The sequence below is a fragment of the Garra rufa genome, chromosome 17 (genome assembly GCF_049309525.1).
Source record: "Garra rufa chromosome 17, GarRuf1.0, whole genome shotgun sequence".
In the NCBI taxonomy this organism is placed as follows: Eukaryota; Metazoa; Chordata; class Actinopteri; order Cypriniformes; family Cyprinidae; genus Garra; species Garra rufa.
The window spans coordinates 5,145,508-5,289,686 of NC_133377.1; the positions used below are offsets into that span (position 1 = coordinate 5,145,508).

The window sequence follows — 144,179 nt, forward strand, 5'->3', positions numbered from 1 at the left end:
ATCTATCCGTCCATACTCTGTCTATCCATCTCTCTGTCCGTCCGTCCGTTGTCCCTCCATCCGCCCATCTATCCATCTGTCTGTCCATCTGTCTCTGTCCGTCCATTCACCCATCTATCCGTCTGTCCATCCTTTCATCTATCCATCTGTCTGTTAATTTATCTATGTATATCTGTCTGTCTGTCTGTCTGTCTGTCTGTCTGTCTGTCTGTCTGTCCGTTGTCCCTCCATCCGCCCATCTATCCGACTGTCTGTCCGTATGTCCATCTGTTTGTCTGTATGTTGATCCGTCTGTCTGTCCTTCTTTCTGTCCGTCCGTCTATCTGCCCGCCCTCTATCCGTCTGTCTGTCCTTCTTTCTGTCCGTCCGTCTATCTGCCCGCCCTCTATCCGTCTGTCTGTCCTTCTTTCTGTCCGTCCGTCTATCTGCCCGCCCTCTATCCGTCTGTCTGTCCTTCTTTCTGTCCGTCCGTCTATCTGCCCGCCCTCTATCCGTCTGTCTGTCCTTCTTTCTGTCCGTTCGTCTGCCCACCCTTTATCCGTCTGTCTATCTGTCTGTTCCTCTGTCTGTCCATCTGCCCTCTATCCGTCTTCTTATGTCCCTCTGTCCGCCCATCTATCTATCTATCTGTCTGTCCGTACGTCCTCTATCCGTCCGTACTCTTATCTGTCTATCCATCTGTTTGTCTGTCCGTCCTCTATCCGTCTGTCTGTCTGTCTGTCTGTCTGTCCGTCCGTCCGTCCGTCCGTTGTCCCTCCATCCGCCCATCTATCCGTCTGTCTGTCCGTACGTCCATCCAACGACCTATCTATCATTCTATCAATCTATCTATCTGCCTGCCCATCCATCAGTCTATCTGTTTATCTAGGTCTCTGTATGTCTATCATTCCTTCTATCCGTCTGTCCATCTATTCATTTACCAAATGATCTTTCGTTCTAGCTATCTGTCTGTCCATCCATCTATCTATATATCTGTCTGTATATCGTTCTATCTATTGTTCTATCATTTTACCATTCTATTGTTCTATCCTTCTGTCCATCCATCCATCTATAAACAACAGCTGAAGTCAGTAAATAGTTAACACACTGTACAACTTCAGCATATATTTAAAATATACATTTAGTGTCAGTTTATTTTTTAATTCATTTGATTTACTACTTTACATTTTGTTTGAAAGACATTCTCAGTTCTGAATAGTGCAAAAACCTGATTCACACATCCACAAACTGGGTGAGTCACAACTGATTATGGAATGCCCAATAACCAAAGGCATTTGCCATCACTGATGTCAAACCTTGTGCTTCACGCACAATTTACAATGAATTGTGTTCTGTTTCTTTAACACCTTTATAGTATGGCTTTACAACACTTGATGAATGAATCATAAAGACCTCCATCATTATACTTTTAGGGTGCTTTTTTGTAACATTTGGAGCTTAATACTTCTCCTTTTTCTTTTTTAAAGAATAAAAGAAAGCCATGTGAGTGAACATAATGACTAACTGATAATTTTTGCATGAACGAACCCATTAAACTCAAACATTTCAGCCTGTGACATGTATCTGTACCCGGAGTCATGTGAAAACTCAAAGTGATATAAAAATAGCGCATTTCCAGAGTTCCCACAACTCCACTTTCAGTCATAACAAGGGCAGAAAGTGGCCAATGTTTCATCTTGCGTACTCAGTATTACAGGAACTTCTGAGCCGAGGTTTCAGGGGCTGGTGGGAGTGGTGAGAGTGAAACCCCACTGTTTGTATTAGTGAAGCAGTGGGACCTTCAGAAAACAGACTGTCAGAGCTGAGCAGTGGCAGTGGAGCGGCCTGTCACGTTAATGACTGCATAAACACTAATCAGACTATCTAAATCTTACCTTCACGACCTCTATAGGCTCACACATCACTTAAAACTCCTCACACACTCCCGATTATCCTAACAAAGGAGCGTGGGTGTGAGCAAAAGGTAGACTTAGGTCAAGGTTTCTCACTTTCACAAACTACATCTTACACTGAAACAACACTCTGTGGTGTTAGTTGAGAAAGTTACCTAGTTTGTGCCATTTTTAACGGCCAAGTGAAATGTATAGCATTGCAAACAGAGATTAAACTTGTCTATACCTGTCAAATGCAATAAAACCTCAATCAGGAGCGTGAGATCGCATTACTTGTGATCTCTGCATGGAAACTGAAGTACTACGGTAAATCTCAGAGCTCTTAGTCTGTGACCATTGACAGTCCCGTGACGTTTATGAGGCAAGTGTGACCCCGCAGCTGCTGTCAGTGATCAAACTCACAGCTCTGAAACACATCAGGTTAAACACTTGCACTGTTAAATAAGCAGACTGTGTGTGTGTGTGTGTGTGTGTGTGTGTGTGTGTGTGTGTGTGTGTGTGTGTGTGTGTGTGTGTGTGTGTGTGTGTGTGTGCTAAAGGAATCTGGAGAAAGCATAGACTGTATTGACAGCACCTGTTCAATTATATTAAAGAGGTGAGAGACAGAAAATAGTCTTATTACTTATTTCTTTTGTTTTTGTTACGTGAAAATACGGTAAAATATGAGTAAGTCCACCTGTATTTCTTTATTCACATTACATACTATATTCTTATTTCTTCTCTTAGCTTCACTTGTGTCTGTTCTGTCTGCGATAATTCCTCCCTGTCATACTTTCCCCTGTCAGGTTTCACTCTCTCTGTAGTTCCAGACAGACAGAGACGGGTGGCGGGCCGATCCGCTGCGTGGGGCTTTTTCCGGTTGCGTCTGCTGCCCTGCTGCTGGCCCTGAGAGATTGATTTCACGGCTCAGGCAGGCCCTAGAGATCCCAGCTCATACTGCTGTCAACCAGCCTGCCCTCTGACCCCTTGCATTACGCAGGTCACGGGGCGGCGCTCTCCCAGGCTGCCCGCACAAAGGCCAATGTGCTGCCATTTTGTCAGGCCAGAGGTCAACTACTCGCATGTTTTGATCACTGCTATCTTTATCAAATTAGAAGCTACATAAGTGAGAAGTACTGTGGCTGTGTGTGTGTGTGTGTGTGTGTGTGTGTGTGTGTGTGTGTGTGTGTGTGTGTCTGCCAGCCCGGATACATGTGTTTGAATATGTCTGGTGGGACCTGACATCTAAACTAGTCTTTCCCAAGCTTTTTTCTGTCTCATGTATCCACATAGGCTAATCAGTAAAGCTGCGGTTTCTTTTAAGTAACAATTTTGTCTCGAGTGTTTCTTTTTAAAAATCCACATAGAGTGGGAGTTATAACATGAATATGAACAGCACAGCATATATTGTTTGGTGTTGGAAAATAAGGAAAATGTTTGGAGTTCAAATTGAAATCTTGAAATTATACTTGTTAACCGTGTGCTCTCAATGTGCATTGTTTTTGTTTTGTTAAACTTGTAAAATGTCATAATGTGTTTGTTGTTTTTGTTTCCTTTATTGATTTATATTTATGTCTGAGTTGATCGAGCTGAATGAAATGGCACAGGATGAGTAATGGAGTGTGTACATTTGTGATTGGTTGTTTTATTAATAAAATCACCTTGAGTGAGCACAGCTGCTGCTGTGTGTGTGCAAGTCAGATACGTTGTTGCGTTTACTCTGTGAACAGGTTATGGGCCCAGTAAGTCAAGAAGTCAAGCGTTTGTTTTAAGTAGAGCCATGAGTGGGCCTAACGCCAGAAAAACGGAACATAGCGGTCGCTGGTCGCGGCTATTGTTCGACGGGGATGAAAAGAATTACGAACTTTGGGAGGTTAAGTTTTTGGGCCACCTCCGGCTGCAAGGCCTGAAAAAGATAATTACTATGGAGCCAGCGGGTGTGGAGACAGCGGAAGAAGCAGCTTCAAATGCCGAGGCATATGCAGAATTAATCCAGTTCTTAGACGATAAAAGTTTGTCGCTTGTAATGCGAGAAGCAGCCGATGATGGGCGCGCAGCGCTAAAGATTTTGAGAGACTACTATGCAGGTAAAGGAAAGCCACGAGTGATAAGCCTGTATACTGAGCTGACCTCGCTTCAAAAATCAGGTAGCGAGAGTGTGACTGAATATGTTATTCGTGCTGAAACTGCTATCACGGCTTTACGAAATGCTGGAGAGACTTTGAGTGACGGACTGCTGGTGGCTATGGTTCTAAAGGGGCTTCCTGAGACTTTTAAACAGTTTGCCATCCATATAACGCAATCGGATGACAGGATAACGTTTGCTGAATTTAAAACAAAGCTTCGGAGCTACGAGGACATCGAAAAGATGCGTGCTCCAGCTGCAGAGGATAATGTAATGGACGTGGTGTGCTACAGATGCGGGCTGAAGGGACACATTGCCCGCGCTTGCCGGCGCAAAGTGTGGTGCAGCCACTGCAAGAGCAACACTCATCGCGACGTAACCTGCAGGAGAAGACGGCGCCAGGACGCAACATGGAGGGCCACTGAGGAGGCGACCGACGAGTACGTTTTCCGGGTGACCGATGGAGCGGCAGGGTCCCAGCCAAGTAACCAGGGTGTCGACGTGAAGGGCTTGATGGTCGATTGCGGGGCAACCTCGCATATCGTCATCGACATCTCCAAGTTCAAAAGGTTCGATGAGGAGTTCCAGGCCGGGACTCATTACATGGAGCTAGCTGATGGCACAAGGTGTAAGGGAGTAGCAGAGCGCAGAGGTGATGCTGAGGTATGTTTGGTGGACAATCACGGACGCTATCTAAAAACAGTGCTGAGACGGGCACTGTATATTCCCTCATACCCACAGGACATATTTTCGGTGTAAGCAGCAGCTTCCAGCAGAGCAAGCGTAACGTTCAAGAAAGGTGAGGACATTCTGGTGTACAAAGACGGTACAAAATTTCCCATTCGTGTACATGATAGACTATATTACTTGCATACAGTACCTGATGGATGTGATGACCAAGTGAATGGATGTTATGATTTAAAGACATGGCATGAGATACTGGGACACTGTAATTTTGATGATGTGCAGAGATTAGAAGGTGTTGTTGATGGTATGAAAATTGAAGGTTTAACAAACAAACTTATAACTTGTGAAGTGTGCACCCGAGGCAAGTTTACGCAAACCAGAAACAGAAAGCCTGATGTAAGAGCTAAAAGATCTCTAGAGCTAGTGCACACAGATTTGGCTGGTCCAATTCACCCAGAGTCCAGAGAGGGGTATAAATATGTTTTGTCATTCACTGATGATTTTTCCAGTGCCGTGTTTGTGTATTGCCTTAAAAGTAAAAGTGACACACTACAAGCAACGGAGAGGTTTCTTGCCGATATGGCCCCATATGGTAAAATTCAGCATCTTCGATCTGACAATGGCACTGAGTTTACTGCAAAGCATTACAAAACTCTGTTGGTTAAGAATGGTATTAGACACGAGACTTCTGCGCCATATTCTCCCCACCAAAATGGTACGGCAGAGCGAAATTGGCGTACACTTTTTGACATGGCACGGTGCATGCTGATAGAGAGTGAGTTACCTAAAGATTTATGGCCTTATGCAGTGCAGACCGCAGCCATAGTCAGGAACAGGTGCTTTAACAAACGCACCAAATATACACCAGTTCAGATGCTAACAGGGAGACGGCCCAATCTATCCAAGATGCAAAAGTTTGGTTCAGAGTGTTTTGCTTATAAACAAGATAAAAGAAAACTGGATCCAAGATGTGAAAGGTTATGGTTAAGGTTTATATTTATGTCTGAGTTGATCGAGCTGAATGAAATGGCACGGGATGAGTAATGGAGTGTGTACATTTGTGATTGGTTGTTTGATTAATAAAATCACCTTGAGTGAGCACAGCTGCTGCTGTGTGTGTGTTGCAACAAGTCAGATACGTTGTTGCGTTTACTCTGTGAACAATACTGAATTATACTTTTGTATCTTGAGCACAGTTCAAAATATTGTTGAGATCACTTCAGAATCTCTAGGAGAATCAGCAGAAAATCAGATGCAGGAGACTCAGCTTTTTTTGTTTGTTTTTCATTGAATATTATGTCTAGAAGAAGATTTTTTAATTTTTAAAAAAAAATTGTTTTAACTAATTAAAATAAATGATTGTAATTTTTATTTTAAGAAATGTCGACATAACGTATTATGTACACTACCTTTCAAAAACAGTGTTTAAGTAAAATCACGCTCATCAAGGCTGCATTTATTTGATTAAAAATGCAGTAAAACCAGTAAAATTGTGAAATATTATTACAATTTAAAATAACAGTTTTTTACTTGAATATATTTTTAAATGTAATGTATTCCAGTGATGTAAAGCTGAATTTTCAGCATCATTTTTCCAGTCTTCAGTGTCACATGATCCTTCAGAAATCATTCTAATTCTAATTCTAAACATTTCTTCTTATTTTCAATGTTGAAAACAGCTATATATTTTTGTGAAAACTGTTCTTTGATGCATAGAAAGTTCACAAGAACAGCATTTATTTGAAACAGAAATCTTTTGTAACCTTATAAATGTCTTTACTGTCAGTTTTGATCAGCATCCTTGCTAAATAAAGGAATTTAAAAAAGCAACTGACCTCAGATCTTTGAACTGTATTTTAAACTTTGCAGCATTTTGCAATCTGTCTGTCAAAGCTTTGCTATTTCTTACTTACAGACACACACACACACACACACACACACACACACACACACACACAGCACACACCACTAACTATGCAGACAGGAGGAGATGAAAGCCGGAGAGTTCAGAGACCCTTTTCCTCCCTGACCACAGTCCCGTGGCTGATGTGTTCATGTGGATGACCACCCACCTCGAGTCACTCCACGACTTAAAACACCTAATTACAAGCAACTGCGTCTTATGTGTGCGAGCCAAAATCAACCTCATATTAACGACCAACGAATCCATCAAAAATCTTTCATTGCGCACCTAAAAATGACGTGGTTTAATAAAAACCACCCCGTTAGAACCTAACAGCTGTTAATCACTCAAAATCTTTGCCTAGAAAAATAGCTAAAGGCTGGAATACACTACAAGGTTTTTAAAACCTGAACAGAGTTTTAAAACACTATAGGAAAAACTGGACATCATTAAAGGGCACCGATTATGCCCATTTTTACAAGATGAAATATTGGTCTTGGGTGTCCAGAATGTGTCTGTGAAGTTTCATCTCAAAATAACCCACAGATCATTTATTATAACTTGTGAAAAATGTCATTTGTATCATTTTAAATGCAAATAAGCTGCATATTTCCGCCCTGTCTTCAGAAGAGGGCATAGCGTATACGTCTCTGCTTTGCATACTTTCAACAATAAACAGTTGGAAGAAGCAATATGACTGAGAGCGAGAGAACTAGGAGGGGCCTAAACAATATGACATTGCACTGTTTTGAGAATCAAAACTGCATGTCTAATGACACTGATTTGGTTTAATGGGGATTTAAAAAATAAGAAGCAGGTGAATTTTTATCTTTGTTTGTGTTCACACATGTACGTTTTGTTACATATTTGTGGTGAAATGTCCACTGAGTGGCACTAAAAGAGTGTTCGTTTTTTCCCTGGAGCAGATGAACGTCCAGTTGAAGTCAAAAGTTTACATCCCCCTTTCAGAATCTGCAAAATGTTAATTATTTGACCAAAACAAGAGGAATCATACAAATTAATGTTATTGTTTATTTAGTACTACCTTGAATAAGATATTTTACATAAAAGATGTTTAGTCCAAAAGAGGAAAATAGTTGAATTTATAAAAATGACCCTGTTCAAAAGTGTAAGTGATTCTTAATACTGTGTTGTTACCTGAATGATCCACAGCTGTTTTTAATTTAGTGATAGTTGTTCATGAGTCCCTTGTTTGTCCTGAACAGTTAAACTGACTGCTGTTCTTTAGAAAAATCCTTCAGGTTCCACAAATTCTTTGGTTTCCCAACATTTTTATGTATTTGAACCCTTTCCAACAATGCCTTTAGATCTTTTCACACTGAGGACAACTGAGGGACTCTTATGCAACTATTACAGAAGGTTCAAAGGCTTACTGATGCTCCAGAAGGAAACACAATGCATTAAGTGCACTAACTTTTTGAATTTGAAGATCAGGGTAAAGTTTACTTATTTTGTCTTCTGGGAAACATTTAAGTATATTCTGTAGCTTCTGAAGGGCAGTACTAAATGAAAAAATATGACATTTAGGCAAAAAAAGAAAGGTGCACATCTTTATTCTGTTCAAAAGTTTACACCCCCGGCTCTTAATGCATCGTTTCTACTTCTGGAGCATCAGCGATCATTTGAACCTTCTGTAATAGTTCCATACGAGTCCCTTAGTTGTCCTCAGTGTGAAAAGATGCATCTCAAAATGAAAAACCAAAGTATTTGTGGGACCGAAGGATTTTTCTGAAGAACAGTGGGCAGTTGAACTGTTCAGGACAAATAAGGGACATAACTACCTCTAAAAACAAACAAACAAACAAAAAGCTGTGGATCATTCAGGTAACAACACAGTAAGAAGAATCAAGTGTATGAAAACTTTTGAACGGGGTAATTTTTATAAATTCAACTATTATTTTCTCTTGTGGACTATATGTAAACATATTTTTTTCCACTTTTATGTGGAATATCTTGTTCACATCAGTACTAAAAAAATAACATTCATTTTGTATGATCCCTCTTGTTTTGTTCAAATAATTAACATTTTGTAAATTCTGAAAGGTGTATGAAAATTTTTGACCTCAACTGCATGTTTCAAAGTTGTTTCAAATACAACAAACTCATGCAGAAACATGTGCCTTGTTGCACGAAGATGCATGACAAATAAAAACAGTAAAAGTTAAAACATTGACTAAAATTTTTCTATGAAATCTGTCGAATTTGGCAAAAATTTGCAGTCTGACTCTGACTTTCGTCCGCTACCATTGATTCCTCAAGATTGTAAATATGGGCAAAAGTTATGTAGTCCAGACTCAAGTTGACAATAGCCATCAAAGCTTCCTTGTTCCAATTCTTAGGGCAGACAATGAGGGAGAAACCGCTTAAAGCTTTGAATACACAGACGTCGGTTGTCACAGGGTGTAGCAGGGATAATGCAAGGCCATTGGAGAAAAGGACACAAATATGGGAGGCGACATCCGAAAGATCATCATTACAACACTTCCTCCTCCGTAAAAACACACTTTAGCAGCTTTGGCAGCACACAGATGTGTAATTTCACTGGAAATGGAAGAGGCAAGCTCTCGCAGCGCTCGTGGGTCAAAGTTGGCCGATTTCAAAAGCATCGGTGCCACTCGGATGAGAGTATAATCTGTCTCTACGTGTGTACGTCCACACAGACACACTCCCACAAACATGCCCGAATGGCACAATACAAGGTGTCACATGTATCTCAGAGAATTAAGCTCCACTTCCTCTCTCAGTGAGAGAAACAAAGCCGCTCTTCCTCTTCTGTGTGGATTCAATGCATAGCTATTTATAAACAATAACATGTCCCCCTGCTGCTCCTCCTGAGGAGGACAGGATTGTTTAACACATTGTTTCTGGGACCCGAACATCTGTCTGTGCGAAACGCACGACGCCACAGCGCAGCGTGAGGCAGCGGTGGCCAGACAGTCCGCCGGGATGCAATCAGAAACCTGTTGCCCTCTTTTCTCAACCACGAGCTCCTCGTGATGCAACAGAAACACTGTTGCTGATATATGAGATTCAAAGAGACCAAGACATAACTCCTAAAAAGCAGCGTGTCCATTTTAAACCATCGTCTGCCCTCCTTGTGGGTAGACTAGGCTTCTTGGCATGGACATAAAGAGTCTGAAATGAAAACATGGCGACATGGAGACCCACTCGGAGGAGCAAAAACCTCAAGCTTGGAATGAGAAGAGGCTCTGGCATGCTTTGTGGGGGGAAATACTGTTGTGGGCCCACACCTTCAAAAGGGAGCACTAATCACAACATGTGATGAGACACAAGAACAAAGACGAACGTCAGTAGAAAATAACAGCGTGGGAAACCACTGCGAACTTGAGTTACAGCGACAGAAAGAGCCACCCCCATCCCCAAGCACATAGAAAAACACACATACCCGTACAAACACAACGGCCCACCATCCACCCCACTGCCACCCCTGTCGGAGGCAAACACGAGGAAGTTCATCCATGCCGTTGAGCCCAAGCTGGTAGCAATAACAACATGAAATCAGCCAAAGAGCTTCCTCTCATTCATGTATGCAGAACCGATGACAATTAAGCGTGATGTGCACCGGCTGATAAGGATCCAGCTGCGGCGTATCGGCCAGAAGCACACATCAACGTCTACAAGCTATTTTCTATTGATCAGGAGCTATTCCCACAGCTCTTAGAGCCTCTGTCAATATAAGTCAATATATGATGGTTTTCATGTTTGATTTAATGTGTGAAATATGTTAAATTAGTTCACACTCGCTGGACAGAATATTATTAATAATGATATAGATATTTGTTGTTTGCGAAAATACAGAAGACTTTAATTGAAAACATATTGATCAATATATAATTAAAATTCAGTGGTTATGAGGTTATGTTTTTATGTTCAATATTAATCGATATTTAAACTTTTTAATTGGTATTTCAGGTTAAAACGCATAGAAATGTAAGTAGACAATGATGTCATAAAAGCTATATATATATATTTTAGATGGAATATAGCACATTTACATTTTTTATTTTCTGTCTTTATTTTATTGATTTATACAGTTTATGTAGTATTTCTGTCAATATGTGTACTATATATATATATATATATATATATATATATATATGTATATATTCTTGTGTTTTTATTAAATTATATTGTACATTTATAATTATGTGTACATTTATTTTACAATGAATTTTAATTTACTATTATTTACTACAAAATTAGGTCATAAAAGCTCTATGTGATGTAATAATCTTACAAGATTATACAAAAATTTGAAAAAAATATTTTAGATGGAATATAGCATTTACATTTTGAAAAAAAATGTGTTTTTTTATTCTGTTTTATTAATGTGTGTATGCATTTATATTTTAGTTATATTAATTTATATAGTATTTCTGTTGATATGTAAACTACTGGAAAATATATTATATATTTATTAAATTATTATACAATTACTATTATTTAATCTAAAAAGTTTGAATAGTTTTAGATGGAATATAACATATTAACATTTTGAATTCTTGTATTTTTATGAATTTATATTGCACATTTAATTACATTAATGTTTATTTATTTTTTATGCTATTTTGTTTTAGTTCAAAATGTTGTTATATAGGTATACAGGCTATATTATAAGTAAATATAGATATTAAATTTAATAGTAACACTTTACAATAAGGTGTCATTTGTTAACATTAGTTAATGTGTTAACTAACATCAAAGAACAATGAACAATACATTTATTGCACTATTTATTCATCTTTGTTAATGTTAGTTAAAAACAAAAATTGTCCAAAAATTGTCGAATAAAATGAACATTAACTAAGATCAATAAATGCTGTAGAAGTGTTGTTCATTCTTAGTTCATGTTAACTAATGCAGTTAACTAATGAACCTAATTGTAAAGTGTTACGAATTTAAATAGTGTAATATTGTTAAATGTATTGTACGTGCTTATTGCAAGTGGAAATCCCCGCTGTGTTTACTGCTGTGTCTTTATTAGCGCATTTAAAGTGACTGGTCGGTTTGAATTGCAATATACCTTTGGGAATGCCGTCAAAGAAGGTGCATGTTTGAGCTTCGTGGACTACATTTAGACTTGGTGGCTTCCTCGTACACACTGCACTACTTCGGATGAGTTAGTATTAGATTACAGGTTCACACGCTCACTCGCAGACCGCCCGTCGCCCCAACCAATTGCCCCATTCATTCCAGCGCCGGAGACGGCCGTCGCCCCTGATTGGTTATCAGCGTTCTGCTAAGAAACTTTCCCACGGCTAGCGCGTGCTGACAGCCGGCCAGCCACTCCTTTCAGCTGGGCTAGACAACACAAGCACCGGCGGAACCTGGGGGCGGAGCTCCGCACTCACGGACGAGCATTCTATTGGCGCTTTGTTAAGCATATTCAAAAAGCGGGGTGGGGCTAAACTGGAACGTTTACAACCGACATGCCACTCAAACTCAGATTTGTTCGTTGATTGGTTATCAACGCGCTAAGCCACGCCTCTCTTGGCGAGCTGCGGCGTTGAAATGATACCGTGGGAAAGCTAGTCGGTTCATACGGATGAACTTCTGTCTCACCTGACACACGCCGAGGATACGCTCTGAAAGATTATCGGAAAAATGAAGAGAAATCACGATTTTAGCTCCTCAGACAGCGAGCTTGATGAGAATATCGAAGTGGAGAAGGAGAGTGCTGACGAAAATGCGTAAGTTAGCTGGCGTTGAATTATTTTGGGTGGTTTTGCTTATTTTTGAGTAGGCTAATGAAACGTTGAACTTGCAAAAAAAACATACTTTTATCGCACACAAAAATTAAGATTGTAATTATGTGGAATAGCCTAAAAACAACAACAAAAAATAAAAATCGGTTGGTCAATATCATATTTACTGTGTTTATTTATTTTATTCATATTGTGTTTTTAAAGCGGTGTGAATTCTCCACTCGGATCAATGTCTCCATCCACAACCTCTCAAGTGCAAGCGAGAAAACGTCGCAGAGGGGTAAGAGCGTTTTTCCTATTTGCAAATCCCTGCCTCTGTAATGCTAAACAAATGACTTTACTGTTTGTAAATGACTGTTAATAATGATTTCTCAATCCGTTTGGACAGATCATTGAGAAGCGCCGCAGGGATCGGATAAATAACAGTTTGTCTGAGCTGCGTAGGCTGGTGCCCAGCGCTTTTGAGAAACAGGTGAGTGTCAATCACTGCACCTGACTCACATCTCTCACAATCAAATGTCTAGCTACTGTACATTTTTGGAGTTTGTATATATACATTATAGCTGAATGTCTTGGAAAAAAATGCTGGCGTTAGTTGGGCTCATTTCTGTATGAGCTAGTAGCTATTTCATAAAAACTGTGAAGCGATTTTGTTTAAAAATATTATTATTAACATTTAAAAAAAAAAAAAAAAAAAAAGTGAATAACCAACATCCAAAAGCCATTTTGATGTCATGTGACCATGTACATCTATATGTGACCATGGACCACAAAACCAGTTGGATACAATTTTTTTTTTCTTGAGATTTATCCATCACCTGAAAGCTGAATAAATAAATAAATTCGAAAATCTGGAATCTAAGGGTGCAAACAAATCAAAATATTGAGGAAAAATGTCTTTAAACTTGTCCAAAAGAAGTTCTTAGCAATGAATATTAATAATCAAAAATTAAGTTTTGATATATTTTTGCGGTAGAAAATGTACTAAATATTTTCATGGAACATGATCTTTATTTAATATCCTGTTTTTGGCATGAAAGAAAAATCGATAATTTTGACCCATACAATGTATTTTTTGGCTATTGCTACAAATATACCTGTGCTACTTAAGACATGTTTTGTGGTCCAGAGTAACATATAACAACGAGGACTCCTTGCAACCCTCAAGATATCAAAGTCTCAGTTTTTGCATACATTTTGTGCATGTATATTCAAGGTGCAAGGAAAACACTACTCAGGTACATTATGCTTAATTGGTACTACTTGACAATTCGAGTCATGAAATTTTTGGTATAGACGTCTTCCAAAAATGTATAAAACCAAAATAAGAATTTGATCCATTTCAAGTGGGTTGAAATGGATTAAAAATAAAAATAAATCTTTTTCATCTTATTAGTCATCTATCTATCTATCATCTGTAATCTTGCCTCATAACTAATCAACACATTTGTTCTTGTTCTCAGGGTTCTGCTAAACTAGAAAAAGCTGAAATTTTACAGATGACTGTAGATCATTTAAAGATGCTTCATGCAGCTGGGGGAAAAGGTAAGATTTTTTATAACTAGCACTGATTTGAAAGAAAACACACTTTGAGTATAAATTTGATTATTAAGCATTACTATATGTATATTACAGAATCTGCTTTTTATAAACCTAAAATGTTTCACCATTTTAATGTAATGTCTCTTTATGCATTATAATACAGTCAAACCAAAATTTATTCAGACACCTTTAACATTTCTCACATTATCACAGTTTATTCGCTATAGTTTAGAAAATGGTAACTCAGAGTTAAACTGTGTCCGAACAAATTAATCTTGAGAATGTCAGATAACTTTAATAGAAAGGTATGTAATAGATTACAATCAACCTATCAATACTCTGTTGAGCAGTTACCAAGCATTGCTTACTTTTGTTTAGTCTGTGGAGTAAAAAGGTCGCATTAGCAATTAAATGATTAGGTTAAAGTGTCTGAATTATTTTTGCTCCCAAATTTTGATTAGTTTTACTGGTAGTCCACTTTATGAAGATTTTTTTGGGTACAATGTCACAGTTTACTTTATTTTGCTATCCTCACCTACATAGATGAACTATAGAAATAGTGTCCTGCACCCACTAGTAAAAAAACAAAAAAAAAAAAATCATTTTTGTTTTGACTGTATTTTCTAATGGCTTATGACTAATAAAAGTTATTATAAAGTCTTGTGAGGGTTATTGTTGAATGCAACCGTGCATTATGAGATCATCCAATGTTTGGGAATCTGCTCAAGGAAATTCCCACAGTGAAAATAATTACTAGCCCAAGCACGGTCGAAACAGGACGAACTAGATGTGTAAAGTGTTTTTTAATCTCAGTTGTTTATCTAGCATCATTTCAGTTTCACTCTCAACCACTCCCAGTGCGAACGGCAGTGTTTCCTGTCATAAGCTGTAATCATTATCAGATCAGAGCTCTCAACAGCTCTCGTTCTCTCTCACACAGGTTACTTTGATGCTCACGCACTGGCCATGGATTACCGTGGGCTGGGTTTCCGCGAATGTCTAGCAGAAACAGCACGTTACCTCAGTATCATCGAGGGCTTGGACAACACCGACCCCCTCCGTATCCGCCTGGTTTCGCACCTGAACAGTTACGCCTCCCAGAGAGAAGCTCACTCGGGTTTGGGGCACTTGGCGTGGGGCTCTGCGTTCGGGACGCCGCCCGGACACCTGGCTCACCACCTCCTCCTGCAGCAGCAGCAGCAGGGGGCGCCACTCCCACGCAGCACCAGCAGCCCTCCATCCTCCAGTTCTTCATCGCCCACCTCTTCATCTCCATCCACCTCCTCCTCCACAGAGCCGCACGGCCCCAGCAGGCTAACTGGCACGGTGATTACCGAGGCAGGGCAGACAGGACCGCTGCGGGTGCCGCCCAGTACCTCCCTGCCCCCTGGGCTCACACCACCTACTACATCCAAGCTTTCTCCGCCCCTCTTGACGTCACTTTCAAGCCTGTCGGCGTTTCCCTTCCCGCTGAGTGCATTTCCTCTGCTGTCCCCGAGCTCGCTAGGCCCTGCGACACCCTCCAGCAGTCTGGGGAAGCCCTACAGGCCTTGGAGCATGGAAATAGGGGCCTTCTGAACTTCTATGGATAGACAGTCAGTTAAAAGTGACTTTTTCTGTAACATCTGACTATTTTGAAAAAGATGGACAGAACTGCAGACTTGTACAAAGGGAAAAAGCAAATACAGATCCGATGTACTTACTAAAATGGTCCTGTCTCATGTTGAGCAGAGATGAGTTCTGGAGATGGTCAGGTTCTCGCACATCAGTTCTAGTTCTTTGGTCTCTCAGTGGAGAAAGATATGCTAATAGAGAGAGAGGTCATTTGGAGCAAAAGCAGATGAGATGCATCACTGAATGGCAGTTAATAGATATCAATTTAAAGAGACAGTTTACCTAAAAATGAAATTTTTTGACCCTCGTGTTGTATTTCTTCTGTGGAAGACAAAAGAAGATATTTTAAAGAATGCTGGTAACCAAACAGATTTGGGTCCCATTGACTTCCACTGTATTTGTGTCCATGCTATGGAAGCCAATGGGACCCAAAATCATTTGGTTATTAACATTTTTCAAAATATCTTCTTTTGTAAATGTAAATGAAAACAGAATTTTCATTTTTTGGGTGAACTATACCTTTAATTACATTGATCACACAAAACATATATTTGCATCCTAAACTGTCATTTTCTGAGGAAATCTGTTCAGCGTTTCCATGCAATTGAAATCCTATGCAATGTAGTTGTGTGACTTTTATGTTATCGCAACGTTCCCTCTGCAAATACATATGAAACCTATGCAACTGAATCTGTATTCCTCTGCTGAACTTGACAAGTACTTTATTTTTATAAAGATTTTTAAGTCATTTTGGTCAGTGACCTGCGGCGTGTATTTTATTTGTTACAAATTTGTTGTTTGCAGGGACAGACCACTGTTAAACCTGTACATAGACAATCTAGATAGACAATCTCTCAGAACTGCACTAATTTAATTGTAGCAAAGGCACTCTTGGGTTTGTTCGTAGCAATATGTTTCCCTCTTCATGCACCAAATCATCTCTCTCTCTCTCTGTTAGTTAACTGTAATTGAGGAGTGTTTTGGAAAAGCAGATTGTTTTGTGGTTTTAGGGAATTTGCACTGGCAAATCAGATAAGACTAGGGGAATAGATAGTACTGGAAGAGATGGTGTGGTACTGTGCCTGTCCCTCACTAACCTGTGTGACTTTCCTGTAATAAAATGATATGTGTAGCTAATAAGTCCTGACTTGTGTATTCATGTCCTGTTTTCATTTTTGACATTGTTGCTGATACATTTAAAAGTACAAATATACAAATTGATAGCATAACACTTATCAGTCAATACTAGAGATCTTTAATATGTATTAAAATGTTCATTGTAATTTTTAACAAATCTAATAGAGCCAGCATTTAATATTCATGAACTCAGCATTTAAAATAATTGTTTTATATTTAAAATGGGTACATTTGTAACAAATCTCAAAATTAATATCTATTTTTCATACTGTACATTATAATTTTGTGATGCATAAATTCAGATGTAGCGTCTAAACTTATTGGTTTTAGTTTTGTTTTTTGACATTTAGTTAGATAAAAATTGATTTAATTTTATAAATAATATAATTGTAACATAATCTTAAAATTGGTCTTTTTTTATTATTAGCCATTACATGAAAATAATTATCAGCTTACTTGTATCACCCAGATATTAACTAAAAATCTATACATTTTGGACAAATAAAAAAATAAATATCTATTTATCCTACTGTACATTATAATGTTGTGATGCATAAAGTTAGATGTAGCATCTAAAATTATTGGTTTTAGTTTTATTTTTTTGACATTTAGTTAGATAAAAATTGATTTAATTTTATAAATAATATAATTCTAACATAATTTTAAGATTGGTCTTTTTTTATTAGCCATTACGTTAAAATAATTATCAGCTTATTTGTATCACCCAGACATTCAAAAATTGGTGCATTTCTGACAAATCTCAAAATTATATCCTTTGTACATTATAATGCTGTGATGCATACATTCAGATGTAGCGTCTAAAATGATTGGTTTTAGAATTTTTGTTTATTTTTTTTTTTTTTTTACATTTATTTAGATAAAACATTAATTTAATTTTATAATAAATGTAATTAGAATATTATAATTGGCTATTTTTAATGATTGGTAATTACAATAAAATAATTATCAGCTTATTTGTATCACCCAGATATTAAAAACTGGGGCATTTTTGACAAAACTCAACATGAATATCCATTTTTCATACTGTATATTATAATACTGAAATGCATAAATTCAGATGTAGCATCAAAAAATTATGTTAGATGTAGTTTTTGGCATTTTTCTTAGATAAAAAAATTTCATTTTTTTTTATGAATATAATATAATATAATATAATATAATATAATATAATATAATATAATATAATATAATATAATATAATATAATATTGGCCACTTTTTAATTATTTTCCATTACATGAAAATAATTACCAGCTTATTTGTATCACCCAGACATTGAACATTCGTAATTTACACATTAGAAAATAATATAAATATTATGTACAGTATAAATGTACAGTATATATATATTGCACAAATCTAATTCAATCAGCATTTAAAATAGCTTTTAGTGTTTTTTGTGTTTTATTTATTATTATTTTTATTATTATTAATTTAAAATTTATTTAGATAGAATTATTTAATTTTATTCATTATTTTCAGTCATTAAATTATAATATAATTTTAACATCTGACCATTTTTAATTATCGGCTATTAGATGAAAATTACTATCATTTTATTCATAAATTCATAAATTAAATCAGCAATTCAATTAAATCATGATTACACTTTTTTTTTGTTTTTGTTTTTTTTGTTACAAAATGACCACATCTACTGACATCTAAGTTAAAATGTTGTTATCTCAAACCTCACAGTCTGAAACTTATGTAAACAGTCAAAGAGAACAACATTCAGGTTTTTATCATCCGGAATTGCCAACGTGTTTGAAATATTCCAGTCACCCTCGCTCTTCACAGGTGGATATACATAAATAAGCCTTACATGTGATTTAATGCTTTGGGGATGAATAGTTCCTTTCATGCCAGCGCGATGAGGCGCTGCACATTTCTATAGGGCTTGAACCAGTGCCTGTATGCGTGCGTTTTGAACTGATATCAAACACGGCCCAGGGGCCTCTCTGTGGCCTCTCTATGTATCCAGGAAGCCATTAACAGCCAAGGGATATCCTGGACAATGGCAGCCTGGCTGGCCTGGACTGCACAGCGAGGAAAGAGAGAGGTACCGAGTGAGAAGAGAAGGAACGGGAGAGATGGAAAAGTGGGAGGAGAGGGCCGCACAGTGCAGCTTTGTCCCAAAGCAATCACAGCATCTCACTGAGCTCCTGGTGTGGTGCACTCCCACGCCACCACGGGTACTGTGACTGCCAGCCAAAGCCGTAAAACAGATTCCCACCTACACACTGCACTCTGCCAACACACTTCTTTATTTCTCTAGCTGCCGTTAAATTTATTTCAGAGGCTTTTATCGCATGTTTTTCCCCTCATTGCCCCCAGAGGTGCTTGGATTTGCTAAACCTGGAATATTAAGTAGATAATGTAGCAGTAATGGATAACTTTGGAATAGCACTCTACTCATACTGTTTATGCAGTATGCAAATTGTCTGCATGCATAAAATAGTGCATGACCTACTACATTTGTTGAAACTTACAGTATACAGAGCGTACTGTGCTAGCTACAGTATCCCAAAATTCATCACACTTAAATGAGAAGTTCACTTCCAGAACAAAAATGTACAGATTATTTACTCACCCCCTTGTCATCCAAGATGTTCATGCCTATCATTCTTCAGTCGTTTTTTTTTGTTTGAGGACAAAATTTCATGAGTGTTCTCCATATAGCGGTCTTCTGTGGTGTCCGTGAGTTCGAACTTCCAAAATGCAGTTTAAATGCAGCTTCAAAGGGCTCTAAATGATCCCAGCCAAGGAAGAAGCGTCTTATCTAGCGAAACGATTGGTTAATTTCTAAAAAGAAATTACAATTTATATACTTTTTAACCTTAAATCTTGTCTAGCTCTGTGTGAATTCTGTGTATTCCGGTTCAATACAGTTAGGGTATGTTGAGAAACTCCCATCTCATTTTCTCCTCCAACTTCATATTGCCCAACATCGCTGTTTTAGCTTTTTTTTTTTTTTTTTTTGTAATGGGTGTTTGACCGTCATTGCATGTTAACTTTGTAAACACTGGGTTGGTACTTCTGCAGCGATGTAGGATGATTTTTAAGGAGAAAATAAGATGGGAGTTCCCTTCCGAAGGGAACTCTCACTGCGTCCTCTAGAGGGCGCTTTTGGGGAACGCTGCAGCGTGCCTCGAGTCTGAAGAATGCATAGAAAAACTACATGAAATGGCCGGCGCCAGCGTATGACGTCACCGCGGCGCGTCAGTCGCTGCCGTTGCGTCACTACCGGGCGACCATAACATAAAGAGGCGCCCGTGCAACACAATACATCTTCGCTGTCTTCAGCTTTCCCGGTTTGGATGTGCATGGGAAGAAACGGTAAGAATCCTTTCTTTGAACTACTATCATGGCAAGCACTAGCAAGTCGTTTAAACGGTGTGTTCATCCGTGTCCGCGTTATTTGACACCTGATGACACACATGATCTTTGCGATATTCTGTTTGGGCTAAGAGCACACACGCGATGTCCTTGAGGGGGCATTGTGTATACATTATGAGCGCTTCTCTATGAAGAAGCTCCGGTCTCGTCTGTCTCTCTTTCTGAGGAAAGATGAGCGTCCACTTGCCCCTCGCGGTTCGGTTCCTGCCGTTGCCGAGGCACGGAGGAAACTGAGCTCGTGGGGCTCGCAAGTGGAACTGGCTGACGATCTTGAGAGGGGTCTCTCTCTCTCGCCAGCCGGAGACGATGACAGGCTCCTAGCTGATGATGGTGCGTTATCGCTGACGTCATCAGATCCAGGAGCAAGTGCTCTTTTGGGTTCCACCCAAGAAGAGCAGGAAATGCTAGAGATGGATGAAGACGCTGAGGCTGAATCCTCTCTACCTTCCTGCCCTGCATACGAAGAGCTGCCAGAGGTTATAGACCGCACCACGGCCAGGCTTGTCCTGCTGTGGAAGCGGGCTAGAAAGATAGCGCCGCGGGGTCGCCTTGACGAGCGATATCTTTTCAGGCCATAACCATCCAGCTCTGGTGAGTCTCCCATTCCTTCCCGATCTTCATACTGAAATCGAGAGGGTCTGGAAAAAGCCGTACGCGGCGCGCATTCATAGTTCGTCCATTACGAACTATGCTAGTATCGAGGGTTTGCGCGACCACGGCTATGAGAGGACGCCCCTTGTGGAAGAGATGCTATCTCTCCACAGGGCGGGCTTTCTCTCTCAAGACTCCCTCTCTGTCTTCTCCGGCCCTGCTGAACGGCAGAGCGTATGCAGCAGCAGGTCAGGCGGTGGGTGCACTGCACACCATGGCAGTGCTCCAAGCCTACCCAGCCGATCTGCTGAAAAATCCTTTATCCCTCGAAGGTCCAGGTCTCAGCCCGAACACCACAGGGGTCCTGCTCCGCCTCCTTCTGAGTAACGGAGGTAGGTGCAGAAGGCTAGTGTTGCATCCCGCGCTCCTCCCCCGCCTGCGAGCAGGTCTAGGAGGCGACGCGGATCGAGAGGTGACAGACAGGATTTCAGGGAAGTCATCCAAGCGAGACAAAATTCTCGCAGGGGTCAGAGTAATACCTCTCCTTCCCTCGGTCCAGTCGGGTCGCCATATTAATTCCCCTGTCTCCATTTAAGCTTCCTGCACTCCCCGGACCCATGATGTCCTTTGGGGGTTCTACCTGTATAGAACCCTAATTTTCGGACGGTCTGGAATCAGGCGGTCTCTGAAAAAAAAAAAAAAAACCCCGCCTCTTTCTATGAAACAGGATGCTTTTAAAAGGGTGAGTATGATCCATTTTTTACGTGAAGGAACTTCATACTGTCTCAGACCTGTGTATGTTTTTCTCTATTCACAGAAGAAATACGACGAGTCTACGGCAGACGCCCCCTCTGATCCTATGGATTAAGGTTACGGCAGTGTTTGCCCTCTCCACTCCACAGGCTGTGCGGTAAACCAACCCTTACAGCATATATTACACATAGGACCTCTGTCCTCTTCAAGGTAAGCTCCCTAAGTTTTTCTTAGGTTTGCCCTTGGTATGTTTATGCTGTCCTTTGCAGGCCTAGTGTAGACTTATGTCCTGTTGAGACAGGAGCATAACTCCCTAGTTACGCCCCCCTTATGGCTGGATAGGCGTGTTGCCTGCAGGGTTTGGGTTGCGTGTTGTGTTTTTCCCTCAGAAAAGGAATGTGGAAACATCTCAACGGAGCACCCCTCCCTTCCGGTTGTATGGTGGTGTCCGTCTACACAACACTCGTTCCAGCACAATCGGGCTTCCCCCTTCAGTGGTTAAACGAGCAAAAGGAAATTTTTTCCTTTCTCCCTAGGTAAGCATCTTAAGATATTTATATTTAAGATTGCACTAGTATGTTTAACTCTGTTGCAGACGGCCTGCGTGCGAGGATCCGCTTCGTGTCCTCTCCTAAATACGGTTTCTATGGAAACTGAGTGTCTACACCTGTTGAGACAGGTGTTCACTTACATAGGAGTACCAGCAGTCCGGAGTGCTCGCTGTGGACTCGGAGCAGGTTTGGTTGCTCCCTTTTCTGCGGAAAAGGTTTTTTATTTGAGCACCACCTGGTGACACGCTTTCCAGCTGGGGTCTTGATTCTCGGTGTGCGCTCCCCTTTCTGAGGAAAGGGTTTTTATCTGAGCGCTACTTTGAGACTCTCTTCAAGTCGCCTCATTCTAAGCCTGAGGGCTGAAGCAGCACTTGATGTAGGATCTACACCCAGGCTGTCGAATGTCTCCCCTACAGAGGGTTTGAGCATCCTTCGGTGTTTAACACCTTAGAAAGCCGTCACTTTAGGATCGATTCTCGCTCCCCAGGCCTAGTTCCACTTCCCTTTCTGAGGAAAGGTTTACGAAGTGTCTGAACTAGGAAGCTGCCCTTATTCATTTCGGAGCTTCCCAGAAACTTTCAAGGTGAGTGCTCCCCCTTCTGAGGAATGGGTTTGTTAAGGTTAAGAGCTCACGTTCCTCCCTGTGCGCAGGATTGCTGGAACGGACCTGAGCTCCCCTAATCCAGGGTTTCCTTCAGAGCAACTTCCCAGGACTGAGTGCTCCCCCTTCTGAGGAATGGGTTTGTTAAGGTTAAGAGCTCACGTTCCTCCCTGTGCGCAGGATTGCTGGAACGGACCTGAGCTCCCCTAATTCAGGGTTTCCTTCAGAGCAACTTCCCAGGACTGAATGCTTCCTCCCTCCTGAGGGTAGGAATCTACCAGGGACAGACCTTTGAGAGTTATGGACCTGCTACAAGGATGTTGGCGTGCCCCCTTTCCAGGGTTCACTTATAAGAGCACCACTCCTTGGTGGCCAAGTTCTCCTCCCTGTTTCCCAGGGTAGGAGCTTGACCTTCATGCTTCAGGTTTCTACTCTCCAGCCTTTATTCTGGATATATGCTCCCCTCTATGAAGGGTAACAGTGAGAGCATTCGCTCCTGTTCGGTTGTGCAGCTCCCCTTCTGGGAAGGGTCTTTTATGAGCGCCAACCCACCTTCGTGAGATTGCCAGACCTTCATACAGGTCGCGTGGACCGGGCTGTGCACGCTTCCCCTTTTCATTAAGGGTTCCCTAAAAGACAGCAGTGCCCCCTTCTGGAGAAGCGATCCTCCCTGTGGATCAGGGTCAGGATTTTTGTCCTCTACTGTCGTCCACTATTGCAGGATGGTCTCAGCTCCATGTTCTTCTCTGTTGACAGATAGCTTGCGAGCTTCTGTCCAGGGGAGGGTTAGTGTGGCAATCCCCTCACCTTCAGGGTTATCCCCTTTCCGTCTCTTCAGACTGCATGGAGCTGATAGTGAAACCCTCTGGGAAAACACTCTCCTTAAATCCGATCATGTCGGTAAGCGTCCCACGCTATGCCTGGGCGTCTTCCAGTTAAAACCACAAGTGTGGTAAGTGCACACACACCTGGGGCACTTCTATAAAATCCACGTGTTGGTAGGTTCCCACCAAGTTTGGGTTCCTCTTTTAAATCCCTTTTTGGTATGGGTCACACGTTTTGCCTTGTTCCCATCTATTGGAGTCGGCTCACAACCCCGGTTCCCTGGGTTCGACTCCTTTGATATCTTAGCTGATGTCTGCTGACCATCCACTATTAGGGCGCGCCACTACTAGTGGCCCTTTGAACGGACCCAGGACAGGTTTCTGCCCACATATGGGAGCCAGTTCCTGAGGGAACTAGGCCCTATGTTGCGGTAGTTTCTGGTTCTGACAAGTCTAAGTTTCCATCGAAGCTTAGCCGTTTCCCTCAGAAGGAATTACTATAATTCCAAGCCTGAGCTGTGCCCTGGGTTCTACCCAGTCTGGTAAGTGGGTAACAGGTCAGGCCTCTGGCCGGGAGGGGTAACGTTTTGGCAGCCGTCACCACGTCCTAGTAGGGGCAATTCCTCTCAGAATTGTTGCTTAGTGCTCGCTGGCTTAGCATGCACTCCCCTCAGCATGGCAGTGTTGGTATACCGTTCCCCAAAAGCGCCCTCTAGAGGACGCAGTGAGAGTTCCCTTCGGAAGGGAACGTCTCAGGTTACGTATGTAACCCTAGTTCCCTGAGAATAGGGAACGAGACACTGCGTCCTCTAGGCTTCTTCGCCATGCTTCGGACGATAAAGCTTCAGACTTTGAAGATGTATTGTGTTGCACGGGCGCCTCTTTATGTTATGGTCGCCCGGTAGTGACGCAACGGCAGCGACTGACGCGCCGCGGTGACGTCATACGCTGGCGCCGGCCATTTCATGTAGTTTTTCTATGCATTCTTCAGACTCGAGGCACGCTGCAGCGTTCCCCAAAAGCGCCCTCTAGAGGACGCAGTGTCTCGTTCCCTATTCTCAGGGAACTAGGGTTACATACGTAACCTGAGACGTTTTTTGACATACCCTAACTCATGCAAAGTTCATGCAGAGCTAGACAAGATGAGCGTTTAAGGTTAAAAATCATATAAATATAATTAATTAATTTATTTTTAATAACTGATCGTTTAGAGCCCTTTGAAGCAGCATTTAAACTGCATTATTAGTTTAAACTCGCAGGTATTGAAGTCCACTATATAGAGAAAAGTCCTGAAATGTTTGCCTCAAAAAATATAATTTCTTTACAACTGAAGAAAGAAAGACATGAACATCTTGGATCATAAGGGGGTGAGTAAATTTTCTGTAAATTTTGGTTCTGGAAGTGAGCTTCTCCTTTAATGAATTGTCCAGAAATTATTCACAGGTTTTCTCACGACTCATTATTTGATTTAAGTGTTTATAAAAAAACTGGTTACAAAACTATGTCCATGATGGCTGGGTGCACCTTGCTGAATTAAACATGTACTGTCACATAATTAGGTCAATATAAGTAGCACAGGTATATTTGTAGCAATAGGTGGGTCAAAATGATTGATTTTTCTTTTATGCCAAAAATCATTAGGATATTAAGTAAAGATCATGTTCCATGAATATATTTGGTAAATTTCCTACCATAAATATATTCAAATGTAATTTTTGATTAGTAATATGCATTGCTAAGAACTTCATTTGGACAACTTTAAAGGCGATTTTCTAAATGTTTTTTTTTTTTTTTTTGCACCCTTAGATGACACATTTTCAAATAGTTGTATCTCGGACCAATTACATTGTATTTACTCAGATTTTGATAAAGTATAAATTAATTCCACAAAATTGACCCTTATGACTGGTATTGTAGTCCAGGGTCACTTATACTGTTATAGGACGTTTTAAAAAATAAAAAGCAGTATATGCTGTGCATAGGTATGCAGTAATTTTGAACAATTACTACTAAATTAGTGTCCTACCAATTAACTACAACATGTTTGAACTGAATAGGCTACTATTTAGTACCAACTATCCACCTTATTCTTCCCGTAAGAGCGGGTGTGGCCATTTGTACATTTTATGAGTCAAGCTTCCAGTCTCATCCGCATCCAGCTATTTTAAGCTGTACAAAACAGCTCGTTTTGCTGCTTTATTTGCAAATTGGTGTGTCTTACCACAGTATTTTAACCCTGAAATGCATACCTCGGGTCTTTAGCGACCCGGGACGTCATTGACTACCCTCTCCCTCCTTAATTTTTTTTTAAGTTTGACATCAACTTTCTAAGTATTCCTCAATCTATTCATTATAAACAATTTAATAAGAAACTAAAGTGGTATGAATTGCTTTACTGCAGAGCAATTACTGTATGCAATATAATATAAATGTCACTGTTATTTGATGGTGGATGTGGTGAATAAACTGCCAGTGATCAAAATATTGACTTTGAAGTCATTGAAAACAATAGTTTTGCAAATATGGTTGAGATTGCGAATATGAGCCAGATGCTGAATGTACTGTGGATGGTAAAGTCATCTGCTCAAATTGAACTCTTCTGAGTTTCAAAAGGTCACGAAACATGCTTTATTTTATTGTTCAAATTCAAGAGAGTTTTTATAGGTCCAGGATCACTAAAGACTCAAATACGTAATAATGATTGGCAAAACATTTATGCATTTGAGAGTTATTGCTTTATTTTAATTATGAACAAACTGGTTTGTAGTGGAAACACTTTTACCGTTTACTGCACGTTGTTTTATGCCTGAGGTAATTATGAGTGAAACATCACGTCATTGTTGTCCATCAAACAGTGCCACATCGAGGAATAAAAACACAAACCAACACATTCTTACCTGTAAAAGATTATCCCGTTTATTTGGGAATTTAAATCCCGTCAGTTTTCACGATCATCCTCTGTGCATGATTGTGGCATCTTCAAATATTCATTGATTATTATGGTGAATGATGTCAAGTTGACCATTGCAAGATGGCAGACGAATGAGGCATCTATAGGCCTATATATCTATGGTATGAAAAATGAAAGTTAAAAATGTAAAACAAAACGCGACTGATACATTACTATTGATAGGCTTCTTTAGTTTAAAAACCTGTAATATTGAGTTTATACATATTAAAAAACAAACTAACACATTCTTACCTGTGAAAGATTATCCTGTTTATTTGGGAATTTAAATCCCAGCAGTTTTCACAACCACCCTCTGTGCATGATTGTGGCATCTTCAAATGTTCATTGATTATTATGGTAAAATACGTCAAGTTTACCATTACAAGATGGCGGACGAATGAGGCATCTATTATAGGCCTACATGTCTATGGTGGATACGGCCATATATATATATATAATACAAAAATCAACCAATGGTGTTATCAGGGCCGCTGCTGGCCAAATGGGTGCCCTAAGCAAAAATTTACTTTTGTGCCCCTTCCCCCAAATATTACGGAAGTAAAAAAAAAAAACTACTATAGGGGCCAAAATAGAACTTTATTCAAATAAAAGTAAATACATAAATAAATTGTATCATTTATAAATTACAATTGTAGCTCTACAGCAAAAAATACAAACTAAAATTACACTTTAAATAAAACTTTTAAAAATGTGAAATCTTAATAAAATAAACAATAATAAACTGAAATAAAATCAACACTGTCATCTGCTGGAGCAGTTCAAAATTTACAATAAAGCAGACTTTGACAATAAAGCAGACAAGGGTTATGATGTCCACATATTTTTGTTGAGGAAATGATAGGAAAGATTATGTGGATATTTTAATTAAATGTTTGGTCAATATTAAACAAGGAATTTGATCATCATGTAAGTGTAACAACTGCATTTACCAGGCCTTTGGTGCCCTTTTCAGGCATTTCTATTAAAATTGTAATGTAAACTGCTAATTTTGTATTAGATTATGTATTTTAACACTGTTATTTAATGACACCATATGGTCATTATTAATCAATAATCATAATTGCCTCTGTGTTTTAATATAATGCATTTTAAGTCACTGTGTTTACTTAGATCTGCTTTTATTCATATTAAGAAAGATGCGTTAGTCGTAAAATTATTACCGACATTAAAACACATTATTAACGTCGACAGAATAAAATAAAGTTTCACAGGATTATGAACGCACCTGAAAGTGATACACGGGCTTCATCTTGGGCTTTTTTTTCTTTCGTTTCTTGGCGCCGGAGTATTGATGTCTCTTTCCAGGACCAGGCATATTGTCCATCAATTATTATCATCATTTTTGGCCAAATAGGCAGCCGTAAACAGAGGTGAGGGCGCGTCGCGGCGCAGATGCTGCATGTCACCACGGGTGCTTACTAGCCTACTCTGCGCTTACCGTAAAATGCAATATATATACGTTTATATTTTTATATGTATATTATTAATATTAATTTATTATTATAATATATAAAAACGTTTTTTTTTAGCAGCTGGGATGGGGCCCCCCTGGGACTTGGTGCCCTACGCAGACTGCGTACTCTGCGTATAGGGAGCGGCGGTACTGGGTGTTATTATAGTAGAAGTGTATTAATTTGTTGAATTTGTATGTAAAACCTTTGTATAATCACAGTTTTACTACAAACACCACATTTAAACTATGGTTAGTGTATCAAAATCATGTTTAATTTGTGGTTATACCACAGTTTCTTACAAAGTCATGTATTGCCATCTGTTGGGAAACTACGGTATTACACGTTAGGTTCTTTCTCACATAGTTGTTATTCACGTTTTTGTGGCCTACAGCATGGCTGTTAAACTTGAAGTGGAATTATGTGTTTATGTTAACGTATGTTGTATAAAATAAAAACGGAGCCAGAGACAGACATTCTCATTCCAAGAACCCCAAGCCTTTATTCACCACAGCTTATGCTCCCAAAGTTACATGTGTGAAGGGAATAAAACACAGCTGGAAGAGAATGATGAGGGTGGGCAGATTTGTGACATTAAAGCTACTTGCACAAGAGCAATGGCACATGGTAACACCGTCCACCCACACTGCTCTTGCCACACACAGACACACACACTCTTACACATGGCATCCATTTTTATAACCTGAAATTCCCCTCTGAATTCCCCTACATCTTTGAAGAATCAGAACAGAGAACTTCAAGTGATTCTCAAGAATTTAAGATTAAATCAGCCAAAATGCAACCCAGACTATGGTCAAACATGGGTCGAGAGACGTCACATGATTTTGCGTGGCTCAAACCGCAGCTCCACTTAAGCAACATATCCTTTTTTACTAAATCATGCTGACTGGGTTCATACAAGTGTGTGTGTCTGTGTGCTATGACAATATACCAGATGAATGTATGAAGAAAAAGCTAGAGATTGTTGTAAATGCGACGATAGTGACCGGTTAGAGCTGTGTTTACTGTACTGTGGTGGCTTTTACTCTCTCCACATGGACATTGAGACACTAAAATGATCGCTGGGTTTAGAGAAGACATTGCTAGCCAGCAAACTCACAAACACCAAAGCCTGGCACAAGAGAAACTGTAGCAGATCTGATAGAGAGAGAGAGAGGAAACAAGTACATCCACTAAAAGAGAAAGATACAGAGAGAAACTTATAAAATGGCACACCGCAATACTTTTCATCGTCTCATATAAAACAAATAGGAAGTATTTACAAAAAAACCACACCCACTTTTTTGACTGGTTTCGAATTGATCAAAAACATTTCTTTTTTTTTTTTTTTTGGAGTAATGGTGTTCCTTTTGTCTTCTGGACTATATTAGGGAGGATGCTGTTGGTGAGGGGGTAGGGTCGATTTCCTTCGTCTGGGCGGGGCAGGGCAGGGCAGGACAGGGGGTGGGGTGCCAGAGGCTCTTTTCTACATGGGGCAGCGGTGGCGGGGTGAGAGGGGGTCTCTCTGGGAATGGGAGGTCGCAGGTATGGGGAGGGGGGTGGTGTGGGGTGATGGGACAGTGGGTGTAGAGAGATGTGCTCATGCTGTCAATTCTTCCCTCAGCTCTTTGTTTCTGCGCACCTCCTGAGCGTGCTTCTCCTGAAAGTGCATAGAGAAATAATACAGTAAATCATAGCTTAAAGCTGACATACTGTTGATTAGAATTTAGATTATTTTTATTTAAAAATGCCTTTTGCAGCACTCTTGTGTTAGAATGCAATGCTTTTATTGTGCTGTAGTGCCCTCTTGTGACAGAGAATGAGATTAGTTTTTTTTTTTTTTAAGAAAATTACATGATTTTTTATTGTTTTATCCTCTATCATGTAAAAATCACAATTTCAGATAAATCTTCAAGGTTACTCATGCTAGTTTCTCAAGAAGTTTCAAAATTTGTGGTACTGTACTTGTCAGTAGCATAAAAATAGTGTGGGATATATTATCCATTATCTGTTTTGAATCTTGTGGTTGTTTTGTATTCACATTACTAAGCCTAATATACAATAATTAAAATCACAGTTACACTATTTTTTGGGGTCAGCAAATAATTAATACTTTTATTCAGCAAAGATGCACTAAATTGACCAAATGTGACAGTAAAGACTTTTATTGTAAAATATTTTTATTACTAATGCTGTTCTTCTGAACTTCCTATTTATTAAAGAATCCTCAAATGTATGACTGTTTCTACATAAAATATTAAACATCACAACTGTTTTCCTATGGAAACCCATTTCCGCCACTGAATAAAACTTGTAAAAAGGTTTTGTCTCAATTCAGAAAGAGGAATAAACACAATTCTTTTTTCAATTACTTTTTTCTCAGAATTGCGTAATATAAACTCAATTTTGAGAACTAAAGTCAGAATTGCCAGTCTGACTTTTTTTCTTGCAAATGTGAGTTTATATCTTGCAATTCTGACTTTTTCTTTCACAATTCACAAAACTTTTTTCATGCAATTGCGTGTTTAAATCATGCAGTTCTGACTTTTTTTTTTTGCAATTGCAAGTTTATATCTCACAATTCTTACTTTTTTCACATTTGCAAGATATAAACTCACAATTCTAAAAAATTCTAAAAAAAAAAAGCCAGAATTTTGAGTTTATATCTCACAAAATATAGATATAAACTTGAAATTGTGAGAAAAAGTCAAAATTTCAAAATATGAACTCGTAATTGTGAGAAAAAAGTCAGAATTGCAAGATATAAACTCACAATTGCAAGGAAAAAAGTCAGAATTGCGTAATGTAAACTCGCAATTGCGAGAAAAAGTCAGAATTGCAAGATATAAACTCGTAATTGTGAGAAAAAAAGTCAGAATTGCAAGATATAAACTCACAATTGCAGGAAAAAAGTCAGAATTGCGTAATGTAAACTCGCAATTGCGAGAAAAAGTCAGAATTGCAAGATATAAACTCGTAATTGTGAGAAAAAAAGTCAGAATTGCAAGATATAAACTCACAATTGCAAGGAAAAAAGTCAGAATTGCGTAATGTAAACTCGCAATTGCGAGAAAAAGTCAGAATTGCAAGATATAAACTCGTAATTGCGAGAAAAAAAGTCAGAATTGCGAGATATAAACTCACAATTGCAGGAAAAAAGTCAGAATTGCGTAATGTAAACTCGCAATTGCGAATAGAAGTCAGAATTATGAAATATAAACTCGCAATTGCGAGAAAAAGTCAGAATTGCAGGATAAAAACTCACAACTGTGAGGGAAAAAGTAAAAATTGCGAGATATAAACTCACAATTGCAAAGAAAAGTCAGAATTATGAGATATAAACTCGCAATTGCGAGAAAAAGTCAGAATTGCAAGATATAAACTCGTAATTGCGAGAAAAAAAGTCAGAATTGCGAGATATAAACTCACAACTGTGAGGGAAAAAGTAAAAATTGCGAGATATAAACTCACAACTGTGAGGGAAAAAGTAAAAATTGCGAGATATAAACTCACAATTGCAAAGAAAAGTCAGAATTATGAAATATAAACTCGCAATTGCGAGAAAAAGTCAGAATTGCAAGATATAAACTCGTAATTGCGAGAAAAAAAGTCAGAATTGCGAGATATAAACTCACAACTGTGAGGGAAAAAGTCAGAATTGCGAGATATAAACTCACAACTGTGAGGGAAAAAGTAAAAATTGCGAGATATAAACTCACAATTGCAAAGAAAAGTCAGAATTATGAAATATAAACTCGCAATTGCGAGAAAAAGTCAGAATTGCAAGATATAAACTCGTAATTGCGAGAAAAAAAGTCAGAATTGCGAGATATAAACTCACAATTGCGAGAAAAAAAAGTCAGAATTGCAGGATAAAAACTCACAACTGTGAGGGAAAAAGTAAAAATTGCGAGATATAAACTCACAATTGCAAAGAAAAGTCAGAATTATGAGATATAAACTCGTAATTGCGAGAAAAAAAGTCAGAATTGCAAGATATAAACTCACAATTGCAGGAAAAAAGTCAGAATTGCGTAATGTAAACTCGTAATTGCGAGAAAAAAAGTCAGAATTGCAAGATATAAACTCACAATTGCAGGAAAAAAGTCAGAATTGCGTAATGTAAACTCGCAATTGCGAGAAAAAAAGTCAGAATTGTGAGATGTAAACTCGCAATTGCAAGAAAAAAAGTCAGAATTGCAGGATAAAAACTCACAATTGTGAGGGAAAAAGTGAAAATTGTGAGATATAAACTCGCAATTGCGAATAGAAGTCAGAATTATGAAATATAAACTCGCAATTGCGAGAAAAAAAGTCAGAATTGCAGGATAAAAACTCACAATTGTGAGGGAAAAAGTAAAAATTGTGAGATATAAACTCGCAATTGCGAATAGAAGTCAGAATTATGAAATATAAACTCGCAATTGCAAGAAAAAAAGTCAGAATTATGAGATATAAACTCGTAATTGCGAGAAAAAAAGTCAGAATTGCAAGATATAAACTCACAATTGCAGGAAAAAAGTCAGAATTGCGTAATGTAAACTCGTAATTGCGAGAAAAAAAGTCAGAATTGTGAGATATAAACTCGTAATTGCGAATAGAAGTCAGAATTATGAAATATAAACTCGCAATTGCAAGAAAAAAAGTCAGAATTATGAGATATAAACTCGTAATTGCGAGAAAAAAAGTCAGAATTGCAAGATATAAACTCGCAATTGCAAGAAAAAAAGTCAGAATTGCAGGATAAAAACTCACAATTGTGAGGGAAAAAGTAAAAATTGCGAAATATAAACTCGTAATTGCGAGGAAAAAAGTCAGAATTGCAAGATATAAACTCGCAATTGCAAGAAAAAAAGTCAGAATTGCAGGATAAAAACTCACAATTGTGAGGGAAAAAGTAAAAATTGCGAGATATAAACTCGCAATTGCGAATAGAAGTCAGAATTATGAAATATAAACTCGCAATTGCGAATAGAAGTCAGAATTGCGAGATATAAACTCGCAATTGCGAGAAAAAAAAGTCAGAATTGCAGGATAAAAACTCACAACTGTGAGGGAAAAAGTAAAAATTGCGAAATATAAACTCGTAATTGCGAGAAAAAAGTCAGAATTGTGAGATATAAACTCACAATTGCAAAGAAAAGTCAGAATTACGAGATATAAACTCGTAATTGCAAGAAAAAAAGTCAGAATTGCAGGATAAAAACTCACAATTGTGAGGGAAAAAGTGAAAATTGTGAGATATAAACTCGCAATTGCGAATAGAAGTCAGAATTATGAAATATAAACTCGCAATTGCGAATAGAAGTCAGAATTGCGAGATATAAACTCGCAATTGCGAGAAAAAAAAGTCAGAATTGCAGGATAAAAACTCACAACTGTGAGGGAAAAAGTAAAAATTGCGAGATATAAACTCACAATTGCAAAGAAAAGTCAGAATTATGAGATATAAACTCGTAATTGCGAGAAAAAAAGTCAGAATTGCAAGATATAAACTCACAATTGCAGGAAAAAAGTCAGAATTGCGTAATGTAAACTCGTAATTGCGAGAAAAAAAGTCAGAATTGCAAGATATAAACTCACAATTGCAGGAAAAAAGTCAGAATTGCGTAATGTAAACTCGCAATTGCGAGAAAAAAAGTCAGAATTGTGAGATGTAAACTCGCAATTGCAAGAAAAAAAGTCAGAATTGTGAGATGTAAACTCGTAATTGCAAGAAAAAAAGTCAGAATTGTGAAATGTAAACTCGCAATTGCAAGAAAAAAAGTCAGAATTGCGGGATAAAAACTCACAATTGTGAGGGAAAAAGTGAAAATTGTGAGATATAAACTCGCAATTGCGAATAGAAGTCAGAATTATGAAATATAAACTCGCAATTGCGAGAAAAAAAGTCAGAATTGCAGGATAAAAACTCACAATTGTGAGGGAAAAAGTAAAAATTGTGAGATATAAACTCGCAATTGCGAATAGAAGTCAGAATTATGAAATATAAACTCGCAATTGCAAGAAAAAAAGTCAGAATTATGAGATATAAACTTGTAATTGCGAGAAAAAAAGTCAGAATTGCAAGATATAAACTCACAATTGCAGGAAAAAAGTCAGAATTGCGTAATGTAAACTCGTAATTGCGAGAAAAAAAGTCAGAATTGTGAGATATAAACTCGTAATTGCGAATAGAAGTCAGAATTATGAAATATAAACTCGCAATTGCAAGAAAAAAAGTCAGAATTATGAGATATAAACTCGTAATTGCGAGAAAAAAAGTCAGAATTGCAAGATATAAACTCGCAATTGCAAGAAAAAAAGTCAGAATTGCAGGATAAAAACTCACAATTGTGAGGGAAAAAGTAAAAATTGCGAAATATAAACTCGTAATTGCGAGGAAAAAAGTCAGAATTGCAAGATATAAACTCGCAATTGCAAGAAAAAAAGTCAGAATTGCAGGATAAAAACTCACAATTGTGAGGGAAAAAGTAAAAATTGCGAGATATAAACTCGCAATTGCGAATAGAAGTCAGAATTATGAAATATAAACTCGCAATTGCGAATAGAAGTCAGAATTGCGAGATATAAACTCGCAATTGCGAGAAAAAAAAGTCAGAATTGCAGGATAAAAACTCACAACTGTGAGGGAAAAAGTAAAAATTGCGAAATATAAACTCGTAATTGCGAGAAAAAAGTCAGAATTGTGAGATATAAACTCACAATTGCAAAGAAAAGTCAGAATTACGAGATATAAACTCGTAATTGCAAGAAAAAAAGTCAGAATTGCAGGATAAAAACTCACAATTGTGAGGGAAAAAGTGAAAATTGTGAGATATAAACTCGCAATTGCGAATAGAAGTCAGAATTATGAAATATAAACTCGCAATTGCGAATAGAAGTCAGAATTGCGAGATATAAACTCGCAATTGCGAGAAAAAAAAGTCAGAATTGCAGGATAAAAACTCACAACTGTGAGGGAAAAAGTAAAAATTGCGAAATATAAACTCGTAATTGCGAGAAAAAAGTCAGAATTGTGAGATATAAACTCACAATTGCAAAGAAAAGTCAGAATTACGAGATATAAACTCGTAATTGCAAGAAAAAAAGTCAGAATTGCAGGATAAAAACTCACAATTGTGAGGGAAAAAGTGAAAATTGTGAGATATAAACTCGCAATTGCGAATAGAAGTCAGAATTATGAAATATAAACTCGCAATTGCGAGAAAAAGTCAGAATTACGAGATATAAACTCGCAATTGCGAGAAAAAAAGTCAGAATTGTGAGATATAAACTCGTAATTGCGAATAGAAGTCAGAATTATGAAATATAAACTCGCAATTGCGAGAAAAAGTCAGAATTGCGAGATATAAACTCACAATTGCGAGAAAAAAAAGTCAGAATTGCAGGATAAAAACTCACAACTGTGAGGGAAAAAGTAAAAATTGTGAGATATAAACTCGTAATTGCGAGGAAAAAAGTCAGAATTGTGAGATATAAACTCACAATTGCAAAGAAAAGTCAAAATTACGAGATATAAACTCGTAATTGCGAGAAAAAAAAGTCAGAATTGCAGAATAAAACTCACAATTGTGAGGAAAAAAGTAAAAATTGCGAGATATAAACTAATAGAAGTCAGAATTATGAAATATAAACTCGCAATTGCGAGAAAAAAGTCAGAATTGTGAGATATAAACTCACAATTGCAAAGAAAAGTCAGAATTACGAGATATAAACTCGTAATTGCAAGAAAAAAAGTCAGAATTGTGAGATATAAACTCGTAATTGCGAATAGAAGTCAGAATTATGAAATATAAACTCGCAATTGCGAGAAAAAGTCAGAATTGCGAGATATAAACTCACAATTGCGAGAAAAAAAAGTCAGAATTGCAGGATAAAAACTCACAACTGTGAGGGAAAAAGTAAAAATTGTGAGATATAAACTCGTAATTGCGAGGAAAAAAGTCAGAATTGTGAGATATAAACTCGTAATTGCGAGGAAAAAAGTCAGAATTGTGAGATATAAACTCGTAATTGCGAGGAAAAAAGTCAGAATTGTGAGATATAAACTCGTAATTGCGAGGAAAAAAGTCAGAATTGTGAGATATAAACTCGTAATTGCGAGGAAAAAAGTCAGAATTGTGAGATATAAACTCACAATTGCAAAGAAAAGTCAAAATTACGAGATATAAACTCGTAATTGCGAGAAAAAAAAGTCAGAATTGCAGAATAAAACTCACAATTGTGAGGAAAAAAGTAAAAATTGCGAGATATAAACTAATAGAAGTCAGAATTATGAAATATAAACTCGCAATTGCGAGAAAAAAGTCAGAATTGTGAGATATAAACTCACAATTGCAAAGAAAAGTCAGAATTACGAGATATAAACTCGTAATTGCAAGAAAAAAAGTCAGAATTGCAGGATAAAAACTCACAATTGTGAGGGAAAAAGTGAAAATTGTGAGATATAAACTCGCAATTGCGAATAGAAGTCAGAATTATGAAATATAAACTCGCAATTGCGAGAAAAAAAGTCAGAATTGCAGGATAAAAACTCACAACTGTGAGGGAAAAAGTAAAAATTGCGAGATATAAACTCGTAATTGCGAGGAAAAAAGTCAGAATTGTGAGATATAAACTCACAATTGCAAAGAAAAGTCAGAATTACGAGATATAAACTCGTAATTGCAAGAAAAAAAGTCCGAATTGCAGGATAAAAACTCACAATTGTGAGGGAAAAAGTAAAAATTGCGAGATATAAACTCGCAATTGCGAATAGAAGTCAGAATTATGAAATATAAACTCGCAATTGCGAGAAAAAGTCAGAATTGCAAGATATAAACTCGTAATTGCGAGGAAAAAAGTCAGAATTGCGAGATATAAACTCACAATTGCGAGAAAAAAAAGTCAGAATTGCAGGATAAAAACTCACAACTGTGAGGGAAAAAGTAAAAATTGTGAGATATAAACTCGTAATTGCGAGGAAAAAAGTCAGAATTGTGAGATATAAACTCACAATTGCAAAGAAAAGTCAAAATTACGAGATATAAACTCGTAATTGCGAGAAAAAAAAGTCAGAATTGCAGAATAAAACTCACAATTGTGAGGGAAAAAGTAAAAATTGCGAGATATAAACTCGCAATTGCGAATAGAAGTCAGAATTATGAAATATAAACTCGCAATTGCGAGAAAAAGTCAGAATTGCAAGATATAAACTCGTAATTGCGAGGAAAAAAGTCAGAATTGCGAGATATAAACTCACAATTGCGAGAAAAAAAAGTCAGAATTGCAGGATAAAAACTCACAACTGTGAGGGAAAAAGTAAAAATTGTGAGATATAAACTCGTAATTGCGAGGAAAAAAGTCAGAATTGTGAGATATAAACTCACAATTGCAAAGAAAAGTCAAAATTACGAGATATAAACTCGTAATTGCGAGAAAAAAAAGTCAGAATTGCAGAATAAAACTCACAATTGTGAGGAAAAAAGTAAAAATTGCGAGATATAAACTAATAGAAGTCAGAATTATGAAATACAAACTCGCAATTGCGAGAAAAAGTCAGAATTGTGGAATATAACTTGCAATTGTGAGGAAAAAGTGACCTATCCCGCAATTCTGACATTTTACTCATAATTGTGAGTTTGTATCAAGCAATTCTGACTTAATAACTCACAATTGAGTTTATATCTCAAAATTTTGAGAAAAAAAATCTGAATTGCGAGATAAAAAGTCACAATTACTTTTTTTTCAGTGGTGGAAACGTGCTTTCATAGTTTTCAACATTAATGATAATAAAAAATGTTTGCTTTAACAGCAAATCAGCATATTAGAATGATTTCTGAAGGATCATGTGACACTAAAGACTGGAGTAATGATGCTGGAAATTCAGCTGTGCGTCACAGGAATAAATTACATTTCAAAATACACTAAATAAAGCAATAAGCTATTTGAATTGTAACAAATGTACGTTTGACTCCAAACGTTTCACTTTTTTTCCCAAATGTTTTTACTGTAAGTACCTTCTCATGCAGTCGCTCCAGCATGGCTGCAATGTAGGCATCACGGTTCTCCTTGATCAGCTCCATCTTCATGATGAGTTTCTCCTCTGCCATCCTACTGAAGTTGCTGTTCTCCTCCATGGCTTTCAGCAGGACATCCCGCTCGTGCTCACGTTTCTCAGCCAGGGCCCTCAAGACTTGAGCCTCCTGGGACTGGAGAGGAAGAGATATAAAATCATGATTAACAATTCAATTCATTAAAAAGTGCAATGGCATAAAATAAATGTCAAAAATGTCAAACATATCTTATTTACACAGATATACAATACAAATGAATGGCTGACTCACTCTCCTCCTGTCCTCTGCTGCCTCCAGCTTCTTCTGGATGTCCTCCAGGGACATGTCCCTCTTTTTGGGAGGTGTAGTGATGCTGTAGGAGCCGTCAGCCGTGGGAGAGGGAGGCTTCAGGATGACCTCAAAGGCCTGGCCAGAAGCCCGCTTATTAATGGGCTTAACCTCCATGTCTAAACACACAAGACATAAAGTAAAATAAACGCTGAGTAGAAACTGCAGTATGTCATGCAGCAAATATTCCTCTACACACTGGTGTGGTTTGAGCATCCTGATACATGCAATAAAATGCCTTCTGCTCATGAAATGAGCTCGTATAACTCTGTTATACAGTCATCCTGAACATTTATCAGACATTTATTGATCTGTATTAGCTGTTAAGATAATAAATGTGTGTAGTTTAACTGGTACACATACAGGCCAATAAAAAGTTATATTATGAAGATCAGACAGAACAAGCACTATAAAGCACAGCACATTTTTGTAAATTCCTTCTACACTGCTTCTCATTACCAGTATTATATTTTCATTTCCTACCTTCAAACTCGCCCATGACAGTCTTGCGTGCCTCTGGGTAGAGACAGGAGCAGATGAGGGAGACGAGGGAAAGCTCCTTCATCTTCTCTTTGTATGCTGCGGGGAGACACATCAAACAAAAATATTGACCCAGATTCTCTCTCGCCATTTTATAAATGATTATTCAAAACTGCACCGTTAATGTTGCAGAAAATAACCCAAATCATCTAGGTTTTCAACCAGGGGTACACTGACTAGTATAAAATATGACATTTTAGCAGAATAAGTAGTGAGACTAGTATAAAATATCACATTTTGGTAGAATTAATGGAAAAACTAATATAAAATGTAACAGTTTAGTAGAATAAGTGGTGAGAGTAATATAAAATATAACATTTTAGTAGAATAAGTGGTGAGAGTAATATAAAATATAACAGTTTAGTAGAATAAGTGGTGAGAATAATATAAAATATAACCTTTTGTCAAATGAAAGGTGAGACTAATATAAAATATACAATTTTAGTAGAATAAGTGGTGAAAGTAATATAAAATATCAAATTTTAGTAGAATAAGTGGTGAAACTACTAAAAATTTTAGTAGAATAAGACGGTGAGACTAATATAACATATTAAATTTTAGTACAATAAGTTGTGAGACTAATATAAAATATTTTAGTAGAATAAGTGGTGAAAATAATAAAACATTTTAGCAGAATAAGTGGTGATACTATTATAAAATATAAAAATTTAGTAGAATAAGTGGTGAGACTAATATGGAATATAAAATGTTAGTACAATAAGTTGTGAGACTAATATGAAATATAATATTTTAGCAGAATAAGTGGTGAAACTAATAAAACATTTTAGCAGAATGAGTGGTGATACTATTATAAAATATAAAAAATAAGTACAATAAGGGAGACAAATATAAAATATCAAATTTTAATACAATAAGTGGTGAGACTAATATAAAATATCACATTTTAGTAAAATAAGTGGTAAGATTAATATAAAATATAAAATTTTAGTAGAGTAAGTGGTGAGAAAAATATGTAGCTAAAGATTTTTTTTGAATATATATAGATAGAAATTTATGTAAAAACTACATAATATAATGTGTGTAATTTTAGAAATATTTATATTGTATATAAAAAATAAAAATCTTGAAAAATATACAAACATTAATTTATGTGTAATAATAATTTGTATTTATATACATTTTAAATAATCTACATACTATTGATGGATAGATAGATGTATGTGCATATATTTAATTTGAATAAGTTTAATATTATTATTTACATTTTATTAGTGAGAAAGTAGTAGAGGGTCCCTGGTTTGGCTAAGAGCCTGGTTGGGGGTCACTGAGTCCAAAAACATTAAATCAATCAATAAATCAATAAAGCAAGCGAGCCTTAACAGCACTTTGTTTTCATTTGAGCTTTCCAAGGAAAAACCAGCAGCCGTGTCCTCACATGCTCTGGTTTCCTAAAAGACAATGTTCACCACACGCTCCACCATCCCCCACCGCCCCAGCCTTCACTGTTACATTATTTATTGGAATCCATTTTTACTCCGACTACCGAGGGTGTGTGCGGGGAGTGAGTCGGCAAGACCAGAGAAAACACAAGGCCAGACAGAATTCCAGATGGCGGTTTACGACAGCTACATTGATCCTACCGCAACCATTCCTCATCCCCAACTTCAGATTCATTTTTCTTTTTCAGCATTAAATGCTCAAGTACAAACAAGCCTAAATCACACAAACATCAGTGATGGCAGATGCTACATGAAGCATATTAATATATCTGATTTTCCTTGAACACACAAGGCAGCGTTTATCAAGGCCAGCGCATTTAACTTATAAATCAACGTCTTGACAGCAGCGCTGTGCTGATGTTATCAAACTGTGAACGCTTGGGGTTTTATTCAGCTAGATTTCAGACTGCTTCTTTCCAGCACCAACCTACTTTCTTCATTCTCCGCCCAAAGGAGCCTGGAAAAATCTGATCAACTCCCTCTCGTTCCCTGACGAGCTTATTAATCCCTCACAAAAAGAGAGGATGGAGAAAACCGGGGATAGGGAAGAAGTAAGAGAATCACCCACCAGGATTAAAAGCCCTCTGGCTGGCTGATTTTGGTGTAGGGGGCTTTAATTAGTAATTACTGGAGCAAACCATTTCTTCTGGTAAATCGAGGGGTGGCGATGGAGGTTTAGTGCTGCGAAATTGAGTGTTCCCAGACCTCGGTAAGCATTTCTCTCCCGCTGTCTAGTCAGAGTGAGATAAGGACGATAGACAGCTCACTGAAGCAAGTAATTCAGGTCAGCCGGTTGGTGAGCAGGTGAAAAGGACCTCACACAGACGACTGCATCTGTATGTGTGCAAAACGGTAATCTAATCCAGAGTTTCTACTGGAAAATATCAGGTTTGTAATTAAGAAAAGAGCATTCTTTGCCTGGAGACCACACCCTTAGCTTGAGATGAAGATATTGTGGCAAGGTGGTCAAAAATACATTGATTATTGATGAATTGGTACAATAAACTATTGCATTGTGTAACAATAAGTACTTGCAATTCTCTGTATTTTGGCATAACTGTTTCCTATATATCACACTTTCATGTACATTTTTTTTTTACACACATACAGGCAAATGTATGAATCACTTGTATGAATGAATGTATGAAATCTATATTTGTATCAATTATCAATTTTTCTTTTATGCCAAAAATCTTTAAAATATTAAGTAAAGATTATGTTCCATGAAGATATTTTGTACATTTCCTACCATAAATATATAAAAACCTAATTTTTGATTAGTTATATCCATTGCTAAGAACTTCATTTGGACAACTTTAAAGGCAATTTTCTCAATATTTAGATTTTTTGCACCCTCAGACTACAGATTTTCAAATAGTTGTATTTCGGCCAAATATTGTCCTATCCTAACAAACCATGCATCAATGGAAAGCTTATTTATTTATTTGTATACATCTCAATTAAAAAAAAGACCCTTACAACTGGTTTTGTGGTCCAGGGTCACATATTGCATGTAAGTTTATGTAAGATAATCTAATATTAAATTTACATATAATATATACAATTAATTTACTCATTATTTTTACACTAAGTACTTTTTTTTGTCCTGAGTGATTCTTCTATACCATACTTTCATGCACTAGTTCACATTAATATTATACATAGTATTATATCATTGTAACATTACATTATCTTAAGTATCTATCTAGTTTAATTATTAATTTTATACTTTATGAACATATACTTTATAATTTATAAACATTATTATTATTCTCTGTACTTTAGCCTGACTGATTTTTAATATATCAATCTATCATGCACTACTAGACCATGTATTGCACCACCACTAAATATGAAGTAAAATAAAAACGTGCATTGCTCGAAATTTGCTATCAGGTTCTACGGCCCAGTGGACAAGCGAAAAGTCCTTTGTGTGGTTTGTTTGATAATGCATCAGCATGCCCACCCTGGAAATCAATAATGGCCCCTCCCATGTCTCTCTTTCTCTCTTTCAGCTCTGTCCACTGCAGCTGCACGGGCAAATGCCCCTCCAGATGAGCTCTCAGTGTACAGTAAATATATCTGTTCACACTGAAACCACTTCATTTTAAAACCGATTTGAGCTCATATAACCCTTTTAAGCAATAACAAGCTTTTATGGAGATACATATAGACATTATAGCCTAAAAAAATCTTCTTAAAAAGCAATGGCCGCACCCCAGTGTTGTGCAGCATTGCTGAATGTGTATATTTAAACTTCCTCTTAGGTGCATGATTAATGGAGCTTGGTTGGATTACTTATACTGCCTTTACATATCCAGTAACCATAGATGATAAACAGGGGTTATGTGAGGAGATCTATAAAAGACAGCCACCTGTCAACTCTGGTTTGATATATGATATGCATGCACTTCTGATATTGTGGCCAATTATCCAATCATTAATTCAAATGCTCAATTGAGAGTCTAATTAAATAAGTCATGCTTTTAGATGAGTCATAATAAGAGCTGATTGTGCACAGATTAAGACTTATTTTTCTTATTTTAAACTGCTTTTCTTTAGAGGAATACATATGATGCTGACAAACACACCAAGGTCTTTTTGCAGGCTCTTTTAAACCCTATAAATATGCCAAGTGTATTGATTATATTGATTGACATGCTTTTTCTCATTAGCGGGAGGATTCCCACAGGCATCTGTCGGTGCATTTCTTGTGTGTTCTGTGAAATGAAATGAAATGAAATATCCTAAAGACACAGCTCCAATTGCATTGAATGCCAGGATTAACTGGTTTTCAACCAAATAAATGTCTTTTCAAGTTGTCATTTAACATTTAAGAAAGATGACAACTAAACCAAAGACATTCAGACACAGTCGGCCAGTGCCCTGCCCTGTAGGTGTCTCGCGAAGATGCAAGAAAGTCGTCACACACCTTTTCTATGGTATGCCCCAGTTTGGCCGCCTACAACATCCAAAATCACAACAGAGCTCAGAGACATGCTTACCGGCGAGACGACTCAAGCCCTGACACACTTCCATTTAAAACATCAATCATCTGATACTGCAGTCTGCCTCTCATATGGCGCTGGAAATGGTGCGAACGAAAGGATGCACATGCAAATTCACATTTACATCTTAAAAACTTGTGTTTAATTAGCAAGGAGGATTTTTTTTTAATTATGAATTGCATGTGCTGGACTTCGTATGTCACAAGAATACATTAACGAGTAAGAATAGATTGTTATTTATATATTATAAATGAACTCAAATAAAAATACAGCCATTCTTTAATAAACCCGCCGGCTATTGAGTCATGCTCCCAAATCAGGGCAAACCACTGACAATAAACTAATTACCAACCATACCATTTGTGATAATTGCCAGTAATTAAGCAATTTTATCTATATAATAAACATACCCTCCCTGATAAAAGCAATAAGCTATTTCAAACACCCCGATTCATTAACTACCATGCTGCATTTCCCTATTTCAGCTTTGTATGGTAATAAATACACCAGCCACACCTAGTTCATTTGATAAAAAGGATCGAAACATCATGTATAGATGATGTTTAAAGGTTTAAACTGTTCTGAGTCAGGTATTGCTAGGCTTAACAAGGTTTTCTAGAGGCTGAAACACAGAGATGGATCTTGGGTGGGGTCCTTCTGCATTATGCTGGAGATGCTTGAGCCGGCAGGTGCACTGTCATCATAAGAAAATCCTTTTTTTTAGCTTTTAAAGCATGGTGCTGTGTATTTCAAGACTCTAATAACAATATCAAATGCTTTTTCTTATTTATAGTCTTTTTATTAAGCAGAAGTGAGTAGGCAGTCTAAACGCACAGCCATATTTGAAAATAAAACAGCATGTGGTTTAAATATAAAGCAGATTTATATATCACATAATATGTCTGAAATCATTTTCCTATCATCTGACGGATTTCCATTTTTCCTGCATAAAGGTCTATTGTGCGCGGCACAGCATCTCTCAGCATCCTCCCAGCATCAAGGAGATACGGAACGGCGAACAAAATGAAGGAAGGTTTGTCTTACCGATCGCAGTTTTGGCCATGGCTGGAGATGTTGCGGTGACTGGTGCGTCTCAGGTTTGTTCGGTGGCGAGGAACCGGTTCGCTCTGATAAGGCACTGAGTCAGCAGAACGGCGCTCTGAGGGAAAGAGTGCTTGTGTTCAATCAGATTGGCTGCTGTTGTCCCTTTACGCGCAGGTCCGAGTGAAAGGCTGTCGCACGCCTGGTCTAATGTACAGGAGGAGGTTGTCAGCGGTGAAGAGCTTACAAGGTGACTAATTGCGTCTCCCCCTTTTTCAGCAGTGGTGCAGCCCGTTCACGCAGAGCTCCCATTGATTTATATTAATTTTATATGGTAGACTACATCAGAAGACTACATCAGTGGTTACTGGAAGCGCCGGTATATCACTGTATACAGTAAACTATATGAAGCACGAATAATCTCATATGGATTTTTTTATCTGAATGACTAGCTGTGTTTGTCATCACTGCATCAATTACATAAAGCTCCGTCTTCCTTCTAATAACAGTATTCACATTTCCTATATAAATGATTCCTATATATATATATATATATATATATATATATATATATATATATATATATATATATATATATATATGCTGCGCACTTGTATTTTATAATTTTTTTTTTTAATTTGTGGCGATATGATGGCAAAGCAGCACAGGGACACAGCCCCTCCCAGCACGATTAAGGGACTCTTGAGATTAAATTGCTGTTTTATGCCTTTGTGTATCAAATGTATCTCATATGTCAATATTATTTTAGTTTTTGGTAATTCTATTAATAAAAATTATTACAATGACTTTAGAGAACATATTGAAATATGTTTAGCAAAATGTAATGATTTCATGAATAAAATAAAAAAAATAGAAATAATCAATAAATAAATTACTTTTTAGCGCCAGACACGACCTACCTATGTGATGATAACATACAAACGTGTTGTAAAATACTTCTTTATTCATAATAAATATGCCTATGTAGTCCCACTTGATTTATCACTTACATGTACATGCACATCCAGTTCAAGATCCCTTTAGAAATGGCCATTGCAGGCAATGCAAGCATCAATTATGAAGGAAGCGAAGGCTGCACGATAAATAATAAAAGTTTTGGTGTCTGAACAAAGTGGGCTAAAATTGCTCAGCAGTACATGAAAGATAGCATGAGTTGCATTACTAGACAACTGAGAGCTCTGTATTATTTTACATTGCAGATTAAATAATCCCCAGGCCTTGTTGGCATTTCAGAATATTTTAGGCCTGGTTTCACAAACCATTTTTATAAACGTGCCTTAGAAAAAACATTACCAGCATGCATCTTAAAATAAAATTAAGGCAACAAGTGCACTTTCAGTTGAAACAGCTCAGATTTACATTTTAGTCTTGGACTATGGCTTAATGCCTTGTCTATGTAATCAGAGGTTAATGTTTTAATTGTTAAATCTTCTAAACTGAAGGCTAAATCTACTGATAGCCTAGCCTACCATCAGACATTTCATCTCAGGGTCACGCCTAATATTCAAGATTAAAAGGAGCACTGCATTATCATTTTCAACCACATGGTGGCATTAGATCCTTAATTAAAGAACATCAGAGCCGGTTATAACCAAGTGCATGGACTCATTTAAAACATTTCATTTAAAATGTTCTAAGACAAAATGGAACATATTTTCAGAGGACAAATTGGTTTGCAACTGGTCAGTGCAAAAGGGCAGTGGTGTCTCATCAGGGGAGGCAAGGGAGGCACAGCCTACTTCAGATTTTGAGGTGGAAAAATGAAGGACGTAGCTTACAATTTGATGTTAATAAAATCACGTTATTACTTTCATGTGTTCAGAATGTTTCTGTATTGTAATTTCACTGTTGCAAACCTGAATCACCTGAGTTTTACTGCTGCTATTCCCTGTGAACGTCTCTGTGGATAGAGAAGGGGAGGGAGGAAGCACAATCCATAGCCAAAACTTTGGCCTCCATTTATATATAGGCCGCTCAAAAGAATTGGTCCGTAGTCAAAGTGGAAACATCTTTTTCGAAAAAATAAAATAAAAATAAAAAATGTATGTATGCAAATTGTATAACATCCGAAGAACACATTTCTAGTTTTAAAGTAAATTCTCATATTGTATTTTCAGAACGTTTTGGAATACTTCTCCCCAAATTTGTCACTACCAAAACACAGTAATAATAATTTAATAAGAAGGGTTATATTGACCTATTAAGGTTTTGCTTATATATATATATTTTTTTTTTTCAGATTTTCAGGGGTAAATCAATAACATTTTAATTTTTTACAATATTTTAAGTGTAGTTTATGCAATTTGTTGTAATTTATGAGATTTGTTGTATTTTGAATCCAACTTTTCTTTGTAAAAAGTCAAAAAGTTAATCATACTGATTTCAAAGTTATGGATTCATTAGTTTTTAGTTGATAATTCAGTATACTTTATTTTTGACAAAACCTTCTGGTAGTGACTGCAAATTTTCGGTAATGACAACAATGCTTTGGTAGCAACCACATCACATTACAGAATTTTAACTTGCATACTAAAACAATATTAATACTAAAATACAAAAAAAGAAAAAAAAATTGCATAACGGTATTTGATTTTGTGAGAATACATATGAGGATTTTATTGTTACTACTGAAACAATGATGACATGTTCCGGTATAATGACAATTTTATGGGACAACACCGAAAAAACAAAGATTTCACTAACAAACTCCACCAAATGTTTCGGTTTTAGATACTTTTGAAGCTAGCACAAAGATGCTAATCAGCACATGGTTACCTAGCACAGACCTAAACAGTGGCACACACAGGATTACTGTAAATGTGAGAAATAGTTTCACTAAAGTTTGTGGTTACTCATAACTAGGACAACTGAGCCAAACAGGGGATCGGTTGTGTTTCCAGCATAGTAATGATCAAGAATGCATTGCTCCAACACAAATAAGCAGGGAAGGTGACAGCTTTGAATAAAGAAATCCTACACAAATCTCTTCTAAAAACCAATTGCTTAGTTCATGAAAAAGTTCACTGTAACATTTGACACAGTTCTGAACAGTGGTACACATATAAAAACTAAATATTATGGAATAACTCCCATAAAAGTGTAGTGTAGAGTGTAGAGCGAATCATAAATGTAGTTAAAATCAGTCTCAGCCAACGGACTAAAACATATACTGTTTCGGTAATGACATGAACATGCAGGACGCAATTTTTTTTACATAAAGTTTCCTAATTTACAAGAAAATATAGAATACATCTTTTCAAAAAGATACTTTTAAAAACCAACAATGGAGAAAAATATCAAAATTATTTTAATCATTTTTATAGGTTGAAATTTAGGGGTTAGGGTTCAGGACAGCCACCTCCCATTTGAAAATACCCACTAAATGATGATTTTAAATTTATTAAGCTTACTAATATTTTAAACATTATTGTGGATTTCAATAGGTAATAGAAGGATCTCAGTAAAATCACCTTGAGGCGTCAATACATAATATGTAATATGCTTGAACGACTCTTGTCACGCCATTAATGTGGTAAATACAGGAAGATATTAAATTTTTAATTAACAACAAATTTACAAAGCTCCTTTTCCAGCAGCTGGTCATTAAAAAATCTTCATTAGACGGTGGAACGAACTGTTTTAGAACAGAATTATTTAGCAAAACCGAGTGAACCTAAACAAACTAGGTTAAGTTATTCTCCAGCCTTATCTTCTATTTGACATAATAGTAATGATGATTAAATATATTGCTTTGTATATGTACAATGTCATCTTTGTACATAAACGTGTCCAAAAGAAGGCTTATATTAAGCAGTTTAGCAACAAACAAACAAATTTGGGACTGCTACAATTTAGTGTGCCTCCTCTATTTTAATATCCATGAGCCGCCACTGCAAAATTGTTTCCTTAATTGATTTGTTAATGAATTTAAAATGAGTTTTGGTTATGCTTGGATGACTCATCTGTATAAAGACTGCATAGTTTTCAGATATAGTCACTGGGAAATTTAATTTAAAAAGCAGTGGGAGGATTACTGTAAATGTGAGAAATAGTTTCACTAAAGTTCATGGTTACTCTTTAACTAGGACAACTGAGCCAAACAGGGGCTCTGTTATGTTTCCAGCATAGTAATGATCAAGAATGCATTGCACTCCAACACAAATAAGCAGGGAAGGTGACAGCTTTGAATAAATAAATCCTACACAAATCTCTTTTAAAACCAGTTGCTTAGTTCATGAAAAAGTTTACACTGTAACATTTGACAGCACCTTATTTCTGCTTTAGCTAGGCTATTAAGAATATAAATTATCAGCCTTGTTTAACAGCTGAGTGAGCAGAAGCACAAACTCAAATCATTATTAAACTGGCTGTGAATTTCAAGAAATTATATCCTTGTGCACTTTCTATAAATACAGTAAGACAGTAAGTAAACAGTAAGTAAGTAAAATAAATCAAATGCACAAATTACACATTTTGGGCTGTGGTGACTAAGTTTAATAAATTGTTCAAATTAACATACCATTCCCCGCTTTTACAGACATGGCTTAAGCCCATAAATGTTGAAAATGTAAACTCATCATGGCCTGGTTTCACAGAAAGGGCTTAGACTAAGCCAGGATTAGGCCATAGTTCAATTAGGACATTTAAGCATTTTTATGAACATGCCTTAGAAAAAAAACATTACAGGTGTGCATCTTCATACAAAACAAAGGCACTGATATATTTTAAGATCAGCCAGTGCAAGTTTCTTTCAGTTGAAACAGCTCAGACTTACATTTTAGTCTGGGTCTAGGTTTAAGCCTTGTCTGTGAAACCGGGGGCAAATGTAAAATGAGTCAAAAAATATATTAAAGGTTTCAGGAAAAAAAATGTTCCAGGACATTATCAATTAATTTTATAGACATCGGTTAACCAAAAATTAAAAAACAGGTCAAAAACACCTGCAAAAATAAATAAATAAATAAATAAATAAATAAATAAAATCATATATATACAGTGGTGTGAGAAAGTGTTGACCCCCTTCCTGATTTTTTTATTTTTTTGCATGTTTATCACACTTTAATGTTTCAGATCATTTAGATCACTAATTTAAATATTAATCAAAGATAACACAAGTAAACATGACATGCAGTTTTTAAATAAAGGTTTTTTTTATGAAGGGAAAACAAAATCCAAACCCAAAAGATCCTCGAAAGCTACACATCATGTTGAGATCCAAAGAAATGCAGGAACAAATGAGAAAGAAAGTAATTGATCTATCACTCTGAAAAAGGTTATAAAGCCATTTCTAAAGCTTTGGGACTCCAGCGAACCAAAGTGAGAGCCATTATCCACAAATGGTGAAAACATGGAACAGTCGTGAACCTTCCCAGGAGTGGCTTAAAATTACCCCAAGAGCGTAGCGACGACTCATCCAAGAGGTCACAAAAGACCCCACAACAACATCTAAAGAGGCCTCTCTTGCCTTAGTTAAGGTCAGTGTTCATGACTCCACCATAAGAAAGAGACTGGGCAAAAATGGCCTGCATGACAGAGTTCCAAGACGAAAACCGCTGCTGAGCAAAAAGAACATAAAGGCTCGTTTCAGTTTTGCCAGAAAACATCTTGATGATCCCCAAGACTTTTGGGAAAATACTCTGTGGACTGACGAGACAAAAGTTGAACTTTTTGGAAGGTGTGTGTCCCATTACATCTGGCGTAAAAGTAACAGCATTTCAGAAAAAGAACATCATACCAACAGTAAAATATGGTGTGGTAGTGTGATACCTGTGGCTGTTTTGCTGCTTCTGGACCTGGAAGACTTGCTGCGATAAATGGAATCATGAAGTCTACCACAAAATCCTGACCTGACCTGAATCCTATTGAGATGCTGTGGCATGACTTAAAAAAGGTGGTTCATGCTCGAAAACCCTCCAATGTGGCTGAATTACAACAATTGTGCCAAGATGAGTGGGACACAATTCCTGCACAGCGCTGTAACAGACTCATTGCAAGTTATCGCAAATGCTTGATTGCAGTTGTTGCTGCTAAGGGTGGCCCAACCAGTTAATCAGTTTAGGGGGCAAACACTTTTTCACACAGGGCCATGTGGGTTTGGATTTTGTTTTCCTCTCATAATAAAAAACTTCTTTCAAAAACTGCATGTTGTGTTTACTTGTGTTATCTTTGATTAATATTTCAATTTGTTTGATGATCTGAAACATTAAAATGTTACAAACATGCAAAAAAATAAAAAATCAGGAAGAGGGCCAAAGATCAGAGTGATGGCAAGGAGACCCTCCAACCTGAAAGAGTTAGAGCTCTTCACTAACGATGAATGGGCAAAAATACCAGTGGAGACATGGAAAAAAGCTGGTCAGCAATTACAGGAAGTGTTTGATTGCTGTAATAGCCAACAAAGGCTTTTCTATTGATTATTGAGAAGGGTATGAATAATTTTGGACATGCCACTTTTTGTTCAAATGTAAATAAAAGCTGAGAAATATTTTTTTCCACAATGATGCCTCTTGTACATCGTCTTATTATCTTTTGGGAGAAGCCTGTGTCATTCCCAGTCAAAAAAAAAAAAAACCTTGCTGGTTGAATAAAAGTAACTTTACGTCAGAATTTGCCAGGGGTTTGAATAATTTCGGCTTGACTGTATATACATATATACATACATACACACCATTTATAACTAATATAAGTTTATCACAACTCTAAAACAAAACTTGGCCCTAAACTGGCTATTCCCTACTGACTAATACTGTATTAGCAAACTATTACAAAACTGCATTAGCAACAATTACAAAATATTATGCTGAGAGACTGTAAAATCTCCTTAAGTATTTACTGAAGTAACACACCCAACAAAAATCAGTAAAAAGGTGTGCAATGACCTGTACTTCATCCAAGACACCAGTCAACAGCGTTGGGCTGGTGAAGATGAAGATGAAGGTGGAGGAGGAGGATGGCCTAATGTCAGTGAGGGGAAGGCTGTAGTATTCCTGCTGAACGATGTCATCATGAGTCTCCTCCTCTCTCACAGCTCCACGTCCGCTCATACACGCACATGGTCCAGCTCTCTTCGCTAAGAACAGGTGAGAACAGATAAGTAGATGACTAAAACTTGATATTTCACCCTCATGCATCAAGCGCATCAGTTGGTAGTAGTGTTAGCAGTGCGAGTGCAGTGGCAGAGGCGTGTGTTACCGCTAATACCACATTAGCTTACAGCAGTGCATGTGAATGCTGGCATCAGAGATGTTTTCTTATCTTTTTATCCCATAAAGGAGAACTTATTCCTAGCGTCCGAGTCAAGTAATATTGAAATTATGAAGTTCGTAAAGCGTGAGACTGATAATCCTATGTTTTATGACCTAACCTGAACAACGTGTTTTTAACTTCCTCTAACGTCAGCCCGTGCTGAAAATGATGTTATAGATGGATAGTTGATAAAGAGACGTGTTACCGAGCATATAGAGATGAAGTAGTCATAAAATCAATAGTTATTGAATATTGTTTTGTTATTTCGTATAAAGTACAGGATGCCATTCTGTGTTGGCGCGAATCGAGTATTTAAACCCGGGTAAGTTAACTTACGTGTTTTGACAGCCTGTTGAAGCGAGCGGAAGCTTAAAATCAAATATTTGACAACAACAATTCGCCTTTTTTTAAATTTTCACCGTTTTTTGTTACTATTTAATAAAAAACAGCGATAACTAAAATTATCGTGAATCGTCACCGAGTAAATGTTTTATGTGTTCAGTGGTTATAATTGTTACAGCTTCCGGGTGTGTGTGAATTGTTGTTGACAAATGTGTGTACTTTCTGAGTAAGTTTAAATGTTTGGTTAGGAATATGAAAGGGAGGTGTATATGATTCATCTTAACAGCTGTTGTAATACTCCTGCATAATTACATTCAGAAAAGTTCAGACATGCGCATTTTGTTCCTTTAATCCTTGCTGGAGATGCAGTATAATAAATGTAATCCACTAAACATTTCTCATTTATGATCTTAAATAATGACGAATATCAGTGCATAAAATTACAAAAATGAAGACATGATGCTCTTACAAATGTAAACTTATTAAGGCCTACTGTACGGTTATTTTTATAGGCCTATTAAAATTGTTATCTTTGCTAAAAACTATTTCTTCAGTAGCATGCAAAAGTTGGGATCAGTAAGATTTTTTTTACTGAAGTCTCTTGTGCTCATCAAAGTTTCATTTATTTGATCAAAAATACAGAAAGTAATATTATGAAATATGATTGCAATTCAAAATAAGTTTTCTATTTTAATATGCTATAAAATATAATCATTACTCCAGACTTGAGTGTCATGTGATCCTTTAGAAATCATTCTAGTATGCTGATTTATTATCAATGTTGGAAACTTGTGCTGCCCTAATGTTTTTTTTGGGACCTGAGATACTTTCTTCAGTATTCTTTGATGAATAAAAAGTTAATAATAAAAGTGTTTATTCAAAATATAAATATTTTCTAACCATAAAGCTTTTATTATCACTTTAACACATCCTTGCTGAATAAAAGTGAGAAAAAAAGAAAGAAAAGAAAAACATATACTGACCCCAAACTTTTGAACATTAGTGTATATTGTTAGAAACAATTTCTGTGGTAAATAGGCCTAAATGCTGTTCTTTTGAAAGTTTTATTCATCAAAGAATCCTGACAAGTATCACGGGTTCCAAAAAAAAAATTCAACATTAAATCAGCATTTTAGAATGATTTCTCAAAGATCATGTGAGACTGAATACTGCAGTAATGATGCTGAAAATTCAGCTTTGCATCACAGGAATACATTTGATAAAGTATATTAAAATAGAAAACCACCAAATTTGTAATCAAATAAATGCAGATTTGGTGAGCAGAAAATACTTTTTTAAAAAACATAAAAAATCATACTGCTCCCAAACTTTTGAACAGAAGTGTATCAGATGTCTTTTCCTAATATTATATTACCCAGTTGTTTATGGTCAGCTACATAGAAATGAATGGTTAGTTAGAATGAAAACAGGTGTTTACATGACCAAGAATTCTGATTAAAACAGGCATGTTCATTCACATAATGCTTACATCATATGGCCAAATTCTGATTAATATCAGTATTCCACAGAGCCATGCACCCAAAACCTGTTTTTATGCTTAAAATGTGAGATGCAGACCAGCCTAACAAAAAACAATGCAAGCTCTAGATGTCAGTTTTTTAAAAGCTACATTAGAAGACTGTGCAAAAAGAAGTGAACACAGCAGTCAGGAGCATCCGTCAAGTGTGTGTTTAAATAAAAAGACTATGAAAAGGCGTTCTATGAAAACAGCCACTTATGCATGTAAACTCAGTCATTGTTTAAAAGTATGCAACTGAACATGAAAAGAATTAAGGAATGCTTTTCTTGTTTCTGTTAGACATTGGCATGTTCCTTATCAACTGTCAAAGCAGCTCTGGCATCTGAATTTTAAGACTTGGCCTTCTGTTGAAGTCAGCTTTCAGAATATACTGTACATTGGCCCCCAAAATATGTTTTACAAGCTTTTACAAGTTTTCAGTTCTCTTTACTATTAATCTGGTGTATAACATTGTCATTCTGTTCAGATGTTCCCATATAGTTTTACTGTTCAGTGAAAGCTTTTATCTCTAGTAGTTTTATCTTTGAAGGCAGTTCTGCGAGCTGTTGTTAATGACCGCACCCAACCAAGCGTTGCCTGGTTCTCTTTCTATATTGAACTGGTTTCCTCCTGTGCCACTGCAGTGGCTCTATGGCATCCCGGGCAGCAGGTGTGGGCAAAATGACTGAGGCTTAATTAAAGAACTTGTTCTCCAAGAGGGCTTTTATACATTGATGTTGGAGAGATTAAGCTGTTGAATGAGTCAAAATAGTTTTGTGTTGTCATTAACATTCCGCAGATGCAGCCAGCAGTTGTATTTAACCTACAACATTGCATTAACTGTGTTTCATCTCTTTTATCTCCTAGATTTGATACAGAAATGCGACTCAGCTGAAACTCCAAGTTTGAGGTGAACACACCCTTGTGTGCTTGATCCGACGTCACATTCCTGATTCTTGATTTCTGTAGAACTCAGCCTCTTGAGTGGAGTTCAACATGGGAGACGGCGACTCAACCAGCTCTATGCGTCTAAAGCAAGAGATCTCGCTCCTGCATGGCGTCTGCCTTATTGTGGGAAACATGATTGGCTCAGGCATCTTTGTTTCACCCATCGGTGTTCTTGAGAACACAGGATCTTATGGTCTGTCTCTGGTGGTTTGGGTTATTGGAGGAGTCTTCTCTGTATTTGGTGCCCTGTGCTACGCAGAGCTGGGAACAACCATTCGCAAGTCAGGAGCCAGTTATGCCTACATCCTGGAGACCTTTGGAGGCTTCCTGGCTTTTATTCGTCTGTGGACCTCACTGATGATCGTGGAACCAGCCTGCCAGGCGGTCATTGCTCTTACTTTTGCTAATTACCTAGTGAAACCATTTTTTCCTACCTGCCCGGCACCATATGATGCAGTACGGCTCATTGCAGCTCTCATTATAGGTAAGTGTTCTTGCATTCATGCATGCATGCATGCATGGAGAGATCGCTTTGATAAACACACTTGTAACAGTGCTTGAGACTAGTGTAAATAGTGGCATAATAATGGCCGGCTTTCCCGGAGATTCATTACTGTTTGCTGTACACAAAGCGTAGTGTGTACAAGATTACTTTGTAGAGAGAGCTTCATGTTAACTTGCTAAAAAAAATTATACCAATTTATAGTGGGGTTGTAAGTTTTCATAAATTTAAATACAATTTGTATAAATATTAGATGTCAAACTTAAACCTAAAATACAAATAAAAATTTGCATGTTAAAATAACTAAAACTGAAGTAAAAAAATTAACTTAAAAACATTTTTGAAAATATTAAAAAAGCACACAAAATGACTAAAACTTAACCTAAGTTTAAAAAATGTAAAAATAAAAGCTAATTTTAAATATTATTAATTTATAATGTTCTGTTCTGAATGCTAGTGTCAAACCCAGGGTGCATTTTCTTTATAATCGTTCCTTACCTTTTCTTTATTTGTTCATTTTTGGGAGGAATTTGTGTTTTCTTTTTATCATTCTAAAACATTCTGGCAAGTTGCAGTGATTAAAAGTGCAAATGTCACATCCACTGAGTTAAATCCATTATTCAATTTTTTTTTATCAAAATTTGCTTAATTTCTTTTTTGGGAGAATTATCTCTGTGGGCTCAACTTGTTAAAATTACACAGTCCATCAGGTGAGTCTGCACTGCAGTGTGAATAAACTGTTATCATTTTCATTTGGCTCAAGCACATGCTCATACTTATTTGTGCAAGCTTGTACTTCGTCTGGTGTAATTTGTCAAAATGAAGTGAATAATGTCTCTAAAGCGTGTATTTTCTGTTAGTTCAGCTGTTAATTCCACTGTGGCTGTCAGGCTGTTCTCTCCATTCGTGTCAGTGTTGTTTGGCATTATTCAGGCATTTTATTTATGTCAACCAAATACTTTCCATTTGGGCTGGAGTCCGTAACCCTGCCAAGACATCCACAAGACCTTTTTATGAAGTCGCTGGTGACGGTTTCCACATTGAGACCTTGTGCAGTTTGTTTAAGTTCAAGGGAATTCTCGGGTTATTTGTCACCTGTGTCATGTTTTGCTACTTATTGCACCAAAGTCCACCCAAGTACTTGACAAATAGGCCTGAAGCACAAAGCTTTGGCAAGCTTATATAACAGTGTAATTCTACAGGGTTTAATTACCTTTTATGTGACAAATAGCACTTTATTTAGACTTGGTCTGTACAGTTTTATCAGAATGAGGTGGCATTTGAGATGAGATTAAATCAGGTACAGAAATACCTCAATTAATCTACTGGGTATCACAGCGCCAGGACGTCCAGTCATGATGGCATCTGCTGTTCTGAGAGCCAGAGACTGTTTTCGAGGAGTGAATTACTGTCAGACCTAGTTTGTTGGTGAAATTAGATGCCAGGAGTGTTCGCTGCAGTATCAGATGAAGAAAAGGAACTTGAATTACCAGTAAAACAGCAGAAGCAGGAGTTGAAGATTTACTCTGTTCGGAACTCAAACACAGCCTAATTATACAGCCTTGGACACAACAATCAGTAAACCTAAAGGGGAACTTATGACACATTGGAAATTTCCATTCACCTTGATAAACAAGGAAATGATACCTACACAATTATCAAAAGTCACATTAAGAAAAACCAAACCTCAGTGGAAAAGCAGTTGCACTTTTACGCTATATATTGTATTGCTTTTATAAGGGCATGTCTGTCTCTGTTTCCTTTGCAGGTCTTCTCACCTTTGTGAACTGCATGAAGGTGAAATGGGGGGCCATTCTTCAGGTCATCTCTACTGTGGCTAAAGTCCTGGCTCTTATCGTCATTATCATTGCAGGAATGATTGTGCTGGCCCAAGGTTTGAACAAACTGACACATGTGTTGTGTACTACATATACTATATACCATGTTAATGTTTAAATTTTGGGGTCAGTATGTTTTTTTAAAATGATTAACGTGACTGCCGTTTCTGCCACTGAATGAAAAAATAAAGGTAATTGTGACCTTTTTATCTCACAAAACTGACTTATTTTCCCTCAAAATTGAGTTTACATCTTGCAATTTTGACTTTTTTTAAGATGTAAACTCGCATTTGTGAGAGTCAGAATTGTGCAACAAAAGTTAAAATTGCAAGATACAAACTTGCATTTGCAAGAATAAAAAGTCAGAATTTAGAGTTTATATCACGCAATTCTGAGAATAAAGTCCTAATTGTGAGTTAATACAACTTTAACTTGCAATTGCGAGTTTATGCGATTCTGAGAGAAAAAAAGTTAGAAGTGTAAGTTTATCTTGCAATTTTGACTATAACTCCCAATTGCTCATTTATATCTCAATTCTGAGAAAACATCTTTACAAAAATTGCAAGATACAAACATTTGTGAGGGAAGATAAGTCAGAATTGCGAGATACAAACTTGCATCTGACCTTAACTCGTAACTGCGAGTTTATATCACGTAATTCTGGCATTATAACTTGCAATTGCGAGTTTATATCACGCAATTCTGAGAAAAAAAATAGAATTGAGTTTATATCTCGCAATTATGATTTTTTATATTTATATGTATTATACAATTCTGAGAAAAATATCAGCATTGCGAGATACAAACGTGGCGAATACAAAAAAAAAAGTCAGAGTTGTGAGATACCAACTTGCATTTGTGAGAAAGTCTTTAACTCTGACCTTAACTTGCAATTGCAAGTTTATATCACGCAATTCTGAGAAAAAAGTCAAAAGTGTGAGTTTATATTACGCAATTTTAATTTTCGCAACTTTAACTTGCAATTGCGAGTTTATAACATGCAATCTGAGGAAAAAGTTAGAATTGTGAGTTTATGTCTTGTAATTGCGAGTTTATCTACAATATTTATTTATATACAAACTTGCTTTTGTGAGAAAAAAGTTTTATTTCTAACTTTAACTCGCAATTGCAAGTTTATATCTTAATTCTGAGAAGGCGTTTTTATCTTGCGATTCTGAGAAAAAAGTCTGAATTATGAGTTTATATCTCGCAATTGCGAGTTTATATCTTACAATTCTGAGAAATGTGACTTTTTTTTCTCAGAATTGTGAGACAAATGTCGCAATAACCTTTTTTATTTGTTTATTCAGTGGCGGAAACGGGCTTCCATAGTTAATTGTATTCATTTGAAATTTTACCAAAAAAATCGATTTCAAATAAATGCTTTTGTTTTCTATTCATCCAAGAATCCGGAAAAAATACATCTTGATTTTCAAACAAAATCGTTAAGCAGCTCAACTGTTTTCAACCTTGATAATAATAAGAAATGTTTCTTGAGCTCAAATCAGCATCTTAGAATGATTTCTGAATGATCATGTAACACTGAAGATTGGAGTAATGATCTGAAAATTCAGCTTTGCTGTCACAGAATTAAATTACATTTTAAAATATATTAAAGTAGAAAAATTTGCATATGAATTGCTTTGCTACAGGAAAAACAGACAACTTCAGGGATTCATTTGAGAACTCTAAAGTGGATCCAGGAAACATGGCTCTGGCTCTGTACGCTGCTCTATACTCATACTCAGGCTGGGACACCCTGAACTTCATCACAGAGGAGATTAAAAACCCAGAGAGGTACTAATACTTATGATTCATGACATTTCAATTAATATAAAGTGAATATAAACTCACCTCCTGATTCACAAGCACTTTGTAAACATCAGGTTTGTTAGTTAAACATGTTTATGTTAATGAATTCAAATAATTTGTAAATAGGGCGTATGGTACACGCTCATTCACAATTAGTATAGTATTAGCATAACATAAGTTACGTGCCCAGGAATGCAGTGGAATATTCTGGACTCCCTTCTCCGGTTTGTCTCCAGTATATTGCATACATAAAAAAAAAAGACTAACAGGCCATATGCCTAACAATAAATATTTAATTAACATGTTTTTAGCCAGGTAAAAATAAAAAAAAGCCAATCTTCTAAAAATGGTAACCAGCAATATTAACTTATCCGTTGTTGTTCAGTCATTGTCCAAGTAGGATGGTTGGTCAGTGTAGTATTTTTCCGACCCCTTCTTCATTGATTGGACGGCTGGGTAAAATGTGACAGGGACAAGCACTGCATTTTACCCAAAGTTGAACAGTTACAAAATGCACACTTCATTTTGGAATGAATGTCTAGTTTTGTTGCAAATCCATCAGGAAGATCAAATATATAAGGAAAATCTCTTTTTCTCTTCAACAGGAACCTGCCATTGTCTATAGCGATCTCCATGCCTATTGTCACAATAATCTACATCCTGACTAATATCGCTTATTATGCAGTGCTGGACATGAATACACTCTTACAGAGTGAAGCCGTGGCTGTGGTGAGTGAAGCTTTCTTGGAGCCGAACTTTACAATAAAAAAGCTACTTTGTCTTTTATCATTGCATCTGAGTATCTCAAGCTTCTGCAGCAAACTTCATTTTTAACCCACATGATCTTGGATGTCACATGGAAGTTAATTGACGGCATCTGTTTAGTTTATTTGCTCCAGATTTGATCATGTTTTCATCTCCTGTTACTCTGATCTAGTTAAGCAGAGCAGCTTGAGGCAGCGTGCTCTCTCTAGAGATGCTCGATGACATTAGTCCACAACCACAGACACTCTGCTGCTTATAATTACGCTAGTATGCTGGTCTGTGGAAGTTTTAATGACAAACAAACTGCGTTTGATCCACTGTTTTGTTTCTGCTGTGTCCTAATCCATTTTTATACGCAGAGACAGCTGTATGTTCTTCCAGAACATTGCTTTTTCTTTGAGCATCTCATCACAATAGCTGCATGATTTTCTTTTATAGTCATATTGATACAGTGCCTTGCAAATGTATTCATACCCCTTCATTTTTTTCACATTTTGTTTTGTTGCAGCGTTATGTTAAACTGCTTTAAATTAGTTTTTCCCCACATCAATTTACACTCCATACACCATAATAATGACAAAGCAAAAACCAGATTTGCAAATTTTACAAATTTATTAAAAATAAAACACTGAAATAAGTACATTGCATAAGTATTCATACCCTTATTATCTGCCATTCTTTGCCTCACCTTTTCACCTCTCAAGCTCTGTCAGCTTGGATGGGGGCTGGCAGACATTTTCTAGAGTCCTAGTTGTTCCAATTGTCTTCCATTATGGATAATGCTTCTGTGAACCTTCAATGCAGCAGATTTTTTTCTGAACTCTTCCCTAGATCATTGCCTTAACGCAAGTCTGTCACTGAGCTCTACAGGCAGTTATCTTGACCTCAGGACTTGGTTTTTGCTCTGATATGCATTTTCAGCTGTTAGACCTTTTCTGAGAGGTGTGTGCCTTCCTAAATCAGACTCATTCAAATGAATTTGCCACAGTTTAACTCCACTCGAAGTGTTGTAACATCTAGAAGCAATATGAATGCTCCTGAGCTGAATTTCAAGTGTCCCAGAAAAGGGTATGAATACTTATGCAACGGGATCTTTTCAGTTTTTTTATTTTTAATAAATTTGCACAAATGTTAAAAACCTATTTTTTGCTTTGCCATTATGGAGTAGGGAGTGTAGATTAAAGGAGAACTCCGGTGTGATATTGACCTAAAGTGTATTGAATCATGACACCGAGTGTGAACGTACCTTGCATATCTCATCTCGGTTTGTGTCCAGCAGTCTGAAATCTGGGGTCAGTTAGCCGATTGCTAACAACAGGTTGTCAATTAGGGTGAATCGGGCATCGGAGAAGCCATGTAAATAAATCACTGTTTTACGCCATTTATAAGTCGAGTGTCGAGCACGAAGGAAACTACAACCTGATAAGTTGATAACCTGATAAATTCCTTGGTGCTCGACACTCGACTTATCGTGACTAAATTCAAGATGGCGGCGACCGGTCTGTTTCTGGTGGAAAATGTCTGTATAAATCTTCTTGTAAATAAACTACCGGTGCTTTTTCTGAGTTCTCAATGTCTCGTTTTAAATGTCAGGGCACTTGGAAGTCTACCAATGAAGTGTGGAGCTACTTTGTGCCTCGTAAATGGCGTAAAACAGTGATTTATTTACATGGCTACTTCGATGCCCTATTGACTCTCATTGACAACCTGTTGTGAGCATCAGCTAACTGACCCCAGATTTCGGACAGCTGGACACAAACCGAGATGAGATATGCAAGGTATGTTCACCCTCGGTATCATCATTCAATACACTTTAGGTCAAAATCACACCGGAGTTCTCCTTTAATGTGGGAAAAAAAGTAATTTAAAGTAGTTTAACATAAGGCAGCCAGCAACATAACAAAATGTGAAAAAAAATGAAGGGGTGTGAATACTTTTGCAAGGCACTGTATATAACGACACATTTTTAACATAAATAACATTTTTGCTTTTGTATCTAACACAGACGTTTGCTGACTGTGTGCTGGGATATGCTAGCTGGCTCATACCGCTGTCTGTGGCTATCTCCTGTTATGGAGGTTTAAACTCTTCTATCATTGCCGCCTCCAGGTAAAAAACGTGCTATCATTTGATGAGTTGATACATGGTGCAAGGAATTCAGTTTCTTAGCTAAATCTTTATATTCCTTTTTAGGCTTTTCTTTGTGGGTTCACGTGAAGGCCACTTACCCAATGTCCTCTGCATGATCCACGTCAAACGCTACACACCAATCCCAGCCCTGCTGTTTAATGTGAGTAGACAGGCTCAGACATATCTGTACTATGTAGAAAATCTAGAATATCTGCGTTCTATGCAAAAATGCAAAAAGGACACTTTAGTCTGTATCATCTGCTTTTTTTCTCTTCCCACAGGGAGGAATGTCACTCATATTTCTCTGTGTGAAAGACGTGTTCCAACTAATTAATTACTTCAGTTTTAATTACTGGCTGTTCATCGGCCTTTCCATAGGCAGTCAGATCTACCTACGCATCAAAGCACCTGACCTGCCTCGTCCTATCAAGGTAAGTCAGTAGCTCTGTTACAAAACCTAGTGAGCTACCTTGCAACCCACTACCTATGTAATCCTAACCATTATTAGTGGCTGATTCTAAATTGTTTCCATGTACGCAAGAAGTTTAGGCTGTGCCTGAGTCATTTAAGGACATTCACAGAGTTGTCTATAAGCCACTCTTGCTGTGTGCTTAGGGTCAGTGTTCTGTTCGAAGGTGAACCTGTGCCCTGTTTGAGGTTCTGAATGCTCTAGACAGGGTTTTCATTAAGGCTACCTCAATATTTTGGTGCATTGAGCTTTCCTTTTACTCTGATGAGTCCCTGCCACTGAAAAACAGCCCCTCAGCATGAGACTGCTACCAGTACACTTTACTTTTGGGATGGTACTCTGCAGCTGATGAACAGTAACTGGTTTTCTTTAAACATGATGCTTGGAATTGAGGTTCATCAGACCAAAAAAAAAAATTTCTCACAATCTGAGAGTTCTGTAGGTGCTTTTTTTTTTTTTTTGCAAATTTCAAGGGTGTTTTCATGTGTCTTCACTGAGGAGAGGATTGAGTCTTGCCACACCACCATAAAGACTTTTGGTGGATTGGTGAAGTGTTGCAGTGATATTTGTCCTTCTGTAGGTCCCTCCTATCTCCACATATGATCATGGAGCTCAACTAGAGTGACTGTCAGATTGTTGGTCACCAGTCTAACCAAAGCTTTTCTCCATCAGTTGCTCAGTTTGGCCAAGAGGCCAGCTCTAGAAGGAGTTGTTGTTGTTTCAAACTTTTTGCATTAAGGGTAACAGAGACTACATGCTTTTGTGAAACTTCAATGCAGATAATTTTTTTTTCTGAAGTCTTCCCCAGATGTGTGGCTTGACACATCCTGTTTTTTTTTCTTTGTATCTCAGGCTTTGTTTTTGCTCTGATAGGTATTTTCAGCAGTTAGACCTTTTATTAAAATGTGTATTCTTTTCCTATTCAGTTGAATTTGCCACAGGTTAACTTCACTCGAAGTGTAGCAACATCTACAAGCTATATACTGTGTATATATATATATATATGTGTGTGTGTGTGTGTGTGTGTGTGTGTTTCTGAGCTAAATTTCAACTGTCCCACATTAAGTTTTTTTAATACATTTGCAAGGAAGTTATTTTTTTCTTTGCTATTATGGTTTATGGAGTGTAGATGTAGATGTAGATGATGTAGCAAGTATAAAGTAATTAAAAGCACTTTAACATAAGGTAGCAACATAAAACATGAAAAAAATGGGGTGTGAATACTTTTGCAAGGCACTGTATATACACAAATGTTAAATGTAAAATGTAGTTTCTACATACATAATATCTTTTTAGTTTTCTATTTATCTGTCGTTTTATTTTTATTGTCATTTACAATGCTCTTTCCCTCATTAAAGCCATTCAGTTTGTGGCTTAATTGAATGAAATGTAAATATATATTTAATGAACATTTCTTTTGACTTGTCCACATCTTGCATTTTTACTGAACTCTTGTCAGTGCACTTTGGGATTGCTGTCTCTTCTCCTTCTTTCTCTTTATCTCTATTTCTTTCTGAAGGATACGTGTGATACTTAGTCAAGATAAAGTGTCTTAGAATGAAGGATAATGTTTCTTATCTTATGGAGCAGCCTTCACATCGGCTGCATTTATGATGCCTTAAAATACTCAGATAACAGCTAATGTCATATATTTAATACTTGCAACAAAGTTGACATTTTTATTTTATTATTGCCCTGGTTTATGATGTGCTTAATTGACTCTTTGTGTTTGTGTGTGTTTGTTTCTGTGTAGTTGAGTCTGTTCTTCCCTATAGTGTACTGCTTGTGCAGTGTGTTTCTGGTGGTTGTACCGCTCTACAGTGACACTATAAACTCTCTGGTGGGAATCTTCGTCGCTCTTTCCGGGGCTCCTGTGTATTACATATGTGTGCATCTCCCGCCCAGCTCCAGACCCGCCTTTCTGGGACACATGCTTGGTGAGTAAGCACACAAACATGTGAAAAACGCTCGTTTCTCTTGTCTCATTTCTATTAGTTCAGCTGGGCACCTGCGGTACCTGCACAGCTCTGGTTTCTGCTGCAGGCTGTAGGAAGTGTTTTTTTTAACATTTTCTTATGTGCTACACCCAGGTGCTGTTTGCCTTCTTGGGGCTTTGTTGCATAAATACAAATGGTGGTGATAAATTTGCTGTTATGAAACGGGACTATCGTGAACATAGACATGTGTACTGCAGTGCAGATCACTTGACTATGAACAATGACCACTGTTTTCATCTGTCTGAGACTGGTGTTTTACTAGAGATACAGTTGGAGTCAAAAGCTTACATACTGTACACCTTGCAGAATCTGCCAAATGTTAATTATTTTACTAAAAAAAAGGATCATACAAAATGCATGTTATTTTTTTAGTACTGACCTGAATAAGATATTTCACATAAAATATGTTTACAGGAGAAAACAATAGTTGAATTTTAAAAATTACCCCGTTTAGAAGTTTACATAAACTTGATTCTTAGTACTGTTTTTTACCTGAATGATACACAGCTGTTTTTTTTTTTTTTTTTTGTATGATTTTAAGATCAATGATAAGGTTCAAACTCTTACTGATGCTTCAGAAGGAAAAACTGCATTAAGAGCCGGGGGGGTGAAAACTTTTTGTATTTGAAGATCAGGGTAAATTAAACTTTTGTCTTCTGGGTAGGGCTGCAACTAACGATTATTTTGATAATCGATTAGTTGGCCGATTATTTTTTCCCGATTAATCGATTAGTTGGCTTAATTTACTATTTTATTTTATTTTTTTCAAAATCACACTATTCCACATTCTGAATGCTATGAAAACACAGTGCTTAACAATTTACAACAATTCACCTGTCATAATAAAGAGAAAAGACAAATATCTGAAGAAAAACACACTAAAAAGCATAAAATACAGTGTTTCTGCTATTTATTCTGCCATGGCAGTGTTTAGTGTCCCGCCTACAGCAGCAGCAGCTGCGAGCGCAAGTGCCTTCAGCAGAGTTCCGCCTTCAAATGCACCCAGTAAGCTTAAACTGGCCGCAAAGCCCCAGCTAAAGTAGGCTAATTACCATGAATCTGCCAGGGGAAAAGTAAGGAGATATTCAAATTATTTATTAATAAACTAGTATTTTCTGAGTCAGTGTCGCAAAGATGAAGTTGACGATCTGCTCACTGGATGCGCTTTTAAAGCCTAAATGCATCTTTATGGATTAGGCCTATAGTGTTAATGACTTTGTTGTATGTTTCTGTGATTCATTATTTATTTTCTTTATGTTTTCATAATATTTGAATTTGGTGTTATTTCGTATAGCATTTAATTGCATTTATGTTATGGTAATGAGAAGTCTTTTATTGTGAAATATATTGGCGTGAACGGATATAGTGCAAGTACGCGCTAAACATTTCAGTACGGAACGAGACCCAGACGCACATGGTCATGGCCTCAAAGGTTTACGGTTCATAAGGAGTTTAGCTCCTGGTTTAAATGGAGAACAAGGTATTTTGACTTCTTGTTATCTTTATTTCTATTTTGTTTTATTGTAGCAAAATTATTTGTTTGCTGTTTGTGTGATATCTAGTTATGTTTAAATGATGTGTTTGTTTATTTATTTGTTTGGTTTTGAAACGTTTGTCTTAAGGTTTACTAATTTTGTTGTTTGTTTGGTTTTTCTTTGTACAAGCTCTTACGTTGATCCTCAATCTGGTTATTTGATGGTGTACGGCATGAAGTGACGACTTATGTGACGGATGTGAATAAACTATGAGGATCATCAGTTGGAGAGTCGATCTTTTTTATTGAACCAGGGAGCTACATATAGCTAATGAAAGAGTTTTGTTTTCGATTTCAATTATTTCGTTTTATATAGTAGTGAAGTAATAATTTAAAGTAAATGTATTACTCTTACATTTATGAGCAAAAATGAAGTTTCACATAGCGCTGGCGGCACCATGTCCTGCAAAGCTTTAACTCTCCGCACAAACGACTGGATATGCGCCTATTAGTACACATTTATCTAGGTTAAACGATTAAACGAATATTGTGATGTGCTTTAAGTTTTTTATATCTATGGATTTTAATTTAAATTGTGATGACTTGAGAAGGCTAAATTGATCTGTCTGCCGCTGGCCGCTTGGTCGTTACTTTAAAAAACAAAAACTTGAATTTCACAAACAAAACGTGTTCCAAATATATTTCTAAATTAACTTTATAAACTAAAGAAACTAAAATAAATGTAATTACTTCGCTATTAAAAACAGCAGCTGTGCAATGGGGAAGAGAACGAGAAAAAAGACAGCCAATTCTGATGAGCTGTTGAGGTTGTTAGGAATTTTTGCAACGAATATTTGTTTAATAGCCTATTTAACACTTATTTAGGCTACTTTCTTATTTAAATGTATTATTTCGTTGATTTATTTTAGCATTTTGTAGGATGCTTGTTTACCGACGGAATTGCTAAAATAAACACGCACGTTTGTGAATAATGTTTGAGCCTCATTTATTAATAAAACACCGCACCACCGCCGGTGGTAAAAATCTGCCACAGTCACAGCCCTACAGTTCCTACCCTCCATAAATACGTGCACTACGTGTTCATAAATCTAAATTTAACATTCAACGACAGATGTTTCAGCACAATGAATGTTTTTGTGCTGAGTATTAACCTAATTGTCTCCTTGTCTGTGTTCCTGTCTGACACGCTCATTCAGTAAAGATTCAAACTTAATACAGACTGCCAGAATGGAGTTTCATGCATAAATGGAAATGCTCGTGTGAATTTGTGACATTTACAGATAAGGATATGTCCGTAAACTGAAAGTTTTCATGTTGAAGATGCAAACGGATCTCAAAGCGCCTCACAGGGCAAGCCATTACGCTATAAGCTTCAAGTTTAAAATAAGCAAATCTGGGCGGACCCGATTAATCGATAATGAGAATCGTTGTCGACAAATTTCATTATCGATAATAATCAATTTTAACGATTAGTTGTTGCAGCCCTACTTCTGGGAAACTTGTATCTTCTGTAGCTTCTGAAAGGCAGTACTAAATAAAAAAATAAATATGATATTCAGGAAAAATAAGAAAAAAGTTTACACCCCCAGCTCTGAATGCATCGTTTTTTCTTTCTGAAGCATCAGTGAGCTTTTGAACATCTTGTAATAGTTGAATATGAGTCCCTCATTTGTCCTTAATGTGAAAAGATGGATCTCAAAATCATACAGTCATTGTTGGACAGTGTTCAAATACACAAAAATGCAGAAAAACCAAAGAAATTGTGGGCCCTGAAGGATTTTTCTGAAGAACAGCAGACAGTTTAACTGTTCAGGAAAAACAAGGGACTCATGTTATTTTAACTATCTCTAAACAAAAAAAAAAAAAAGCTGTTGATCATTCAGGTAACAACAAAGTATTAAACTTTGAAATCGGGTCATCTTTATAAATTCAACTATTTTCTCTTGTGGACTATATGTAAATGTCTTTTCTGTATAGCTCTTATTCAGGTCAGTACTTGAAAAAAAAACATGGATTTTGAATGATCACTCTTATTTTGGTAAAATAATTAACATTTTGCAGATTCTGCAAGGTGTATGTAAACTTCAACTGTAGGGTTCTATGAATATAGAGTACATCAGAGAAAAAAATGGATTTTTGATTCATGTTTAATCATACTTTACATCATAACATTTATGATGCAGTTGTATTGAGTAATAAAACTCAGCTAAGATGCTTGGTACAGACTATTGAGGAAGGAACGTCATAGAAACTTGAGTGTGGGTTCAGCGGTTTGAGCCCTGCAAACAACTACATAGCAATGACCTAGAACATCCTAGCAACCATATAACAATGTCTTTGCAACTACTCACTATTATTGTGGTAAAACCTCCAAAGGCAAGCATCGCTCACATTTACTTCAGACAATAAAATCTAAAGATTTACTATTTTATTTAAGGCTGTTAAACTTTCTAAATCAAATCTAACTTTAATAGAATTGCATGATAAGCTGAATTTGTTGCCTGGATTTAAAGGGATTAATGTTCATCGAAAAATGAAAGTTACCCCATGATTTACTAATCCTCAAGCCATCCTAGGTGTATATGACATTTTTTCCTTTCAGATGAATACAATCAGAGTTATATTAAACAATGTTCTGGCTCTTCCATGCTTCCCACGTCCCACGTCATCCACTGTAACGCCACTTTCTCATGAATGCGAATACAACAGTTAGCAGAAGCTATAGATTTTTGTTCTCTTACGAGAGGTCTCTCATACTGCATATCTTACGCTAGGGGAAAATCCTTTTCTGCGAGATATTGAAGCCAAAAATTATCCTTAATTTTGAAATAATGTAAAGCGCGTTGCAGCAGCATACAGACATAGGCGAAACAGCTTGCCCGCCTATTGGCTGCTCTGCGGCAACTGCAGCAGCCTATAGAGCGAGGCCTGGCGCGACGCCAGATCCAATGGGGGCATTTCGCGCCCACTGCGTCGCTTCCCGCCTAAAAGGGCGTGGTCTAGGCCTATAAAAACCGCTCGCAGGCAGCTATTATCTGATTTTTCATCCTTCAAGCGAAGCACACGCATCGCTGGAGCTGGATAAGAAGCCGCCGTCGACTGCAAGCATCTCAGCGGGACGAGCCACTGAAGCTGCTGGCCACGCCGCCTTCCGTGCCTTCCTGCTGCGCTTTCCGGCGCCTGTATCCTTTAAAATCTGAAGTGTGTGTCGCCGCTTAAAAGAGCAAAGCGTCTTTATAAAGATGCCTTCTTGCGGCTCGTGCAGAGCCACACTCAGCGACAGGGACCGCCATGTTGTCTGCGTTTCCTGCCTGGGTGAGGAGCACGTGGTGATTGCGCTCGCTGAGGGCGGCTGCCCTCATTGTGAACCGTTGCCAATAGCGACTCTGAGGACTCGCTTGGCATTTTTCACCGAATCGCCGTGCCCAGCGGGCTCCGGACCCCCCCCCCCCCCCCCCCCAGCCGACAAAGCTCGCCGGTTCGCCCGCCAGCTTCACCGATCTCGTCAGCTCCCGTTTCGGACGTTAAATGGCCGCTGTCTGCCGCCGCTTGCGTCGACGCTGCTGACGAAGGGACTGTCATGGAGGAGGAGGAGGATTCCTGCTCTATCCTGGCGTCATGCAGTGAGGATTGGGAGAGCTCTGCGGACCTCGCTCCCCCCGCCCACGCTCCGTCAGGTACGAGAGCTTCGATTGAGGCAGAGTTAATGAGGATCCTCACACAGGCCACGGCGAGCCTGGGCCTCGAGTGGTCCTCACCAGAGCAGCCCGCTCACAACCGGCTGGATGGCTGTTTTCTGCCAAAAGGGGAGCGCGCTTCAAGCGCGTCTAAACCGGCGCCTTTTCTTCCTGAGTTACACGAAGAACTGGCTAAGTCCTGGAGCGCCCCCCACTCGGCGAGAGTGCGCCCATCCTCTTCCTTGGCGTTCTCTACTGTGGACGGCCCCGAGAACAGAGGATACCTCTCGATGCCGCCGGTCGAAGAGGCGATTGCAGCCCACTTGTGTCCGCCCTCCGCTGGACGGCGTGCTAAGTCGGCGCTGCCTTCAAAAGCCTGCCGCCAAACTTCAAACCTGCTCTGCCGCGCATACACCGCCGCTGGACAGGCCGCGTCAGCGCTGCACACTATGGCCTCGCTGCAGATATTCCAGGCTGACCTCCTCCGAAGGCTGGATGAGGAAGGGCCTGAAGCGATCTGCGTGCCGGACTTAAGAAGCGCCACGGACCTCGCTCTCCGCGCTACAAAGTCCGCAGCACAAGCCATAGGACGCAACATGGCCGCGCTTACGGTAACCGAGAGGCATTTGTGGCTGACGCTTTCTGAAATGGCCGAGTCTGAACGCACCGCGTTCCTTGACGCTCCACTTTCACCCGCTGGCCTGTTTGGATCATCTGTCAAGGATTTTGCAGAGAGATTCGCAGAGGTACAGAAAGCGTCTCAGGCGATGAGGCACTTCCTGCCAAAGCGCTCCAGTTCTGCAGCCGGCCGTGGGAAACCGCCTGCGCAGAGCTCACGACCTCAGCCACAGCCCGCTACCGCAGCTTCGCAACGTCACCAAGCGCAAGGTGCGAGACCGCGTTCCCGCTCTTCAGGCCGCCGTCCCGCTGGGCGTGGCCCGAGGCCCAGAATTGAACTAAAGCCTGAGCCTCCGAAGCTGTCCTAGCAAAGCTAGGAAAAAGACGGTGCACGAGTCCTGCTGTCGCCGGACCCCCACCAAAGGTATTCGCTCATCCAGTTCCAAAAAATGTGACTGTTCCAGTGTTCTATGCAGCCAACAAACCGGCTCTGTCGCCCGTTTGCCTGTACTCAAAAGCCGTTCTCACGGCTACCCAGATAAATCCAAAAAAGAGTGTATTTTCTGGTGTCCCGGCCACGGCCGATGACGTTTCATGTGTAGTAAGCATGCCCACTTTCCAGTGCCCATCTCTACACACAAGCACACCCTGTCACACAGGTCACGCGCACACAAAATCGACTCAGATCGATTGCGCTTCACAACCGGCCACGGCCGATGGTGTCTCATGTGTAGTAAGCATGCCCACTTCCCAGTGCCCATCACTACACACAAGCACAGCCTGTCACACAGGTCCCGCGCACATAAAATCGACTCAGATCGATTGCGCTTCACATGTGGTAAACGTGCCCACTTCACAGTGCCCACAGACATCACATTATGCACGTCCCAAGGTTTCTGTAAAAACGAAACCAAAGTGCATTCCCTATATGCAGGCGAACGTTGTTTGCAGTGTGTTAAATGTGCCTGTTGCCACACAACCACATCCACACACAGACATAATAGTTCCCGCTATCAGCGCCCGCGCCCCGAATGTCACGAGCACGTCTCTTGTGCCACAGCACACCGAAACCACTCCGTTACTGAACGAACGGAGCGCGCTTCGTATTCAACCTCTAGCTATTCATGCAAACGCATGGGAAAAGCTTCCAGGGGTTTCGAAATGGGTGCTGGACATTATAAAAGGAGGCTATTCGCTACAGTTTCACCGACGCCCGCGCCGCTATACAGCGCGCGTCGAGACCACGATGCAGACAGAAGCAGCACACCTGCTTCGAGCCGAAGTGGCGAAACTATTGAGCAAAGGGGTCATAGAGCCCCTTTCTCAAGCTCAAAGCGAAGGAGGGCTGTACAGCAGATATTTCCTGGTACCGAAAAAAGACGGTGGTCTCAGACCCATACTAGATCTAAGGCAACTGAACAAAGCGCTGGTGAAGCGTCGGTTCAGGATGCTCACGACCAGAAAAATCCTCGCGCAAGTTCGCCAAGGCGACTGGTTCGTGTCAGTGGATCTGAAAGACGCGTATTTTCAAATACAGATAGCGTCACGTCACAGGCGGTTTTTGAGATTCGCCTTCGAGGGCCAGGCATATCAGTACACAGTCCTGCCGTTCGGTTTGTCCCAGGCACCCCGTACATTTACGAAGTGCATGGACGCAGCGCTCGTTCCTCTCAGACTGAAAGGCGTGCGCATACTGAACTATTTGGACGATTGGCTGATTCTAGCGCAATCTCGCTCAGTGCTTGTGGAGCACACAACCATGTTACTCGATCACCTCGAGAATTTGGGTCTCAGAGTCAATTGGGCGAAGAGCTCTCTGTCTCCCAGTCAGAAGACTTCCTTCCTGGGTACAGAATTGGACTCGCTGTCAATGATAGCGCGGCTATCACCACAGCGCGCAGCAGACATTCTGCGCACAGCGGGCTCGTTCCGCTGCGGCGCATCTGTCCCGCTCAAAAAATTTCAGAAAATGCTGGGTCTCATGGCCTCAGCATCATCAGTTCTCCAGCTGGGTCTGCTCCGCATGCGCCCACTGCAGTTCTGGTTGAAACCGCGCGTCCCGCGTCAAGCATGGGCGTCCGGTCGGCTTCGTCTCACGGTCAATCAGAAATGTGTCACAGCCCTGAAACCGTGGAAAGTAGTCGACTGGTTCCAGTCAGGTGTAAGCCTGGGGACTTCCTCGAGAATAAAAGTGGTGTCTACGGACGTGTCCACCTCGGGATGGGGGGGCTCTGCTCGAGGGCAGACCGTCTTTTGGCCAGTGGTCAGAACGGGAAAAGCTCCTGCATATCAACTGCCTCGAAATGCTGGCAGTACAGAACGCTTCTGTCCCCAAATAAAGGGAAACCATGTACTAGTCCGCTCGGACAACATGTCAGTGGTGTCCTACATAAATCGCCAGGGCGGTCTCAGGTCCAAAAACCTATACAGGCTTGCAGAACGCCTCCTGGTATGGGCTCAGCGCAACCTGCGCTCGCTGAAAGCAGCGCATGTGCCGGGGCTTCTAAACATAGGGCCAGACAGACTGTCCAGGAACAACGTTCCAGCAGGCGAATGGTCTCTACACCCACAGACAGTACAACTACTGTGGAAAAAATTCGGCAGAGCGGAAGTAGACCTGTTCGCGTCTCTGAACAACGCTCACTGTCTGGAATTTTTCTCCAAAAGCAGGGACGCGCTGGCCCACGAATGGCCCCGCCGTCATCTCTATGCTTTTCCCCCCGTCTCTCTCCTACCTCAGGTGATAGAGAGGGTCAGGGAAAAAGGATGTTCAATACTGCTGGTAGCGCCGTTTTGGGAAAACCAGCCCTGGTTCCCAGCGCTGATGCAGCTGACGAGCACTGCCCCGTGGCCGATACCAGTGAGGAGAGACCTTCTCTCTCAGGCCAGCGGCTTGATTTGGCATCCTCACCCAGAGCTGTGGTCCCTTCATGTCTGGGCCACCAGCGAATATATGATGAACTTCCTAAAGGAGTATTAAACATGATCACGCAGGCTAGAGCCCCTTCTACGAGACGGCTCTATTCCTCAAAATGGTCTGTGTTTTCGGGTTGGTGCGCAGCCCGCGGCTCGTCACCCACTAACTGTGGTGTGACGGAGGTGCTTTCCTTTCTACAAGAGCTGCTGGACAAGGGCAGAACCCCGTCCACGCTCAAAGTCTATGTGGCGGCCATAACAGCGTTTTCGAGGACAACGCTAGGTCAGTCAATAGGAAGGAACGATTTAGTTATTCGCTTCCTGAGGGGAGCTAGAAGACTGAATCCCCCCAGACCTCCCTCAGTCCCCGTATGGGACCTTTCTGTGGTACTAGAGACCATGAAAGGTGGACCATTCGAGCCTCTGCAGACGATTGATCTGAAATACCTGTCTCTTAAGACTGTGTTTCTGCTGGCTCTCGCTTCAGTGAAGCGCATAGGGGACTTGTACGCGCTCTCCGTGAGCGCGACGTGCATGGAGTTTGGACCTAATGACTCTAAAGTCATACTCAAACCCAAGCATGGTTACGTTCCAAAATCCCTCAACACACCGTTTAGGGCACAGGTCATCGCGCTGTCAGCCCTACCGGTCACTGATGAGGAAATGGACGCGAGCCTCCTATGCCCAGTCAGGGCATTACGAGCTTACGTGTCTCGCTCGTCTGCTTTTAGGCAGACTGAACAGCTTTTTGTTTTGTTTTATGGGCGTCCCAAGGGACTGGCCGCGTCGAAACAGAGCCTATCCAGATGGATAGTTGATGCTATTGCGCTGGCATATGCTTCCAAGGGCATGCAGTGCCCGCTAGGTGTCAGAGCACATTCCACGAGGGGCGTGGCCTCATCGTGGGCTTGGTCGAGTGGGATTGCCTTGCAAGATATTTGTACGGCGGCGGGCTGGGCCTCTCCGTCTACATTTATAAGGTTTTACAACCTGGAGGTTCCCGCCTTACAGGCCAGGCTGCTGTCAGTCTAGATAATCATTGTTGTCTGACCTGATGCTATCAGCTCGGAATGCTGCGTCTACTGAGCACAGCTCTAGGGTAGACAGTGAAAGTAGTAGCACAAGATGTGCCTGGGCAAACTGTGTAAAGACCCTTATTTCCACGTCAGCTCAGGCCGTAACCCCGCCCTGTATGTACGTTAACTTAGCGTCTGAAGTGACGCTGCACTATGTGGAAGAGTGCGGCGTTGCCCCTCCCTCTTCCCCGGACTCCCTGTGAGTTCTCTAGGTGATTATGAACTGTATGAACCCCGGGCTTTCGCCCTTGGGTCTTTGGTGTCAGATCTCAGCATGCACGGCGTTTTACACTGGGTCCCCTAGCGTAAGATACTTACGCAGTACGAGAGACCTCTTGTAAGAGAATGTACTCGGTTACTAACGTACTAACGTAACCTCGGTTCTCTCTACGAGTACTGCGTATCTTGCCGTGCATGCGCACGCTCTGGTTGCTTCGATGATGAAAAACCAGATAATAGCTGCCTGCGAGCGGTTTTTATAGGCCTAGACCACGCCCTTTTAGGCGGGAAGCGACGCAGTGGGTGCGAAATGCCCCCATTGGATCTGGCGTCGCGCCAGGCCTCGCTCTATAGGCTGCTGCAGTTGCCACAGAGCAGCCAATAGGACAATAATGTCTGTATGCTGCTGCAACGCGCTTTACATTATTTCAAAATTAAGGATAATTTTTGGCTTCAATATCTCGCAGAAAAGGATTTTCCCCTAGCGTAAGATACTTACGCAGTACTCGTTTTTAATGAAGTTGTAAATATGGATATTTTTCTTGCACGAACACATGACATCACTTCAGAAGGCCTTTATTAACGCCCCGGAGCAGTGTGGAGCATTTTTTATGATGGATGGATGCACTTTACTGGAATCTCAACACCCATTCACTGCCATTATAAAGCTTGGAAGAGCCAGGGTGTTTTTTTTTTATATAACTCTCAATTGTAGTTGTTTGAAAGAAAAAAGTCAAATACAACAAGGATGGCGTGAGGGTGAGTAAATAATAGGTAATTTTCATTTTTGGATGAACTTGTCCTTTAAGTGTGGTTTTTCAATTAAACTGACAGCCCTGTTTATTATGTATAACATGGACATGTAAAGTGTTTTTTACATCATAAAAAAAAAAAAACTTCAGCCTCAAGGTTTTAAAGCAGGCAAATTAATTTACATTTTCATTTTAGACATGGGCCAGTTAAGAGGTTTTCAAGTACCATTAGTTTTGTACACAGATTAACACTGACTGGTGATTTTCACGTACTGATCTTTGATCTTTTTCTCTTTTTTTTTCAGACACAATTTCATTGCAGTCACAGAAGCTGTGTTATTGCTGCGTGGCAGATCCTGGTTTGGACCTGGACAATCCGCTTGAGGATCACAAAAAAGAATAAACATAGGAAAATAAACGGATTACCCAGACTTTGAGAATAAGCCAAAACTCAAGCCTGAGCTGCACGTCTGCACCTTCCAGTCTGAGCGTGCATGGAATGGAGCAATGGATAGGAATGGAGATTAGGATTGAAATATTCAACTGAGTAAACAACTGAACACACAAGTACACAAACCCTATGCCTCTGATCCCTCAGACCTGTGACTTTTGAACAAGTTCAGTCCATTCCGTTGGACCATTTCGTTAAAGACTGTTGTGATGGTATTGTCTTAAAATCAGGTTTACCTCGTTTTATTCTTAAATGTTTATTTTATTTGTCCTTTTGTGAGCTTCTGCTGTTCATCACAGCAGTCTTGTATGACACTCTACTGGGGTTGATCAACTTTGGTAGGCCTGTTAACTGAAACATGGCAACTCTAGAGATCTACAAGATGCATTTTTGCTGAATAATGAATTCTGTTTACTGAGATGAAGGATTGTTTCATAGGTACTCCAGACTTGAAAGCCATATATATCTCTATATTTTTTTTTTTTTAAGTTACAACTCCAGTTGGGAACATGACTTCATTTCTAAAGTTAATCTATATAAAGATTTCTTTCTTTCTTTTTTATCTAGTGTGTCCTTATAATCCAAAATACAGTGTGTTTTGTCATGCTGTCCAGACCAGAAAAATGTAGATCTGTTGTTTTTAGATTTTTCTTTAGGTTTTAGTGAATAACATTTTTCCATTTTGTTTGTATAATTTAAATAACTTTTTATGCTGGATGGTTTTCTGTGGCCCACCAAAAAGGATGTTGGTAGTCTGCAATTGCATAAATGGTTCGGAAAGCAGTTTGTTCTGTGTGTTTACCGTACATGGAGAGTAACAATATGAAATGGCGACATTTGAGTTTACACAAGGGGAGAAAGTGTCTTAACAGTGCCTGTTTTGGTCAATCTCAACTTCAGATGTTTCTATATAGTTTTATTTTGTATGATTGTTGACACGCACAGACATCACTTTAAAAACTGTACATTTTTAACAAGTCCATCAGTTCCTCATCAGGAGAATAACAGACCAAAGAATTGGTTAAAAGAATACCAGCGGTTAAGAAGCCTTAAGACGTTCATGGTAGTAGAACTTATGTTTTAAAGCTGCTAAATAACAGTACATCTTGCCATTGCTCTTTTATTCTGACCTGCAGCACTTGATTCCATGCAAGTTATCTTTCTGTCCAATACTGGGACCAAAGTCATATTTTAAACCATCCAGAATATATCCTGCTCTGGTATTATTAATTACATATATTTCTGACCCAACTCATTTTGTTTTGCAAATGGTTGTGTTTTAGTCACCAAAAAATATTTGGTTCTGATAAATGTTCCATTTATGTTTCCTTCTGTCATAAGTACTGTATAGTTATTGTATGTGCCTTAAGAGGAGTGATTTTATATGACCAAATGATCAATATTTTGTGCAGAACAATTAAATATTCTATACAGTCTTTTAAAAATCTATGCTAAATGTTCTTCCATTACGTTTCATTATGTTTTATGTTCATGTAAGGCTGTGTGTAACTGTTTGTTGGTTTCTTTTATTTATTCCATAGGTGCAGAATTGTAGACATTAAATGACAATAAACATAGGACAAAAAGAAACCTTTGGTCACTTTACTTTGGTCATTTTACGCTTGCATACTTGGGGGTCCTAACTTATGATCCAGTACATTTGTGCTACACACATAATTGAAACCTCAAATTATGTAGTCTCAGCCTCAGACGTCACGCTCACCAGTGGAGGTTCTAGACTACTGTAACTGGGGGGGGCCAGGCAGGGGCCACTTGTGCTTTTAGGGGGCACGCTAACATTTGTTATGATTATTTTCCAGTCATTTTTCTCTTTTTCATTAATGTTTTCTCTAGAAGCAAACTAATAAGCTAATAAAACAAGTTAAGCTCAAATTAATGTTCCATTAATGTCATTTATTTGACATCACATTGTTTATAGTCAAAATAACAAGGACAACAATAATAACATTTAGGCAACTTTCTGCATCTTGACTTAAATGCATATACATTAATGTAAAACTACCCACAAACAAGATATCCAAAAATCAACTTAAGCAGTCATCTAAACATGAGTCAAATTTTCAGGTATTTTCTTTACACTAAGAAAAAAACATGAATTTAAAATATTTCTAGGGTTACCACTTTTAATACCCAAAAATAAGGGACGCATTCGGAGGGGGGGGGGTGTTCATATGAGTTGTGCATATAATATGGGACGTCCTGAATAAGAACTGATCATTGTTTTTTTCTACTTTTTAGAAATGGGGTCTATATACCCCGTTAAAATGTAATAATGTCCCATATCTCAAAAATGCTGCAGTAAAAAGGTTTCATATGAGTTTTGCATATAATATGGGCCGTCCTGAATAAGAACTGATTATTGTTTTTTTTCTACTTATTAGACTCTAAAGTCTAATAATGTCCCATTTCTCAGAAAAGAACCGTCAAGTACACCAATAAATAAAACGGATATTAAAGCAGAAATGCAAATAAGTAAGTAAAAATTCACGAGCATTTTGTAGTATTATCTCTCAGTCCTGGGAGTCTAAATGAAAAGCGCTCTACTCTGCAAGCGCGGTCTCTCTGTGTTGTTTCTGAAACTACCGTAATCACTGTAATATGCGCGCACACTTAAAATCAATCGCGGCTGGCTTGACCGTGTTTTTCTGAACCGCGGCTGGCTTTACCGCAGTGAGTATTTGCATGAGACGCTGCTTTAAAAAAAAAAAAAAAAAATACGGGACAAAACACGTCCCGTATTGATTCAAAACGGGACGCGCAATTTCATTCTCAAATACGGGACGATTCCGTATTTTAAGGGACGGGTGGCAACCCTAAATATTTCACATGTGATATGTAAATGCCATGTAAACTAAATACTCAGGTAAAAAAATGTTTTTCACATGGAATTTCAGGGTTACAAAAGTTGTATTCTGCGGTTTTTGTGGTTCCTTGCAAACACATCAACGAATTCTTCAAGATTCAATTTATTTGCACGTTTGGATTCAATACAAACACCCAAATTATTCACTCTGTCACTTATGTCCTTGGATTTTTTTCTCTTCATTTTAACTGCAAATGGGAAAATTATGAAAATGTGTAAATGAAAAGTGGTCTCTCAAATACAGGACAGAATAAACTGTATTGATTACTTGATTTGTGCTAATTTGTCTTTGGGAATGACAGACCATTTATTTTAATTTTATCAAACATTTACCACAATAAATTTAAGTTACATTTTATCTCATTTCATTAATAAAATACATTTCTTTAATTTAAGAAATTCATGTTACATGTCATGTTCTCTTCTAGGGTTGCCACCCGTCCCTTAAAATACGGAATCGTCCCGTATTTGAGAATGAAATTGCGCGTCCCGTTTTGAATCAATAAGGGACGGGTTTTGTCCCGTATTTTTTTTTTAATCATTTTTTAAAGCAGAGTCTCATGCAAATCATCCCACACGCATTTTTTGAAGGTGCCTCCTTTCCTACTTTTGATTGGGTAATCGGCTACTTGATGTCATCGTTAGTTTGATTGGTCTTTTTAACTGTCCAGTGAGGAGGGCGGGTCTTGTCGTGCGACAACATGCCTCCGGAGAGCAGCATTCCCGCAATGACAGAGCTCTCAAAAGAGGCAGATAGTTCTTCGTACCCCAAGTCTCTCCCGAAGCAGACATGGTAATGACAGTGTAATTATTATCAACAATATTTAGGTTAATTGCTAAATAATGTTAAAAATGTGACCCAGTCTGTGAAAACCTAGCTTTTCTACATGAAATAAAGAACAGTCTGTGAAAATAATAAAAATATATGTATTTAATATTAACTGAGTAAAACCATGTCAACAACTGAAATCACAGTGAAATGAATGGCTAAAATCAAACTTTATCTCAGAATTCGATTTGGCCTGTTTTTCACATTCTGTAAATACAATGCGGATCACATTCCAATGTAATATTATGATTTGTTTGTTAAGGTTAAGTCAGACACATAAGCATTAATCTCATACATGAAACATTAAATTTAATACATTAATAAACAACATAATGCCCATGTAAAGAAAATAAACTAGTAAATTGCAACTTTCCATATTTTAAAATTAGAAATAGGCTATATAAAAACTTTACTAGCTAATGTTTGTAGCTAGTTTATGTATGTGCTGTTTCCATGTTTGGATAGGTGTTACTGCAAATAATGACTAATATTTTAGCCAAAATCTGTTATCAATACCACCCATTAAAATTAAGGTCATTCATATGATTATCAGAGAAGTCTGTTGAGTTGTAAAGGAGAAAGACTGACTGCATCTGTTTACACAGATTTCAATAAAAGACAGTTTATTTTAATGTCCAATGTTCATACTTTCCTGAAAACATATTTTAAGTTGCGATTTACCACCACTGGCATGCCATTGGGCCTGTGATCACTGTGGTCTTGGCCCCCAAGGGATGTGTCCCCCGCTGCAGTATGCATCCCTTATTTTTTTGTATTAAAAGTGGTAACCCTAGACAATCATGACAAAGATATAGTGCATGTTCCCTGTCTGGTATCCAATCCCATATTTTGTCTAACGACGACTAGTGCCACTTTTCAGTTTTCATTGTGCGTGTTTGTGTCCAGATACCGGCCATGGATAGGTGGTTCTCCCTGGATCAAGAAAAGCAGAGCGACATCTATGTGTCAGAGCAGCAGATGAAGTTGATTTCTCCTAATTCCAGGGCCGCATTAACACTGTAAGTGGCCCCTGCTTTAACTCTTGAGGGGCCATTCATTGACGAGAACTACAGTCTACATTCACTCAATCTTGATAATCACAAAGCACAAGTTGTCAGCCTTTAATTTTACAGTAAAAAGTGGCATTAAAAAAAAATCCAAAGGTGTGTCATATAAAAATATACTCAAATGCACATAGTATTATTATAAATATGCACATAGCATATTTTACACACATCTAAAAATGTGATCACTTGCTGACATAAGCATACAAGGGCAAGAAGACAGGAAAGAGAGCTCCATTCAGTGTGTTCTGTGTGCACACAGAGTCACATCAGAGATAGTTTTTTGTGGCTAAGGCTGGCCACACGCTTGAAATAATTAGGAGTTTAATGTGTCTTAGTTATAGTTCTAATTCTAACCCATAGTGTTGAGTAACAACACTGGTCACAGATTTCGGACTACAATGGATCAGGGTTTGGATGGTTAGGTTAAGCAGTTAGTTTATAGTGGTAGATGAAGGCAAAAAACATGTTTAGAGGGCTCTTAAGACATGGAACTTAAAAATAGACTACTGGTCAAAGCTCAAGGTTGTGCAAGGCTGTAATGGAACAAAAGTAGCCCTTCACATTTTGATAGCCTATTTAAAAGATAAAATCATGTCAGACTTGTTGTTTTTTGACTAGAAGGCCACCAATTATTCAACACAAAATTTGAAGGCCTTGTGTATTAGCTATCCCATATGGCAAATAATATATATATATATTTTTGTGGCTACAAAATATTGCAAACAGTATGTTGCAAACAGTAAAGCTTAATAAAATAAATTTAGTTTTAACCTTCATATACCAAAATATATTTCTAAATGTTTTTCAGGGGCAAGAAAATGCATTATATAGAGAGGTCAAAATGTATTTGAAATGCTTAAATTAAAAAAAATTATATACATTTAAAATATTTTTTCGAAAATATACAAGAAATGAGTAAAAATATATTTACATCAATATATTTTACCAAATTTACCATGGCCATTTTTGTATATTATTTAAAAATAATTTTTTTGCTGTCTATGATAATATTTGTTCCAGTAAGTTCTGCTATAATTAAGACAAAACTGCTGTTCACAAAAATAAGTGTGATTCCAGATGTTTTAAGGTTGTTAAAGAAATTTTTTTTATTTCATTTTTACATCTCTAAGTTGTATTGACTGATATGAAAATATCTAATAAAGAGAAAGAGAAGAAATGTATTCATTATAATTTAAAGTTTGAAAAGATTCATCACCTTGGCAATATTTTTTTATTACATAATATGTTTTTTGGTTGCAAACACAGACTTAAATGTAGTCTGGAGTCTGCTGTTTTCTAGCCAGTTCATTGAGTACATTTACATGTTTGAATTTGTGTAATCTGCTGTCTCAGAAGTTTTGTCTGTGTGTCTGAGAGAGAGAGAATGAGAGAGAGAGCTGAAGACATGTGATAACTAGCCAAACACTCAGAGTGAGTTGACTGACAGAGAGCAAAAAAATTATGCAGTTTAGTCCAGGGGTATAAAATATGTGAGTAATTTTACTTGATTACTGTACTTGAGTATTATTTTGTACTTTATTTAAGTACAATTTAAAGTGACTACTTGTACTTTAACTTTGAGAAAAACAGTAATTTTTACTCCTTACAATTTTATTTCAACTTGTAAAGTACTTGTTACATTTTTGCATTTTTGTTTTATCTTACACACATTAAATATGGTACACAGAAGCTAAAATGAGCATGCTAATGAATTTTGTTTTTATGCATCAAGCACATGAATTTCAGCTTCAGTTTTAACTTTCATAAGGTAAATGTCTGGCTTCAAAATGTCTTTCCCATCAAATGTGAGGAAGCATATTGAGTTGTTTAATGATTTATTCATTCTTTTTGTCAGTTTTAATGTAGCCATTAGCTGTCTGTGTACTATATTGGCTAATTGCACAAGACTGCAAATAAAACCAGTGATAATAATTTAAATACAATTGATGTTCTAATGGCCATGATTACTTTTTAAATTAAATGTTTCAAATCTCTAAAAAACGGATAAGTTATTTATTTGTTAGTATTATAATGATATATTGAATAACAGATAGGTCTGTCAATTAATCATTATTGAATAAATAATTATATGATTTACTCAATAATCTAATCGTAAATAATTATATATCAATATTTGCTGAGAGTCTCTAAATGCCCCAAAATTAACAATTAAAAAACGATTGTTAAAGTCAATATTACAGTGCCTTGCGAAATATTCATACCCCTTCATTTTTTCACTTTTTGATATGTTGCTGCCTTATGTTAGACTACTTTAAATTACTTTTTTCCCACATCAATCTACACTCTCTACTCCATAATGGCAAAGCGAAAAATAGGTTTTTAACATTTGTGCAAATTTATTAAAAATAAAAAAACTGAAAAGATCCCGTTGCATAAGTATTCATACCCTTTTCTGGGACACTCGAAATTTATCTCAGGAGCATTCATATTGCTTCTAGATGTTACTAAACTTCGAGTGGAGTTAAACTGTGGCAAATTCATTTGAATGAGTATGATTTAGAAAGGCACACAGCTCTCAGAAAAGGTCTAACAGCTGAAAATGCATATCAGAGCAAAAACCTGTCAAAGTCCTGAGGTCAAGATAACTGCTTATAGAGCTCAGTGACAGACTTGCGTTAAGGCAATGATCTAAGGAAGAGTTCAAAAAAACATCTGCTGCATTGAAGGTTCACAGAAGCATGTAGCCTCCATTATCCATAATGGAAGATGATTGAAACAACTAGGACTCTAGAAAATGTCTGCCAGCCCCCATCCAAGCTGACAGAGCTTGAGAGATGAAAAGGTGAGGCAAAGAATGGCAGATAATTGCCAAATGCAGATGTGGAAAGCTTGTCACATCATACACAAAAAGACTTGAGGCTGTAAAGGTGCTTCAACTATGTACTGAGTTAAGGGTATGAATACTTATGCAATGTACTTATTTCAGTATTGTATTTTTAATAAATTTGTAAAATTTGCAAATCTGGGTTTTGCTTTGTCATTATTATGGTGTATGGAGTGTAAATTGGGGAAAAAACTAATTTAAAGCAGTTTAACATAATGCTGCAACAAAACAAAATGTGAAAAAAATGAAGGGGTATGAATACTTTTGCAAGGCACTGTATCTGTTTTAATTGTGTGATCTTATGTTATGTCTGGAATATATTTCTGGCCCTCATAACATCTGGCTCAGAAGGATACTCCACCCAAAAATTCAAATTCTCGTCATTTACTCACCCTCAAGCCATCCAAGATATGTGTGTGAATTTCTTCAGATTAACAAAAACAAACATGTTTAGCGTTGGATTTAATTTACAACATTCCATTAACTGTGTTTAATCGCTTTTGTCTCCCAGATTTGGTACAGAAATGAACACACCCTGGTGTGGTTGATGGCCCTATGCCACTTTCCTGATTCTTCATGTCAGTATTAGCCAGCCGCTTGAGTTTAGTTCAACATGGGCGACACTGACTCCACCAGCTCCATGCGTCTAAAGCAAGAGATCTCGCTCCTGCATGGCGTCTGCCTCATTGTGGGAACCATGATTGGCTCTGGCATCTTTGTTTCACCCGTCTGTGTTCTGGAGAAAACAGGATCTTATGGTCTGTCTCTGGTGGTTTGGGTTATTGGAGGAATCTTCTCTGTTTTTGGTGCCCTGTGCTATGCCGAACTGGGCACCACCATTCGTAAGTCAGGTGCCAGTTATGCCTACATCCTGGAGACCTTTGGGGGCTTTATTGCTTTTATTTGTCTGTGGACCTTAATGATGATCGCGAAACCAGCTAGCCAGGTAGTCATTGCTAATTATCTAGTGAAACTGTTTTTTCCTACCTGCCCAGTACCACATGATGCAGTACGGCTCATTGCAGCTCTTACTATAGGTGTGTATAAGATTACACTATAAAGTCAGTGCCGATAGCCTTGTGGTAGGTGCTTCGACATACAGTGCAATAGCTTACAGTGTCTTTTTTAATTTCATACAAAATATAAAACATACAGTGTATACTGGAATACAGTAGCTTCATATCCACAACATTTCAGTTAAAACTAAAACTATTAAAATTTTTTATAAATTTAAATAAACCTAAAAAACATAAATTAAAATGATTTACAGAAATACCTCAATTAATCTCCTGGGTATCAAAGCGCTAGGACATCCAGTCATGACGGCATCTGAGTTCTGAGAGCCAGAGACTGTTTTCGAGGAGTGAATTACTGTCAGACCTGGTTTGCTAGTGAAATTAGACACCATGAGAGTTCACTGTAGTATCAGATGAAGGGAGGAACTTAATTTACCAATTTGTAAAAAGCAGGAATTGAGGGTTTACTTTGTTCTGAAAAAACTCACATGCAGCCTAATTTTACAGCCCTGGACTGTGAACTTAAATAATTAAGGGGAACTTATGACACATTGCAATTGTACATTCATCTTGATAAACAAGGAAATTTTGTAATTATGGAACATTAACTATTACTCAATTATCAAAAGTCACATGTACATGTATATCTCTGTTTCCTTTGCAGGTCTTCTTACTTTTGTGAACTGCATGAAGGTGAAATGGGGGGCCATTGTTCAGGTCATCTCTACTGTGGCTAAAGTCTTGGCTCTCATCATCATTATCATTGCTGGAATTGTTGTGCTGGCCCAAGGTTTGAACATTCTGACCCACATATATGCTACATTTACTATACACAGTGGTGTGAAAAGATGTTGGCCCCCTTCCTGATTTTTTTTTTTTTTTTTTTGCATGTTTATCACACTTTAAAGTTTCAGATCATCAAACAAATTTAAATATTAATCAAAGATAACACAAGTAAACACAACATGCAATGTAGGGTTTTTTTATGAAGGGAAAAAAATCCAACCCCACCCCGTGGTTTATCACACCTGAGTTCAGTTTCTCTAGCCACACCCAGGCCTGATTACTGCCACTGCCACACCTGTTCAGTTGACAAAGAGAAGTAGACCAAAAGATTCTCAAAAGCTACACATCATGTTGAGATCCAAAGAAATTCAGGAACAAATGAGAAAGAAAGTAATTGAGATCCATCAGTCTGGAAAAGGTTATAAAGCTAAAGCTTTGGGACTCCAAACATGGAACAGTTGTGAACCTTCCCAGGATTGGCCTAAAATTACCCCAAGAGCGCAGCAACGACTCATCCAAGAGGTCACAAAAGACCCCACAACAACATCTAAAGAACTGCAGGCCTTTCTTGCCTCAGTTAAGGTCAGTGTTCATGACTCCACCATTAGAAAGAGACTGGGCAAAAATGGCCTGCATGGTAGAGTTCCAAGACGAAACCGCTGCTGAGCAAAAAGAACATAAAGGCTCGTCTCAGTTTTGCCAGAACACATCTTGATGATCCCCAAGACTTTTGGGAAATTACTTGTGTTATCTATGATTAATATTTAAATTTGTTTGATGATCTGAAACATTAAAGTGTAACAAACATGCAAAAAATTAAAACATGAGAAAGTCGCCAACACTTTTTCACACCACTGTACCATATTACAGTTTAAAAGTTTAGGGTCAGTAATAAGTTAAGTAAAGTAACTGCGTCTTTGTATCTCACAATTGTAAGTTATAAAGTCATAAGACATAAGCTTTCATTTGCGAGAAAAAAAAGGTCAGAATTGGGGGGAAAAAGTCAGAATTGTGAGCAATTTTGAGCAACTTTAACTTGCAATTGTGAGTTTGTTTCACAATTCTGATGAAAAATCAGTCAGAAGAATTGTCAGAATTGTGAGATAAGCAATAACCTTTTTTTTTATTCAGTGGTTTAAACAACGTAATTGTATTAACTTAAAATGTTACCCAAAAATCTATTTCAAATAAAAGCTGTTGTTTTCTATTCATCAAAGAATCTTGAAAAAATACATCATGATTTCCAGACAAAATCATTAAAGTGCCCCTATTATGCCATGTTTAAGGTAGTTAATATTGTTGTAATAGTCTCTTAAAACAGGTTTACATGTATGCAAGTTCAAAAAGCACTTTAGTTTTCTCAAAAATTAGATTTAATTTTACCCCGTTTCTAAATGATTCGTAAACGACTCGTGTGAAGCAGTTCGAAGAATCAGTCTCTCTAAACCCCTCCTTTCAGTGAGCCCTCACCGCTGTGATTGGTCAGATGGTGCAGTCCTTTTGGATTGGTCTACCGCTTCAGCGCAAAACGAAACGCCCATTGGCATAACTGAATGACAGCTGTGGAGACCTGTTAATGCATAGAAAAGATAGCCTAGATTTTACCCTATCAATTCGAGCCGGAGTCTGACGATGAAACGGTTGAAGTGGCACATCGACAAGAAACTGTTTTGCAAGCACGACTGGAGCAGGACGTTTCTCAGTGGGTGTCATATTATAACTGTGGAAAGTGCTTGCAATTTGCTTTTGTAAGCGAACCGGGCACACCTCTACGTTGTGAACTTCAACACTGTAACGTACAACCCATAACACTGCGTTAAGCCATCGTTTATCATTATCATTACTTAAACTAATAAGGCAGACAGACAGTCAAGCTGCATCAATCACAAGACTTTTTAGACTACATTGCACTCACAGCTGAACAACAGAACTACAGAAACGCAAGTTAGCCGTTTACCAAGACATGTGCGGGGTTGTTACACACCATAACGTACACAAAGACGTATTTTGAACGATCGCTAGAAAATACAATCATCAATTATTAATCATACTTACAGGTAGAAGTTCAGAGGAGCAAGCCGGTCCAAATAAACTGGGCACTGATCCATTTTTTAAAACCAAGCGTTTGGTGAATCTCGCGTTGTAACGTTACTCCCCAAGATTGGAAAAACAGTCATCAGTAAAATGACGCGAACACAACACAAGATTGGCATTGGACTGCTGAGGTGTTGAAAAAATTAATGTTAACCACTCATTCTTGGTAGTTTCATCTTTCGGAAGGGCATATAAAACAAATTCACTCTCACAGCGCAGGGCGTCTTCTTGACATGATGTAACGTTAATCCACGTGAAAATGGTAGGCCTACTGTTTGTGGGCGGGCAAGTTGTTTGCGAAATTGAACGTGGGCGGACATTAGGCAAATGTGTAGCTCATGACGTGTGGCCGTTACAGAAAAAAGATTCGAATTGCTGACGACTCGTTTAGGCGAATGTGAGCCGACTCTTTTTTTTGTTAGACAAAAACTTCATTTATAGTGCACTGTCGGCGTCACAACTTTGCAGATAGTTTATGTTCACATACAGCTACATGACACACTACATGAAATATCATATTTGAAAAGGCATAATAGGGGCACTTTAAGCAGATCAGCCATTTTCAACATTTATAATGGAACACTGAAGACTGGAGTAATGATCTGAAAATTCAGTTTTGCATTACAGGAATAAATTACATTTTAAAAAGTATTGAAGTAGAAAACGGTTATTTGCATTTGCATTGCGGTGACACAGGAAAAACAGACAACTTTAGGGATTTGTTCGAGAACTCTAAAGTGGATCCAGGAAACATGACTCTGGCTCTGTACGCCTCTCTATACTCGTATTCAGGCTGGGAAGCCCTGAACTTCATCACAGAGGAGATTAAAAACCCAAAGAGGTACTAATTCTTATGACATTTCATTTAATATAAAGACTTGTTCCACTCATTCATGAAACTTGCATAAATATATGACAAAATTTTGGAATAATTTGCACGTAAAACAGACATTCACTAAAACTCTCTTGGTTCGTAAACATAGTTAATTGAGAGTTAAATGTCTATGTTATAATTTGAATCATTTGTAAACGGAGCACACATACCTGTTGCACGCTCATTCAAAATAAGCATAATCCCAGCATATATACGTACAGGGCTTTACAATACGTAAATTATGTTTCCAGAAATGCAGTGGAGTATTCTGGACTCCATTCTCAGGTTTGGCTCCAGTATATTGCATAAATGCAAAAAAAAAAAGACTAACAGGCCATATGAAATATTTAATTGACATGTTAATTAAACAGTCATTTTGAAAAACAGTCATTATTTTTGCAGTCCTTTGTGGCACAGAATTTGCAAAAAGAAATTGCATCTTGAATGAATGTCTAGTTTTGTTGTAAATCCAGGAAGATCAAGCATGTAAGCAAAATCTCTTTTTCTCTTCTACAGGAACCTGCCATTGTCTATAGCGATCTCCATGCCTATTGTCACAATAATCTACATCCTGACTAATATCGCTTATTATGCCGCGCTGGACATGAATACACTGCTACAAAGTGAAGCTGTGGCTGTGGTGAGTAAAACTTTCTTGGAGCCGAACATTACTATAAAGCTGCTGCCTGGAATTATGCTAGTATGCTGCTCTGTGGAAGTTTTAATGGCCAACAAACTGTTTACCGTATTTTTTTTGTGCTGTGTCCTGATCCAATTTTATACACAGAGACATGAGATATTCTTCCGAGACATTACTCTGTTTGTTTGAGCATCTCAACAGACCAACATTAGCTTAACCAGCTGCACAATTAATCAGTGAATGCAATAAATGAAATTGCGATATGTTTTAGTGAGGTTATTTAGTTACAAAGGCTTTCATCAGAATCACTTTGACTTTGCGACAGTCATTGATTCGTGTGCAGATTATCTCAGGGAAACTAAGATTACATCAGTAACCGGAGCATTTCCTTTTGAACATTCACTTTACGTTGCGTTATGGGAACGATATTCAATCACGCCGTGCTTTGAGCAGAAACATAACGATCTGCTCTGCGAGCTCAGTTTAGAAGCACCAACACAAGGGCCCCTAAAACATATGAGCCAAACTCAGTCCCAAGCATGGCCTGGGGATACTGATACAACTGCTCTGAACGGAGTTGAGAGCACCTTAGGCACGTAACCGCTGCACAGTTGGAGAACAACGTTATAGTCGTTGGGCCCAAACTAAAGACAGGAAGCACTGACCGACAGGGCTTGCAAGTCACCTACTCGTCTGACTGATGCTAAGACCAAAAGCAAAGCGGTTTTGAGCATCATGACCCATAAGCCAGCTGATTGGACTGGTTCGAAGGGAGGGCCCTTAAGACTAAGGACAAGTTTCACATCAGGACAGTCCTGGGACGAGGAGTATTCAACCTCCGAGCACATCTCAGGAATTTAACAACCAAGTTGTTCTCACCAACTGTCTGGCCAGTTACAAGTGAATGATTCATTGTAATGGTTGCCACATAGAGTATACGTCACATGAATTCGGGTCCTGATTTCCTGCTGAACACCAGTCACAAAAAACTGACCACTTGAAAGCATAGAGACTCCCATCAAGGGACCAGACATGAAGGTTCCACAGCTTTGCGTGGGGATGACAGATCTTGCCTTGTGCCTGCGATAGAAGGTCTCTCCCTAGTGGTATCGGCCATGGAGCTGCTGGTGACAGCTGAATCATTTCCGAGGACAAAGGTTGGTTCCTTCAAAGTGGGGCCACCAACAGGATAGAACATCTAATTTCCCTGATTCGCCTGATGACCCGAGGGAGCAGAGTGAATGGAGGGAATGTGTACAGGCGTGTGTTGGGCCAGTAGTGGGCCAGAGCAAGAGCAATCTATGAAATAGATTTGGCAGTGACAGTTATGGAGTTACCTTGGGGTTATGCAACAATGGATTACCTTGACACGAAGTCGGCCCAGGTGCCAGGCGTGGGATGGTACAAAACTGGACACGCATGTGAAGCAGACCCAGGGGAATAACCGAGGAGGTGTCTGCCATGAGACCGAGCATCCTCTGAAACATATATAGGGAGCGTTCTGACGAAATCCAGGCTCACATTTAAACCGAGTCTATAACCGATCCCAGAAAGGAGACCTGCTGTCTGGGAGTCAGAAAACTCTTGGTTGATTGATTTCCAACCTGTGACACTCCAGATGGCTGAGCAACACTGATCTGTAAGGGAAAATTTCCCGTTCTGATCTGGCCAACATCAGCCAGTCATCGAGGTAAATCAAAATGCGGAATCCTATCTGTTGCAGAGAGGTGAGAGCCGTGTCAATGCACTTCGTAAAAGTGCAGGGGGCCAGGGACAGCCTTAAGGGCAGGACTGTATACTGATAGGCCATTCCCTCGAATGCGAATCTCAAGAATGGTCTGTGACGAGTTCTATTTGGACATGAAAGTACGCGTGTCAGATCCAGTGTCAGAAACCAGTCCCCAAGGCAAATTTGCCCAAGGATCTGTCCCAGAGTTAACATTCTGACATGAGAGCGTGATTTAGATATCTGATATAGAGAATTGGTCTGAGCCTACTGTCTTTTTTGGGAACAAGAAAGTAGTGGCTGTGAAAACCTCTCTCGCTGTCTGCTAAGGGTACCTGTTTTATGGCACCTTTCACAAGTAAAGTGTTTACTTTGAAACAAAGAAGTTTGAACAACACCTCTGAAACTGCCTGCAGGCAAACTGAAGCTCGTAACCTTGTTATATTGTTTAAGAATCCAAGTTGACACACCAGGAATGGATTCCAAGCCATCAGCAGGGTGGCAAGAAGTTCTATTTTTATGAATGGCAGCTTACTGTGTGAAGGTGGGGAACTGACATTGGTGAGTGCAGTGAGAGGAATTTTGCTCCACCTCTCAGAGATGTTTGAAGATCAGAAGGGCAGAGAAGGGCAGATCAGGATGGCTTCTAAAGCTCTGGGTCCAGCACTCTGCTCGTTGGCCATGGCCTTGCCCACTGCCTGTGCTGTAGCCTTCGTGGCGTGCAGGACCTGATCAGCCAGACTCGTCCATGTCGCAGAGAAGTTTGGCTTGAAACTCTTAGAGGGACCTCGGAAAGTGGTACTTAGGAAAGGGGTACTTCCGTGTCGTACGGGGTTACTGTTGAAGCCCAGGCTCCTGTTTAGGTTGGGACAGTGGCGGCGCCGGTTTTGCAGGCTGTTGAGTGGACACAGTCTTGGGGCAAATTAAAACACCCGAAATTTTGGTTCACTTGGCTAAATTTAGTGTCTAGTGTATCATTTAAAATTTAATTAGTTGAGCACATCATAATATAAAATAAATAAGACTTTTGCTTTTGTATTTAATACAGACGTTTGCTGACTGTGTGCTGGGATATGCTAGCTGGCTCGTCCCACTGACTGTGGCCATCTCATGTTTTGGAACTTTAAACTCCTCTATCATTTCTGGCTCCAGGTAAAAATCATGTTCAGAGTCTTCTGTCGTTTGATGAGTCGATGCATGGTGGCAGGAATTCAGTTTCTTAGCCAAATCCTTTTTTTTTCTTTTTAGGCTATACTTTGTGGGTTCGCGTGAAGGCCACTTACCCAATGTTCTCTGCATGATCCACGTCAAACGCTAATGCCTGTGCAGTGTGTTTCTGGTGGTTGTATCGCTCTACAGTGACACAATAAACTCTCTGGTGGGAATCATCGCCGCTCTCTCCGGGGCTCCTGTGTATTACATATGTGTGCATCTCCCGCCCAGCTCCAGACCTGCCTTTCTGAGACACGTGCTTGGTGAGTGAGCACACAAATGTGCAAAAACATGTACAGATCAATGACCGCATGAACAATGACTGCACTGTTTCATCTGAGACTGATGTTCTTATACTAGAGATAGGCTTCCATGAATATGAAGTACATTAGAAAAAAAATTGGTCATGCTTTACATTACAGCATTTATGATGAAGTTGTATTGAGTAATAAAACTCAGCTAATATGCTTAATACTGATTATGGGTTCATTGGTTTGAGCCCTGTAAACAACCACCTAGAATATCCTAGCAAACATGTAACAATGTCTCAGCAACTACTCGCCTACTGTTATGGTGGTAAAACTTTCAAAGCATTGCTCACATTTACTTCAGACAATAACAACTAAGAGGTACTGTTTAATTGTTAAAGCAGTTAATCAGTTAAACTTTTTTGATCAAATTTAATTTGAGTAGAATTGCATGATGTGTTAAATATGTTGCCTAGTTTTAAAGGGATAGTTAATCAAAAAATGCAAATTATCCCCATGATTTACTCACCCTCAAGCCATTCTAGATGTACATGACTTTCTTCTTTCAGACGAATATAATCTGAGTTATATTAAACAATGTCCTGGCTCTTCCAAGTTTAGTAAATGGCTGTTAAGATTTTGAAGTCAAATAAAGTGTATCCATCCATCATAAAAAGTACTCAACACAGCTCCAGGGGGTTAATAAACGCCTTCTGAAGAAAGTCGATGCATTTGTGTAATAGTGCTGGGCGATATGCTCAACTGTCATATCCTCCTAATATTATTGTGACAATTTATTTATTTACTTACTTAGTTTCATTGCCGGAAAGTGAAACATAAACCCTTTGAGGTCCAATGCTAAAGTGATCTTTCGGTCTGGTCTAGGTGCCCCTGGTCTTCAAATTCTGTCGAGGGGGAACCCCCACCCCCACCGGTCTGTGATTGTGCCCTCATAACGCCATTTCGTGAAAAATATCCATTTTTAAAACTTTATAAACCGTAATCTCTAACTTCTGTTCTCTAGTTTCTGTTAACTTATGTGTGGTTTTTTAAGGTGAGTTTCCTGTAGTAACAGGTTTGCCATTTATTTTCACTAAATTAATTCAATTAATTGAATGTTCATTATGTATAACATGAACATGCAATGTACACCATGTTTTTAGAAATGTGTTTTGAATTAGTCATAGTAAATCATAAAAAAAACTTGAGCTTCAAGTTTTTAAAGCAGGAAAATTAATGAACATTTTTATTTTAGACATATGGACTAGTTATGAGGCTTTCAAACAGACTTTTCATGAATTGATGCATTTGTGTAAGGAAAAGGAATGTGTATACGACAGCTTTTACGACGGTTTATAAAGTTTTAAATATGGATATTTTTCCTATATAAACGCATCAGTTTACTTTAGAAAGGCATTTATTAACCCCCTGGAGCTGTGTGGAGCACTTTTTATGATGGCTGGATGCATTTTATTGGACTTCAAAATCTCAACAGCCATTTACTGCCATTATGAAGCTTAGAAGAGCCAGTGTGTTTTTTAATTTAACTCCAATTGTATTAGTCTGAAATAATAAAGTCATATACACCTGGTTGATGATTTTCATGTACTGATCTTTGATTATTTTTCTTTTTTCAGACACAATTTCATTGCAGAAATTGTTATTGCTGCTTGACAGATCCCGTTTTGGACCTGGATAAAAAAGAATGAACATTGGCTCTAAAGAAAGCTAAACCAAAGAAACCGGATTACCCAGACGTCTTTGAGAATAAGCCAAAACTCTTTTATAAGCCAAAACTTCATTCAATTTCTTTCTTTTATCTAATGTAATGTGTCCTTATAATCAAAAGCACAAGATGTGTTTTGTCTTGTTGTCAAGACCAGAAAACGTAGACCTGTTGTTTTTAGATTTTGCTTTTGTTTTTTGTTTTGTGAATAATGTCTTTCCATTTTGTTTGTATCATTTAAATTACTTTTTATGCTGGATTATTTTCTGTGGCCCATTAAAAAGCATGATGGTACAGTCTGCAATTGTATAAATGTTTTGGAAAGCGTTTTTTGGAAGCACAGTCACTATGTGCAGAAATGAGTTTCGACAGGGGAGACAGTGGCTGTATCCGTAATCGCCCCCTATACCCTCAAATAGGGCACTATTTGAGGGGACAGCCATTTTAAGTGGTGTTCGAAACATAGACTGTAAAAAATATGGACGTAGTATCCGTGACGTCACCCGTAGGATTCTGAAGCGCTATTTTGAAGCCTGTTGTGGGCGGGATTCGGCCGTCGCCATCTTGGAAACGCGTCACCGCGCGTCACTCCCGGCTAATCAAAAATGGGCAAAAAGGCGGGACGTGGGTGGAGCTGGTTGCTGAAACCACGCCCGCCTAGCGCGACAGTGGTGATAGCAGCGGCAATCCCCCTGTCACTCATGTGGACACGCCCTTAATTATGCTGAACTTTAAGGCTTAATATAACTTAAACGGATGAGTTATAAAAAAATTCACCCCCCTCACAGTTGACATGAAGGGCAAAACTAGCTATATAGACCAAAACCATTTTTTGAACCAGGCTGTAAACATACTTTTTTCTGCTGTAAAGTTGGGCATTTTAACATGGGGAGTCAATGGGACTGACTCTCTTTTGCAGCCAGCCTCAAGCGGCCAGTCGATGAATTGCATTTTAAGACACTTCCGTGTTGGTTTCAATAGAGAGAGCGGGAGGTTGCCCCTTGGTTCGAAACCATAGTGGACGTTCCCGAGTGCACTCATTCAATCCCACAATGCACCGCAAAAACGAGTGTACAACCGATGTACGCTCAACAGCTAGAGATAACCCATAATGCACTGTGATGCTGCGTCCCAATTCGCATACTATCCGTCCTAAATAGTATTCGAAAATAGAATTAGTATGTCCCAAATCGTAGTATGTTCAAAAAAGTATTCCAAAGATTCCCGGATGGTCTACTACTTAACTTCGGAATTCGAAGTGCGGATCAATGCACACTCTAATGGCTAATATTGCCCACAACACATTGCGCGGTGAACGAGGATTCGATTAGAACTACAAACACGCATAAAAAGTTTTAAAAAACTACAAACATGGAGGATATGCACGACCAACGGACAGGTAGAGAAATGGGTTTGAGAGTGATAAATAATCAGTCTGTAACCTGATAAAAAATATTTTATTAATGTTATCCGCGTTATATTTCATGTGTAGCAACATTATGAACTTTTGTAATGATAGGTTTGGTCATTAACGTTTAAAGGCATAATTATGCAAACACAAGAGCAGAGTCCTCGGCATGAAAGACTCGTGAAATAACGTGCCTCTTCATTTCTCTCTAATACGGTAGGAAATCAAATTAAAACGCAATGTAGATTATGTTAACTGTGATGATTGACAGGGCAGTTTAAACAGTGACAGGATTCAGGTAACTAAGCAACAGAGCGTCCGTTAAAGAAGCAGTTATGACGAAGTAGTATGTCCCAAAGACTGCCTACTATTCTGCTACATACTCAAAAGTATGTACTTTTTCTTTACAAAAAGAGTACATACTTTTAGGGCATAGTATAAGTAGGCGAATTGGGACGCAGCATGAGAGTCGAGCGCCGATTGAATTCCCGCGTCTCGACAGAAGATGGCGCCCGCAGCTGAATCATCCATCCCTTCGTTTTACAATGTGCTCGTCCACTGCGTAATACAGCATACAACACAGGTACAAATTCGTTGGAAATTGATTATTAAATTGTTTAACCAGGGTTTATACGTAAACTCCTTGACATAGTTCAAGATAAATCCTTTAATCTTACTACTCGAACTGTCTGTTTAAATGATTGTTAAACAGTAGGCAATACTATGCAAAAGCGGCAGTCCTTCCGGTGCACTTAGCGTCCGAATTCACTCACTCGTTTTCATTCACTCCTTCAAGTGAACTGTGCGAGTGGACTAATGTAGGGAATAGTGAATAGGGTATAGGGGGCGATTTCGGATACAGCCAGTGTCTTAACATGTTCATGTTTTCAGATGTTTTGTATGATTGCTGACATGCACACACATCACTTTCCCAACCAGACTCATTAGAATAATAGACCAAAAAAAGGTTATATCCTAGCTTTGATATTATTAAAATATATCTGAGACAATTCTTTTTGTTTTTCAAATGGTTGTGGTTTAGTTACCAAAAAAAAATGTTGAACTTTTTGTTCTGTGATAAATATTCTATTAATTTTCCTTCTGTCATAAGTACTGTATGGTTATTGTACGTGCCTTAAAGCTTTGATTTTATATGGCCAAATGATCAATATTTTGTGCAGAACAATCAACTATTTTATAGAGATATACAGTCTTTTAAAAACATATGCTCTTCTAAATGTTCTTCTGTTACATTTCATTATGTTTTATGTTCATATAAGGCTGTGTGTAACTGCAATTTATCATAAACGCAACGTCCTGGAAAAAAGAACCCAACTGAATAGCACATTTAAAAACCAGAACCACCAGAACAGCCTGACAACCAAGTGTTTGTGGCTTTTAAACAGACCAACACAGAGTAATGTATTGGAGAAGACCACCAGAGGGCGATTTAGGACTACAGCATCTTGTGACAATCGGAGGAAATAGGCTAAACTGTTTTGAATGATTTTGTAAATTAGATTTGGATTAGTGTTATATTAGTGAGTCAAAAATGAACTTTTCCATTTTGCCCCGTGGAATTGATTTCCAGGGGCATTTTTAACATTTCTGAGGGCAGTCTTACTGTATTATGCCATCATACTTGTCTTTAATGTCAAATACTTAAATTTACCCATCTACCTTAATCCATTTTAAACTGTTGTCAATAACAAATACTGTTTAAAACTGTAGCTTAAAATTATAGCCTACATTAACAAAACATGGAAAACAAAACAGGAGCTTATATGGCTGCAATATCATGACAAAAATCATTATTATAGATTATTGCTTTTTGTATTGAAATAATGATCAATAATATCGAGAAAACATATAAAACGTTTTTGTTTTGTTTCAGCATTTTGGGCACGTCACATTCTGGCTTCACAGACAAACATGTCAGACCATGAAGTTAGTCTAGCACATGTTATGCAACTCAAAAACTTAAATTATAATCAATTAAGCTACGAAATTAATCTTTTATTTACATCGTATATGCACTGTGTTGTTTATGATGGGTTCCGGCGTTTTCAGCGCAGACTAATCTAAGCGCCTCTGATTGGCCAATTTATTCCTAAATTCATCAGAAACACGTTTGATTGGTTATGGCTCAACGCTGCGCTAAACCACGGGTAAAACTTGTTTTTACGGCAAAAGCAAGCGTAAGAAAATCTAATTGTAATCCCGCGAATTGACACGTTTCTTTCATTTTCACGTTTCGTTTTTTAACGCGACAGCCGAAATACATTATTTAACTTTCTCTTGAACTTCGGAGGCATTTTTGGACATTTTAGTGGCATTTTTTCCACAAGCCCTCGTTAATTTCCGACCCTGGTATGTTTTATATGAAAGCCTCTCGTGTTTCTCTTTACCATGTTCCAGGTACTGCATTCATTATTTTATAGTTATTAAGTATAGTTATTAACTAGTCTCTGACTAGTTGTGTCTCCTGTGGTGTTTTAGTAACGTTAACTATAGTTTACACTGCAGAAAAAGTCAGTTTTTGCTTAGAACAAGCAAAATAATCTGCCAATGGGGTAAGAAAAATAATCTTATTTCAAACAGAAAACAAGATTATTTTCTGGCAGATTATTTTGCTTGTTTCAAGCAAAAATGCACTTAATTTTGACTTTTTACTGAAAACAAGAAATTAATTTTTACTTGTCTAGAAAATCCTTCTTGATTTAAGAATTTTTAGATATTTTGGCTGGAAACAAGAAAAGCATTTTTTGCAGTGTATTTTGCTTTTTTTCTTATTTCAGTACTTCAAATTATAGTTAGCTGCCAAAAAAAAAACATTTATAATTTTAGTTTAGTTTTTGTAAATTGAACAATTTGATCTTATTCTGCTATATTTAAATACAGATGATGGTTTTTTAATAATTTTAGTTTCAGTTAACAATAACAACACTTGAGTGTGAGTGGATATGTAAGATCACACAAACACTAATGAAATACATTAGTGAAATACACCTTTCAGGTACACAAAGGAGTCAAAGATATAGTGCATGTTCCCTGTCTGGTATCCAATCCCATCTTTTGTCCGAAGACGACCAGAGTCACGTTTCAATTCTGTGTGTGTCCAGATACCGGCCATGGATAGGTGGTGCTCCCTGGATCAAGACAAGCTGAGTAGCGTCTATGTGTCAGAGCGGCAGAGGGAGTTGAGTTCCCCTGACTCATGCATAAAATATAGATCTCAGGCAACGCAAACAGACTTGTTGAGACGAGAGATACGCAGCCAGACAGAGAAGAAACAGTCCACTTTGAAAACTGGACAAAGACCCTTCAAAGGGTTCAATGTTTGCTTTGGATATGAGCTCATGTTTAGGGGACAAGAGGAGAAGTTTGGGCTGATGCCGGTCGATGTCGTCCTGTGGGCACAATCTGGCGCACAGCCATGGAACTGTCGCGAAAGCTGCACTGGATCCGCGACCGGCCCTGGAGGGCCCGGGCCCGTCACAGGAAGTTCAACAGTGAGTGTGATATGTTCATGTGTGTGTGTGAAAGAACATGCTGGAAGACTTCATGAATACATCTTTTTACATCTTTAAACTTTAAAAAATAAAGGTCCTTTAGGACATTTATGGTTCCATTAAGAACCTTTAACATTGATGGTGCCTTCCATCGATCATAAGGTTCTTTATCTTTCAAAACGTTCTTTGCGGAACCAAAATAGTTCTAATATGGAATCTCTGGAAAAAACCCTTTTTTGGAAGCTTTATTTTTAAGAGTGTAAATGGCTCCTGGAACTGTGTTTTAGTATAAGACATCCTGATGTTATCCATATCTAAATGTGTCTGAAATATCCCTCATATGTATTTTATATGGGTCTGTGTTCACATCTGTGTGTGAAAAAAGGAGGGAGAGCATGAAGGGAGTGTGAAGGTACACAGTGTCCACCATGACTCGTCTTCTAGTCGCTTTCTGCTCAGAGATAAACACCATGGGTGTCCGGGATCGAGTGTTGGTCACGCTCTGACTCACACTGGGCTCTGATTGGCTGAAGGCCAGTGCTGCTGATTGGTGATGTGTTCTTCAGATTAATGGCAGACTTGTGTAGCCAGCAGTTCACTCAGATGTGAAATAACAAGGAGTTTATGTGTCTTAGTTTTAGTTCACTTTTAACCCATAGTGTTGAGTTACGACACTGGTCAGTGGCCATCCAATCAAAATGTTCTCCTACCTCAGAGATTTCGGACTACAAGGGATCAGGGTTTGGATGGTTAGCTTAAGCAGTTTGTTTCTATTGGTAGATGTCATAACTACACCATTATGCAGGCAAAAAGCATATCTGAAGGACTCTTAAAACCTGAAACTTCAAAATAGACTAGACTTTTGGGGCTGTTTGGACCAGCCAAGTAAGTGCCTTTAAGATGAATGTGAATGCAAACTAATATAACAAATAACTCAAGGCTGTAACAGAACAAAAGTAGTCTTTCACATTTTGATAGCCTATTAAAAAGATAAAAAACATATCAGACATTTTTTTTTTTTTTTTGAAGGCCACCAATTATCCAACTTAATATTGGAAGGCCTCTTGTATAAGCTATCCGATAAGGCAAAAATATATATTTTTTGTGGCCAAAATATACTTAAAAAAATATGTGTTGCAAACAGTGAAGCTAAATGAAATATATTTTTAAAATAGAAAATTAAATTTTAGTTTCAACCTTCATATAGCAAAATGTACTTCTAAATTTATTTCAGGGGCAAGAAAATACATTTTTACGATATGTATGTATATTAACAAAAATATACAAAACATATATATTTGTAGAAAATATATTTACATTATTATATTAAATAGCAATTTTTTTGGGCCCTTTTTTGTATATTTAAAAAAAAAATTAAATGAATACATATATTAAAAAAAATGGCAAATATATATTAGTAGAAAATATATTTATATAAATATATTTTGAAACAAATTTTAGCAAATACATCTCTTGGCCATTTTTGTATATTCTGAAAAATTTTAGCAAATATATTTATTGGGTATATTTTTAAAAAAATATATTCAAATGTATATGTAAATGTATAAATTGCCAAAAATATATTAGTAAAACATATAATAAATAAATATATTTTGAAACATATAATAAGCAAATATATTTCTGGCTATTTTGAAATATATTTAAAAATATATTTGGAAAAAATATATGTATATATGCATACATACAATACATATATGCATTTATATATATATATATATATATATATAACTACCTTTTCAAAAAAAAATTTTTTTTATTATTATATACTTCTGTAATTACAAAAATAAGTGTGTGATTCCAGACAGTTTAAGAACTGTTAATTAAAACAATAGTTGTTAAAGAAAATAATAATAATAAAAGAGTAAAAATTTGACCTTGATTTTTTTAAATTATTTATTTATTTGCATTTTAAATAAGTTGCATTTAATATAGCTATAACTTAAATAATTTTAGGTCACACCTTTAAAGTTTGCTGAGGCATCTTAAAGTGCCCCGGCCCCCTGTTTGAGGTCTAAAGACTTTGCATTGGCTTGATATAAATTAGATACCATCCTTTTAACATCCTTTTTGTATATTGGTTGACAATATCATTCCTTTTTCATTTCATTTTATGTCTCTGTGTTGTACTGATGAATATAAAAATATCTAATAAAAGAAAGAGAAGGGAAAAATCTGTAATCATTATAATTTAATGTATGAAAGGATTCAAAGCCTTGGGAATACTTTCAATTAAATACTACATGATGGATGGTTTTGGGTTGCAAGCATGGACTAGCTAGTTTAAATTTAGTCTGAGATTCGCTGTTTTCTAACCCCAGCTCATTAAGACATTTATATATTTGAATTTGTGTAATTTGGTGTCTGTGTGTTGTGCTGCTCAGCAGTCTTGTCTGTGTGTGTCTGAGAGAGCTGAAGACATGTGATAACTAAACATAGCCAAACACTCTGCAGCACATGTGTGCATTAGGCTGAGTTGACTGACAGAGATCAGTAAATTGATGCAGTTTAGTCTGCCCTTAGTCACTGTGAAAATGCTTATATAAACAGCCAAAAACAGAATATGCAAATATGGGCAACTTAGAAATGCCTTAATGTGTTTTGTTGTGACATTTAAGCTTAAGGATGATAATTATAACATAATTGTGTGTTCTGACCCGTGTTACTGTGATTTGACTGCAGGGGACGCTCTTCTCTTCTCTGGTTAGCCACAGATTACTTACTGAACCAAGCAGTCTTGTCTCGGGATCAGCACAAGCACAATCCTGTAAAATTAATCAGATGTTTATTAAATAGGACGTGATGCTGATTCGCTGGTACTTTTGTCTGGATCTCATCACCACCCCCATGTCAAAATGAGCACAGCGCTAACTGTATTTGCATTACTGCCAAAGAAAGCAGAGAGAGAGAGATACAGAGATGAAATCCTGTTTAACGTGTGACAGAAAAGATTTAGTTCAGGCTCATCAACCGAATGCCCCGTGACAACAGAGGGAACCCGTGTCCTCAGAATCCCTTTGCATAGCTAATTAACAACAGCTATTATTTAGCTTTGCAGCTAAGGTGCAAGTCATTCCTCTACAAACCTAAACATAACAGCTGCAGCTGCTGCTGCTCTGGGAATGTTGACCATGTGCCATGAATTCCGCCTCTGTCACTCCCAGATTGGTATTAATTTCTGCCTGTTTCTCATTTGGGGAGTGTCTGATCTGTGCAATTCTATTTATCTCAGACATGCTACGTAAGAGTTGGCTATTTCACAGATGCTGTCTCTGAAAATGAGAGGATGCACTGAAGTTCTGAAGTGTTATTTTAGGCCCTAAACATACTTCACACAGTATGAAAGTAGCCTGTATGAACGCAGATGCGACTAGCTTTGCTAGCTCGTTTTCCTGTGGTGAGTCAGTACACATTGCAGCATGGCTAAAATAACTGTAAAAATTATGTTATGGACAGTCATAGTGGAGCAAAAGTTAGCTAAAGTCTAAATGGTTTTAGACACTTTTTTGGATTTCAAGGTAACTTTGTGGCCCTTGGAGTCGTGAGTTGCCTTTCGAAAACAGTTTCCCATATCACATGAAACACTTTGGGAAAACTACTGGGTGCTTTCGAAGAACTGCTTTGTTAAAGGGGTCATCGGATGCAAAACTCACGTTTACGTGTTGTTTAAACATTAATGTGTGTTGGCAGTTTGTGTACACAACCACCCTACAATGATAAAAATCCACCCAGTGGTATTTTTTTTAATCTTTAAAAGTAATATCCCCTTTTTAAAATCAGGTCATTCTCAGCTTCCCACGATAGTTGATTGACATGAGCGCCTTACCTTAGACCTGCCCTCAACGAGCTGAAACAGTCAGACTCCGATCGCCATTGTGTCGACTCAGGTGCAGGGGAAGACAAGAATGTCTCCGATTGAGCGATTGATGTGTTCTGTTGTTGGATGTAATAATGAACATAGCAGTCGTCATTTACTCCCAACATCTGAGCCGCTGAAGACGCAGAGGATTATCATTACTTTCGTTTTTGAAAGGACAGCACCATTCCCGATCTATATATGCATCTATGTTCGTGCAAATCATTCGTGATGCAGCTTCACCCACAGCAGAAGTGAGTATAAGGGTTTTTTTATGCATCTTTGCAAATGGCCTTTCTTAATAATGTGCTTGTTAGCAAGTTTTGCGGCTAAATGAGGCTAAATGCACTAAAGTAAACATTACGGCTCATCATCCCATGGCAGAGAGCAGAACGCATTAGCATTTAAAGGAACATGCAACAGAATAGCTTGCTCTAAAAAGGGCTGACTTTGACAAAGTAAAAAGAGTGTTTTTTACACTATAAGACATTTTAACCAAAGTATGTTATAGATTTCTCTTTAAGACCCTAAAGAATGATATCAACTTGTGGAAAATGGGCATCCGATGACCCCTTTAAAGGAACACTCCACTTTTTTTGGAAATAGGCTAATTCTCCCACTCCCCCCAAATAAGTTGAGTTTTACCGTTTTGAAATCCATTCAGTCGTTCTCCTGTTCTGGTGATATCACTTTTAGCATAGCTTAGCATAGATCATTGAATCCTATGAGACCAATACAGCATCGCGTTCAAAAATGACCAACGAGTTTCCATATTTGTCCTGTTTAAAACTTGACTCTTCAGTAGTTATATCATGTACTAAGACCGGTGGAAATGCAAAGCTGTGATTTTCTAGGCCTATAAAATTAGGAACTACACTCCCATTCCGGTGTAATAGTCAAGGAAGTTTGCTGCCGTAATATGGCTGAAGCAGGAGCAGTAATACCACGCAACGCCTGAAATTAGTTCCCAGCTAGATAACTTCCAACGAGGAAAGCTCCCTGTGCATGCAGTTAGTCACGTTGTGCTGCATGATATTACTGTGCCTGCTTCGGCCATATTACGACAGCAAACTTCCTTGACTATTACGCTGGAATAAGAGTGTAGTTCCTAATCTTATCGGCCTAGAAAATTGCAGCTTTACATTTTCCGCCGGTCTTAGTACACGATATAACTGCAGAAGAGTCAAGTTTTAAATATGACAAATATAGAAACTTGTTGGTCATTTTTGAACGCGATGCTATATTGGTCTCATAGGATTCAATGATCTATGCTAAGCTATGCTAAAAGTGATATCACCAGAACAGGAGAACGGCTGAATGGATTTCAAAACGGTATAAAACTCAACTTATTAACTGGGGGGGAGTTGGAGAATGAGCCTATTTCCAAAAAAGTGGAGTCTTCCTTTAAGTTAGTTGAATTTTTTTTGTGAAAAATCCTATGTATTTTACGAGGTGGCAAATTTGTAGGAATTTATATGAATGACTACCCCTAACCCTGCCTCTAAACTTACCCCTCACAGAAAGCGTACAAAATCATAGAGGTTGTACAAATTCGTACGAATTATCCACCTCATAGAATATGTACGTGATATACGAAAATATGTGTGAGTTTTTACCAGATCTTGGATCAGTTATGTCAATTTGTTGACATTTTAATGAAACATTTGTGTAATTAAAAGGAAAGGTCATTAATAGTCTTGTATTAAAATAGTCTGCCATCAGTGGTTCAACCACAATTTTACGAAGCTACAAGAATACTTTTTGTATGCAAAGAAAACAAAAATAATGACTTTATTAAACAGATCATCTCCTCCATGTAACCGTAGTGTAATTTTGGAGAGTATCCCTTTGATGCAAACTGTGTCATAGCATTAGGGTTGAACTGATGTCACTTTATCTATTTGAATGTCCTTAATACCTTTCTGGGCCTTGAATGTGGTAGTACCGTTGCTGTCTGTGCAGTTTCAGAAAGCTCTTGGATTTCATCCAAAATATCTTAATTTTTGTTCTGAACATGAACGAAGGTCTTGGAACAACATGAGGGTAATTAATAACAGAATTTTCATTTTTGGGTGAACTAACCCTTTAAAACTATGAACTGACTATGAACCAAAAAGATTTTTCCATAACAAAGACTGTATCAGTCACTCAATATGTATTTTTAATCATTTTAAAATGGCTTAATATTTATGATTTAGATTATGTACTTAACCATTTCATTGTGAGTGCAGTGTGCTCTTTGGGGAATGTGGAGAGAGTATGTTTGGTTAAAGTTAGCAAAAATAGAGACTTTTTTCTACTCATGACTATTCATTTGTTTCGATAACTATTGCTACTTTTACTAACTTCACCCACATGTACTCTCTCCAACCCATTGTGCAATATGATTCACAGACAGACTACATTTTTTGATTGGGAAGAATTATTTTTTTTTGTGAAAAAACATGATACAAAAATGTGTTTGTGTTGCGTTTGTAGAATATGCTATGGGCCTAAAAGCTTTGGTGATATTGAAGTGTTTATCAAAAACTGTTGACAAGCAGTTTTTGACAGTTGGGTGGGAGTAGGACATGTACTCAGTTCAGTTGCTTCGGTAGAGTCTCACAATAATTGATTCCACTGTGCGTCTGTATCTCTTTTGTGTCTGAGAAGAGGCTGAAGGCTCGCTGTGGACTGTGATAAAAAGATAATCTGTGTGAATTGAACCCCACTCCACCCGTATTAGAACTAATTGTTAGGAACGCCCCGCCGTTTTTTGAAGGATGAAGCGCACGTATGCATGCACACAGAGCTTTGGGGGGGCTTATTTCATTTCAAAGACTCCTTTCATCTCTGTGAAGAGTGGATCTGGGTAGTCTGGACCATTATTTCTAGACTCACATATAGACATGTTGAAGAGGTGTTTGTACCAGCAAGACAAAAGGCGGCGCGGCGCGGGGAGCGAGGACTCTGTCCTCTCCACATGAGAGGCTTGAAGGTGTCTGAGGGGTGGGGAAGGACCTCAGAGCTCTAGTCTGTATCACAGCCTGCGGTGTCTCCGGGGCAAGAGCTGTCTGCTGTCTGACTTTACCTGCAGAGACAGTCTTTGAAGAGAACAAAAAATACGTTGAAGGAGAAACGGAAAAAGAATAATGGATGAAACACCAGCAGAGCGTCTGATTATATGGAATCTATTGTTGCCCGAGGTAAAATGAGGGTTGGCTGCCTTCAATTTCCTCCAAGGCGCTTGTTGAAGATTTGGATAAAGGTGCAGTATTGATCCACGCTTGAGGGATAGACAGGCCTTTGTGAGGTGTAAAGCCGCCTGACAAGGCACCCCGAGTAGATCCTCAAAGAGACGCCTGATTACAGTGATTTATCGGATCTGCTCAACATTGATTTTCGCCCTGGTTGACCCCTGAGACTTTTCAAGGTCTTGATCAGTCTTTTAGATAAGTAAGGCAGACATGGTTGGTGATGACTTCCTCTAGTGTCAATATACCAGCCTATGTTAGTCTAGCAGAGGCAGTTATGAGCAAATGGACAATCAATTAAAGTTCCAGGTTATAGACTAGTTAAGCTTTGGCATATTAATATAAAACTGTCATACACATTTCTTAAAATCATATACTATTCAAAGGTTTGGGGTCAGTAAGATTATTTTAATGTTTTTAAAATAAGTATCTTAAAGTAAATATAAAATAACAGTTTTGTATATTAATATTTTTAAAATGTTTTTATTCCTGAGATGCAAAGCTAAATTTTCAGCATCATTACTCCAGTCTTTAATGTCTGCCTGATCCTTCAGAAATCATTCTAATATGCAGATTCAGTGATTAAAACGGTTGATATATTTAAGGACTATGCTGAACATAAATCAAAAGAATGCATTTATTTGAAATAGAAAACTTTTGTAATGTTATAAATGTATTTACTATAACTTTTGATCACTTTAATTAATTTTTGCTAAATAAAAGTATATATTTATTTTTTAATGGTAGTTAAAAATGAATAATATAATAAAAGATATAATAAAATTGTAGTAATTCACAGCATCTACCAGCAGAGGCTAACTGAGCCATGTTAACCACCCAAACAAAACAAAACTGCATTGACAGATATCTCCACCTGCACTGGAAGTCTATTAGTCTGTGGTAATAGAGGTCAACTAGTATTTAACCCTGGAAAATTTCACATAGACAAACTGTGATTCTTTAGTGTTTTTAAGCTTTCTTTCACAATGATTGCTCTCTCTAATTCTTTTAGCAGTGACATCTGTTTCATTAGAGCGGCTGTGGCAAATCACTGAAGTAAGTTTGATGCCAAAAATAGTCCACTTTCTCCTTTGATAACCCGGTTGCCTTCTAAAGAGTCTGAAACAGAGAATGTTATTCTTAGAGTCCTATTTGACACAACTGTCTGTCTACAATCAGACAGATTAGCACTCTGATCAGAGCCTGAAGAGCATTTCCACCCACAGAAACGCTCCAGAGACTGCAGTGTGTCCACCCACTGGAGCTCTTGGTTGCATGGACAATGTTTCAATAGCTTATTCTGTAGTAAATCCTTAGCTGCTGCACAAGAATTATAATTTACTCACCCCCATGTCATCCAAGATGTTCATGGCTTTCTTTCTTCAGTTGAAAAGTAATTATGATTCTTGACGAAAACATTCAGGATATTTCTCCATATAGTGGACTTCAGTGGGGATCAGTGGGTTGAAGGTCCAAATTGCAGTTTCAATGCAGCTTCAAATGGGCTCTACATCTGATCCCAGCCGAGGAATAAGGGTCTTATCTAGTGAAACGATTGGACATTTACTAAAAAAATTAGAAATTATATACTTTTTAACCACAAATGCTCATCTCGCACTAGCTCAACTTCATGCATTACATATTCACGTTTGAAAGGTCACGCATGGTGTTAGTGAAAGCACCGACTCAATGTTTACAAAGCGAACGCGCAAAGAAAGTCAAATGCCCTTTACAAAACAGGTAAAACAACGTCAAACAATTTTGAAGCTGGTGGAGAAAATATGAGTTTTTCACCCTACCCTACCTTGTTAACCGAAGCACACAGACGAAGAACTATCCGCGTGAGCCCTTTGAAGCCGCATTGAAGCTGTAGTTTGGACTTGTTTTCCTCAAAAACCTTAATTTCTTTTCGACTGAAGAAAGAAAGACATAGACATTGGGGAGAGTAAATGATCAGAATATTTTCATTCTGGAATTGAACTAATCCTTTAACTACGTGCACACCTTCTTCAGGAAGGTCCATTCAGGCAGCCTAGCGTACTAACACATGGCAGCCGACTGTTTAACACTAGCTCACCAACAATGAGTGTTACTTAATATTGCCATCTGAGAGGCCTGACAATGAGGCACAAGAACCCCCCAGAGAGAGAGGACGACTGAACATTAAACATGCCGCAATGAAGTCTGTGGTGTTGCTAAGTGTCATTGTTGACATATCAATATTCAAAGTGTCAGGTTTGAATATTTCAGTCGCCACACTGTAAGGATAGATTGCACTTAAGAGGGTGATTTTCTAAAGCCTGTCACTTTCAGAGGAAACAACATTTTGCAACGTGAAGATTGCACTTGTTGGCCACAAAAATTTTAGTGCTCATCGAGGAAATGAAGAAAGCTTCCTGTTTCCATGTACTGTAAAGAGGCCCTATTTTTGGCCATTTTGAGTGCAATGAAAAAGGAAGAACTAAATAGTATTATACAACAGTTTGTTACAGCTCTCGAATTTGATTGGCTGAGCAATGTTCCAATAGCACTAAGACGTTTCACTGTTTGTGTCACTTTGTCATTTTGTGTATGAACCCTTTTCGTAGACAGTGATGAAGTTTTCACAATTATTAAAGTCCCCATGAAATAAAAATAGTTTTTTGGCTTTTGGTATGAATAGCCTTAAGATTATCTACAAGTTAGTGTACTCCAAAGCAATGTCAAAAATTGCATTTAGAAGATTAAGCATTCAAAACTTACAGTTTCTTACTTCCGCCAGTACGGATCAACGATTTTAATGACATCACCCTGCACTTCAGCATAACTTTCTCATCAAACTTTCTGTCCAATCAAATGCTCTCTAGAATCAGAAACATCCCGCCCCCTACACTGTACATAGGCGCTCAAGCTGTGGCTGAAATTGGTTTACTTGTTTGCAAAATATGTATTTTCTGTACAGCGAATGGCATGTAGTGCACTATATAGGGGAGGGGGAATAATTCAGGCAGAGTAAATATGCTTTCCATCAGGGCGAATGAAGTCTGGTTTCACGCTGTGTCACATGAACCACTGCAGCGTGTTCACACAGTCTGCTCTGGTTCGGAGACACAATAGCATGGACCAGATCATATGTGTGAGTCGGTGAAGACCACAAACGTATTGGACCCATTTGAATTCTACACAGAATGCTGTTTTATAGCACTATGGATGAATTGTGTTATACACTGTCAAATGCAGCTTTAGGGCGTATTCACACTTGGCGTCTTTTTTCAAACCGCCAGCCTCTGTTTTACATTATAATCCTATGGAGTAAACCGTGTTTTCAAAAAAAGTCCTGAGCGTTTTTTTTTCTGCAGCTCAGAGCGTCTTTTCAACTTGAAAAAAGTTTAACTTTTCTGAAGAAAACACCCTAGGTCAAGCGCTTTTTTAGAGCTGACCAATGACAGGTGAGTAGCTACCTTTAGTTTCCATAACAACAAGAAAAAATGGGAAAGGTGCCATTATATAGACTTTTATTTTATTGTTGTGAACCAGATTCGCCTCGCCATTAACTTCAAAAAACGACGTGCAGCGTTTCTAGCTTCTTGAGCCGCACATCGACACTTTCCCGATCCCGTCCCCCCCCCCCTCTCTCTCTCTCCCACTTCACTTCCTGTCTAAGTACTGTCCTATCAAATAAAAGGCAAAAATGTCAAAAAAGGAAAAGAGTCAGCTCCCTTTTTTATCGACATTTCTGCACCACACATAGGCTACTGTTGCAGCTGTTGTCATAGCAACAAAAAGACGCCCTCTGCTGCAACGCTTCCTTTTTTTTTTAACTAAAAATGCTTGCTTGTAAACTTTTTCTTGTCAAAAAAGACGCCAAGTGTGAACACGGCCTTACTGAGCTCAACGGCTGTGGCCCAACCTGTGACATAAATGAAAAGCTATTGGCTATTAAAAAAAGGGGACGGGCCTGCTTGATATGTCCCACCCTGTCTTCCTGTTTTAGTTGAAATTACGTCTACATACAGAATAACGCTGTGTGTTTCAAAGCACTTCAGTGGACCTTCTAGAAAAGTGTTTTATAGTTTAATTTTTAGAATCATTAATGTACATTTATAACATTTTATTTGTTTTATATTACCTTGGCATTACATTTCAGAAAACTAGATAATGTTGCTATGTGTGTATTGTATTAGTGTTACATAAAATGGCTGAGACAGTGACGGCAAATTTGACGTTTGTCTCTTCTGACCAACATAATCTCTCAATCTTTTGGAAAGTCACTGAAAGGCTTGCTTCTGCTTCTGGAATACATAATAATGCAAAAACACATTTGATGTAGTTTCAACACTGTAGAAGTGTACCCAACTATAATGACTTCCGCTTCTCAGAACCACATACATGTGAAAATGATCAATTAGCTTTGGGGATTTTCAGTGCAGGTTTCTGCAGGTTATGTCATTATGCCAGTTGGTAGGGATAAGTGACTTAATGAGTGAGTCACTGAATCATTCTTTCAGCAGATTCATTAAAATCACACTGATTCATTCAGAACAGAAACAAGTGAGTAGCTATATAAAGGAATACTTAAAATTAAAGTTCTGTTGTTAATTACTCATCCTCACGTCGTTCCAAACCAGTAAGACCTTTGTTCATCTTCAGAACTCAAATTAAGATATTTTTTAGAGCTTTCTGACCCTTGAACTCCAAATAAACGTATTGTTGTTGCATATTTTTGTCCATGCAAGTCCTTTCATGTTGTGCTTCTTCCATAGGTGGGCCATAACATGAAATTGGGGGCTCGTCCGGGATAACTTAAGTTATGAAAACACAATTTTTTGATTAAGTTGAAAATTATGCTTGATCTCATTTCTCATTCTGAAAGCTGAATAAATAAGCTTTCTATTTATGTATGGTTTGTTAGAATAGGATCATATTTGATCGATATACAACTATTTGAAAATCTGGAGTCTGAGGGTGCAACAAAAATCTAAATACTGAGAAATCGCCTTTAAAATTGTCCAAATAAAGTTAGCAATGCATATTACTAATCAAAAATTAAGTTCACAGTTCAGAAATTTACAAAATATCTTCATGGAAACATGACCTTTACTTAATATATCCCAATGATTTTTGGCTTAAAAGAAAAATATATAAGTTTGACCCATAAAATGTATTTTTGGCTATTGCTACAAATATACCCGTGCTACTTAACACAGGTTTTGTGGTCCAGGGTCACATATTGTTTTGAAACCTATGTGTTTGCTTTTGTTTTGTTTTCTGCTTTTGGCGTCCTTTCTTTTTCTGCATTTATTCTATTACTATGAGCTTTGGAGGCAGAGCAGCATCTTCCCACTCCATGGCAACACGCCTCTCTGGATCTAATACAGGATCCTTAATATGGAGGTTAAGCACCTCAGAGAGATTTAGGTTACAGGGAGGTGATTCATTCACACTCCTCTTGCTGTTTCGTTTCCTTCTCTTTATTTGCACCATCTTCCACCCTCTTGCCGTATGGCTCTAATTGGGTTGTTCTCAGAGGAAAGACGTTACATGAGGCATTTAGACACCCAGTGATGTTACTAGTAGTTACCCAAGAACGTAATACCCACATGGCCCTGATATTATGAAACAATAGGGGCCATTCAAGCATGCTGATGCAGGTAAGGGCCCTCAAACAGGGTCACAGCACCATCAACCACAGCGGTCCTCTCAGGATTGAACAAACTCATAGTCTTTGATCACTATGTCAGTAATCCTGAATGGCCCCTGCTGGAAAGGAATTTATGTGCCTGTGTGTTGCATGAGTGAACCAGGTTCAACAACATTTAAGAAACACAGCAGGGCAAAAAAGGGTCCTTTACCTTTTTTTCTGCTTCCTTGTTCAGTTAGAGTGTTAGAGTGACCTTTGTGTATAATGATGTATTCTAGTTTCATTCATGAACACTGTAATTTATTTTAAGGCACAATATGTAATATTTTTCAGTGTTATATATTTTGTTGACTCGTGCCCGGAGAAATAAGCAATTTTAACAGTGGCCCATACCTTGTTATTGCATCATAGCCTGCCAGTAATGTCATACAACCTCGATTTTTGGTTTTATTTTGTAAGAAACATGAAAACCCCAAAGACGATTTACTACAGTTGAAGTCAAAAGTTTACATACACCTTGCAGAAATTATTTGATCAAAATAAGAAGAATCATACAAAATGCATGTTATTTTTTATTTAGTACTGACCTGAATAAGATATTTCACTTTGTTGTTACCTGAATGATCCACAGCTGTGTTTTTTTTAGTGATATATAAATATAAATATTTTATTTTATGTTATTTTATTATGTTGTTAAATTTTGTTATTTTATTTAGTTATTTCATGTCATGTTATGTTATGTTGTTGTTGTATATTATGTTGTTTTGTTTTATGTTATTATATTTTCTTTTTTTGTTGTTATTTTATTTTTTATGTTATATTGTATCTTATGTTATGTTATTTTATGTTTTATTTATTTTAATTTGTTATGATGTTATTTTATTTTATTTTGCTATTTTATGTTATTTTCTATTTTATTTTATTTTGTTGTTTTATTTTACATTTTATTTTTATGTTGTTATTTTATTTGTATTTTATATTATTTAGCTATTTTATGTTGTTTTATACTTTATTTTGTTTTATTTTATGTTTTTTTTGTTATTTTATTTTTATGTTATTTTATGTTGTTATTTTATTTTAATTTGTTTTGTTGTTATTTTTATTTTGCTATTTTATGTTATTTTCTGTTTTATTTTATTTTGTTGTTTTATTTTGTTTTGCTATTTTATATTTAACTTTATTGTTTTGTTGTTTTTTACATTTTATTTTTTATTTTATATTATTTCGTTGTTTTATGTTATTTTATACTTTATTTTATTTTGTTTTATTTTATATTTTATTTTATGTTGTTATTTTATTTTGTTATTATATATTATTTATTGGACTTATGTTAGTCCCTTGTTTGTCCTTAACAGTTGAACTGCCCGCTGTTCTTCAGAAAAATCCTTCAGGTCCCACAAATTCTTTGGTTTTTCAGCATATTTGAACACTTTCTAACAATGATTTTATGATTTTGAGATCCATCTTTTCACACTGAGGACAACTGAGGGACTCAAATGTAACAATTACAGAAGGTTCAAACACTCACTGATGCTCCAGAAGGAAAAAAGATGCATTAAGACCCGGAGGTGAAAACTTTTGAACAGAATGAAGATGTGTCTTTTTTTATATATTTTGCCTAAATATTATTTTTTTTTTTCATTTAGTACTGCACTTCAGAAGCTACAGAAGATACTTACATGTTTCCCAAAAGATAAATTAAGTTCAAATTACCCTAATCTTCAAATTCAAAAAGTTTTCACCCCCCGTAAATGAACATTTTCATTTTACACAGTTTTTGAAAACACGTCTGATGAATATTTTTCAGTGGTAACCTTATTAGCCAGACAACAGATGGCAGAATGCTGTGTCTTTACCAGTTTCGTTTTGTCTCCCAAAAGCTGACGATCACAAATGAGTCATTCAGTCCTAAAAGAAACCAGCATCAGTTCACAGGAATGATTACAAAACAACTCTGACACATGTGAAGCCCATACATCATGTACTAATAGGATGATGATGCCTCATTTAACATTATGTTGTATTACAAAAGTAGCTTCCCAACAGGTACACATTACTGAAACAGACAGGAAAACATCATTGTGCAATCTTAAATGAGGGCACCCAGGGTTCTCAAGAGGTCTCTAGTTTGTGAGGGCTGGGGGTTCGGGGTTCGTGTTAATGGATTCTGGGATGTTACCATGGCTCATCGTTGTTTTAAAAAAGCAGGATGTGGGCCCGCTGAGGAATGCCAAGATCCCTGGGTTGGCTGGGCTGAATGAGCAGAGGGTGACAGCCTCGCCAGGCATGCTGGGAAAGAACATTCTCATGTAGATAAACTGGAAAAGAGCTCCTTGTCTGGAGTTCTGGAACTCCATATGGGAATCGCACACTCAGTACTAGGATGGAAAACCAAGAGACCAGTACCAAGCAGTTCTCTGCATGTTCAGGAGTAAAGTGAAATAATTTTTTTCACTAAAATAACATTAATAAAATAAATGATGCATACATAAATTTTGTTTATGTTTCTAAAATGGTGTTTTGGTGTGATGTATTTATTTATTTATTATTTTTTTCTCTCTTAGCAAACCGAACACTAATGTTTATATACAAATATTAATATTCAAATATGAATTTAAATTAAATTATTTATTTTTGCAGTCACACCAATAGCAAAGCAATCACCAATCAATAATATTTATATTTTAAATATAAAATTACATTTATTTATTTGTATATGTATGTATGTATTTATTTATTTACTAAATTAAATTTAAAAAATATAATTGGTATTAATCTTACCAATAGCAAACCAGTCACCAATCACCAATATTTATATTTAAATATTAAAAGACATTTATTTTTTTTATTTTGTTTGTTTCGGTAATCCCAGCAAATAGCAAAACAATCGCTAATTTATATTTAAATATTCATGTTTTTGTTTCATTCATTCATTCAATAGTTTTCTCTTCATTTGAAAATTAAACACTAATATTTAACATTTTAAATATTAAAATACATTTATTTTTTTATTTATATTGATTAATTATTTGTTTATTTAATACTAATATTTATACACAAATATTAATATTCAAATATAAATTTAAACAAAATTATTTACTCTTGTAATCTTACCAACAGCAAACCAATCTCCAATCACTAATATTTATATTTTAAATATTAAATTACATTTATTTATTTACTTACTTTTAAATGAAATGAAATAAAATGGAATTAAATTAAAAGTAAACAATTTGTTTTGGCAATATTACCAAAAGCAAACACCAATATTTATATTTAAATATTGAATTACATTTATTTATGTATTAGTTTGTTTCTTTTGGTAATCTCACCAAATATCAAAGCTATCACTAATATAGGTTTAAATATAATTTTTTTTTTTGGTATATACATATAATATTTATAAATTTTGTTAGTTAGTAGTAATATTGTCACCAATAGCAAAGCTAGAATTATATTAATATAAATGTATAAAAAATAATATTTAAATTAAATAAAATAATACATAGACTATACATTTTATTTTGTAATATAATATGAATAATAGTTATTTTAGATATATAGTTTGCTATAGTTATTGTTTACTCAACTGGTGTACTTCATTTCCTCAACAGAATAGGCCCATTCACAATTATTTACCACCCTTTTTCTCTCTCTCTCCCTTAAATACACAAAATACTATACTAACCATATTATCAGCCATACAATACCACTAACACTTTCCTATTTGTCAAGGCATAAGGGCCGGCATTACTAGATCATGTGTAATGCAGATGTAATAAGTCTAATGGAGATCTTATTGACCACTTTTGCTGTAATTTTACCCCGTGTGCACCATTTCACTTTTTTTTTTTTTTAGCTGTCCCTATATTGCTTGTTTTTCATTAAGCGGTAAACGTGTGAACTTCTGGCACAACTAGGGCATGACCAGTATTGCTCTTAACCCACATCAACATGCTAGAGTTATCTGGAAGGTGTGGCTCTTTTCCTTCCCTATTTCTTTCTCTCTCTCCACCCCCTGTTGCAAACACATCCCTTCTCTCTGGTCACCTGTTTGTGTGGGAACGGATGTGATGCAAACCACAGAAGCTTCTCCACCCATAGCCTGTCCTGCTCACAAAGATTATGTTATATTGTTGCGTAAATGTCCCTTTAATTATCCACCTCCCATAACGTTTAGCAGTAATGGATTTAAAGGGATAGTTCACCCAAAAATGAAAATTTGATGTTTATCTGCTTACCCCCAATGCATCCAAGATGTAGGTGACTTTGTTTCCTCAGAAAAACACAAACGAAGATTTTTAACGAAAACCGGTGCAGTCTGCCAGCCTTATCATGGACGTGGATGGGCACCAAACCTTTAAAAGTAAACAAAAACATGCACAGACAAATCCAAATCACACCCTGTGGCTCGTGATGATACATTGATGTCTTAAGACACGAAACGGTCGGTTTTTGTGAGAAACTGAACAGTATTTATATCATTTTTTACCTTTGATACACAGCCACGTCCATCTGTCCTGAGCACGAGTTTGGCATCAGTCACGTCACATGAGCACGCACTCTGGCGTAGAATAAGAATTAGAATTGGGGGTAAGCAGATAAACATCAAATTTTCATTTTTGGGTGAACTATCCCTTTAAGTGCAACAAATAGCTGATTTTATGACCACAGAGTACTTTGAATAAGAAGATTGTATATATTGCATCGTCAATACTGAATAGTGATGGGAGGGCGTTGATAACTTATTATGCATTTAGTTTCATAAAATGAACTCAGTTTTTGACTCACACTTCTTGCATTTGTCCTTTAAAAGCCCTTGGGGATATGAAAAATAGTTTAGCGGTAAAAACAGAAGTTATATTGAAAGTGGCACAGGGTGTGGTTCAGTAAAACTATTTGTCACATTGCTTGTGCCCTCTTTCTCATGCCTTCTGAGTAAGCAGTGGGGCTTTGCAAAGTGGCTTTGGGTCACTGAGAGGTTAAACTCTGAAATAAAACAACACTCCTCCCCTTACGGTTGCACTGGTGACCCTGACATGAAAAACAGTCTTGAAGTGATTTTGGGAAGGAAACCTATACTGTTATTTTGGACAAACAACTAGCTGTTCTTGATCATGAGGGTGACTTAATTTAATTTAATTTTAATTTACATACCCTGAACTTCTTCCAACATCTTCTCAAATAAATCTACAAACAGACTCAGCAGCAAACATTAAAATCAGATTGGCCATATTCTTACAACACTTTTATGTGCATTGAATCAGCATTAGTGAGACCTCGACTTGTTTTTATTTTATTGCTGTTTGTGTCTTATTGCCTCTCTGGCAAATCAGCAGTTCTTAGTAGATGCTGACATTATAATTTATACAACAGTTTTCTGGTCCTCGAATCTGATTGGCTGATAAGAATGCGATATTAGAGTCCAACAGAATTCCAACAGCTGTTCCACTGTTTGTATCACTGTGCTTCGCGGTATTTCTCAGAGTGAGTGTGATGGCAGACGCGAAAATGTGATTTTAAAAATAATACTGTTTTGTGTCGCGGAATGTAGTTTTTAGAGTTTTTAGGCAAAAATGTACTTGCTTCAACGTTTTCAGAGGTTTGAGCTCCAGGGCGTCAGCAGCCGTTCTGCGCTCATGTAGTAATTAAACATGAGATATAATTCATTTTGGATAAATCAAAGAAATCTTTGGTCTCATTAATCTATTATTTGTTTTAGAGCAAATAGTTTTGACAAAATCTTATCATGTTTATGAAAATTCAATGCTGTATATCAGAGCGCTGCTTTTATACTTTTGACTGAATCGCCTAGCAACTTTTATGATGGCTGTTGTTGTTTATTAAATATTAATAATCAATAAATAATATTTTATATAAATAATAGTAATATTTAATAATAGTGTTTAGTATTGAGAAATGGTGTGTGTGTTCGTGATGGTCATTTTAGTTACATTGTTCCATCATTAGATGGCGACGAGACTGTTTTCACAAACCAGCAGTTAAGACTTTTATATTGAAAGATAAACACTGTTGTAAATGGAAGTTATTTTTAATTTTAACAGATGAAAGGATAGTACGTCAAAGATATCGCTTTCCTCAGCAGATATTCAAACTAATGTTTTATTGTGAATATAAGATTCAGCTGAAGAATAAATGCTGTATCAGATGCAGGTAATCACACTCGCTTAGACCATCTCTCTCTCATAAAGACTTTTATATTGAAAAATAAACAGTGTTGTAAATGGAAGTTATTTTTACTTTCAACAAGAGCTTGACACAGCCAACAAATGCACTGAGTAGTGCTGTCATACAGATGAAAGAATAATACGTCAAAGATATTGCTTTCCTCAGCAGATATTCAAACTAATGTTTTATTGAAAATATGAGATTCAGCTGAAGAATGAATGCTGTATCAGATGCAGGTAATCACACTCGAAGTCAATTTTTCTCTATCATAATACTCTAATACACATAATACACTACTTTTAATAGTAATACAATAAGCTTTTAATGAAGCAATTCAATGTTTATTCATTACTAGTTCTAAAGTGACGTTTTGGAATTAGTATTGGTGGCTCATGAGTGTCATGACGGACGCGAAAATTAACTGTGATTTTAAAAATAATACTGTTTTGTGTTGCAGAATGTAGTTTTAAGAGTTTTTAGGCAAACTGTACTTGTTTGGCCTTCAAATATGTGGTTTGTTAATAAAGTTAATGTCTATTTGAAAATTTGCTTCAACGTTTTCGGAGGTTTGAGCTCCAGGGCGTCAGCAGCTGTTCTGTCCTCATGAACCCATACAAATGAAAGGATAGTATGTCAAAGATATCGCTTTCCTCAGCGGACATTCAAACTAATGTTTTATTGTAAATATGAGATTCAGCTGAAGAATGAATGCTGTATCAGATGCAGGTAATCACACTCAAAGTCCAATTTTTCTCTCTCATAATACTCTACTTTTAATACAGTACAATACGCTTTTAATGAAGCAATTCAATGTTTATTCGTTACTAGTTCTAAAGTGACATTTTGGAATTAGTAACGGAGGCTTGGGCTCAGCTGTTAAACGTCAAATTTAGTTTTGAATCTGTGGTGGAAGGAATTAGTTCTGCACAAAATAATGTTTTTAAAGAAATCAAAATCGAAACCGAATCACAGCCGTGCCAATATACAGCCATATCTCATGACTTTAAGTGTGATATTGCTCATATATGTTGGGGAAAAAAAGAAATGAACAAAGTGTCACAAATAAGAGAATTTCCTCTGCTTACTTCAACATCCTTCCTTGTTTTACCATCTTTTTGAGTCTTAGTACAAGCTGTGACATCTAAAAGAGATCTTTTGCATAAGAAAAGCACATTGTTAGGTTATAATTAACGTGAATTAGGATTATCAGAGTTTATGCAGTTCTTGGCACTGTTAGCAAATCAAGAACAAGAGCTAGAATCCTTTTATCTGACTTACTTAAAAATGACATATGGATGAACTCTGGAAGAGACATTAGGAAACTTAAAGGTGATGTGAGTACTTTAAGATAAAGTAAAACTTATTAGCACTAAAATATTTCCATAAAATAAATGCAGCAGAGGAAATGGATTTCAGCTTCTCTATTAAACTGCTTAACAAAATATCAATATTTGTGGAGATATTTTGCAGAGTACCGTCCTTCCCAAAGGCTTTTGTTTGATATTTTTTGTACAGTGTGTTTCTTGTTTTTACCTAGGGCAGCCTGTGGTGCGTGGGATGTGCTGATAACAGCAGGTGTGTGTGTGTGTGTGTGTTGGTATGATAGCTGCTCATTTTCAGTGGTATGACTAATAGCTAACATAATTACAGCAAGACAGACTGTTGATGAGCCTGTATTGCCATAAAATATTTAAAATAAATACAAGGCAAGTGGATTTTGTAGTTTTAGTTTTATGTACAGTAGCAAAGATATACTTAAAAGGGATAGTTCACCCCAAAATTACAATTCTTTCATTAATTACTCACCCTCATGTCGTTCCAAACCTGTAAGACCTTAGTTTATCTTAGAAAAGCTGTCACTCGGGCAGTACTCTTTTAAAAGGTGCTAATATGTACCATTCAGGTACTAACATGTATACTTTAGGTATAAATATGTACTAAAAGGGACTAAAATGCAACCATTGGGTGTAAACAAGATGTAGCTTTTGAAAGGATGTCATCGCAGTGACATCTTTTGTGCCTTTTTTTTGTTACCTCTCCAATATAATAAACTACAAAGGAAGGATTTTAATAGAGATTTTGCATTGGATTTGAGGTTCGCACTGACATTAGTTGTAGCCAGGCTTATTGTGTGTGGTCTCGTCTAGAGAATGGTTTCTCCTGGCTACCTCAGGGGTCTTATTACTCTCGTGTCCATTATTCATGCGCACAGACCTGAAAGGCACCACCAGGCGACTGTAGGCCAGGGGCGAGTCAGTCTATCTCCAACCAAATACAATACACACATCTATCTGTACATAATATTGGGGAATTTTGCTCACATAGCTGTAGAATCAGAGAGACTTGTTGGGATATCAGATGGTAGTGTACAACTAGCCCTAGGTTTTAATCTGTTTTCAAGACGTTTACAATATGAAGAATACTAAACCTGACTCATCTCATTAAGATTCAATATTATAAGAAACGTGTTTACAGGAGTCATATAGAGTGTTTTCACAATGCGTCATCAATCGGCCATTTTGGTGGCACGGAGAGTAACAATGCCACTGAACCAAATGAAACTTGCATATTTTGCTGATTATTGCTGCTGAAAATGGTCCATTATTATCATGTTTTGGGCTCTACTAATCGGTCAGACCAGGAAAAACATTTGAAGTACTATAGACTGCCAAAAGTTACACAAATCAAGAAGAAGAGTGCAAAAAAACTGTCTGAAGAACAAAATGTGTTTGTGTTTGGCCAAACTGATCCAGGATTTCCAGAGCAAGAATCTTGAGAACATTTGTGTTTGTTCTTATAATTTTAGGTCAGGTAGATGAATTATTAGGCTAATATCTTAATTAGTACTGCTTATACATATCTTTACTACCTATTAACTTTAGTTTGTCAAAATATTGCACCCTTTTCAGCTTAGACTAAGACCTTCTCTATATGATTTAGCAGCTTCCACACATTTCTTCCATGGTTTAGACAGCATAAATTAGCAGAACAACAAAGTCAGTAGTACATTAACTGTGCAATCCATGCTGTTGTTGAACATGAAAAACACACAAAACTTTCTGACTCTAGGTCCTTGCGCACATTTTCTTATTCGTCATCCTAAAAATTTGTCATGCACACTGAATCTGATGCATATTAATTAATCCACAATCCACAAAATGGATTCTTCAAGCAGTGAGTCCAAATTTTCATCCAAAATTTTTGCATGTTAAAAAATACATACGACCTGATGTTGTGTCAATCACATTTACCCACTGCCTCTAAACCTATTTGTCATCATAAAAAAAAATTGAACCGGTTCAATTTTCTGTTTTTCACATTCATAGCAAGCATTTTGAAAGTTGTTTGGACAATTCAGAGCCACCGTGATGTTCTGTGTGTGACGAATTTTGACAAATAATGAAAGGACCTTAAGGCTGGTGGAGAACACACCTGTTGCCAATCAAATGAAAAGTTGCATAAGGTTTTTTTTCAAGCACATAAATAAGAAATTATTAGTAAATAAGGTTTGTTGTGTTTGTATGTGTACCAAAAATAAAAATTTGTTTTGTATGCAGACATAATTTCTTTAACTTCTGGTTCAATTTTCTCTCTTTACACCAGGTTAATTGGTGTAGTAGGTGGTGTAGTACATTTCAGTTCTAGGAGTTGTTTTGCTAGGTGTTCATTAGTAACGGCTTCCACATTCAAAATAGATTGTTTTCATGATGTGTCATCAATCGGCCATATTGGTGGCACTAAACTTAAACAACGCCTCTGAACACAACAGAACTCGCAAATTTAGCTAATTGTTGCTGCTGAAAATGATCAATGATTGTCATCTTTTGGGCTGTACTAATCGGTCAGACCAGGAAAAACATTTCGAGTACTACAGACTGCCAAAAGTCAAATCAAGGAGAAGAGTGCAAAAAATGTCTGAAGAACAAAAGATGTTTGTGGTTGGCCAAACTAAACCAGGATTTCCAGGACAAGAATCTTGACAACATTCATGTTTGTTCTTATCATTTCCAGTAAGTCAGTTGAAATATTAGGCTAATATCTTAATTAATACTGCTCGTACATATCTTTACCACCTATTAACTTTAGTTTGTCACAATATTGAACCCTTTTCAGTTTAGACTAAGACCTTCTCTATATGATTTAGCAGCTTCCACACATTCTTCCATGGTTTAAACAGCAGAAATTAGTAGAACAAAGTCTTCAGTAGTGCATTAACCATGCAATCAATGCTGTTGTTTTGCATCTGAGTATCACCAATATGGCCGCGCATCCATGACGTAAGTGCAAACCCTCTATTGTCCGCCACGTGAGAAGCATATCTGCTTGTATGTCCATAGCACCAACTGTTCAGGATGAGTTATTTCACAGTTTAGTACTGTTACAATTCCAAACTCTACTACTAATAATAGCAATTCTTGCCTTAGCAAACACAACTGAATGTGAAAGGATGAAGCAATCGTATCAAAATGTTTCCTGGAAACGTGACGAGTGTGGGTGGATCTATTTTGGTTCCTCTATTTAGGACATGTTTTTAAAAGAGTCCTGAGGTGAATAATTGCTGTTATACGACTGCGAGTGTGTGAGCTGACCCCTCCGTTAATGAGATTGTCATTAGGTCGGTTCCACAGAGCTTTCATAGGAGGCACACCAAAATTAAAGAGAAAGACTTAAATCCGCCGCAGCCTAGTTACTATTTCAGAAAGACTTTAGATGTGAAGAACATGATAGGAACTTTCAAACAACCCTATAAAGCCTACTATAGCAGATTTGCGGGAAAACCTGTTGTTCACAATCTGCTTCATGCATTTTGCCATCTGACTGATAGTTGAAATCATTTTAGCAAGCCTTTTAGTAGAGTTATAAAATGTCCACCTTCAGGTTGTCTTGCTGAAATCTATAAAAAAGTAAACGTAAGAATAACATAGTAATATTTCAAGATGAATACCACACATTTGGCTCTCAAGATGCTTCAGGCCTGACCTCCACTCAACACATTTGGCATATTTACCACACGCACACTATCTCCTTCATTCTGACACTCACTCAGGAGATTATGAAATCATCCTGTTGATGAAACTTGGCCTGGATGGTGTGGGCTCCCACACACACTCACACTCGCCTTGTTGCAGTGAGTAGAAGCTCAGAGCGGTCCAGTGCCTCTCGCCTCTCTGCTCAGGCTCAAGCTGACAGAGGGCTTCACGTTCGCCTGGGGGGGAGACGGTCCGAGCGTTGATTTAATTTTACAGTATAGTTACCGCTCAGGCGCTTAAACGAAAGAGAGGATAAGACGGAATGGCCTTTCCTGACATCACGGAGGATGACCTAAATGAATTGATGCGTGAGGAGGCAGAAGACGTCTTTGCTGATGACGGTAGGGTCACACTGGGACGGGGTGGGAAGTTTAGGCCGTGGTTGAGAGCGAATCCGGTGGAGATGGGAGTCATATTTTAACATAACAGCTCCGATGTTGAGTGGGCGTTCTTGTATAACTCCTGGCTGTGTTGAAGTACAACAGGAGATCTGTTTGATAACTCGGATGAGCATGTAGCTGTAGAGCTGAAACATCGGAGCTGTTTGGCATTTTAGCAGGTAGTGCATGATCAGACATGTTTCTGTCAGTGATATCTGCTGTTTGATATGCCTAAGTGGAGAAACAGGATGCTTGTTGATGTTCTGGAGGGCAGAAATTCCCCTGTTTTATGAAATTTGCATACATTAACATACTGTGAGCATTTTGTGGATATTGAAAGCATTCTGAAGAGCATTTACTGTATGGTTATTTCTAAGTGAATCTTTGGAGCGGCACAAACAGAATGTAACAAGATATAATGACTTCTTCTTTTGTAAATGGAGTTTCAAGCAGATGAATGTAATGTGAATATCTTTCCTAGTGCATGAGCATTAGAAACGTTGCCAGGAAAGAGCACAACTGCTATGATTTGTGCTTATGTAAGGAGAAAAATGTAATACTGTGAAATATTATTACAATTTGAAATAACTGTTTTGATGTAAAAGCTGATTTTTAATCCTGATGAACTTTTAGAAATCATTCTAATATACTGGTTTGGCTTTTAAGAAACATTACTTACTTATCCTAATGTTGAAAACATTTGTGCCGTTTGATATTTCTGTGGAAATCAAAATTGAAGTTCAAAACAACAGTGTTTAATTGAAATAGAAATCTTTTGTAACAATGTAAATGTCTTTTCTGTCACTTTTGATCAATTGAATGCATCCTTGCTTAATAATAGTATTGATTTCTTTAAAACTTTTGAAATGTAGTGAGTATGGGCAAACTACATTTCCAATATCATTCCCATTTTGTTGCTTATTCGCTGTTTGAAGGGTTTAGATTGGCATCGAAGGGTTGTTAGCTCATTGAACATCCCATATAAACATCACTTCTTTGGTAAAGTTGTTCTTTTAAAGCCTGTTCCTATTCTGCCAGATGTCCAGCGATATGTTCTCTTAGACATGTTGTCATCTCTATCTACTGAAGAACTGAATGTTGAGATTTAACTGCTGTTTCTGCAGAAGCCCTGTTACCTGCTGTCTCTACAACAATGAACGCGTGTCTGAGTATGACAATATAGAGAGAGAAAGAATAGTATGAAGAGGTTTATTTCACTCAGTCCCTTACTGTAATTTATGACTGAGATCTTTTCCCTGAAGGGTTTAAACTGTAGAAACAGCATGACTGAATTTGGATTGGGTGGAAATGTGTTGCTATGTATCTATTTATAGACTGTGATTGTGTGAATGTGTTGGACATTACCCATCACTTTCACAAGCTTTTAGAGATCAGTGTTTATCAAATGCAGAAGCATGGGCTAAAAACAGAAAAATGGAATAGTTAGATATACTGCATATAGATATTTATACATAGATTTATGTTACTATGGCATCATTATGGTGCATTATTGCATTGCAAGAAGTAGTTTTCAGCTGAAGTACATTTTTGATATTTGAGATGTAGAAAAAAAGATGACCTTCACATGGGTGTTATCCACCCACGTTTAAGGGGACCTTGCTGACTTATGGCCAGATTTACTAATAGCTTGCGCCAGCGCAAACTGTCTTTTGCTGTTAAAAAGGTGTGTACACTGTTATTTTTGCGCCTGACTATATTAAATATGCATTTGTGGGAGGTCAAAATGGAAACTTTATCGGAGGAGATTATTAAAGTGAATTACGCAAAGTGATTTACTGACATTTGCGGCATTATTTAACGCCCCCAAAAAAACATGTCTTAAAGTAGGTGGTAATTTGCGCTGCTCTTGGTAGATTGTGCTAGTCATTATGGAAATGATCTTGCTTTTTTTTCAGATAATTGTAAGATTTTTTTAGTCTAGTGCTATAGCTACTGTTGCAAGGGAACTAGGTTAAAATCTAACCTAAAATATTTTTAATAAACCAGCTAAACTGACATAATATTAAATTATTACTGACAACAATTGAACTATTGGTGCTGATAGCCTAGTGGAGCGTGCACCGACATACAGCGTCATTGCGCTTTGGGCATCCCAAGTTTGAGTCCCGGCTCACGGATCTTTCCTGAAACCTTTCCCCTCGCTCTCTCCCACGTTCCTGACTAAAATAAAATAAATCTTGTCAAAAAATGACAATTGAACTGATTTTAACAGCAACTTATCTCTTTTTTGATTGTCTTAAAAAGCCAGATGTGCCTTTGATATTTTGATAATATCTCAAGCTCTATGATAATGTCGACATTAAAGAAATAGTTAACCTAAAAATGAAAATTTGCTTAAAATGTATTCTCAGGGCATCCAAGATGTGCAGTTTGTTTCCTCATTGTAACCATCATCATTATTGGCCATAATACTACTCCATAATCCATAATAACGTTTCCCGCAGTTATTTTTCGCAAGATGCAAAATACGTACCAATATGTACGTATCACTGCAGTTTCCAACAGACACTAGAGGTGGTAAAACAGCGAGCACTTATAATCGTTTTCGTACGCAGTTACAATTACAGCTTCATATGTTTCACTTTTCAGACGTAGCAAGCTTGCTCGGTAGCTCAGCCGGCACAGAATTGACACTCAGTTGACATTTTACATTGAATATGCCATGAAACGTACATGGCGCTACGTATTTCACATCTTGCGAAAAAGTTGCCACAGGTACATTTTTGTCATAAGATCAGGTTGGAAAATTTCATCCCATTTTGTCTTCTCACGACAAAATCAAGCAACTTATTTGCTTAGAACTGTCTGGACTGTTTTCACTTGTAAACTGTGTTTGATCTGTACATATTTTACTCCTGATTCAAACAAAACAACTTTTTCACTGGAGAAAGCACTATTATGGATAGAAGGCTCATATTTTAGGTGCCTTTCACATGCAGCTTTTAACTTTACAAGACATTCATTTATGGACTAGAGTTGTGTGGATTACTTGTGGATTATTGTGATGTTTTTATGAGTTGTTTGGACTCTCATTCTGACGGCACCCATTCACTACAGATGATCTATTGGCAAGCAAGTTATGTAATGCTGAATTTCTCCAAAATCTGTTCTAATGAATAAACAAACTTATATACATCTTGGGTGGCCTTAGGTGATGGCAAATTATCTGTGGATCATGTGACAAAATTTAGATGTGAATATTTTTGCCACAAGTTGCAATAATCATGCAACTTATATAACTTCTATTATTATACTATTATTCAAAATCCAAGGCTCAAAAATCTTCCAATATTTAACCTCAGTCAAATAAAACCAGCTCACGAGAGTCTCTCGTATCAGTTCCAGTTCACTACACTAAGGCCATCGGTCTTGCATGCAACCTAGCTTAAACTTTCACCAAAAACTTTTACAGTTCAGCTATTAATTTTTCTTTCTTCTATAACCTAATTCGGTCAAAAAGTGTTTGAGTAAGGGCAACTTTATGGAAGCCAAATACACACTTGTGTTCTTTTGCATGTGCTTCATGAGTTATTCAAAGAGGGTTTTCATGTGGCCGCCTGCAGCTCCTTAAGTAGAGAGTGAAGTCTGTTCTCTGGTCCTGAAGCAATAAAGCATGAGCACTGCTGAGAATAACCTCAGAATACCTGGGTCACGGTGACTACTGCACTCTTGGTAAATCACATTCGCTTACAATAGTCCCTAATATAAAACATGTCAGCCTAACCTAATGACTAATCAAAATGAGTGCATGCCACCAAGAGCAATTACAACTACTGGGCACATAATTAATATTATACCACCTAATTAATATAATGTGTCACCCACACTTTTTAGATTGTTCCTTCTCTCCTTTTTCCATCAATATGCAATTACAGTTGGTATTATGACTATATTGATTTTGGAGTATTACGTTTAATGTTCTAATTTAGTTTAATTGTTTCCAACGCATAAAAGAAATTAGTTGAGACTTTGGGAATGTTTATGTACTTTCATTTAAAGGTCTTCGCCAACTTTATGAGATGTATATGTAAGAACAGCATTTAAGCTAGACTTAATCATGTTTTCTGTCAATCAAATCAAGTCCATACAAAAATCAGTGTCAGATTTCAAGTAATTTGTACACCTCCTGATCTATGGCACTCTATGGAAACCGTATCCCCTCAGGGGCTTCGGCAAAGCTTGCTGTGGTGGCATTTGATTTCAGCCCTGAGCTGCTCCATGTATTGATTCATGAAGGACAGTGGTGCCTCTAGGAGAGATTTACGGGTGTAGTCTGGCTTTAACTGAGCCGTCGGTTGAGATGTTATCTGCGGAACTGGTGCTGCGATCTCTATACAATGTGCTCAGTCATCATCACTCTGCACTACATGTCCAAGGCTGCCAATGAATAACTATGATGTCAGTGTCTATGTCAGCAAAGCAGGATTTGTAGGAGCAATTGTAGCTCTAAACAGCAGTATGACAAGCATCAACTGATGGCTTATCGTTATCAGAGGCTGATTTAGTGGATGAGTGAGTGATGTAGCACAGATCATTTCACACAGCTTTTTGATTCACCACATAAGACACTTTTAACTGTAACAAGATGAAAGTAGTGACCACAAATTATGTAAGGACACCGAGCATTATTTTCGAAGAATTCAACAGACCGAAGTCAATTATTCCGCTTATACTACGGTTACCACACCTCAAGACATCGATCAGTTGATATATTTCGAGACATTTGCCCGTTTTTTGTCCTTAAACCGCTATTGTGAGTAGGATTGATTTCTCACGCAGCTCCAATGCTTTTGTTGCTAATTCCAAAACGTCATTTTAGACCTATTAACGACATTTGAGCCATTGATAGCAAACGAATACAGTTAATAATGAAGTTTAGACAGACCGACAGACAGGCAGACAGACAGAAAGAGAGAGGGAGAGAGAGATTAAGCTCGTAAATTACCTCTCTTAAGTCTGTGTGTCTCTCAAAAGTGATCGACAGCAGTGTCTCTACTAATATTGAAACTTTAAGTTCATTTTCTTCAAGACCACGCTGTTGTTACCTCACTTGTGAGAAATGTCATTTAGTTTTTAAGTTGTTAATCGTCAGAACAGCGCTAACAACATTAGCACGTATGCTAACTTTTGTGCAAACTGTATGTGTGTGCGTCTGTAAGACGTAATAAAACGTAATATTGTGGCAAAAACATGGAAATAATCTGTTGTTTGTATCCTGTTGTTTACTGTATTTATTTATTTGGCCAGTGTCCTTGCGGGTTTTGGTTATTTTGCTGTTTTGGGCTGTAAAGACCTTTGAAATAACGGAAATTGTGTGGTGAAGTGATATAGACATCCTAAGTGCTGACTGGAGCTACATTCGCTGTGCGTTTCCCTGAAAATAATGAACACCATTAGAACGTTCGTCAGCCAATCAGATTCAAGCATTCAATGGCCCTGTAGTATAAAAAACTGATAATATGACTGCATATAATATTATAAGACTGCTCTGTCTGAAATCCAACTGGATGAGTCTTGTTTAAAGTTGTATTGGGTTCTATATTATTTATAAATCACCTACAGTTAGACTAACTGACCACTGTAAAAAATGACAGTGAATTTAACGGTAAAAAACTGTAAAAATTCTACAGTAAAAACCTGTTAAATGGTTAACGGTATTATATTATATTATAACGGTACTATATACGGTGAAAACTGTATTGGACATTGCATGTAATTTTACGGTAGTATACCATTTTCGGAAGATTTACAGTAAGGCTGTGTTTACACTAGTGGGTTTTCGTTTTAAAATGCATAACTTTTGCTACAGTTACGCCTGTCGTTTACACTACTCCAGTGTTTTCGACCCTCGAAAACGGAGACTTAATTTTACAGGTAAATACCGTAATTTCATTAACTGATATAATGGTAATGTACCAACCTTTTGAAGTACTGAAATCTGTTTTGTACCTTTGTAATACACTGATAACCACCAAAAGCAGGTGGTGATGACAACATCACATGATGAACCAAATTTTAAACAATAACATATATAGGTGCACAGTGTCATTCACACAAACACTAAACACCTTCATGGTAACATACATAAAACTGAAATAATGCAAAAAAACATTAATTTAACAATATTAGATGTAACATACAACCCTAATGTACAAAACTGCCAAGAAAAACTAAGAAGAAAAAGTTATTTCAACAAAAAAACATCAAATAAAAAAATGAAACAGAGAATTCTGGGAATGTCAATTTACGGTTATTCACTGTAAATTTTACGCTCTTTTTCACTTCCAAAAATGGTATACTATTGTAAAATTACATGCAATTTCCCACACAGTTTTTCACTGTATATAGAAGGGGAACTTACCGTTAACCATTTCACAGGTTTTTACCGTAGCATTTTTACAGCTTTTTACTGTTAAATTCACGGTCATTTTTTAACTTATTGTAAAGTGTTATAATAATTTATTCTTTTTCTTAATTAGTATTTTTATCTTTTATCCCCAGTAAAAAATATCTTGAAATATACAAAACATACAAATAAAATTAATTTTAATCACGTAGATAAATATTTAACTATTTTAATAGAATACTAAATATTTAAGCAAAAGCATCACCGCTTTTGTTAGATTGTGCTTAAAAGAAAATATAGTAAGAAAAAGTACCATGTTGTTTATACAGTTACAAAGCTGCTTAAGATAACAAAGCTGATTAATATCTTATGTACTTTTACTTTTCAAGTAAGTGTATGTTTTTAAAGTTCACTATGAAATCAAAACTGAGTTGTTGTTTTGTTTTGTTTTTTGGATGAAATATTGCGCTGTTTATTATAAATGATTTATCCATGCACATCATTCATTTTTTAAATTCCCAATGCCTTTGTAATCTTTAATTAAAATGTTCCTCCAACATTTCTTCTCTTCTCTGATGTTCAAGAAGCTGTTTCACTCAGTTATACGTCACAACAGGGAAGAAAAGACAGTCACAACTTCTGTTTCAAGTCAACATCAAGAATGTATTTGACTGCAAGACAAAAATAATGGTTAAGAAAAATATTTTTTACAGTGTTCTTTTTAATTTAATTTTGGGGTTACTGATAGAATTATTGACAGAATAGAAAATAAGTAACAGGAAATTATTGGAAAGTGAAAAAAGTGAAATGCAGTGTTGGGGAAAGTTACTTTTAACAGTAATGGATTACTTCCTAAAAAAAAACGAATTGCTTAAAAGTTATATTTTTGGCAGATGTAAAAGCCCTTTCACACCAAAAGTGAAATGAGTAAATCTCAGGCTGAAGAAAATGTAAACTCAAAAAGCTCAATCACAAAAGAAATAAATAAATACATTTATCTAAAGTCTTTGCTTAGTGGTGTGCTTGAATTGGATCATTGAATGTCAGCAGCAAAGACACAGGTAAATAAAATGGAATTAAATACATAAAGGATTTTTGTGTAAGCATATTTAATTTTTGCAGGTATGCATCATATTCTGAGTTTGCTGTTTTTTTTTTTTTTGTTTTTTTTCTTCATCTTGATGAATACTGAATCTGTTTTTGGGCAAGTGAGATGAGTAAATGCAAGATGACATTTAGGCTACATATGGCAAGCGATTTTTTTGCTCAGATCCGAGTTTTTGTATAGCTGTTCACGTTGTTGTTTTAAATGTGGCCAATATCAGATTTCCAGTGGAAACATATAATGGTTCTAAGCTGACCTGCATACACAATATATATATATATATATATATATATATATATATATATATATATATATATATACAAGCAGGGTTGCCAGATTTTTAAATCTGCCCATTCGTTTCTTAAAACTAGCCCAAAACTAGCGTAATTGCATTCCAGAGGGTAAATATCGTGTTAGTGGGGTCACTTCAGCCCACAGAGTTAAAAACCACCCACTGTTAAGAGTAAAAAAGTAGCCTGATTCTGCGAGAAAATTGTTGACTTGGCAACACTTGCAAAGGGAAGTAAACACAGAGGACATAAAGTAAGTGATTATGTGTTTATTTATAGTGTGATCTGCTGCAGAAGCTAGCTAAATTGTGTGCAGGCAATATGAAAAATTAAGACAAGGGTGCATGTGACTGAAGAATTTTGAAACTTTCATTTCGCTTGTATATAGAGTTGTCACTGTAAAACATATAAGTTCTGAAACATTACTGTACTGACTACCTTTCGCAACTGTCTTGAAATCTTTAGGTGTGTAAAATCTTTGAAGTGACTCCCATGAGCATAGAATTGTGACGAATGTTGATCTAGAGTGATGTAAAAGTTGCATGAATTTTGATATGACATCTAAGGCCATATTTACAAAACATTTTATCTTAAAGAAGTAGTTTACTTTCAGAACAAAAATTTACAGATAATGTACTCATCTCCTTGTCATCCAAGATGTTCATGTCTTTCTTTCTTCAGTTGTAAAGAAATGGTGTTTTTGGATTAAAACATTGCAGGATTTCTCTCCATATAGTGGACTTCTATGGTGCCCCCGAGTTTGAACTTCCAAAATGCAGTTCAAATGCAACTTCAAATGGCTATAAATTATCTCAGCCGAGGAAGAAGGGTCTTATCCAGCGAAACGATCGGTTAATTTCCTAAAATATTTACAACTTATATTTTGAATCTCAAACTCTCATTTTGCCAAACTAGGCAAGACGAGCATTTGAGGTTACAAAGTATATAAATTGTAATATTTTTTATAAAATAACATCGTTTTGCTAGATAAGACCCTTCTTTCCTCGGCTGTGATCGTTTAGAGCCATTTGAAGCTACATTTTGGAAGTTCAAACTTGGGGGCACCATAGAAGTCCATTATATGGAGAGAAATCCTGAAATGCAGCATGCTTACTAACTATGCACACTGTGATTGGCTGATAAGGGAGGGGTTTCTTTCAGAGATTTATTCATAGAAATATTGTAGAGCACAATATTGTTATATTCAAATAAAGGTTTAAAAATAAAAATGTTACCACATTCAAAGAAAGATTTTAAAATGCATGCTAAGTGTCACTAAATAAACAAGTATATGTTCAGCTAATAGTCAGCTTCTTACATATGTGCTTGTCATAAACAATAAGGAAATATGCATATAAACAGCCTTTTAATTAACAAAGCACAATAATCATAATACATGCAAACTTAAAAGAAAACCAAACTGGAAGCAAGAAACAACTGTAAATTTTTTCCCAACATGTTAATAAAAACAAAAATATAATCAAAGGAAAATATAGATTTGGGATAACATCCAAAACCAAAAAAGATGCAAAATAAATGCAGCAGGTTTCTAAAATGTTTACATTCCGAGGCAGAATGTGAAAAAAATAAATAAATAAATAAAAACCATCACAGATTTTTTTTTATGATTTTACTGGTTATAATGAATATTGTATTGGTTTTAATGGTAACTGTAATGGTGCCTGTTGATCACTACTGGTAATTTTTAATGGTTTTAATGGTTAAAAGTTTGTTTAAAGGGGAACTCATCAGATGCCCATTTTCCACAAGTTCATATAATTGAATATTGAAAGGGTCTTAATGAAAAGTCTATAATACACTTTGGTTAAAATATCTCAATAGCAGTGTAAAAATACACCCTTTTGCATAAGGTTTATCCATCCATGTAGCGTGTGTTGCTCAGGCAAAGTGTGTCAGAAGGAAGCAGCCATGACCTGGTCATAGCGACTCAGGACACATGCCCTCGAGCGAAGAACAAACCGTGCAGCCTCAGGGTGAAAGCAAAGAACATGAAATTGCAGATTGCTGTTCTTTTTCTTTGAGCAACCATGGTAGGGTTTTTAAAGACAGCTCAATGAGAGATTCATGCATCATGTAGCGTGTGTTTTTTACGGTGTGTTTTTTCCTCACCACCACATGACGGAGGCCTCTATTGACCTACTTTAGACCAAACAAGCAAAGCTTTTCACAAATATGATTGTACGACAGTATTCTTGTGCTGCATGGTGGGTGAAAGCACACAATGTGGAGAGGTTGACAGATGAGCGCAAACACATCCTGATTTGTGCTTAACCTCCATTCAGTAGAAAAACCTTTCCTCAGCTGATTTTTTTTTATCTGTATGTCATTTACCACATCAGAACTGATCTCAATCTTACTGTGAACCTGTTATGCAGATAGCAGCTTACTGAACACCTGGGGGCCTGCTGTCCACAGACAGCTGTGTGGGTTTGGCACTGTGGGCTGCTACCTGCATTACAGCCTGTCATTAGGACCAAAGGCAGGAGATTAGCCACAGGGCACGGCAGCCTATAATCTGAAAACTCAGGTTTACTGAAGGCCTTCAAACATCATGAAATATACACAGTTTTATGGTGCTGCAGTTTCAAAGGGTTTAAAGGGAAATTTACGGCCTGGCAATTTACTTAGAAGTAGATTTATGCGTCTTACAAGAATATGTGAGTGGTTGCTACCTATGCATAACTTACACTAGGGTGCTTTCTACTACGTTTTTGACCCCATCGATATTTGAAGGCCTGACACACCTAGTTTCTATATATTAAATATCAGGATTTCATGAGAGGTTTCCATTCTTTAAAACAATAAATTTATTTTTTTTAAAGTTGTTTGTGGTTTAAAGGATTAGTTCACTGCTGAATGAAAGTTTTCTGTTAATTTACTTACCCAGTGTAATCCATGATGTCTTTTTTTTTTCTTTAGTCGACAAGAAATTAAGGTTTTTGATGAAAACATTCCAGGTTTTCTCCATATAGTGGACTACAATGGAGATAAATGGGTCGAAGGTCCAAATTGCAGTTTCAATGCACCTTCAAAGGGCTCTACATTGTTCCAGCCAAGGAATAAGGGTCTTATCTAGCGACACGATTGGTCATTTTCTGAAAAAAAATTACATTAAAATGTACAGTGCCTTGCAAAATTATTCATACCCCTTCATTTTTTTCCCCATTTTGTTATGTTGCTGCCTTATGTTAAACTACTTTAAATTACTTTTTTCCCACATTAATCTACACTCCCTACTCCATAATGGCAAAGCAAAAAATAGGTTTTTAACATTTGTGCAAATTTATTAAAAATAAAAAACTGAAAAGATCCCGTTGCATAAGTATTCATACCCTTTTTTGGGACACTGAATGAGTATGATTTAGAAAGTCACACACCTCTCAGAAAAGGTCTAACAGCTGAAAATGCATATCAGAGCAAAAACCAAGTCCTGAGGTCAAGATAACTGCCTGTAGAGCTCAGTGACAGACTTGCGTTAAGGCAATGATCTAGGGAAGAGTTCAGAAAAAAATCTGCTGCATTGAAGGTTCACAGAAGCATTATCCATAATGGAAGACAATTGGAACAACTAGGACTCTAGAAAATGTCTGCCAGCCCCCATCCAAGCTGACAGAGCTTGAGAGGTGAAAAGGTGAGGCAAAGAATGACAGATAATTGCCAAATGCAGATGTGCAAAGCTTGTCACATCATACCCAAAAAGACTGAGTTAAGGGTATGAATACTTATGCAATGTACTTATTTCAGTGTTTTATTTTTAATAAATTTGTAAAATTTGCAAATCTGTTTTTTGCTTTGTCATTATTATGGTGTATGGTGTGTAAATTGATGTGAGGAAAAACTAATTTAAAGCAGTTTAACATAATGCTGCAACAAAACAAAATGTGAAAAAAATGAAGGGGTATGAATACTTTTGCAAGGCACTGTATATACTTTTCACCACAGATGCTCATCTTTCACTAGCTCTGCGATGTGCATCCATGAATTCAAAGTTAGAAAGTTAGTTCTTTGTCTGTATACTTCGGTTTAAAAAGGTAACAAAAAACTCACAAAAATCACATTTTCTCCTCCAACTTCGAAATCGCCTGACATCGTTGTTTTACTGTAACTTTTTTGTAAAGAGTGTTTGACTTTCTTTGCATGTTCACTTTGTAAACACTGGGTGCTTCTGCCTATGTCACGCGTGATTTTCCAACATGACTACATTTTAAGTTGTGGATCAAGAGCTAGTACAAGATGAGCATTTGTGATTGAAAAGTTTCTAAATGTTAATAAAAAAAAAGACCCTTATTCCTCGGCTAGAAACATTTAAAACCCTTTGAAGCTGCAATGAAACTGCAATTTGAACCTTTAACCCATTGGCTCCTATATTGAAGTCCACTATGTGGAGAAAAATCTCTTTTAAAATTTCTTTTTAGCTGAAGAAAAAAGACTTGAACATCTTGGATGGCATAAGTGTGAGCAAATTATCGGGAAATTTTAATTCTGGAGTGAACTTATCCTTTAATGAATGATTTTATTTTGACAAAATTTTTAAAAATATAGATATTTTTAAACCTTACAATTTCAAAATGTATATTCATTATACAAATAGTGTTTTGTTTTGTTTTTTTCATTTACATGACTTTTCTATGTCTGGAAATCACTTTTTAAAATCAGGCTACCTAAAATTGTGATTTTTTTCCCAAGACTGGCTCTTCAAAAAAATGTTCTGGGGGAGATTTCAAACAAGAAATCTCTTGATTGTTAATAATTTTAGCTTTTTTTAATATTTAAAATATATAAAAAAAACTATTTACAAATATATTTTTCTGTTTTATTTTGTCATTTTAAGTCATACTGAGGCCACACTGGACATGAGGCATCCTTGTTGAGAGTCATTGTGTAAATTAATATATTCAAATGCATATACATACATTTGTAATTCAAATGTAATTCATGCATACAATGATTAAATACACCTCTTTTATGATGTTTTTGAATTAATTAAATTCATTTTGGTTTTTTTGAGGGGCCATAAAGTAAAACATAAAAGTAAAACAGTGTGTGTTACAAAAAAAAACCTTATTAAAATAATTACATTCCTCAAGACCTTATTTGTTAGGTTGACATAATATTTTATTTCTATATTTTAGAGGAAAAAACAGTGAACCAGTTTTGTTAAAGGGGTCATTGGATGCAAAACTCACTTTTACATGTTGTTTGAACATTAATGTGTGTTGGCAGTTTGTGTACTCAACCACCCTACAATGATAAAAATCCACCCAGTGGACTTTTGATCTTTAATAGTAATATCCCTTTTTTTAAATCATTCTCAGCTTCTTGTCGGTGTGACAACAAGCAGACAGAGGCCGCTCCCACGATATTTGAGTGACATGGGCGCCTTACCTTAGACCCGCCCTCACCGAGCTGAAACAGTCCGACTCTGATCGCCGTTGTGTCGACTCAGGTGCAGGGGAAGACAAGAATGTCTCAGATTGAGCGATTGAGGTGTTCTGTTGTTAGATGTAATAATGAACATAGCAGTCGTCATTTACTCCTGACATCTGAGCTGCTGAAGACGCAGAGGATTAACGTTACTTTCATTTTTGAAAGGAAAGCGCCGATCCCGAACTATATGCGTTATGTTCGTGCAAATCATTTGTGATGCAGCTTCACCCACAGCAGAAGTGAGTATTAGGTTTTTTTTGCATCTTTGCAAATGGCCTTTCTTAAAAATGTGCTAGTTAGCAAGTTAGCAGATAGGGGCGGGGCAAGCAGAGCTCATTAGCATTTAAAGGAACATGCAACAGAATAGCTGGCTCTAAAAAGGGCTGTAAAAAGAGTGTTTTTACACTACCATTGAGAAATTTTAACCAAAGTATGTTATAGACTTCTCATTAAGACCCTAAAGAATCATATCAACTTGTGGAAAATGGGCATCCGATGACTTCTTTAAAATATTATTACAATTAATATTGTAAAAAATTACCAAATCAAGTCACGTAGTGTAACATGGAAAAACATGCAAAAAATTAGTGCACTAAGGAAAGGACAGGAGAGGAAAGGACATGTGGCCAAGCATGGTTCCCCATACTTGAAAGTTGTGCACTGCATTTAACCACACACACACACACACACACACACACACACACACACACACACACACACACACACACACACACACACACACACACAGAGCAGTGAGTGAACAAACACACACACACACACACACACACACACACACACACACACACACACACACACACACAGAGCAGTGAGTGAACAAACACACACACACACACACACACACACACACACACACACACACACACACACAGAGCAGTGAGTGAACAAACACACACACACACACACACACACACACACACACACACACACACACACACACACACACACACACACATGTTGGGTTTACATGTTTTATGGGGATATTCCATAGGCGTAATGGTTTTTATACTGTACAAACCGTACTTTCTATCACCCTACACCTACCCTACACCTAAACCTAGCCCTCACAGGAGATTGTGCACACTTTTACTTCCTCAAAAAAACTCATTGTGCATGATTTATAAGCCTGTTTCCTCATGGGGACCTGAGAAATGTCCCCACAAGGTCAAAATCTACTGGTATTCCTATCCTTGTGGGGACATTTGGTCCCCACAACGTGATGAATACCAGGTACACACACACACACACACACACACACCTGGTTCATGGCTGCAGTGGGCAGTCATTTTTGCTGTAGCACCCAGGAAGCAGTTGAAGGTCAGTGCCTCAAGGGTTTCACCTCATTAATCGTAATGAGGGTAAAAAAAAGAGTAGGCTACTGTACATTTCCTGCCAGTACCAAGACTCAAACCTGTGACCTTTGGGTTATAAGTTCGACTTTCTAACCATTAGGCCACAACGGCCTAACATTATGTGGTTGCAAGTGAGATCTAAGAGGTTTCCATTTACATTTATAAAGCTAGTAATAGAATATTTCCGTTTTGTTAAAGTGATCATTCTATCAACAGCTTCACACATACTGATCCTAAGCTGCGATTGTTGGGCTGCTTTTCGTAACCTCTTGACCCCATTGGCATGTTGTAGCCTATTTCTGTTTGTCCTTCTCAATGGAAGTGATCGCAAATACCTGAGAGACATATTTGCTGAACAGAGCTGTACAAACTTGTGTGATTCCTGGTCAGTCTGTATTTACAATGCGGAGCATGACAGCATTAAATACCAAGACAGAATAAGTGCATGTCCAGCCTCTATAAACACAAGTAAAAATGTTATTTTTATTTGAGTGTAGTGCAAATTAATTCAGCTCATTAACCTTCTGTTTTCATTCATATTTAACCTGTTTAAGATCAGTTGCAAGTGAATGGAGAGAGCTTTTCCTTTTGTACCAGGCTCCTCTAAGCCTGAGAACTGTTTGTACAGGGCTCCAGTAAATATAGCTTCTTGTCGGGGGCTGCTGATGACAGCCATAATTACAGGATGAGGCGAGCAGCAGCTGAGAGAGAGGATGCATGTGGAGGTGTCTGTGCTACACTGTCCAAGCCTGTCTGGATGCACTCAGCCTCTCCGACTATTATATAACACTTCGCACCACACCCCACCACCCCACCAAGTGAGAGCAATGCACCACCAAGGTCAGGTTTAACCACAATGAGCTCAGTGGGAAGATTGGGACTTAAAGAAGGAGACATGATGTAAAGTGGCTTTCACAGTAACAGTACCTAAATCAGGTGCTCAAACTTTAATGTGGTCATGCTGATTCTGCTGTAAAGTGCAATGCCTGCAAGGCACATTTCTTCCACCTACAGCAAAGACTTCAGCTTGGAGCTTGTGTTTTGAGGATACAAAGATAAAAGAGAGAGATGTTTCATGCATAATTAATCTGTCTAATTGATCTCTTATCTGCCCACATTGTCTTAAAAATAATATACTAATACACTGACACACAGTAGTCCGTTCCAATTTAAATAGAACTTGCTTGTCTGTGTACAGAAAGTCAATCATTGAAATTTAATTTACTGATTGTGACATGAATGTTAAGATTTGTAAATGATGCATGAGGGTATTACGTAAGACTGGCAGTGACTACCTAAATTTCTGGTTGAACTCCATTTGTAAGATATAAAAGATGGAAATAATTAAGATTTAATGTTAAAATGCTCACCAAGGCTGCATTTATTTAATTAAAAATCCAGCAGAATTTATAATATTGTGGAATATTATTACAATTTTAAAAAGCTGGTTTTCATTTGAGTATATTTTAAAATGTAATTTATTTCTGGGACCGCGGCGCTGAATTTTAAAAGCCCAAAATGCTGTTACAGATAATTTCTTTGTTATGCACCACACCTGGAGTATAGTGTCTTTCTTTTTACTCCATGCGCTTTCATAATTTTATTTAACCATTTTTCAAGTTATCAAATTGTATTCCATGCTTTCCCTTTTTTAAAATTTAATTGGACTCACTTCTAAAATCCCTTTGCTTTATAAAGAGCAGCAACAAAATTACTTTCTTATACTGTGTCTTATACCAGTCAATAATGAAAGCATTAAAGAATTAAAGAATTCTTATCTGCTCACAAAGGCTGCATTTATTTGATCCAAAACACAGCAAAAACAGTAAAATTTTGAAATATTTTTACTATTTATAATAACTGCTTTCTGTTTGAATATATTTAAAAATGTGATTCATAACTGTGATCAAAGCTAACTTTTCAGAAATTATAAATTAATAGCAAGGATGCATTAAATTGATCAAAAGTGATGATAAAGACATTTATAATGTTACAAAGATTTCTATTTCAGATAAATGCTGCTCTTCTGAACTTTCTATTTATCAACAGAAACCTGAAAAACTCAGCTGTTAATCAGCTGTTTTCAACATAATAATAATAATAATAATAATATGTTTTTGAGCAGCAAATCAGAATATTAGAATGATTTCTGAAGGGTCATGCGACTGGAGTAATGGTGATACAAATTCATCTTTAAAAATTGCAGGAATAAATTACATTTTAGAATATTTTCAAACAGAAAACAGTTATTTTAAACAGTAAATATATTTCAAAAGTGTACTGTTTTGCTGTACTTTGGATCAAATAAAAGCAGGCTTGAGTAGAAGATGAAAAAACATTAAAAATCTTACTGTTTACAAACTTTTGATTGGTAGTGTACATTATGAAGAAATACTTAAAACCCCAGTAATTAGGTGCTATCCTTATGTGACTTTATTTTTATTATCTTATTTATTTATTGGTATTTTCCTTTAACTGTTTGTTGTAAAATATGTTGTTTATTATTTAAAAAATATTAGTTGTGCACCTATGCCTATAACAGTTATAACAGTAAAAAGTTATACAATAAAAGACTTCATTACAGGCATAATCATTCATCACAGTCCATTTAATGAACCCAATGTCAAATACTTTAAAGCTCAGCTTAACACTGACAGTATTTCAGCATTTACACTAGTCAGTGGTCAGGCATCCTGTACTATTTTCTATAGTGTGCAGGTTTCATGTAGCCTACAGGCGCACTGAGCTATTTTAAATATGCAAAAGTCCTACAGACACATAGTTTAAGCAGCTTAAGATTCACTCTGACAGCTGAGCACATACCCCATTAATGCCAGCCCCTGATGTGGCGCACTACAATGTGTTTTTAGACAAGCCTCAAATCAGTCAAGAGTGAATATGTCAGTGACAAAACAGGCAGGCCCCGCCCACTTCCACAGCGCTGCTCGCTGATTGGTCCGTGGCGGCTGTGAGGGAGCGCTACAAATCTCTACGAGTGTACTACATATGATTTTTGATCCGCTGCTGTCGTGCTGGACGGTTTCACTCGGCAAAGTCTGTTGCGCTGTCATTCATCACGTTTCGTTGTGATAGTTTCATTTAGCACACTTCAGCACTCGAGCCGCAGAAAGGAGAAGTGATATTTCGTTCGCATGGATGGAAGTGCCCAACTCGAGTAAATAACATTCACTGGGAATAAGTTTTCTGTCGAGCGGTGAGTACAGTCTGTATATTTGACACTACAACGTTTTTACGTGCGGGTATTACAGTTCACTGTGGCGACGTGCTGTTTTGTCATGTGGGTTTAACAAATGACAGTTTTCAGGCATAGTTGTGATTGACCACCAATTGTCGTTGTTTTGGATGCGTTTTGCATGTGATGAACTGATTAATAACTGTCGTTTTTAACTACGCGTCCGAGTCCAAGATGTATTTGCTCATTTGAGATTTAGTTTTGATAAATATATGACATATGATTGTCTATTTGTAAGGCACCGTGCGAGAATCACGTATCTGATGTTGCAGAAGCTGGCCAGTGTTTCATTTATTTATTTATTTATTTATTTATTTTTGTCTCAAAGCATTATCATATCATAAACTCCATGTAATATTTCCTGCACTGAACTGAATCGGACTTCGTTCGCTTCTCCAACGAATCGTTCTTTTGAGTCGAATCTTTTTAATGAATCGGGTGAACCAGTTCAAAAATATTTCTGTACGATTCGAGCTTCACAGTAATCTGTCAGTGCGATTTAAGCTGTGTATGAATTTGAATTGTTTGTGTATGTAGAGCTACATTTTTAGCCTATATGTCGGTAGATGTAGATGAATTGTTGTATTGTTTAATGTAAATTCAAATGATAGGTTCTAGTTCTTATTATGAGCCTAATCATTGCTGAATTAAACTGAACTACACGTAAAATCATAACAAACATGATTAATATTAATAAAGTGTAGTTAAAACAATTTGACAGCACTATGTATGCATTCATAGAGGTTTGCATTTACATCACGTTTGGTCAGTGACCCGGATGTAAACAACAGCATTGTTTTTTCAGTTAATGTACTATTGAATATGTTGTTCTGATAATTTATGCTGTTTAAGCCATGGAAAAAACGTGTGGAAGCTGCTAAATCATATAGAGAAGGACTTAGTAAGCAGGAAATGGCGCAATATTTTGAAAAACTAAACTTAATAGGTGGTAAAGATATGTACGAGCAGTATTAATTAAGATATTAGTCTAATATTTCTCCTATCTGACCGGAAATGATAAGAACAAACATGAATGTTGTCAAGATTCTTGCCCTGGATATCCAGATTCAGTTTGGCCAACCACAAACACGTTTAGTTTCTCAGACAGTTTTATGCACTCCTCTCCTTAATTTGTTATAACTTTTGGCAGTCTAATAGTACTCCAAATGTTTTTCCCGGTTTGTCCGATTAGTACAGCCCCAAACCTGACAATAATTGACCATTTTTAGCAGCAATAATCAGTAAAATATGCAAGTTTCGTTCGGTTCAGTGGCGTTTTTTTATGTTCAGTGCTGCCAATATGGCCAATTAATGACGCATTGTGAAAAAACTCTATAGCTTTATTTGAACATTGTAGGGTTAGTTCTTTTATAACCGGTTCTTTGAAACCAACTCATTTGAACGAACTGATTCACAGAAATGAATCTTACTTGTCACTACTCAATGCTGCACTTTGTTGGCTTGTGCGGGTGTGATTAGAACAGATTGTGTCATGAAATAAGACAAACTACCATCAGAAAACCAGACTGATGTCTGTTTGAACCTGCTGTGGTATAATTTGGCAGCTGTCAGGTCAATATTTCATGAGCTCGTATGGATGACACAGTACCATATGCTCACTTCCAGAAGGTGAAATGCTGCTTTTTGACGTTACTTTCTTTATTGGAAGCTAACATGACAGTTTGAGGTTTTTCTGAATATGGTGCAATAAACATAAAATATTTATTAGCCTGCTATATTTTGCAATGCTTTCAATCATGCTTCCATTTGTTATATATTTTGCTTTGGAGTGAAGTGTGTATGGTTGTGGTTTATCTCAGAGCTGGTTGTGCTGGTTTAAAACTTAAAACTCTTTAATGAAGACTTGAACTATTGAAATTGCTCCAGAGAAAATAAATGAGAAAAATGCTTCCGCAACCAAGACCACTGTAAAAGTGGGTGGCCACGATTATGATCTATTGGAAGGGGGTTGTTAGAGCCTAGAGCTGCCAAAGCAGTGACAAATGAGCATTTCTTAGAATTAATTTTTTTTTTTCACTGAATAAACCCACCTTTCCTTGCCTTTCTCTCCCAACACCCAGCTCTTTTCACTCACTTGTACAGTATCTCTTCAAATCTCAGCCTTTCAGAATTGTCATGAAGTGTATATTAGATCACATCACTAACTGTTCTCTGTTGGACATTTCTAAGCAAAGATTCAGTGTTTTATCAGTTTTATCTCAAGTCTGCTGAGCCGGTGGGTTGCAATAATTTCAGTATATGAATACAGTACATTTATGGCTTATTATTTTATACAATGGGCCATTATGGCAGTCTAGACAGTCCTTGATTCCTATCACAGTGAGAATAATCATTTTGGATGTTCTTACATGCATTTATTTATTCTCTGTCTTAAAAATGGGATGTTTGGATTTCAAATGTACTTGAGGGTTAAGTTTGTGTCTTCAGCAGTGCATGTTATTTCTCATTCGTGAATTTCGCTGGATAAGGAAAAGCTCAGTGAAACTTGGCAGGAATTCAGTAAGATGAGGCCGCTTTACTGCAGGCTCTTCAAAAACATCCAATCATAGTTCTTTGGAATGGCTATGAACACGTCAGCTTTGTAAGTTGATGTTAAGCTGTTTAGGATAATGTTTAGTAGTGTTTTGCTTTAGGCTTTAGTGGCTTACATTTTCACAGCTGATAATCATTGAAGTTTCTTCTCTTGGTGGTCATCCGTGTACAATCCTACTCAGGCCTTCAGCCATTGCTAAGCCACTTGGCTGTTGAGTTGGATTGCTCTTGGCTTGATTTAGTCATTTTTGTCTTCATGGAAATGTGTCTTGATTTGTATTGAGCTGCAATTCATTGAGGTATCTCTGACAGAGATACAATCGAGCTAATGAGCTTCATGTGTGTTTCAAAGGCTCTTTCTCCGGTGATCTTGTACAGACAAATCCCAGTCACACAGTCTGACCCCTAGGGCCTGTGGAGGGGTATTTTAAGAAAAAGAGGAGGTAGAAAAGAAGCTGTTGATGAAAGAGATCTTAGAATCTTTTTAGTACGTGGAGAAAGCAGGATGGAAGAGGTCTGGGTTTTATCCACTGTCACTTTGTGTTTATGACAGGGGGCAGTGAGAGGTTTCGGCTCGCGTCACGGCCGTAAAGGGAGCTGAATCAAATCAGCACGGTCAGCATGAGGCCGGCAAAGCGTCAGTGTTACTATAGATTCAGTCTCCACTGACATACGCTCTTTGTTGTCAGATGACACTCATCCAGTAAGAATCAAACAGCACTCTGAATGAATATATTACGATTGAATGCTTCTTTAATGTTAAAGGAGAAGTTTACTTCCAGAACAAAAATGTACAGATAATTTACTCACCCCCTTGCCATTCAAGATGTTCATGTCTTTCTTTCTTCAGTCATAAAGAAATTATGTTTTTTGAGTAAAAAATTTCAGGAATGTTCTCCACATAGTGGAGTTCTATGGTGCCCTCGAGTTTAAACTTCTAAAGTGCAGTCTAAATGCCGCTTCAAAGGGCTCTAAACCAAGAAAGAAGGGTCTTATCTAGAGAAACGATCAGTTAATTTCTGAAAAAATGTACAATTTATTTACTTTTTAAACTCAAACGCTCTGTGTGTATTTTGTTTTCTGGTTCATGAAAGTTAGGGTTTGTTGAAAACTCCCATCTCATTATCTCCTCCAACTTCAAAATCATCCGTTTTACCTATTTTGCATGGGTGTTTGACCCTCCTTGTGTGTTCGCTTTGTAAACATCAGGTCGGTACTTCTGCAGCGATGTAGGATGATTTTGAAGTTGGAGGAGTTTTTCGACATACCCTAACTGTCTTGAACAGGAATACACAGAGTTCACGCAGAGCTAGACAAGAAGAGCATTTAAGGTTAAAAATTATATAACCGAAAATAACCGATCGTTTCGCTAGATAAGACACTTCTTGCTTGGCTAGGATTGGATAGAGCTCATTGAAGCTGCAATTAAACCGCATTTTGGAAGTTCAAACTCACAGACACCATAGAACATTGGAGAAAAAATTTCGTATAATTTCTGTATATTGTGTAGTAGGGTTTGATACAGATTATTACAGATCAAGTAGACTGATAACTGATATTTTGAACCGATATATATGTCTGGTGTAAAAA

General features: G+C 37.3%; 5 protein-coding genes across 5 annotated transcripts in view; 4 read left to right on the forward strand and 1 right to left on the reverse strand.

Annotated features, from left to right (window-relative positions):
- The first annotated feature begins 12,178 nt into the window (after window positions 1–12,178).
- hey1 (hes-related family bHLH transcription factor with YRPW motif 1) lies at window positions 12,179–16,629 on the forward strand. The gene is made up of 5 exons (XM_073821994.1): window positions 12,179–12,318; window positions 12,538–12,613; window positions 12,722–12,805; window positions 13,797–13,878; window positions 14,816–16,629. Exons 1-5 carry the CDS (start codon window positions 12,233–12,235, stop codon window positions 15,451–15,453), a joined length of 966 nt encoding a protein of 321 aa, XP_073678095.1. The 5' UTR covers window positions 12,179–12,232; the 3' UTR covers window positions 15,454–16,629.
- An 11,631-nt stretch (window positions 16,630–28,260) lies between these two features.
- stmn2b (stathmin 2b) lies at window positions 28,261–44,480 on the reverse strand. The gene is made up of 5 exons (XM_073821805.1): window positions 44,222–44,480; window positions 38,653–38,748; window positions 38,113–38,288; window positions 37,786–37,977; window positions 28,261–29,444 (listed from the first exon to the last, which is right to left on the reverse strand). The coding sequence occupies exons 1-5, from the start codon at window positions 44,238–44,240 to the stop codon at window positions 29,385–29,387; spliced, it is 543 nt and encodes a 180-aa protein (XP_073677906.1). The 5' UTR covers window positions 44,241–44,480; the 3' UTR covers window positions 28,261–29,384.
- Window positions 44,481–51,141: 6,661 nt separating this feature from the next.
- LOC141289194 (Y+L amino acid transporter 2) lies at window positions 51,142–76,245 on the forward strand. Its single transcript, XM_073821293.1, has 10 exons — window positions 51,142–51,318; window positions 54,213–54,777; window positions 56,564–56,689; window positions 58,286–58,430; window positions 59,051–59,174; window positions 61,216–61,319; window positions 61,404–61,500; window positions 61,622–61,771; window positions 63,563–63,746; window positions 74,865–76,245. Exons 2-10 carry the CDS (start codon window positions 54,342–54,344, stop codon window positions 74,960–74,962), a joined length of 1,464 nt encoding a protein of 487 aa, XP_073677394.1. The 5' UTR covers window positions 51,142–51,318; window positions 54,213–54,341; the 3' UTR covers window positions 74,963–76,245.
- Window positions 76,246–83,248: 7,003 nt separating this feature from the next.
- Window positions 83,249–93,098, forward strand: LOC141289845 (Y+L amino acid transporter 2-like). The gene is made up of 7 exons (XM_073822038.1): window positions 83,249–83,672; window positions 84,316–84,441; window positions 87,228–87,372; window positions 87,922–88,045; window positions 90,820–90,923; window positions 91,020–91,246; window positions 92,869–93,098. Exons 1-6 carry the CDS (start codon window positions 83,249–83,251, stop codon window positions 91,087–91,089), a joined length of 993 nt encoding a protein of 330 aa, XP_073678139.1. The 3' UTR covers window positions 91,090–91,246; window positions 92,869–93,098.
- A 28,987-nt stretch (window positions 93,099–122,085) lies between these two features.
- Window positions 122,086–144,179, forward strand: part of ripor2 (RHO family interacting cell polarization regulator 2) — a 74,518-nt gene continuing 52,424 nt past the window's right edge. The window contains exon 1 of the mRNA XM_073822414.1: window positions 122,086–122,164. Coding sequence (XP_073678515.1) covers window positions 122,086–122,164 — 79 coding nt within the window. The remainder of the gene's footprint in view (window positions 122,165–144,179) is intronic.

What these genes read in the sequence shown, in the direction of transcription:
- LOC141289194 (XM_073821293.1), top strand. Translation starts at nt 54,342, where the DNA reads ATGGGAGACGGCGACTCAACCAGCTCTATGCGTCTAAAGCAAGAGATC. An exon ending in TCCCAGCCCTGCTGTTTAAT is followed by an intron (nt 61,501 to 61,621) that starts GTGAGTAGACAG and finishes CTCTTCCCACAG; the next exon opens with GGAGGAATGTCACTCATATT. An exon ending in CTTTCTGGGACACATGCTTG is followed by an intron (nt 63,747 to 74,864) that starts GTGAGTAAGCAC and finishes TTTTTTTTTCAG; the next exon opens with ACACAATTTCATTGCAGTCA.
- hey1 (XM_073821994.1), top strand. Translation starts at nt 12,233, where the DNA reads ATGAAGAGAAATCACGATTTTAGCTCCTCAGACAGCGAGCTTGATGAG. An exon ending in GAGAGTGCTGACGAAAATGC is followed by an intron (nt 12,319 to 12,537) that starts GTAAGTTAGCTG and finishes GTGTTTTTAAAG; the next exon opens with CGGTGTGAATTCTCCACTCG. An exon ending in TCATGCAGCTGGGGGAAAAG is followed by an intron (nt 13,879 to 14,815) that starts GTAAGATTTTTT and finishes TCTCTCACACAG; the next exon opens with GTTACTTTGATGCTCACGCA.
- LOC141289845 (XM_073822038.1), top strand. Translation starts at nt 83,249, where the DNA reads ATGGGCGACACTGACTCCACCAGCTCCATGCGTCTAAAGCAAGAGATC. An exon ending in AATTGTTGTGCTGGCCCAAG is followed by an intron (nt 84,442 to 87,227) that starts GTTTGAACATTC and finishes GCGGTGACACAG; the next exon opens with GAAAAACAGACAACTTTAGG. An exon ending in GAGATTAAAAACCCAAAGAG is followed by an intron (nt 87,373 to 87,921) that starts GTACTAATTCTT and finishes TCTCTTCTACAG; the next exon opens with GAACCTGCCATTGTCTATAG.
- stmn2b (XM_073821805.1), bottom strand. An exon ending in CAGCAGAGGACAGGAGGAGA is followed by an intron (nt 37,978 to 38,112) that starts GTGAGTCAGCCA and finishes CTTCCTCTCCAG; the next exon opens with TCCCAGGAGGCTCAAGTCTT. An exon ending in TGGAGCGACTGCATGAGAAG is followed by an intron (nt 29,445 to 37,785) that starts GTACTTACAGTA and finishes ATGCACTTTCAG; the next exon opens with GAGAAGCACGCTCAGGAGGT.